Source organism: Esox lucius, chromosome 17 (genome assembly GCF_011004845.1).
Source record: "Esox lucius isolate fEsoLuc1 chromosome 17, fEsoLuc1.pri, whole genome shotgun sequence".
NCBI lineage: Eukaryota > Metazoa > Chordata > Actinopteri > Esociformes > Esocidae > Esox > Esox lucius.
This window is the reverse complement of record NC_047585.1, coordinates 43,525,888-43,667,819: the sequence shown is the minus strand read 5'-3', so window position 1 is coordinate 43,667,819 and position 141,932 is coordinate 43,525,888. Positions and strand designations below refer to the sequence as shown.

General features: G+C 44.7%; 10 protein-coding genes across 14 annotated transcripts in view; 3 read left to right on the top strand and 7 right to left on the bottom strand.

The window, feature by feature from the left end:
- Positions 1 to 8,235: 8,235 nt before the first annotated feature.
- Positions 8,236 to 12,026, bottom strand: mrpl46 (mitochondrial ribosomal protein L46). 2 transcript variants are annotated; one of them, XM_010901866.3, is made up of 4 exons: positions 11,734 to 12,026; positions 11,301 to 11,517; positions 10,413 to 10,580; positions 8,236 to 9,123 (listed from the first exon to the last, which is right to left on the bottom strand). In XM_010901866.3, the coding sequence occupies exons 1-4, from the start codon at positions 11,992 to 11,994 to the stop codon at positions 8,879 to 8,881; spliced, it is 891 nt and encodes a 296-aa protein (XP_010900168.2). In that variant the 5' UTR covers positions 11,995 to 12,026; the 3' UTR covers positions 8,236 to 8,878. The 2 variants fall into 2 exon arrangements, with proteins under 2 accessions (XP_010900168.2, XP_010900169.2); XM_010901867.3 differs by having other exon boundaries at positions 11,316 to 11,517.
- Positions 12,027 to 12,291: 265 nt separating this feature from the next.
- Positions 12,292 to 16,482, top strand: mrps11 (mitochondrial ribosomal protein S11). The gene is made up of 6 exons (NM_001304211.1): positions 12,292 to 12,455; positions 13,718 to 13,825; positions 13,957 to 14,055; positions 14,297 to 14,426; positions 15,760 to 15,825; positions 16,294 to 16,482. The coding sequence occupies exons 1-6, from the start codon at positions 12,370 to 12,372 to the stop codon at positions 16,399 to 16,401; spliced, it is 597 nt and encodes a 198-aa protein (NP_001291140.1). The 5' UTR covers positions 12,292 to 12,369; the 3' UTR covers positions 16,402 to 16,482.
- A 403-nt stretch (positions 16,483 to 16,885) lies between these two features.
- On the bottom strand, positions 16,886 to 30,964 carry pdpr (pyruvate dehydrogenase phosphatase regulatory subunit). The gene is made up of 19 exons (XM_034287218.1): positions 30,814 to 30,964; positions 29,732 to 30,031; positions 29,410 to 29,543; positions 29,054 to 29,135; positions 28,420 to 28,583; positions 27,830 to 27,951; positions 27,450 to 27,567; positions 26,984 to 27,133; positions 26,283 to 26,475; positions 25,761 to 25,885; positions 24,822 to 24,977; positions 24,215 to 24,348; positions 23,304 to 23,452; positions 22,763 to 22,875; positions 22,369 to 22,463; positions 21,891 to 21,980; positions 21,597 to 21,779; positions 21,334 to 21,470; positions 16,886 to 20,343 (listed from the first exon to the last, which is right to left on the bottom strand). The coding sequence occupies exons 2-19, from the start codon at positions 30,016 to 30,018 to the stop codon at positions 20,076 to 20,078; spliced, it is 2,700 nt and encodes an 899-aa protein (XP_034143109.1). The 5' UTR covers positions 30,019 to 30,031; positions 30,814 to 30,964; the 3' UTR covers positions 16,886 to 20,075.
- An 8,757-nt stretch (positions 30,965 to 39,721) lies between these two features.
- glg1b (golgi glycoprotein 1b) lies at positions 39,722 to 67,974 on the bottom strand. Of its 2 annotated transcripts, XM_029114175.2 has the most exons (23): positions 67,557 to 67,974; positions 57,834 to 57,863; positions 55,556 to 55,642; positions 54,914 to 55,129; positions 53,140 to 53,343; positions 52,327 to 52,398; positions 51,545 to 51,731; positions 51,081 to 51,298; positions 50,788 to 50,909; positions 49,990 to 50,091; positions 48,530 to 48,683; positions 47,986 to 48,000; positions 47,475 to 47,612; positions 47,124 to 47,273; positions 45,870 to 45,983; positions 44,859 to 44,947; positions 44,597 to 44,714; positions 44,098 to 44,328; positions 43,883 to 44,006; positions 43,249 to 43,493; positions 42,081 to 42,309; positions 41,082 to 41,188; positions 39,722 to 40,571 (listed from the first exon to the last, which is right to left on the bottom strand). In XM_029114175.2, exons 1-23 carry the CDS (start codon positions 67,896 to 67,898, stop codon positions 40,404 to 40,406), a joined length of 3,462 nt encoding a protein of 1,153 aa, XP_028970008.1. In that variant the 5' UTR covers positions 67,899 to 67,974; the 3' UTR covers positions 39,722 to 40,403. The 2 variants fall into 2 exon arrangements, with proteins under 2 accessions (XP_028970008.1, XP_028970009.1); XM_029114176.2 differs by lacking the exon at positions 47,986 to 48,000 and having other exon boundaries at positions 40,404 to 40,571.
- A 16,280-nt stretch (positions 67,975 to 84,254) lies between these two features.
- Positions 84,255 to 104,179, bottom strand: wdr59 (WD repeat domain 59). Of its 2 annotated transcripts, XM_034287484.1 has the most exons (26): positions 104,076 to 104,179; positions 103,522 to 103,571; positions 102,915 to 103,050; positions 102,350 to 102,435; positions 101,980 to 102,060; positions 101,751 to 101,788; positions 101,476 to 101,564; positions 101,271 to 101,387; positions 100,476 to 100,553; positions 100,174 to 100,330; positions 99,261 to 99,340; positions 98,620 to 98,752; positions 98,085 to 98,197; positions 97,274 to 97,438; positions 96,869 to 96,964; positions 96,439 to 96,665; positions 95,889 to 96,042; positions 94,103 to 94,159; positions 93,393 to 93,526; positions 93,174 to 93,255; positions 91,223 to 91,341; positions 90,219 to 90,435; positions 89,987 to 90,068; positions 87,715 to 87,835; positions 86,254 to 86,396; positions 84,255 to 84,965 (listed from the first exon to the last, which is right to left on the bottom strand). In XM_034287484.1, the coding sequence occupies exons 1-26, from the start codon at positions 104,127 to 104,129 to the stop codon at positions 84,730 to 84,732; spliced, it is 3,045 nt and encodes a 1,014-aa protein (XP_034143375.1). In that variant the 5' UTR covers positions 104,130 to 104,179; the 3' UTR covers positions 84,255 to 84,729. The 2 variants fall into 2 exon arrangements, with proteins under 2 accessions (XP_034143375.1, XP_034143376.1); XM_034287485.1 differs by lacking the exon at positions 94,103 to 94,159.
- Positions 104,180 to 104,242: 63 nt separating this feature from the next.
- On the top strand, positions 104,243 to 108,557 carry nob1 (NIN1 (RPN12) binding protein 1 homolog). Of its 2 annotated transcripts, none has more exons than XM_010901872.4 (9): positions 104,243 to 104,352; positions 104,580 to 104,712; positions 104,920 to 105,053; positions 105,468 to 105,539; positions 105,948 to 106,103; positions 106,286 to 106,543; positions 106,695 to 106,792; positions 106,961 to 107,105; positions 107,862 to 108,557. In XM_010901872.4, exons 1-9 carry the CDS (start codon positions 104,284 to 104,286, stop codon positions 108,132 to 108,134), a joined length of 1,338 nt encoding a protein of 445 aa, XP_010900174.2. In that variant the 5' UTR covers positions 104,243 to 104,283; the 3' UTR covers positions 108,135 to 108,557. The 2 variants fall into 2 exon arrangements, with proteins under 2 accessions (XP_010900174.2, XP_010900175.2); XM_010901873.5 differs by lacking the exon at positions 107,862 to 108,557 and adding an exon at positions 107,255 to 107,779.
- Positions 108,558 to 108,613: 56 nt separating this feature from the next.
- Positions 108,614 to 112,885, bottom strand: cog8 (component of oligomeric golgi complex 8). Its single transcript, XM_010901874.4, has 6 exons — positions 112,408 to 112,885; positions 112,032 to 112,239; positions 111,606 to 111,927; positions 110,652 to 111,160; positions 109,532 to 109,700; positions 108,614 to 109,359 (listed from the first exon to the last, which is right to left on the bottom strand). Exons 1-6 carry the CDS (start codon positions 112,734 to 112,736, stop codon positions 108,863 to 108,865), a joined length of 2,034 nt encoding a protein of 677 aa, XP_010900176.1. The 5' UTR covers positions 112,737 to 112,885; the 3' UTR covers positions 108,614 to 108,862.
- Positions 112,886 to 112,904: 19 nt separating this feature from the next.
- On the top strand, positions 112,905 to 115,773 carry nip7 (NIP7 nucleolar pre-rRNA processing protein). The gene is made up of 5 exons (XM_010901875.4): positions 112,905 to 113,115; positions 113,344 to 113,430; positions 113,679 to 113,817; positions 113,927 to 114,067; positions 114,563 to 115,773. Exons 1-5 carry the CDS (start codon positions 113,060 to 113,062, stop codon positions 114,680 to 114,682), a joined length of 543 nt encoding a protein of 180 aa, XP_010900177.1. The 5' UTR covers positions 112,905 to 113,059; the 3' UTR covers positions 114,683 to 115,773.
- Positions 115,774 to 115,868: 95 nt separating this feature from the next.
- Positions 115,869 to 134,453, bottom strand: terfa (telomeric repeat binding factor a). The gene is made up of 13 exons (XM_010901876.5): positions 134,215 to 134,453; positions 133,767 to 133,862; positions 133,011 to 133,141; positions 132,691 to 132,777; positions 132,182 to 132,322; positions 131,849 to 132,000; positions 125,459 to 125,656; positions 124,886 to 125,111; positions 120,072 to 120,310; positions 118,521 to 119,072; positions 118,073 to 118,155; positions 117,936 to 117,979; positions 115,869 to 117,200 (listed from the first exon to the last, which is right to left on the bottom strand). The coding sequence occupies exons 1-13, from the start codon at positions 134,372 to 134,374 to the stop codon at positions 117,042 to 117,044; spliced, it is 2,268 nt and encodes a 755-aa protein (XP_010900178.4). The 5' UTR covers positions 134,375 to 134,453; the 3' UTR covers positions 115,869 to 117,041.
- A 5,704-nt stretch (positions 134,454 to 140,157) lies between these two features.
- The window catches only part of zdhhc7 (zinc finger DHHC-type palmitoyltransferase 7), a 6,722-nt gene continuing 4,947 nt past the window's right edge, over positions 140,158 to 141,932 (bottom strand). The window contains exons 5-8 of the mRNA XM_010901879.2: positions 141,910 to 141,932; positions 141,550 to 141,631; positions 140,988 to 141,118; positions 140,158 to 140,596 (exon numbers count right to left, since the gene is read on the bottom strand). The exon at positions 141,910 to 141,932 is cut by the window's right edge and continues 74 nt beyond it. Of these exons, the coding sequence (XP_010900181.1) occupies positions 140,417 to 140,596; positions 140,988 to 141,118; positions 141,550 to 141,631; positions 141,910 to 141,932 (416 nt within the window). The 3' untranslated portion in view covers positions 140,158 to 140,416. The remainder of the gene's footprint in view (positions 140,597 to 140,987; positions 141,119 to 141,549; positions 141,632 to 141,909) is intronic.

The window sequence follows — 141,932 nt, the reverse complement described above, 5'->3', positions numbered from 1 at the left end:
AATTACTGAAACTACACTGTCACATGACTGAAACTACCCTACCCTGGCAGAATTGGATTGATCATAGGGCAGGTGCATATTCAGACCAATGGGCTAGTCTAAATTGGGTTCTTATCCGGCTTATAATGTAGAGGCTGGGACGAGTTTTGCTCCTGGTCTGCCCTGGGGGATGAAGCTAGTGGTCAGCTAATTAGCCGGCCTCGTTAGACCTCTGATATAACTGTGCTAAGCTGTGTGTAACTTAAAAGACAGATGAGGAGGATACAACAAACAGCGCCTCTCTATCTTATCTCTCCACACTCATTCTCCACTTTCCTCTCGCCATCCGTCTCTCTGTCAAATTAAAGCTGCACTAGATAGGGTTTTCTCAGTAAAAAGAAATTACAGCATTTTGCAATTACTCACCGGTCAGAAACAAGTTCTGCACCAATGCCCGATAGAGAATGATGTTCCGAATAATAATATGAAAAATGGAGTTCAACATTATTCTTAGCCATGCTAATGTTAGCTTACGGTTCCTGGTAGCTAGCTATAGAGAGCTAGTCTGCAAGAAACTTCAGTCTTCTGTCGCTTCTTTTCAGTTTTCGTTGTGTGTGATGTAGTAGACCAGAGCCATTTTAGATTCTTCCAGTAAGCAAACTTCGCTTCCTATGGTGTTCTTAAGCTATTTATATCTTCCAGGTAAAATGCTTTCTCAAAATGAGTCAAGGAGGAAGGGGCGCCTTGCAGAAGTGAATTCAATTGGTTGGAATGGGATTGCTGGAACTGAATTGGCTGGAAAGCAGCAGCACGCTCCATATATGATAAATTGACATTCCACTGGCAATGAACTGTCTGTGTTGCTAAACAACTCTTAGAGGGCCTCATTAGCTAATACAACATGTTTATAGGGGACAAAACTTTTGTTTTTTTACTGAACAAAATCCTACCTATGGCATCTTTAAATCAATTGAGAGGGATTTTTTTGTATTTTATTACATCAGCAGTGGTCACAAAATTTTTGGGGCAGCAGGATAGTCTAGCGGCCAAGAGCATTGGGCCAGTAAACTGATGGTAGTTGGTTCTAATCCCAGAGATGACAAAGGCAAGAAAAAAACCTGTCACAACATTCATTGATTATTGGCAAACCTGTAAATTCTGGTTTCACAACTGTGCTCATTGCGAACCTGCTTTCATCTGAGAAGAGAATGGGGCGCCAAATGTTGACCTGCCAACTCTAGTGTTCTCAATCAAGCTGCATGGTGCTGGGCTGTGTGCACAGGTCCCACTAGAGGATGTTGGGCCCTCATTAAGTCTTTTTCTGACAGTTTGGTCAGAAACAAGCACACCAGTAGCCCACTGGAGGTCATTTTGTAGGGCCCTGGCAGTGCTCCTCCTGTTTCTCCTCTCACAAAGGAGCAGATACCAGTCCTGCTGCTGGGTTGATGCACTTCTAAGGCCCTGTCCAGCTCTCCTTGTGAAACGGCCCATCTCCTGGTATCTCCTCCATGCACTTGAGACTGTACTTCTTGCGATAGCACATATGGATGTGCCCTCCTAGAGGAGCTGGACTGCCTGTACAACCTGAATGCGCTGCAGGTACCGGCTCATGCTACCAGTAGTGACAAGGACACAAGCAAAACACAAAACTAGAGAAGAATCAGTCAAGAAGGATAAGCAGAGATCAATTGTCAGTGGTCACCACCTGCAAAATCATTAAATTTTCTGGGGTTGTCTTGCCTGTCCGGTGCCACTTTGTTGTCACTTTCATTTGAACCAAAATAGGTGACACTGATTCACAATTGCTTATGTTTCCTAACTGGACAGATTGATATCCCTGAAGTTTAACATACTTGGTGTTATACTGTGATTATTACGTGTTCCTTAAATTTTTTGGAGCAGTGTATAATATACACCGATCAGCCTTAACATTATGACCACTGACAGGTGAAGTGAATAACACTGATACACCCATCAGCCATAACATTATGACCACTGACAGGTGAAGTTAATAACACTGATACACCCATCAGCCATAACATTATGACCACTGACAGGTGAAGTGAATAACACTGATACACCCATCAGCCATAACATTATGACCACTGACAGGTGAAGTGAATAACACTGATACACCCATCAGCCATAACATTATGACCACTGACAGGTGAAGTGAATAACACTGATCCACCCATCAGCCATAACATTATGACCACTGACAGGTGAAGTGAATAACACTGTTATCATGGCACCTGTCAGTGGGTGGGAAATATTAGGTGGCACGTGAACATTCTGTCCTAACAAGGGCCAAATTGTGATGGCTAGAAGACTGGGGCAGAGCATCTCCAAAACTGCAGTGGTCAGTACCTATCAAAAGTGGTCCAAGGAAGGGAAAGCGGTGAACCGGAGACAGGGTCATGGGAGGCCAAGGCTCATTGATGCACATGGGGAGTGAAGGCTGGCCTGTGTGGTCTGATCCAACAGACGAGCTACTGTAGCTCAAATTGCTGAAGAAGTTAATGTTGATATTGAGTGACGTATTTAAAATGCGTGAGTGACAGTAAAGCACACATGCAACTTAGAAAAGTGTGTTTGCGAGTTATAAAATGCACACATGCTTTACAATATATTTTCCCTCCATGTCACCTCCAGGTCTCTGTAATAGTGCGCACTATATGCAGAAAATATGTATCACTTCTCTCCTCACTCTCCCATACCACTCACTCCCCTCTCATCTCACTCTCCCATACCACTCACTCCCCTCTCATCTCACTCTCCCATACCACTCACTCCCCTCTCATCTCACTCTCCCATACCACTCACTCCCCTCTCATCTCACTCTCCCATACCACTCACTCCCCTCTCATCTCACTCTCCCATACCACTCACTCCTCTCTCATCTCACTCTCCCATACCACTCACTCACCTCTCATCTCACTCTCCCATACCACTCACTCCCCTCTCATCTCACTCTCCCATACCACTCACTCCCCTCTCATCTCACTCTCCCATACCACTCACTCCCCTCTCATCTCACTCTCCCATACCACTCACTCCCCTCTCATCTCACTCTCCCATACCACTCACTCCCCTCTCATCTCACTCTCCCATACCACTCACTCACCTCTCATCTCACTCTCTCATCCATCTTTCCCTCCATCTCTCATCTGTTGTTCTTCTCTTTGTCTGTCACTCATCTATCATTCTCATCTCCTTTCATCTCTTTCACTATCCCTGTCTCACCTCTCACCTACCTGTGTCCCATCTCTCTCCACTCATCTCTCTCCTCTGTCCCATCTCTCTCCACACATATCTTGCCTCTGTCTCATCTTTCTCCTCTGTCCCATCTCACTCCTGTGTCCCATCTCTCTCCACACATCTCTCTCCTCTGTCCCATCTCACTCCTCTGTCCCATCTCCTCTATCCCATCTCTTTCCACACATCTCTCGCCTCTGTCCCATCTCTCTCCTCTGTCCCACCTCACTCCTCTGTCCCATCTCTCTCCACACATCTCTCTCCTCTGTCCCATCTCTCTCCACACATCTCTCTCCTCTGTCCCATCTCACTCCTCTGTCCCATCTCCTCTGTCCCATCTCTCCCCACACATCTCTCTCCTCTGTCCCATCTCTCTCCACCCATATCACTCCTTTGTCCCATCTCCTCTGTCCCATCTCTCCCCACACATCTCTCTCCTCTGTCCCATCTCACTCCTCTGTCCCATCTCTCTCCTCTGTCCCATCTCTCCCCACACATATCTCGCCTCTGTCCCATCTCACTCATCTGTCCCATCTCACTCATCTGTCCCATCTCTCTCCACCCATCTCACTCCTCTGTCCCATATCTCTCCACCCATCTCACTCCTCTGTCCCATCTCTCTCCACTCATCTTTATACTCTGCCCCATCTATCTCAAATCCAGGGTGCTCATACCTCCCTGAGGCCCTTGCTAACCCTGAGCCCCTGTCTTGGCCCTGCATCATGAATTAACACAGGCAGGAGATGCCAAGTTTATGAGCTGAGGGGGTCGTTCAAATTTCATTTGAGAAGGGATTGTGTTAGGAGTGGCTGCTCACCCAGCAAACCCATAACCAGTAATCTGTCCATGGGGTCTGGTGTAAACATCATAATAGACAAGTAAATAAAGATGGATCCATGCACTCTCCCCCCTGGTGAGTGCACTCTGCCTGCGCCCCAAATGGATACTTATTCCCTAGTGCACTAGCAGGACTAGGGCCATAGGGGCTTAGTAAACTATGTAGGGTGTTGTTTGTGATCCACCCTGTGAGCCGGCGACTCAACGCTATCCTCAACAGAGACAATGTCGGAAGCATTACCAACGCTGTGGAAGAAGTGCTTACAGTGAAGTTTCTTGCATAAGCTGTGGTTCAGCGCCTTTGGGCAAGCAGAGTGGAACAACAAGGTTAGTTACAATGTGGAATCATTTAGCCGGGTTAGCCGAGTGCTAGGGATTGGCTTTTCTGGAGAAGAATTGAACTGTTTTGATCCCACTCTCTGAAGTTTCGGTGCTGCTCCTCGCACACACAAACGATTCCTAACGCAAGGATGTCAGCCTGGGCTGCCCGGCGCTGGTCTTCCTCCGGCTGGCTGTAAACTGCATTACTCTGACCCCACCTACGCAACGTATTGGCAAGCAATGGTATTGACCAGCAATGCCGGGGAAGTGCTGGCCTCGCAGAGTTACTCCTGAAGACGGGCAGGGACTCTGTCCTGCCTTCATGATTCCACCACTGCGGTCACAGTATGGAGAAGACCTTTGACTGGGCTTACCCCTCCCATAGGGACAGGAGACCAGAGGAAGCAGACCGAAGGCATTGTGTGGGGATGTATTTGTGAAAAGTAGATGGTAATTCAGAGATTATTTCACATACAGATTGAGAAATGCTAATTAACTTGAAATTTTACGAGCATTTACATTATTATCGCTTCGAGGCCCTCTCTGCTCCTCGACAGCTCTCTTATGCCCCACCCCTCTTTACCTCAAGAGCCCCTCAACGCAGACAGACAGTCATATACTGTACTGTATATGTACTGGAGGAATTCAAGTAGCAGGCAGGGTGGGGCTGAGTAAAAAAAAATGCATATAGAAAAGGGTCCATTTGGGACACCACCGTCTGCTGATAAAAGATCTCCAATCACTACCAAGGTATACTTTCCTACTGACCTTTATTTTTCGATGCTGCTTCAAGTGCGGAGATCAACAGGCATGGCAGCCTGAAACCTGGCAGCTTAACAGGGCAGTAGTGTCCTCCAAACTCAGATTAGCTGCTCCCTTCTTAATACCAACACCACGCTGATCTCTCTTCATTATGACACCTCTCTCATCTCTCCTCACAATGACACCTCTCTCATCTCTCCTCACAATGACACCTCTCTCATCTCTCCTCACAATGACACCTCTATGATCTCTCCTCATTATGACAGCTCTCTGATCTCTCCTCATTACGACACCCCTATTATCTCTCCTCATTATGACACCTCTATGATCTCTCTTCATTATGACACCTCTGTAAACTCTCCTCATTATGACACCTCTCTGATCTCTCCTCATTACGACACCCCTATTATCTCTCCTCATTATGACACCTCTATGATCTCTCTTCATTATGACACCTCTGTAAACTCTCCTCATTATGACACCTCTATGATCTCTCCTCATTATGACACCTCTATGATCTCTCTTCATTATGACACCTCTGTAAACTCTCCTCATTATGACACCCCTATTATCTATCCTCATTATGACACCTCTATGATCTATCCTCATTATGACACCTATTTGTTCTCTGCTCATCATGACACCTCAATGATCTCTCCTCATTATGACACCTCCCTGATGTCTCTTCATTCATGACATCGTTCTGCGCTCTTTACATTATTATCATCGAAATCAGATACAGCAAACATGGCATAAAGTCTGTGTCCCAGATGGTATCCTATACCCTTTACAATATACTTACCACCCTATATTCAGTATTATACAGACTACCAGGGGTTAAATTGGGATTAGGGACATGGCGGGGCCCTGTGTTTTGGGTCTGGAGGGGGGTATCTGCTAGGATATTGACATAGAAAACTATTCTACAGGGAAACCTTAATTGTACAATTGCCTCAATGAGTGTGTTTTATAAAATGCAATGTCATGTAAAGCTAACATTTGTCATGTAAAGCTAAACTTGACGCACTAGTGCTGAGGGCTGCCTGAGTTTGTTTAAAACTACATTATCAAAACTGGTTTGCCTGTGTTTGTTCAAAACTACATTATCAAAACTGGTCTGCCTGTGTTTGTTCAAAACTAAATTATCAAAACTGGTCTGCCTGTGTTTGTTCAAAACTACATTATCAAAACTGGTCTGCATGTGTTTGTTCAAAACTACATTATCAAAACTGGTCTGCCTGTGTAAATGCAGCCATTTGAAAAATGGATGCATGAATAACAATGACCAATAGTTTAGGCTCCGGGGCCCAAGCCAAAGAGGAAGGAGGCTGGTCTAAATGAATGTTCCAGAGGTGAACTGGCTTGCCCACTGGTAAAGATTATGGATATAGGTAATGCATAGGCCACGAGCTTGAGACAAATCTTTCTCTAAAAAGAAACATTTTGAAGTGTTGCCCAATACCAGTGAGGTATTTCAGAAGCCAAACACCACACAGATCACACTGTAGCCAAGTGGAAATTAGGATGTTCTCTCTTCCAGGTAGGAAGGAACAAGGGAGTTTATATGAACCCTATTCTCTTATATTTGAACACAATCAGTCATTACTGTATGTTTGCATCTGAATGCCAATCACGCTCTTGTTGGCTGGCCGCACACGTTTCACCACTTAAATAATGCAGCAACCAGACAGTTCAGGTCAGTTCAACATCCCGCAAATTGATGAATGGAAATGGAAAACATAATGACATTCAGTAGGTAGGCTATCATTAGGCCAATGACACATATAGCCATGTCGTAGCCTATATATTGTCCTACGCGCTGTCTGTCTGTTTTCTTAGCAATTTATTTGTATTGTTGAGCCATACATACTGGTGCAATTAGCATTAGTTTTCTTGGCTCTTCATGTTAAACGGCACCAGTCTTCTAGCTCCCGGGTCCGCGATTCAACAACCAGGTCGTTTTTTTTCGCGCCTACTGTATTTTGCGTTTGTGATTTGTTTTGACAGAACTTCACAGCTACGTGTCCCAATACATACATTATAAGAAAAGTTGCTTTTTTCAGCGTATAACGTTTTTTAAAAAAAAGATTGCTGTATAATATCTGTTGGTCAGCTAATGACATTCATCAGATATTGTTCTAGGCAGTATTCGCATAATCAGAGGTGCCAGTGCCAAGCCTCACTTGGCTGTTCAGATCATTAGCCCAACTTAACTCTTGCAATGTCCTATATATTTAACCGACCACACTATATTGAATATTTACTACCTTATAATCAAGAGTTAAACATGTCAAAATAAATGTCATACTGTATACATACATTCTTCATCTTTTGCCTTGATGACAGCTTTGCAGGCATTCTCTCAACCAGCTTTATGAGGTAATCTGAAATGCATTTCAATTGAAAGGGTGCCTTGTTATTCCACAATGTGGAAAACAGTAAGAAAAAAAATATACCTGGGAATGAGTAAATCAAAATTTTGTCTGGTACTGTATATATATATACCATGTACAGTGCTGTTACTATGATGGCTTTGGTTGAAAGAATCTCTCCACAACATTCGGGACACCGCTATAAAGATAACATCTGTGACTATGTCCTCATCCACCTTCTGCCCATAGACACATAGAGAGCAAGCTGGTGCCTGGAGGAGAATGTAGAACGTGAGTAAAGGAACATCAAAATACACTTACCTGAAAATGTACTTATTTAGAAGTGTATTAGGTGGTTTGGCTGAGAAAAGGTGATACATCTACTATCAGGAAAAGGTCAGTTAAATCTGAGAGGGTCTGTTTGCATCATTTCTCAGTGTAGACACACGGCCTTACTGGTTGATCCTCCAATCTCACTACAGCCCCCTAGTGGAGGGCAGGACAGTACCAACGCATTGAACTAAAGGCCCTGGCTTCAGATTCGTAAGGCAGAAGACAGTAATAAAAAAAAAAAAAATAATAATAATAATAAAGGAAATTGGGTGTATTATTATAATTCATAAATGATCTACTTACCTACCAAAAAGATGTAATGAATGTTGTCAAACTATATAGAATGACAGGAAATTAGTTTGACAAAACCTCTGAATAGAACAAAAAACAGCCGTTAGGGTTGTATTTAATCAAAAAGGTGGGCATAGGAGAAGAGGTGGAAACCCCTCCACTCATATTTCATCGTTCATCTGTAGACCGAAAGATTCACTGGAGTCAACCAAAGCTTCAATGCGGATCTCGTTCAGGCATAGTGCCCGACCTACTCAGAGGCCAAAATACATGCCACATAATGATCACAGCATTATGAAACGGCCAAAAGAGCCAACATATACTAGTTTATAGCATGAAGTTATTATAAAAACAAAAACAGACTGAATAAGGTTTGCGACATGTCAACCACACTGTAAACATGGAAACAATTTCATCCTCATTTCATCTGCATGCTAATAAATTATTTAATATATGCACTGACAAAACTGAATGTAGTACATGCTAATAAAAAAAAGGGGAAATTCTTTAATTAAGATCTCAACACACAACAGATGGTGAACAGAACTGAACTGTTGCCATGACAAAAATATGCAATGAAACAGACTGCAGTTCCAAATGGCTGTAGAGCTCACAGTTCTGGACCAGAAACCCACAGTGCCCTGTCAAGGGGATGGAGACCCATTTGGACCCCACCGGAACCATCATAATGACAGCCTTCTCCTCTTAGCGCTGTCACCATCTGTCAATCACAGGTCCAGAATGAAGCGGTTGACCTTCTCCAAGTATGCTGGCTTCAGGTAATCTGGCAACTCGCTCTTCTTCACCCAGCGGAAAGGTCCATTCTGACTAGGGGGTGGATGACCCGACAGCAAGGCTTTAAAGAAGAACACCTTGGCTCCCTGGCAACTCTCTGTCCGGACGGCCTTGGGCAGCTTGTACCGGTACACTCCACAGGGGGCGCTGCCAAGGAACGTAGCCTTGAAATCCGCCTCTGGGATAAATAAGAAGCGGTTAGGTGGAGCTGGAGAAGAAATACTAACATCCACTTAAACTGTCCTGAGTCTGACCTGGCACCACCCCCATACAAAGCACTACTGAAGAACACTGCAAAAAAACCTTCTCAAGCAGCTGCCCAGGTCATGACTGAATATGTCACATGCCCCCCCCATGTGGTGGGGCGGGGGGTAAGAAAGAAAAAACGAGAAAAGGAACCAGGCAAGCCTACTTCTGTCATCCCGCCATTAAAAGGGATGAATGTTGTTGCCCTGGCTGGTTTTGATCCACAGTTTACTATGTGACACAATGTCTTTAACCACAACGCTATTTAAACAGTGGGTGTGGGAGCACGTAATACGTGTGTAGAGATTTGGTGTCTTTACTTGCATTGTCAAACTAATTAGTCGAAAATACACGGTTCCCTACATTAGTTAACATCAAAACCAAGAACAGGTATAACAGGATCACTACACCACATTCAACTTGTTAAATTAGAAATATATTATTGTAGATAGCTACAGTACCTATAATGAAAACAATGACTCCAATCACTCCATGGCTGGTTTGTTTCTTTAGAAAAACAAATACAGTTGAATAGCTAACCACTACACCATTTGGACTACGCTGTGTAAATCAAAAATGAGAGCAATATAAATAAATCCTAATGCCTAATTTGTTTGGTCCACGACGAGGATCGAACCCCGGCGCCGACAAGACAGTGCGCTGCTCTAACCACTACACTGTGTTGGGGACGGCCAGCTAATAGCTATACAGCACCTATAATCAAAACAAGGCCTCAAATCACTCCATGGCTGGTTCGGTTCTTTAGAAAACAGAGTTGAATAGCTAACCACTAAGCAATTTGAACTACGCTGTGTAAACTGGAAACAAGAGCAATGTGTTTGTCGCCGGTGCAGTTCGTCCATCGCCACATAACGCAACGTTCTAATCTATCCTGAAAAACTCCTTCAGTTTGCCTTGATTGCACATTTTGAATTGCCATTTGTACCCTGCACAACTATTCATCCCACTTGTAACATACACTAGAAATAATATCTTTCTACAATTTTGATTTGATTGCCTGACATATTCCTCATTTAGACAGTTTTCGCCGGTCTGCCTTAGCAGGTTTTGCTGCCTTCTCGTCTCCTTATACTCGCAGAGCAATTCTTCACACCCTAAACCCCCCTGGACTAGCTGACACTAAGGGAAGGTGAGGTTATTATTTAGCGGCAGGATTCTTTAAGTCACTGTGGACCAAGCTGGAAAGGGCAGAGGGGTTACCTGGCAGGCTGTTGAGGGCCCTCTCCGCGGTCTGTCGGAGGGTCTCTCCCGCCTGCCACGGCACCTGGGGGAGAAGCCACACCTTCTCCTGGCCCAGTGTCTCCTCGGTGAGCAGCACCAAGCTGTCGCCTAGACACCTCCCCACCGACTGATGGTCATCTTCCAAATCTGGAACAGAGTAACACGATTGTTTATCACAGTTAATCCACAACAGAGACAACAGCCAAAATATACATACATCGGGTGTGCACTGCCAGATTAATGATGCCAACGGCACACATGACAATGCCCCTGGGCAAAAGAAGTGCCCGATATCTCAGGAACAGTACTGTAAAGAATCTGCATAAAATGGCATCCTGTTCCTTAGTTCATAAGTATATAGTGCATACAGTTTGACCACAGCTGTTGGGCCAAAGGCTGTACGGCAGGGCTACCCAACCCTGTTCCTGGAGATCTACTGTCCTGTAGGTTCTCTCCGATTCAAATTTCACACACCTGATTTTTATAATGAGATGGGTGAAAAGCTAAATCAGGTTAGTCACAAATGGGGTTGAAGAGAAAACCTACAGGTCAGTAGATCTCCAGGAACAGGTTGGGCAGCCCTGCTGTACAGCATTTAAGAGGTGCATTTCAACACATACACCAGCAAGTCTCACCAGTGGGCTGCTTAGAGGCAAGCCCATTCTGATCTTTTTATCACAGGTTTTTCAGATCAGCTCTGATCATAAAAAAATATTTGATGTGGTTTAATCAATTGATGCAATACATAAACACACACTGTAATGTACTTAAGTGGGTCAATTTGTGGAAAAATATCAGAAACAGGCTTCCTGTCTAAACACAGAAATGCATAAAGAAACTTATTTTTAGAAAGCAGTACATTTCTACCATCTTGACACAAACCGCTAACTCTTGGAGCCAGTTGGAATTTTTTGAGCTTCTGTTCCCAGGCGTCTTCCTGGTCCAAGGCGGTGATGGTCTCCTGGTCTCCGTACTCCGCTTCCTCATCAGAATCGTAGTCCTCCGCCTGTTTACGCCTCACGCGCTCGGCATCCTCAAGTAACCTCAGTTCGTGTTCTGACACCAAGCTGCGCTCCAGCTCCATCTGCCGTCAAAACAATATATTCTTACAGATTTGTAACACAACAAAACAACTATTTTTGCTAAGAAGATACATCCACCCGGTACTTGATTAATGTATTATAGGGAGGCCCAGTTTGATTCTTAACTGTGTGCACAAATGTCACAGGGATTCTGACCAGCAGTACCATCATGTCAATGAGGTCTACAGTCTGATTTTAGTGATTTAAGAGACATTTACCTGGTGTATTAGTTCTGCAAACTGGTCTTCGATAGGGTTTCTCTCCTGTGATATGACAGGTAGCCTCTGCAGACACACCGCTCCGTGTAGTTTCCATTGCGAGGGGATGCGTTCTGTTTTACTTTTAGTCTGAGCGGCTGCTCCACAAGCATTATTCCGAGAAAGTTGTCGAACTACTGTCTGATTTAGCCCTGTCCAACCGACATTTTTAATAAATTGCCACCAAGGACGGCTCACGATCTTGGAGCAGGGCGCCGCCATCTTGATTTTCAAACTTCCACCCACAAACCTTTGCGAAGAAGGGCGAAATCATTGTAAGGGAAAAGGGATATTTATCTAAAGAAAAAGATAAATGTAAATATAGTTTGAAAACACAAGATAACATGTAATTCCGTTTAAATCCATCGGTTCAAAATACATTTCGTTTAGGAATATAACATATATAATACAGAAGGTTTAGGAATAAGGCTTCAAAATAAGATGTTTTGACGCTTTTGTTTTCACCCCCCTAATTTATATCGGATGTACTAGTCCAAAAACCCCGTCACCTTCAATGTCACACATGATTGTCTGCATGAATGTTGTTGTGTAAAGCTTGCAGGCGTTTTAGTTTCTAGTAGCTACATTATATGAATCATGTATAAATTAAATTGTATATTGTCCAATTCTGTCAGGAAGGCTTGCCAACAAGTTGCTACCTCCCTGAGTGTAGAAGGCTCGATGTAAGTGATTTGTGTTCTCTTATGCATTTCTCGCCATCTAGCTAGCTGATAATGCTAGCTTGAAGCTGGAGAAAGACGTTTTGATATTTATGTGCAGGAAACTAAGTATTGTTTTCTAATCTGACAAACTAGTTGGTGTTTGCTGAGCAGGCTGTATAATGCTGTTGTTAGACAGCTAAACTTTCTTTTAAAAAGGAACTGATGAGTATTCCCAAACTGCGCACCGGTGTATTCGAGCAGTGCGATATTGACCAAAAGTAACATTTCGATTTTTTTCCCCCCGAGATTTTGACGATTAACAATTTCTCGATTCTCTTCATTTTCTATTAAAACACAAAAAAGCTCTAACACACAAGTACTTAATTGTATTTATCAAAATTAACACCACACACAAACTGTATTCCAAATGTAGCTGCTATTTGTTTATTTTAGTCAAACCTGGTTAAACAAAACAGTAATGCACGTGGTAGTGAGATATTTGCAGGTGTACTGGTGACTATCGTATGTAGGTACAGTACAGTTGTGGCACTGCTTCCTTTGGAAACATTTTGTGGTTTGGTAACCGATACCCAGTGTCAATTGTATTACGTAGGTCTTTAAATCTGACTTTCCACTGTATCTATTATCTACATTGATATTAGTTTTTTTGCCTGGGTTTTTCGCACAATGACTACTCAAAGCACCAGCTTGTCTTGACTTTGCCTGTCTTTCGTTCTGCTCCCATTCTACTGCCTCAGGGTCTGGAGGAAGTTCTTTGTGCTACCACCTATTGAAGCGATGCTCTTATGATAGTCAAGTAGAGGACAGGGGTTTGGGCAACAACTGATCTCTTAAAACAAAACCACCTCAAAATAGTAACGCAATCATTTGGGCTTTTTCTTTAGATGATTTAATCTTTACGTTTCACCATCACCCATTTTGAGATTACCTGCCTTTAAGCTACTTCCTGGGTAACTTAGACGGGAAAGGCTGTTCAGGATTGATTGATGGATACATTTTTACACCTATTCACACTGACCAAGGGGCTCTGTGCCAGGAAGTGATATGACAGTGAACATTCTATAAAGCGTCTGTAAAAGAAAACAACCTGTACCATTCCTACATTTGGCATATCGGGCTAAAAAAAAACATATTTATCGAGTCGACCCCCAGCCCCTGTGTGTTTGATGACAGAAACAAGACAGGTAGTTTGTCATCATCAACTGTATGCAAATGCTAGAAGCCTGCTGTTGACGCAGTTTTTGTGTATTCCTTTGTTGCAGCTGCGGAGTCGCCAGTCCCCAGAGAACAGTGTGCATCAGTGCTGTCAGATTACAAGACCCTGCCGGTCCCCCACCCACCCAAACTGAGAATTGTTCAAAAGAGTTCAGGTAAACAAGGGGTGTGGCCATTCGCCCTGTCAGACAAAACGTTCAGAGCCTCTACAGCAGAACAAATGGAGGAGGGACCTGCATCAGTCAATTTCAAACAGTTTCTTTCATTTGTCACCCCCCTCCCTCAGCTTCCTCCCTCCGATGCCAGGGCAGGACTCTCCGCTCAGATGGGGGGGGAAGAAGTATGACGAACTGCCGATAGCACACATTAAAGCTACCTATAACAAGTAAGCTGACCTGGCACAATGACAAATCATACAATGCAGAAAGTCCTATATTAAACCACTATTGCCTATATAGTACACTACTGCAACCTATTATCTATGTAGTACACTGTTAGACCACCCTAGTCCCTATAATATCTATTGTTTTTGATTACCCCGCTCCCTAAATAGTGGACTGTTTTAGACCACCCTCTTACCAACATAGTACAGGTCCAGGTGCTACATTGTAATGCATGTCTCTCAGTACACACATCCAGGTGACCGACAATGAGGGCAAGTACATGGTCAGGACGTCCTGTGGAACTGAGGGCTTCCGGAATGTTAAGAAGTCCACCCCTGTTGCCGCTCAGACAGCAGGCATCGCCGCTGCCACGGTAACGAGGCCATGTATTCATGACTGTTGTATCTTAACGTTTCCACCCGGTCATTAACCGACGGCTAACAAGCAAACTGAGAACAAGGAACCAGGCAATACAGAGCAGGTAACGAAACAAGAAAAGGAACCAGGCAATACAGAGCAGGTAACGAAACGAGAAAAGGAACCAGGCAATACAGAGCAGGTAACGAAACGAGAAAAGGAACCAGGCAATACAGAGCAGGTAACGAAACGAGAAAAGGAACCAGGCAATACAGAGCAGGGAACGAAACGAGAAAAGGAACCAGGCAATACAGAGCAGGCAACAAAATGAGAAAAGGAACCAGGCAATACAGAGCAGGTAACAAAACGAGAAAAGGAACCAGGCAATACAGAGCAGGCAACAAAATGAGAAATGGAACCAGGCAATACAGAGCAGGTAACAAAACGAGAAAAGGAACCAGGCAATACAGAGCAGGTAACAAAACGAGAAAAGGAACCAGGCAATACAGAGCAGGCAACGAAACGAGAAAAGGAACCAGGCAATACAGAGCAGGCAACGAAACGAGAAAAGGAACCAGGCAATACAGAGCAGGCAACGAAACGAGAAAAGGAACCAGGCAATACAGAGCAGGCAACAAAACGAGAAAAGGAACCAGGCAATACAGAGCAGGTAACAAAACGAGAAAAGGAACCAGGCAATACAGAGCAGGTAACAAAACGAGAAAAGGAACCAGGCAATACAGAGCAGGTAACAAAACGAGAAAAGGAACCAGGCAATACAGAGCAGGTAACAAAACGAGAAAAGGAACCAGGCAATACAGAGCAGGTAACAAAACGAGAAAAGGAACCAGGCAATACAGAGCAGTTAACAAAATGAGAAAAGGAACCAGGCAATACAGAGAGCAATATGTTCATCACCAGTGCAGTTCATTCATCGCGATATAATGCGAAGTTCTAGTCTATCCTGAACAAATCCTAATGCCTCATTTGTTTGGGATGGCTAGCTAATAGCTATACAGTACAATGAAAACAATGACTCAGATCACTCCACGGCTGGTTTGTTTCTTTATAAAAGCCAACAGTTGAATAGCTAACAACTACACTGTGTAAATCGAAAACGAGAGCAATATGAACAAATCCTAATGCCTAATTTGTTTGGTTCATGGTGAGGATCGAACCCCGGTTGCCAACATGACAGTCCGCGTCTCTGACATACGCTATTTAATGTCTGTTTGACAGTCAGTGAGTTTCACTTTTCCTGGCTGGGGCCACTGAGTCTGGCAAAAACACTATACGTCTTGGTTACAAAGAAGAAAGCTTAAAGTATTGTACTTTGTTCTCCCGAGCAGAAGGCCACAGTGGCGGGGGTGACGTTTGTCCGTGTGTTGGTCAAAGGACTGGGTCCAGGACGCTTGGTTAGTAGCTTTGACTTTATGTTCACGGTTTACAAAAACAGAAATGCAGAATATACAGTGCCTGTAGGTCTACACCCCCTTGAACGTCTTCAAATGTTGTCAGGGTATCTGAGTTTTTACAACATCTTAAATAAGATTTATTCCTTCGCTTATTTACACACGATAATCCACACTTGAATAAAAAAGTAAAACAAAACTGATCTGAAGTCTCCATCCCCTTGAGTGTGGAGTATGTTGTGTGGAAAAAGGCGTGTTTGATGGAAAAAGTTCAAGGAGGTTTAGACTTTTTGTAAGCACTTAAAACGCATAAAAATACACACATACACATTTACATTGAATTTGAGTGAAGTTTAATGCTCTTGTCCAGAGCCACTTATAGGAGAAATTAGCTTAAAGAGTCTTGTTCCAACTAGTTGGCCCATTTATTTTTCCCACAGTGGAATTAAACGTCTTTCTCTCCCTGTACAGTCCGCCATTAAGGGTCTGACCATGGGAGGCCTAGAGGTTGTCTCCATCACCGATAACACCCCTGTTCCACACAATGGTTGTCGCCCACGCAAAGCCAGAAGAATATGAACCCGGCCATACCATCTTGGACTGCAGGGGTCCAGACACCTTTTTGTAATATTGTAACATGCTAATAAAGTTGTGTAGTGTCAAGAATGTTTTTTTTTACTGGTAATTAATATACATTTTAGCGTCTGTTTATTCAGTGTCGGTTTTCCAGAGAGATAAAATCTCTTATTTAGCCAACGCAATCTAGAATCTTCATTAAAAATATATTTTTAGTCCTGGACAAGCCTCAATCTATTTCCAGGAAACTAGCCCTTAAGAGCATGTTCTACAATGTTCCCAAATGATTTCAGCTCAGGACCCAAATTGAAACAGGTCTCAGTCGTGAATATTGCATCACAATATTTTGGCCTGAAACTGATACAAAAATGTTAAGTATCCTTTCCACACACACCTTCAATTAGAATTATTTTTGTTAGTGAAGACAAACATGAACTATTCAAAACCAGTCAAACCCCTGCATTAGAACATTAATTACAGATTCATCTGGAAGAAAGATGTCTCCAAGGGACCATTTATTGAAAGATACAGCACACAAACAGGCTAACGACTGTACAGCAGAAAGCAGAAATACAAGCCTTACAGCAGGAGAATATGATAAGAGGTGGGGTTTTTTTATAACAGTTGAGACTACAATGACCCACTAGAACAGGATGGGCCAAAAGCAGACAATCAAAACAGACAACCCTGTGGTATTAGATCTACTCAGAATTCCATCGAGGTAAAAAACCGAAAAAACCTACCACTTTTACAAGCTTGTTTCATGTTTGACACAAAAACTGACAGCTGGACACACATGAATGCCACGGCATCAGTCAGTCACACCAAACCCGCTTCATATTTCACAAGATCACTGACAGCTAGCTCGCAAAAAGAAGATCAGTGTCTGCCTGTCATACTAAAGACATCCCATTCAAAAATCAAGGCAGTTGTTTTCAAACTTAGTGCATGTTTTGGGGACTGACTAAAACCTTCAAAACCAAATGATTTACCCTGTATTTGGGTTGATAATTGTATAACACATTACCATTGTACATCCGGACACTCACACTAACACTACAAGAAAGTGTGCAAGTTCATCGACTGGACTCTGACCAAGCCAGTCCTGTACAGTCAACACAGCCTGTCCTGAGTTACCCGTCCGGTCAGATGGAGAAGGCTAGAAAATGACTCTCGGTGACCCAGGCTACCGATCCAAACTCTCCATGACCCAGGCTACCAAGCCAAACTCTCCATGACCCAGGCTACCAAGCCAAACTCTCCATGACCCAGGCTACCAAGCCAAACTCTCCCCGACCCAGGCTACCAATCCAAACTCTCCCCGACCCAGGCTACCAATCCAAACTCTCCATGACCCAGGCTACCAAGCCAAACTCTCCCCGACCCAGGCTACCAATCCAAACTCTCCATGACCCAGGCTACCAATCCAAACTCTCCATGACCCAGGCTACCAAGCCAAACTCTCCATGACCCAGGCTACCAAGCCAAACTCTCCCCGACCCAGGCTACCAATCCAAACTCTCCCCGACCCAGGCTACCAATCCAAACTCTCCCCGACCCAGGCTACTGATTCTCTCCAACCCTGGCTGATGATCTTCGGCCCTCCCTCTGTAATGTGGCTGCTATTTTGATGAACAGCAGTGGAGTTTGACAGGCTACTTGTTATACAGTGTATTTAGTCAGTCTTTGTACACAGACTACCATAATAGAACGACTACCACAATATTAAGACCTAATGAATAGTTCTGTAAGTATTTAATGCACATTTTCCAAAGGATATCGTTATGTCATCCCAGTAATTACAGTCTGGCAGGAGGCCGCTGTTCTGTTTAACATCACGCAGGCTGAAAGGCATCTGAAAGTGCTTCACACTCAAAAAAAAGAAACTTCCACCTGCAGCGTCCAAACATGCAAGCCATATAAAGGTCTACAAGTTTACATCAGGCCTGTATTCCAAATCTCAAGACAGTATTTCGCTTAGAGAATACTAACATTGCATCAGGCCTTTATTCTGAAGTAGAATTATATTTAGTCAGATTACTGTTTTTTCCCCCCCATTGTATTACATGGTAAAATAAGAACTCATTCTTATGATGACCTGGGAGTAATTAGGGTGAAATGTCCTGCTCAAGGACAGAACATCAGTGACTTCACCTTTTCAGGTCTGGGATTAGAACCAGCAAACTTTAATTTACTGTACCAATGCCCTTGACCGGTAGACAACCCTGACGACCCAACTGGGTCTCAAAACGACTGTGCTCATGTTCTTAAAGAGAAGTACCAGAACATGTACTTGATGGCATATGAAATGAGAAACAAAAGATACGCATTGTAAAGAAAAAGATATTTGCACATGTTCATTAGAGAACACTGTAAAACAAACTTAAAAGAAATTGCAACAAAATTATTTGCAAAAATAATAATAAAAAGTCATTCTTATTGTACTAGTTCAGGTTAAGTCTCTCACCGTTTCAGCCTGACTAGTTCAGGTTAAGTCTCTCACCGTTTCAGCCTGACTAGTTCAGGTTAAGTCTCTCACCGTTTCAGCCTGACTAGTTCAGGTTAAGTCTCTCACCGTTTCAGCCTGACTAGTTCAGGTTAAATCCCTCACCGTTTCAGCCTGACTAGTTCAGGTTAAATCCCTCACCGTTTCAGCCTGACTAGTTCAGGTTAAATCCCTCACCGTTTCAGCCTGACTAGTTCAGGTTAGTCTCTCACCGTTTCAGTCTGCTTGCTTCCATTCTAAGTGAATATACTCCTGGATCCACAGAACCAAACAAGTAAGATCACAGAAAGGATTAGGGAAGACACCCAATGGAGAACAATACAGGTGAACATATTTGACACATTTACTTTCTTCAGGTCTGTTTAAACATTTTAAAACACACACAAAAAAAATATATAAACTTTTCATGCTTTAGAATACAGAAAAGTCTGCCTATACAAAAATATATCTTTTTAAACATTACCATATTTTTTAAATTTTCTTTACACAAAAAACCAGGGAGATCAAATCTCACTGACAACTACTCCTCCTGGATAAGAGGGAAGAAGTGCTGCAGTCTCCACCAATAAGAGTGCATTGTACTTTAATGTTTCCTCACTAGCAAACTCCTAACAACATTACTCACTGAAAACAACAACTGAACACAGAAACAGAAGGGCAGGAATCTCACACTCCATAGAATCTCACAATCATTGAAAAAGAAAGGGCTTCTTCTAATTACAGGCCTGGACCCAGTTCAAGGCTCCACCTCTGAACATACTGACACTAGGGGATGTGTGATAGTGATGCAGAGGTATGGGTCTGGACCCAGAGGAATGGGTCTGGACCCAGTTCTGCAGAGAAAGGGTCCATCTCTGGACAAACTGACACTAGGGGATGTGTGATAGCGATAACTGAAGTTCTCTGGTGGTCATTTACCTCAGGTTTGATATGCAGAGTGAGACGTTCTGCAGAAGACATTCAGACAGACAATAGCCACAATAGACTGATAGGAGCATTTGGTGTCTTTTAAATATTGCACTTTTAGCACGAGGAGGGAGTTCGGAGGGGCTGGGGACAGATTGTGCGTTTGCCCCTTTAGCGTGAAAAAGATACGTTGGACCCGGCCGGGTAGTGTCTTTGAGGAGCAAGCAGAGAAAGGAGAGATGGCCGACCATTTAGCTCCTCACCCTCATTTGCCCTGGAAGTTACTCAGCTCCATGTTGTCTTTGCGTCGTCTCTGCTGGGCGAACAGGGAGCTGAAGGGGTACAGCTTGGCTTTGGCTGGGTAGCGCTGGCCCGCGATGTCCACCTCGTAGTCTCCCCGGTTGATGAAGTCTGGGGTCACTGTGGCCGGGGTGCCGTCCAGGGAGGGCGGGGAAACAAAGCCCAGACACACGTGTCTCTCCAGGGTGTAGGAGTAGGCCGAGGAGGTGGTGGTGCCGCACAGCTCCCCATTCCTGGCCGGATGGAGACAGAAGGGAGGGAGGTGGTGAGTCTGTTTAATGTAGACCGGACAGACGTTGGTCTGCTGCTGCATCCAACCCATCTGAAACACCCAGTCAATATGGGGGGCTGGCTGGAACAGCAGGTTGCCAGATCAAATCCCAGTGCCAGCAAGGCTGACAGATCTGTCCTGCCCTTGTGACTGTTAACGCAAACTGCACTCTGTGAGTGTGAGCAATTCTACTGTTCTGATTCTCATTCTTAGCAATGACATGGGAGCATTAGGATTAGCTGTAGCGCTCAGGGGCAGAACAACAGTTTCCCCTTCCTGACTTAGTTCAGCAAAGGGCTCTGTCTGCGTGGCTAACCTGTAGACGGGCTCTGTCTGTGTGGCTAACCTGTAGACGGGCTCTGTCTGCGTGGCTAACCTGTAGACAGGCTCTGTCTGCGTGGCTAACCTGTAGACGTGGGCTCTGTCTGCGTGGCTAACCTGTAGACGGGCTCTGTCTGCGTGGCTAACCTGTAGACGGGCTCTGTCTGCGTGGCTAACCTGTAGACGGGCTCTGTCTGCGTGGCTAACCTGTAGACGTGGGCTCTGTCTGCGTGGCTAACCTGTAGACGGGCTCTGTCTGCGTGGCTAACCTGTAGACGGGCTCTGTCTGCGTGGCTAACCTGTAGACGGGCTCTGTCTGCGTGGCTAACCTGTAGACGGGCTCTGTCTGCGTGGCTAACCTGTAGACGGGCTCTGTCTGCGTGGCTAACCTGTAGACGTGGGCTCTGTCTGCGTGTCTAACCTGTAGACGGGCTCTGTCTGCGTGTCTAACCTGTAGACGGGCTCTGTCTGCGTGGCTAACCTGTAGACGGGCTCTGTCTGCGTGTCTAACCTGTAGACGGGCTCTGTCTGCGTGTCTAACCTGTAGACGGGCTCTGTCTGCGTGTCTAACCTGTAGACGGGCTCTGTCTGCGTGTCTAACCTGTAGACGGGCTCTGTCTGCGTGTCTAACCTGTAGATGGGTTCTCCCCACCATGGCCACAGGTCCAGCTCTGTGTCATGATCCTCCAGGACCAACATGATGAAGCGACGGCTCACTCCCTCCTGACGCTGCTGGAGTAGAGACGCGCGGCCCAGGAAGTCAATGTCCTGGAGGGGGAACATAAGCGGAGAGGGAGATGATCAAGGTGACTTCAGACTCTTCTATTCAACTCATTGGCACAGCGCAGGCGGAGAACGGAGCATGGATTCAGACCCGTGGGGAACCATCCGTACCGTATCAAACTTGACCCTGAATTCTCGTCCGCACTCCAGGGGTGTTGTGAAGGGGTCGAGGTCTTGACCCCAGAAGGCGAAGAACTTCTCGATGCGGAGGGAGCGCAGGGCGTAGTATCCGGCGTTACGGATCCCGTACTTCTGACCCACGGACATCACCTCGTTGTAGACGTGGAGGGCATACTGGGGAGAAACAGGCTTGTTGTAAATATCTTTATGAACTGAACGATTGTCAGGATGTTGTTTAATCATGTGATGAGGACTGGCTTGTGTGTGTGTGTGTGTGTGTCTCACCTCTATGGGGATGTACAGCATGAAGCCTGGCTCTCCAGTGTGGGTCATACTCATCACTCTGATCCCATTGGCATAGCCCACACTCATCTCCTGTTGGCACAACACACATCCCAGCAAATAAACACAGGAAAACACCGGCCCCAGAAACACCACCCAAATCCCCGCCTTTAAATCAGTCTGGCTCACGTTCAATATGAAACACCACCGAAGCCCAGCGTTTAAATCAGTCTGGCTCACGTTCAATATGAAACACCACCGAAGCCCAGCGTTTAAATCAGTCTGGCTCACATTCAATATGAAACACCACCAAACCCCAGCCTTTAAATCAGTCAGCCCTGGTTCCCTGTGAAACACCACCCAAACCCCAGCCTTTAAATCAGTCAGCCCTGGTTTACTATGAATGCTGTAACTTGACCAGGACCATGACAGACACAGGTGAGGTCCAGCTAGCCTGGCAGGATGATGTAGTGTTCCTCACCTTACAGAAGAGAGAGGGAAAATGTTCTGGCGTCATGGATACGTAGGACAGTTCTCCAAGAACATCCATCGCCCTTGGACCAATCAGATTCAATGCTGCAGATGGGAAACATGACGATGTAAAGAACAGAAAGGAGCTGCTGTTGTACGTGACATGTCCTATCTGACTGACTATACCCCCACATGCAACAAGTCCCAAAGGGTGGAACAGGAGAACAAAATCTTCCATTCTAAAAAAGTGGGAGGACCAGGTTAAAAGTGGGAGGAGGAGCCAGTTTAGAAGTGAGGAAAAGGAGCTAGGATTGAAGTAGGAGGGGCCATGTAAGAACTGAGGAGAGGAGCCAGTTTATAAGAGGGAGGAGTCAGGTTCAAAGTGGGAGGAGTCCTAGGCTCACCAGTGTACTTCCAGCTGACGTCCTCCAGATGAAGATTGGGGTCTTTGGGCATGTGCTTCTTCAGCCAGGACCAACAATGGACCTGCTGGTCCGTAGGAGAAATGATAAAGAAACTGTGGAAAGAGGAGAGGGATCAGAGAAATGAGGAATGGTGTGTGTGTGTGTTTTAAGTCTAACTATACTCATGGGGACCAAATGTCCTCATGAGTATAGTAAAACCAGAAAATATTGGTCCCCATGAGTATAGTAAAACCAGAAAATATTGGTCCCCATGAGGCAAAAGTCAATTTCTGGCTCAGGGTTTAGGTTTTGGGTCAAACCTACAATTCATTTTAGAGTTAGAATTGGGGTTTCTTTAAGGTCCAGGCGTTGTTGGTTAAGTTTAGGGTTAAGGTTAGGCATTACATCTAGGTAAAGGTTACGCATAAATATTACCTTACTGAAGTTAGGGTTAGGTTTAGGGTTAAGATTAGGGCAAGGGAGAATGCAATTTCTATTTTCTGGTCCCAATGAGGATAGCCACACAAACGTGTGTGTGTACCTGTTCTTCTTGATTCTAACAACGCTGCAGTCGTTCTCGTAGCCACCCCTCTCGTTCAGCATGCCCGTGTGGACGATGTGGCCGACCGGCACATCCAGGTCATTGGCACACAGGTACTGAAGGAGCTCCAAGGCCTGGTCATCAGAAGACTGAAGAGACAGAAAAGACTAACGTCACAGAGAATAACAACGGAAAAGACTAACGTCACAAAGAATAACAACGGAAAAGACTAACGTCACAAAGAATAACAACGGAAAAGACTAACGTCACAGAGAATAACAACGGAAAAGACTAACGTCACAGAGAATAACAACGGAAAAGACTAACGTCACAGAGAATAACAACGGAAAAGACTAACGTCACAGAGAATAATAATGGAAAAGACTAACGTCACAGAGAATAACAACGGAAAAGACTAACGTCACAGAGAATAATAACGGAAAAGACTAACGTCACAGAGAATAATAACGGAAAAGACTAACGTCACAGAGAATAACAATGGAAAAGACTAACGTCACAGAGAATAACAATGGAATCAAGAAGAACAGGTACACACACACAAGTTTGTGTGGCTATCCTCATGGGGACCAGAAAATTGAAATTGCATGCTCCCTTGCCCTAATCTTAACCCTAAACCTAACCCTAACCTCAATAAGGTAATATTTATGTGTAACCTTTACCTAGATGTAATGCCTAACCTTAACCCTAAACTTAACCAACAACGCCTGGACCTTAAAGAACCCCCAATTCTAACTACAAAATTAATTGTAAGTTTGACTCAAAACCTAAACCCTGAGCCAAAAATAGATTTTTTGCCTCATGGGGACCGATATTTTCTGGTTTTACTACACTCATGAGGAAAAGACTAACGTCACAGAGAATAACAAGTTCCGCAGTAACAGGTGACTCACCGTGACCTCAAACTTGGTGAAGGAGGACATGTCGATGACACAGACAGCCTCCTTACAGCACTTGACCTCTGCCCCTACGATGTCAAACCAGTCTGGTTTATAAAAGGTCTTACTGGCATCCAGAGACAGCAGGTCTGCAGAGGAGCAGAGGAGACAGTATGGAACCGTGGGTGTGCACGAGCGTGTGTGCATGACAGCAGATCATGGAGTTGGAGAGAGTTAAACAACAGGAAATTGTTTATTTCTGACAGGCAGCAATGAGGAAGTAGTCAGCGTGTTTGGAAAACTGGCAAGGGGCTGATTCAGGGAGTCAACTTGAGATATTGGGAAAAGACACTTGGTAAGCTGGCCGGCCGCCTGCCAGTGAGCCGCCTGCCAGTGAGCCGCCTGCCAGTGAGCCGCCTGCCAGTGAGCCGCCTGCCAGTGAGCCGCCTGCCAGTGAGCCGCCTGCCAGTGAGCCGCCTGCCAGTGAGCCGCCTGCCAGTGAGCCGCCTGCCAGTGAGCCGCCTGCCAGTGAGCCGCCTGCCAGTGAGCCGCCTGCCAGTGAGCCGCCTGCCAGTGAGCCGCCTGCCAGTGTGTTAACTGTGTTTTGGTCCTTCAGCCTCACCCTTCCCAGCAGGGACAAAGTACTTGGCTCTCTCAAAGCCGTGTTTTTCCATCCATCGGGCTCCCTGGGTGTCCAAGCGGTCGTACAGAGGAGACGTCCTCAGCTGTCGGCCGGTCTGGAAGTCCCAGCGAGGAACCTTCAGATTATACAGTAGGGCTGGGGGGGACATGAACACACGTCACACCACACAGAACCCAAAGACACAAATCCTGCAAGAAGCTTGGAAAAATCGACCGCAAACTACTGCAAGCAAAAAGCTTTAGTTTTGAATTCATAGGCAGGTAGAGATTTCAGAGTAGATCTTTTTTTTTTTTAAATGAACAGTAACTGCTCAGGTAAATGGCTTAATGGTGATCTAAGACATTTGGACAGTTCTGCCTCTGTATTTAATAACAGGTTAGGTTGTCAAAAAGTTTTCAGACTCTCTTATCCAAAGCAACTTACAGTCCTGAGAACATACATGTTCATGTTTTTAGTCTCGTACAGAACAATCATCAACAAAATAACTGTTTCAGTTCTAACAATTTCCATCTCATTAAAAAAAGGATTGTTACAATATTACCAGACAAGACAGACGGACAAGGGAGCAGACAGACGGACAAGGGAGCAGACAGACGGACAAGGGAGCAGACAGACGGACAAGGGAGCAGACAGACGGACAAGGGAGCAGACAGACGGACAAGGGAGCAGACAGACGGACAAGGGAGCAGACAGACGGACAAGGGAGCAGACAGACGGACAAGGGAGCAGACAGACGGACAAGGGAGCAGACAGACGGACAAGGGAGCAGACAGACGGACAAGGGAGCAGACAGACGGACAAGGGAGCAGACAGACGGACAAGGGAGCAGACAGACGGACAAGGGAGCAGACAGACGGACAAGGGAGCAGACAGACGGACAAGGGAGCAGACAGACAGGGAGGTCTGTGGTCTACTCACGCATAACCTCCATGACGCGATGTCGTAGGAAGGTTCGGCTGCTCTGCAGGTTGCCGAAGCGCTTGATGTCCAACGGCCACACATTAGCCGTGGGATAGCCATAGGTCATCCATTCTGCCAAGTACCTACACACACACACACACACACACACACACACACACACACACACACACACACACACACACACACACACACACACACACACACACACACACACACACACACACACACACACACACACACACACACACACACACACACACACACACACACACACACACACACACACACACACACACACACACACACACACACACACACACACACACACACACACACACACACACACACACACACACACACACACACACACACACACACACACACACACACACACACACACACACACACACACACACACACACACACACTTAGCACAACATGTAGAAATCCTGAAACTTTGACATGAAAACAGCATGTTCACTGAGCCAGACACATCCGCGGAGCACAACATGACCGTACTTCCCAGCTCCGCCGGCGAAGGTCAGGCCGGACGCGTTCATCCCAGCCAGCACAAAGTAGCCGTGTGCCCCTGGGCTCTCCCCCATCAGGCAGCGCATGTCCGGGGTGAACGACTCGGGGCAGTTGACCAGCTGGTGGATCTCGCACGCCTCCAGCTCCGGCATCCTCCTCAGCAGAGCGGTCAGCATGGGCTCTACCGGAGGATGGCACGGACGGTTAAGGTCAGGCAGCTGCATAGCCGTGCCGGTAAAAGTATTTTGGTATTTTATTTGGATCCCTTTTAGCTGCAGCCCAAGCAAGAGCTACTCTTCCTGGGGTCTAAACATAAATCAAAACACAATGTCTGATAAAAAAAAATGAAAACACCCATAGATTACTCAAAACTAATGTATGGCAGGGCAGCAAGCCCCAAAAGAGTGACCAAGAACAAAAACTCTCATTTTGCTTTTGCCCGAAAAGCACTCAGACGATCCTCAGAAGACCTAGAGGAACGTTCCATCGCCAGATGAGTCCTTGTGGGGCTTTGGCCGACGGGCCCTGTTACGTCCAGCAAAAACAACACGCTGCATTCCATAGTGGAAACTCGTCAAGCTGTGGAGGGAGCAGAACCAAGTAGAACGAAGCAATGTTCCCTTGGTCCCTTCTGTTCCCTTCGTGGACTACAGGCTAGTGTGCCATTTGTGTCTCAGACCCCGACTTACCGAAGTGGTCCCAGTCCTCCTGCATGTTCTGTATCTCCAGTTGATTGCGTCCCTCGGTGAAGATGGGCTTTGGGTTCTTCTCAAAGCCTCCTGACAGGATGCCCCCCTGCCACGCTCTCACGTAGATTCTCCCATCCATATCCATCACCACTAGGGAGAACAGAAACTGTTACAACCTGACAACGACCCAGCCTCACCCCCGACTCAACGACCCAGCCTCACCCCCGACTCAACGACCCAGCCTCACCCCCGACTCAACGACCCAGCCTCACCCCCGACTCAACGACCCAGCCTCACCCCCGACTCAACGACCCAGCCTCACCCCCGACTCAACGACCCAGCCTCACCCCCATGACTTAAGAATATTGAGTCTCAGAACTACATGCTGGAGCCTCTTAAAACAGCCAGTCAAAGCGACAGACAGCCTGCCAGAGCGACAGACAGCCTGCCAGTCTATTCCACCGACCTGGGGTGGTGGGCTGAAGGGGCTCTGCTGGAGGTTTGGAAAGAAGGTAGAAGTGTTCACATCCATGGAGGGGGACAGACACCTTGGTCTCACTGGCCTGGCCTAGTTCATAGGCCCACTGAAAAACAGAGAGGACAGTTATAACACTTCATAAAGCACTCATAACCCCCTTTAAACCACTGTCTACCACAGAAGACAATTATAAAACTTTACGCAGCACCCCCCTTAAACAGCTAGAGGTCAAGAGGCACTCAGATGCTGAGACAACATGGAAACCCAGCTGGGAATGTCAGGTCACAGGTCACAGGTCACCGGTCACAGAGGACAAAGGTGAAACATTGGTCTACAGGTCCAATGACAGAGCTGGTAAACAGATTCACCTGTCCGGCACAGTTGACAAAATATTCGCATTCGATGGCCCCTCTGTCCGTCTCGACCGCTGTCACGTGACCCTTGTCCAGCATCACACGGTTGACGGTGGTGCGCTCATAGATCTGCACTCCTACAAGAGAAGAGCCGGTGTTCATTTGGGAGGTGTTTTTAACACAATTCTGTAGTGGAAATCACTGTATGGACTCACAGATCTGCACTCCTACAAGAGAAGTGCTATGTCTTCGTACTATTTTCAATTAGATATAGGGATAAATGATTTGCAAATCATTGCATTCTGTCTTTATTTGCATTTTGCGCAGCGTCCCAACTTTTTGGGAAACACGGTTGTAGGACTGCCACTAGAAGCAGGGTGGAGACTAACCAGATTATTTCAATTCTGCATTTTTGATATATAATTTTAATTCACCATAATTAAAAAACGTTCCCCTAAATGTACTGTGGAGTATGGGATGGAAATAATGTGAGATTAGATTTTTTAAATCCATGAAACTCATCCACATACTCAACATTACATTTTAAAAGTTCAGGGGGAGTAGGCATTGAGTCTATCTGTCAGGACTGGGGTTTTGAGCATTACCGTGGCTGGCGGCTGCCGTGGCAAGGGCATGGTTGACGTCAGGAGAAGACACCACGGCATCCCCCGGCAAATGCAGTGCCCCCACCAGGTCATGAATATTCACCAGGGGGTGGAGCTTAGACACATCTTTTGGTTTGATGACGTTACAGGCAATACCCATCACCCTGAGAGAAACAGAGAAGGATGGAGAGATTGGGGAAGAGAGGAGACAGAAGAGGGGAGGAGGGAAGAGAGACAGACGATAAAGGAGAGGAGGGAGGACAAGGGAAAGGAGGGAGGAGAAAAAAGGGAAAGTGAAAAGAAAGGGAGAACAGAGAGGAGGTGTTAACCACCATTTTAAAATTAAATGTAACAGCATTTAGGATTCATATAAATCATATAAAGCTTAGTAACTCATAGCTCTAAGGACAGAGGAGGAGCTTAATACCTCACAGCGCTGAGGACAGGGAAGGAGCTTAGTACCTCACAGCGCCGAGGACAGGGGAGGAGCTTAATACCTCACAGCGCCGAGGACAGGGGAGGAGCTCACTACCTCACAGCTCAGAGGACAGGGGAGGAGCTTACTACCTCACAGCTCAGAGGACAGGGGAGGAGCTTACTACCTCACTGCTCTAAAAACAGAGGCTGAGCTTACTTGAGCCTGGATGCCAGGCGCTTCAGAGAAAGGAACCGGTCCTGATTCTGTGCCAAGCACAGAGATCCAGTCTTCACGTAGCCTGGAAAACAGACAAGCACATGATATCAACCCCACAACATCTCTACTCTCCATTGTGGCACAGAACTGAACACCAGTGTCTAATCACGTATACTGGACACTGCCATAACTGGTTGTTAAACTGGAGATAAGCTCTGGCCGTCCCACTGGGCGATTCTAGTTTGCTCTCCTTGATACTCAATCACACTACAAAGATGTTAATAAGAAAGACCAAGAGGCAGACGGAAAAATAAAGGACAATGGAAGGATGCAGTCATAAAGTATGTATATCCCACCTGTCTTAACTCCAGTCTCCTCCTCCAGTCGCTCATAAAGGGAGTTGGAGTAGTCCGCCATCTTACACTCAATGGAGATTGGCTTGGCCACACTGACGATGCCAGCACACAGCCGAGTGGTGCCAGCACCGAGCCTAAACACAGAGGAGTGTGACACACCGTCGTTACGGGGCTTAACGTTGTGGTTCCATCACTTCACTGACCTCCCGTCACTGACTCATAACATTCATGCCACGTTTTCCCCGTCACTGAAGGTTGAATTGTTAAGGACGACACACACAGCGCCTTTTGTAAACCAAGTCCATCAGTAGAGGTCCCCTACCTTCCCTGCTCCAACAGAACAATCTCGGTCCAGCCCAGCTTGGCTAGGTGATACGCCACAGACGTCCCCACAATGCCCCCTCCGCAGATCACCACACGGGCCTGGCTCGGCAGGGGGACGGGCTGCGCAGTCTCCCCAGCCAAGGCCAGGCCCCGGGGGGAGCTCCAGAGACCCTTGCACCCCCCAAGCCTGGTGCCGGACGTCCCCCAGCGCGCTGCATGGGTTAGCAGCCTAGGGAGCAGGGCAGGGGACAGAACCATGGAGCCCCGCACGCAGCTGCTGCGCATGGCCCGGGGGAACCTGGACAAAGACGGACAGAAGTACGACGGGGGTGGGGGGGGGGTTAACGTAACTTCAACAGATACCGGAACCTAGTTTGAGACCCGGGTGAGGTTGCCTCTGGTTTCACTACAACAAAGAACTTGGGGTACAGCGCTCAAGTAAAAGAGCACATAGTGAAATGTAAAAAGAGCTGGAGGCCTGTAATGCTGACAAGTCGCTGCTTGTGTTGTAAAAATCAAAGCCATGCATTAAAACCGTTGGTTGGTGGTCCGTGGTCTTAAAGTTGTAGGCCAGGTCATTGTACCCGTTGGTGTGTTGTTATTGAGGTCCTCTAAACAATTATTAATCTCTTGTAATGTAAACCAATAATAGGAGTGAACGTGTTAAGGTTAGCGTTAAGGTCAGTAACTTTCAATATTATCCGCATTTTGAATTTCCAAACAAGTTACTTCGCTTAAAAGTATTTAAAGTCAGCTGCTTGGCAAACAATGACAACTTGCCGTTTCAATGACAACTGTACTATGAATCTAAAGTTTGCTTGTATTCGACCTTTGTCCCAAAGAGACCATCCCGGCACAAACGTAGTTACACTGTGGAAAACCTAACAGCGTGCTTCTTCAGACGTTTGGCTTCCTAATATATCATAGCTAGATATATTGAATACATAAAGATTTGGCTCTAGCTACCGCTAGCTAGCTCAACCTTTAGCAAGCTTTTACAGGCTAACTAGCTGAGCACTGGCTAACAGTTTTTCTGTGGCATGCATCGCATACTCCAAGTACTGCAGCTAGAATACTTACCGACTAGCGCCACTGAAAAAGTCTCTATTTGGTTGAAGCTAATTTCAGTCCCGGGCCTCGATGACACCACAATATGTATGCTAGTTCCAGAAGTCAGACCCGCTCCGACCAGGCCGATTCCGCAATGTTTACTGTTCTGAGCACTTGGCCTCTGCGTGGTATGGTCTTCAAACGTGCCAACTCATTGGTCAAACCATAAGGCAGGTCCGAATAGGCCACGCCCCGTGATAGAAAATGATAGAATTCAATCGAGATGTTGCATATTTTGAGTGAATCGCTGGTTGATTTTTCACCTTGACAGATCTGGAATTCGGTTCAGCAAAAGTTTTGTTACCGTCAGATACTCAAACCTCTAAGCTTCCTGACACACTTGCAATATAGCTGGCCACACACTATGTCTGTAAATGAAAATGTCAATGACTCCTAGGGAGTCAAAGTCAATCAATCAAATTTAGCAACACTTTTCATAGAAGCTTATGAAGAAACCCAGCCTAAAACCCTAAGGAGACAACCACAAAGTGATGCACACAGGAGAAACTTCTTAGTACAGTCCGAATTTAGGAAGGAACCTAGAGAGGACCTGGTCAGAGGACCTGGTCAGTTTTATAAACTTGAATATATTTGTTGTGGTGAGGACGCTCCACTTCACATGCAATATAAAGGACACTCAGGGGGCATGTGGTCTAAAATATCCCGGGTTCTCAGATCTCAGTTGGGCGTGGGTGGGCACTGCGTGGCTACTGGGTGAGCCTTGGTGGGTACTGGGCTGGCCTGGCCCATCCACATGAGAAATTGGCTCACTCAGTTTGAGCAGCAGCAGTTTTGACATACTGTGTTTTAAAAAACCTTTGTAAGATTTGAGGGTTTTCTGGCCACCCAAATCTCTTCAAGCCTACCCAGCAACACATTTCTGCGAGGTAGGGAGGGAAAGGGCACTGCCAGTCAGACGAGCGGGGAGCTTAAACCCCATTTGCATATGTGGTCCAGAACTGGGAGCTTACAACAATAGCCACAACTGGCACCTGAACACGTCTTGGAAAGATACTGAACAAGTCATGGAGAGATACTGAACACGTCTTGGAGAGATACTAAATAATTGTGTGGCCTTTACCTCTTGGATCAATTGATTCTCCTACACCCTGCTCTGGTCAGTTCTCAGTTTTAACCAGGTGATGGCGCCAAGCGTCTTTGGTTATTCGTGTTCATTTCTGGGGTACGCGGGGAGTCTCACCGACTTTGTAATTTTTACCTTTTACCCACACTCAGTTGATTGGTGGTGTTAGAACTGAGTGCTCCTAGCACTTGTTCTCGACCTGGTTGTGGTTTCAGAAGTGTCCTTGTATAGCTATTAATGGAGCTTCTTTGCACTGATTTGGTCTCGATGTAGTCTTTTCTCATCTTCTTGCAGAGTTGATTCAAGTCCTCTTCCTTCTCCTCCTTGGGATCATAGATGAAGTCGAGATTGATTCCTGAATCTCACTTCCTGTTCTCTAATCCTTTCTTCAACACCCTCTTCTTGAGCTGAGGGTTCCTGAAAATGTCTGTTTCCTCATTTTATATTTCTTCTGAATAGGGTGCAATGTACAGCCCTACCAGTGCAATACAGCTACGGAAAAAATTAAGAGGCCAATGCACCTTTTTCTTTCACTTCCAAAAATGTTGGAAAGGAAGGTTTTAAGTGAAGAACAGAAGGTTTAAAATTAAGAGACCACCTCAAATCGAATGCTTCTGTTCCTCACTCAAAACTTTCCTTTTCAACTTTTTTGGAGGTAGTCAAACTTGTTGCAGTTAGTGAAATTGTTCTGGAATTTGTCTTGAACCCAGCTACTAGTATAGATTATATGCTTACGCACACCCTTCTTCTGTAATTGACTCCATGTTGATACAGTGGGGAGAACAAGTATTTGATACACTGCCGATTTTGCAGGTTTTCCTACTTACAAAGCATGGAGAGGTCTGTAATTTTTATCATAGGTACACAATAACTGTGAGAGACGGAATCTAAAACAAAAATCCAGAAAATCACAGTGTATGATATTTTAATAATTCATTTGCATTTTATTGCATGACATAAGTATTTGATCACCTACCAACCAGTAAGAATTCCATCTCTCACAGACCTGTTAATTTTTCTTTAAGAAGCCCTCCTGTTCTCCACTCATTACCTGTATTAACTGCACCTGTTTGAACTTGTTACCTGTATAAAAGACACCTGTCCACACATTCAATCAAACAGACTCCAACCTCTCCACAATGGCCAAGACCAGAGAGCTGTGTAAGGACATCAGGGATAAAATTGTAGACCTGCACAAGGCTGGGATGGGCTACAGGACAATAGGCAAGCAGCTTGGTGAGAGGGCAACAACTGTTGGCGCAATTATTAGAAAATGGAAGAAGTTAAAGATGACGGTCAATCTCCCTCGGTCTGGGGCTCCATGCAAGATCTCACCTCGTGGGGCATCAATGATCATGAGGAAGGTGAGGGATCAGCCCAGAATTACACGCCAGGACCTGGTCAATGACCTGAAGAGAGCTAGGACCACAGTCTCAAAGAAAACCATTAGTAACACACTACGCCGTCATGGATTAAAATCCTGCAGCTCACGCAAGGTCCCCCTGCTCAAGCCAGCGCATGTCCAGACCTGTCTGAAGTTTGCCAATGACAGTCTGGATGATCCAGAGGAGGAATGGGAGATGGTCATGTGGTCTGATGAGACAAAAATAGAGCTTTTTGGTCTAAACTCCACTCGCCGTGTTTGGAGGAAGAAGAAGGATGAGTACAACCCCAAGAACACCATCCCAACCATGAAGCATGGTTCATTCTTTGGGGATGCTTTTCTGCAAAGGGGACAGAATGACTGCACCGTATTGAGGGGAGGATGGATGGGGCCATGTATCGCGAGATCTTGGCCAACAACCTCCTTCCCTCAATAAGAGCATTGAAGATGGGTCATGGCTGGGTCTTCCAGCATGACAACGACCTGAAACACAAAGCCAGGGCAACTGAGGAGTGGCTCCGTAAGAAGCATCTCAAGGTCCTGGAGTGGCCTAGCCAGTCTCCAGACCTGAACCCAATAGAAAATCTTTGTAGGGAGCTGAAAGTCCGTATTGCCCAGCGACAGCCCCGAAACCTGAAGGATCTGGAGAAGGTCTGTATGGAGGAGTGGGCCAAAATCCCTGCTGCAGTGTGTGCAAACCTGGTCAAGAACTACAGGAAACGTATGATCTCTGTAATTGCAAACAAAGTTTTCCTTAACAAATATTAAGTTCTGCTTTTCTGATGTATTAAATACTTATGTCATTCGATAAAATGCAAATTAATTACTTAAAAATCATACAATGTGATTTTATGGATTTCTGTTTTAGATTCCGTCACTCACAGTTGAAGAGTACCTATGATAAAAATTACAGACTTCGATATGCTTTTTAAGTGGGAAAACCTGCAAAATCGGCAGTGTATCAAATACTTGTTCTCCCCACTGTAGTTGTAGCCAATCACACCATTTGGTGGCGGTTGCAGCAGAGATCTGAAACGTATGCGAGCCAATAAAAAAGCAGTCTACGCATAAACTACCAGCATACAATCTTTGTGATTGCAGGTGGAATTGGATGCCTCTGGGAGTTTTTCCTGGACCCAGTTGGCATATATCACAGCTCACCTGTCAGGATAGAGTGGTATCTATTATATTCCACCATTAATTCTAATAGCATCCATACTTAACATATTCTATGAATGCATCCAACATCTCTAATGTAATGTTCCATCTATACTGCATTACTCCGGGGGAATCATTTTAATTATGTGAACATCTTTTACTAAAACTAAACATACCATTGAGTATATTATTCCTTTACTTTGATACAATTTTAACCTTAGTGCATTTTTACCAATAATAATCCCATAACCAATATTCCTTGTTCATGCTTTTTTAATTCAAACACATTTTTCTCGTATATATAAATATCTCTGAAAGAAATTAAGACACCATGCACCTTTTTCTTTCATTTCCAAAAAAGTTGAAAAGGAAGGTTTTGAGTGAGGAACAGAAGGGTTAGAATTAAGAGAACACCGTCTTAGTTTCTTTGTAATCTTCTAGGCGGGTGTCCTCAGCTTCACCTCCTCTGATTATAATTAGCTGTCAACTTGTCTTTGTGACTCATGGCACTCTCTGCTTGTACCTGTCTGCTTCCTTCTGTGGTTTATATTTGTAAGTATCAGGGATCCTAGTAATTCTGTGATCTGGCAGATGTATTGGTTGCTCTGCTGTTATGTGGTCTGGCTGTCTATTTCCTGTTCATACGCCTTTTCTCGTTTACACAGGACAATCAGCCACACCTCATTGTCCTGTGTTACCCTCTTCTTGAACTGCCAGACTTTATTTCATCATGCTGCCATACAGTACATGCTTTTCCTGTGCAGTATAGTAAGAGCAGTGTTGTTAGTGTGCTCAGAGAATTCCAACCACCGCCCTGTAACCCATTAACCTGGTTTTGGAGTTGGGTTGTTGTATAGGGTACCGTTTTTAGTTGTTATCACCTTCAGCCATCTATAGATATATTTCGTATTTAATTAGGAATGTTTTGAAATTAAAACGTCTGTATCTCCATGGGCTATACCGTAGTCTAGAACGTTGTTCGGGGCGGTTGTTTTTCCCAGATGTGATATTTATTTGGGCTTTATTTCCGTGTTATTTTTGGTCTAAATGTGTGGTAATGCCTTGGCCATTTGTTACAGCTACAGTCTTAATTAGTCAGGGCTAATTTAAGACAATGGTATGGTATTATGGTAGCAGAGTATGCTGTGATGTCCTTGGTATAATACACTTGCATACGTTCTAATTTTAATATCATTTTCCTATTCTGCAAGGAACCCGGTCTATCCATGTTTGGGTTCTCTAACCATAGTTCCCAGAGGGTCGGCATGGAACCAGAATCGCTTCCCTGAGCATCTGTTTAGAAGGGGTGTATCTATGATATAAGCAGATATGCTGCCAGGGGCCCTGGTCTCTCGTCAGGTCACATCCTTTAGGAGTTATGACTCGTCCCATTCGAAGAGTCAACATCGTTATTTGGTTTCCGACACTCTCCAGTATTGGTCTGAGGAAGGGGCCTTCTAGCACGCTGAAATTGTTTGAGGTTTTTGAGTAGGCTGATTTTACTTTGTTGTTTTTTGGTTGTCCAAAAAAACCCAATCCTTAACCAGATGGGTAAGTCAGTTTTTACTGCTTGTTGGCGGTAATAACAATCCATTCCTGTTGATACAGGATCTATTGTTAGTGTTCTTTGAGCCATTAGTCCTTTTAATGCAGCCATTATGTCTGCGTGCTGAGCTGTTCCTTTTATCTGGACTCCCTGTTTTCATCTTTACCAATCTTACATGTTACTCTGTGCCCCTTGGGAGACTGAATGTCATATCGTCCCACTTGTGGTACACATCTTATTTGTCACGTCTGCCCGTGACATTAAACACTCCAGGCCTTCATATTTCAGAGCATCGGTGTTCCTGATGGCACCTTCCTATTGTGGTTTCCTGGCCTCATACGCCTTCCTCCTTTTGTCTTTCTGTTCTGTTAATTTGGCGTATTACTCACTTGACAGGGTGTGTTGTTTTGAACTGGGCTTTTTCTGGCCTACTGGTTCCATGTTTGGGGTTTTCTCAACGCTACATCTGGGCCAGATACTGAAAATGCTTTTGAGGGATTCTGAACGTGTTTGGGAGAGGTACTGAACGTGTCTTGAGACATGACATTTCTATTGCAGCAGCACTTCTTAAATACAACACAGGAGGACAATTTAATATGAAAATCTGCAGACAGTTTTATTAAATTGACAAATGTTCATCTGTACAGCAAAACAACAATGTTCAATTTGTTAAATCTCAATATTATATCATGGCATGATTGAAAACAAAAATAACAGCACATCCATAACTTTGTACACAAAGAAAAATTACAAAATTGATAATCAGATCTTCAATCTGATAAAAAAAAAAAAGAAGAGATTTAATTTTTTATGTAGCTTACATCTGTCTGTTTAAGAGATTTGCGGTCAGTGGAGGTAAAACGAAGCAATGAGAGATTTCCCCTTTAACTCCTGGAGCTGTGGCTCTGTCCGTCCGTCTGTCTCTCTGCCCGTCTGTCTCTCTGCCCGTCTGTCTCTCTGCCCGTCTGCTGTCTTAACCCCACTTTAGGTGGACCCCATTCCTCACAGCCGGGTCCCAGTAGCAGATTAATCTGAACACAGTTGAACATTCCTACAATAACGAAGACAAACCTGCCGAACCTCCTCCATCAAATTCCAAAACCAAGCAGAGTAAACCTACTTCCAGTGACGGGAGGAACATTTGGGGTCCCTAAAGCTCAGGGTTTAGTGTTGTGGAGCAGGACCTTTGTTTCCACTGATCCCCTTCAGCTACAGAGAGTTGCAGCCTCTGCTATGGCCAGTCCCTATGGTTTCCCAATGAGTCCTCGGCTGAAGTTGGAAACAATCTAACCAATAGGGTTAGTTTTAAAGACCCATGTTCTCTGGTCAGTCCCAAAAGGTCTGCACCAGAAAGACCCAACCCCACACAACATTAACACAGAGAAAGCAACCCAGATCAGCATCCCTGGTATCAGATCACCACAGATCACCCGTCTCTGGTGGCACAGTATCTAGTATCAGATCACCACAGATCACTCGTCTCTGGTGGCACAGTATCTAGTATCAGATCACCACAGATCACCCGTCCCTGGTGGCACAGTATCTAGTATCAGATCACCACAGATCACCCGTCCCTGGTGGCACAGTATCTAGTATCAGATCACCACAGATCACCCGTCCCTGGTGACATAGTATCTAGTATCAGATCACCACAGATCACCCGTCCCTGGTGACATAGTATCTAGTATCAGATCACCACAGATCACCCGTCCCTGGTGACATAGTATCTAGTATCAGATCACCACAGATCACCCGTCCCTGGTGACATAGTATCTAGTATCAGATCACCACAGATCACCCGTCCCTGGTGACATAGTATCTAGTATCAGATCACCACAGATCACCCGTCCCTGGTGACATAGTATCTAGTATCAGATCACCACAGATCACCCGTCCCTGGTGACATAGTATCTAGTATCAGATCACCACAGATCACCCGTCCCTGGTGACATAGTATCTAGTATCAGATCACCACAGATCACCCGTCCCTGGTGACATAGTATCTAGTATCAGATCACCACAGATCACCCGTCCCTGGTGACATAGGATCTAGTATCAGATCACCCGTCTCTGGTGACATAGGATCTAGTATCAGATCACCCGTCTCTGGTGACAGTTACATTAGGGGTTGAGATCCCTTCAATGTGTGTCAAACACAGAGAACAGAGATCTTATTATGCCACACTTCCTAGTTTCTAGGGGAGGTATGGGACAGTCCTCCACCACCCTGGGGCACTACCACACAGTAGAGACCGGGTGACCAGGAAGTGCTGCAGTAAGAGCAGAAAAAGAGCAACCATGTTAAACAAGCAGCATTCCGTACGTAAATGCATTAATCAGATGAGTCTAGCAAGGCTGGGGGTTCATGGGGCTCTGGCGCACCGCTAAATTACATTAAATATGCTGAGAATATCTACCCAAACCTGTAGTCATTTTTAAGTCCTAATGACATGATGGTAGTCCAGAATACTGGGTTATTGCCCTGCCCTCTGCATAAAGAATTGCATGAACGCCCACACTGCTGTCGGAGCCGATAAGTTTATCCAGGCATCACCTCAAAGCAGAGGCCTTGTAAAAACGCTCAATCAATTATTAGTGTACAATAAATAAGGCCGCAAATAAATCAAACAACTTAAATCAACAAATGTGCAGTGATTCAGTACGCATTGATATGACGCATCGGTAACGCAGTAATATGCATCTAGGCATTCGCATTTTCACTTGGAGAAGTGAATTCCCTGTGTGCAGATGAGGACCTCAACACCAGGAAGGACAGTGCAGATGAGGACCTCAACACCAGGAAGGACAGTGCAGATGACGACCTCAACACCAGGAAGGACAGTGCGGATGAGGACACCAACACCAGGAAGGACAGTGCGGATGACGACACCAAATGGGGACAGTGTGGACAAAACTTTTTTTAGCGAGACCCCTTTTAATGTGAACCAAATGTCACCCTACGCCCTGTGCAGAGCGCTACTTTAGACCACAGACCTATGCTCCACAAAGGGAATGGGGGCATTTGGGACAAATTCTCGGTCTCGCCTCCGACAGGTTGTCCCGTTTCCTGGGACATTGCCGGATGGTAAATGAAAGATGGCTGCCAAGGCATATATGGACGTGTGTACGCAACGCGCCAACACTGTAGCTTTACACTTAAACACGTTAAACCTCACATTTCTTCACCTCACACACATGCGCACACACAAAAACAAAAGAACAAAGAAACACACAAACACATACGAGCACTTGTTTCTCTGTACTTCAGAAATATTATCATACATTTTCTCCAACCCTAAACCCTATAGCCTGGTCCCTAACACTTAACCCTAACCACTGAGCACTAAAATAACCCCAGTAATAAAACCAACCTAACTGCTCAGCAGAAAATAACAAGTTTCAATATGTGGACCGAATTGACAGGTTGTACTATCTTTGTGGGGTCCATCTTTCTGAAAGTATAACCAGGATATCGCACTACCAAACACACACACACACACACACACACACACACACACACACACACACACACACACACACACACACACACACACACACACACACACACACACACACACACACACACACACACACACACACACACACACACACACACACACACACACACACACACACACACACACACACACACACACACACACACACACACACACACACACACACACACACACACACACACATCAAAACAACAACAAAGAAAGCAATAAAGAGACAAAAAAAAATACCATATAAAAACTGTACAAGAAATAAAAAAAAACTGCAAATCATCTTTCAGGGCAAAATAAGAGAAACATATAAGACTCTCTCACACTGGTGGCCATTTTCAATAGTGGCACTGAAAATGGAGGATGTCAGTGGTGTGAGATGCTGTTTTCAGCCATCTCTTTTTGTCGCAATAACACGGCCACCGTTGAAAATGGGCCCATGGCACGAGACCTATCGGAGGGCTGTTTGGAAAGAGACCTTGAAGCCTCGTGTCGGACTTCAAACAGTCACAATGAGGTCTCTGAAGGCGAGAGAAAGACAAAACAAAGCTTGACGAGATGAATCAGAAGGCGTTCATTCCAAGGATACGAGGGGTGACTGGTGTTGGGGCGGAGCAGGCTTGGGTCATTTCCTTGCTTGGGTGGATCCAATGGAGCCTTTGGAGAACACTGTCCCCTGTCCCAAATGGAACCCTTTTCCCTACATAGAGCAATTATTTGGACCAGAACCTTTTGGGGTTAGTTATTCCACAGAGCCAGTTGACCAAGCAGACAACAAGGATACATAATCCAACAGGACTGGTCACCGTGCACCATCTAGGGAATAGTGTGTCATTTGGGTCTCAGCCCATCCGTCTCTCCGTACATCTGGCCACCTGTCTTCTACCTGTCCTTCAGTTCTCTGGTCACTCTCTTGGTGATGCGTCCACACAGCAGACCAAACAGGAAGAGGGTCATAACCCCCATGGCCATTATCAACAGGATGTAGTTCTTAGAGGGAGAGGTCATGACCTGCACAGCCAGGTCTGAAAAACCTTCCGCTGGCGCCACCTGGAGGAAAGAATGGGAAAAGAGTGTATCAGGGGTTCAGTGTTGCGTGTGTTTCTGTTAGCATCCTGAATGTGTAACAAGCAGTATAACGCCATAACATTTCAGTCATTTGGCAGACAGTGTTATGCAGAGGTAAGAGTTGATTAATTTAGCAGACAGTTTTATTCAGAGGTTAGAGATAATTAATTTAGCAGTAAGTGTTACTAAATCAACCTCCAACAGTGAGGCTGTACTGTTTCATAATCATTTTTGTCCTGGCCCACCACAGACACTGCACTCAGCACTCGGGGACTGCAACGCAATGCCCCATGAACTGATCTACTTGGGACCCCTCTAGACTAGGAGGCAACCCCTGTGGTCAATGGTCCGAGTGCAGAAACTGGCTCATCACATGACCACAGGAAACCGGTGTGCTTCGTCTTTGTCGCTCTGTACGTCTTTGTCCGTCCCAGTTTCCCTACGTAAGCATAAGTTTGTGCCATTGTCTGAGCATTATTGTAGTGTATTTACCTTGGCCGCAAAGCTCCACATGTCGATGCGGTCCTGAAGTCTCTTCTTACACTCAGGCTGCAGACGAACTCGTTTGTCCTGGACCGACTCCAACAGGCAAGACATCTCTAGAAGGAAGAGAGATGGCAACTAATAACTATACAACACGAGATACAACGATTAACTATATAACTACAGAACAAGCGATGCAACAATTAACAGTATCTACAATATCACCCTCAGACATGTCCCAGTGACTGACCAGCCAGTATCGTCAACAGACGCACAATACGTCATTAGTTTTCTCAGGTCATTAGAGTTATCCCTGTGAGGGCTCAGCCCTGTGTACTCAGGTCATTAGAGTTATCCCTGTGAGGGTTTCAGCCCTGTGTACTCAGGTCATTAGAGTTATCCCTGTGAGGGTTTCAGCCCTGTGTACTCAGGTCATTAGAGTTATCCCTCTGAGGGTTTCAGCCCTGTGTACTCAGGTCATTAGAGTTATCCCTCTGAGGGTTTCAGCCCTGTGTACTCAGGTCATTAGGGTTATCCCTCTGAGGGTTTCAGCCCTGTGTACTCAGGTCATTAGGGTTATCCCTCTGAGGGCTCAGCCCTGTGTACTCAGGTCATTAGAGTTATCCCTGTGAGGGCTCAGCCCTGTGTACTCAGGTCATTAGAGTTATCCCTGTGAGGGCTCAGCCCTGTGTACTCAGGTCATTAGAGTTATCCCTGTGAGGGCTCAGCCCTGTGTACTCAGGTCATTAGAGTTATCCCTGTGAGGGCTCAGCCCTGTGTACTCAGGTCATTAGAGTTATCCCTCTGAGGGTTTCAGCCCTGTGTACTCAGGTCATTAGAGTTATCCCTCTGAGGGTTTCAGCCCTGTGTACTCAGGTCATTAGAGTTATCCCTGTGAGGGCTCAGCCCTGTGTACTCAGGTCATTAGAGTTATCCCTGTGAGGGCTCAGCCCTGTGTACTCAGGTCATTAGAGTTATCCCTGTGAGGGCTCAGCCCTGTGTACTCACGTCGACCTCGGCCAGGTGTGATGGCAGCACAGTGGTGTTTAAGGTCCAGGGCGCAGGCCGTGTGGAGCACCGGGTCCACAAAGATGTCTGCCTTGCTCTCCTTCAGCATGTTCAGCACCTCCTTCTTACATGTGTCCTGTTTGATCTTCAACAGGTTGAACTTCAGACACTCTTCCACCTGCCCCGCCTGCTCCTGGGCCGCTGCCTCCTCCGCACACAGACGGCTAATCTACAGGAGGGGGAGACAGAGGTTAATGTCACCTGGGCTTTCCAGTTCCCCAGCCAACATGGAGGAAAACACTGTGGAATTTATGAAAGTCAAGAGAATTGCAGCAACATCAGCTCACTTTCAAAACAAACTTAACTGCCGATGTCCTGGTGAAACACGGTCAAATACGGATTGAAGAAATGTATTTACAAATTGCATTTGGACCACAAAAGTTTTAACCAGACAGTGACAGCAAATAAGTAAATTAAATAGATTTGTGCCTTTATTGCTAAATAGTTGGTAACTAAATTACTACATATTTTGACTCGGTTAGAAAGTTACAATACTATTGATATCTGTGGCTAGCAATCTTTTACTGAAAAACACATTCTTTTTTTAATTAACTACAACATTGGAAGAAGCTATTTGACTGCCTGACTGTTCCTGAGAGACTGGGATTTGTCTGCATGTATACCGTATGTTGCACATAACCAGAAGTTTCTACAAATCTGTTACTTTGCAGTTATTCTGGCTACCGAACATTTAGGAGGACTAACTGTGGCATCCCTGACAGAATTCATGACCAGATTTAGTGGAAAGTTGAGAAAGAATGAGCTCACCCATCAAAATCAAATCAGTGAAACCGCAAATAAAAATTGCTGGTAAAACAGAAACTATCACTGACAAAATGTTTCTACTGTCAAATGTGTTACTATTGTATGTTTATTGGCATGGAATATTTTATGACACAAATGCATTATTGCTAACACTGATAATAATCAGTACATTAAGTGGCTGACCTTTAGTGAAATGCCCCTTTAACATGCTAAGGATCTGTAAACCAGATCTGCTCCACAACATGCAGTTTCTCGTGTGTTGCTCCTCTGGGGTATCCGTTGTCAGCATGATGTGTGGTCACCCTGTATTGTTTAATGCTCTGTTTTGGTGTGTTGTGGGTACCTCGTCGGTGCAGTGGATCTGGAGCTGTGGGTCAAGTCGGTAGTCAAGTGCTGATTCCTGAAGGATAACTCTGATCTGGTCCTCGCAGTCTGGAGAGAGCCGCTGGTCGGCGTACTTCAGTTTGAGGCAGCCAATCACCTGGCCCTCCAGTTCACTGTCATCGCTGGCCTTGTTCAGGATTGGCTGACAGAACTTGGGGATGTCCGCCTTACATGCCTTCCTCAGAACTGGGTTCAATCTGAAGTCTGACAGACAAGTAGAAGTAGTTTGGTCTGTGTTTGTTACTAGTGAGTTTGTGTTTCCGGTGTGCATGTACTCAGTCCTACCAAAGTGAGAACCATTTCAGGTTTACAGTGAGCGATTACCTTTTTTAGACTTAGGGTTAAGGTTAGGGTTAGAATTAAGGGCTATAGGGTTACGCATTAAGGATTTGGTTTAGGAGTGAGGTTTAGATTCAAGGGTAAAGTTTGGTTGTTGGGGTAAATTTAGGGTAAGGGTTAGTCTTAGAGTTAGAGGACATCTTTGAAAGTACAAAAGAAGTAAATGATAATTCACTTTGGCAAGACTTGTGTCAGTGTTACCCGTGTTCTGTGTGATCTGCCTCTTGGTAATCATCTGTTTGTGTCAGTGTTACCCGTGTTCTGTGTGATCTGCCTCTTGGTAATCATCTGTTTGCACTTGGGGTCCATCAGTTCAGAGTTCTTGTTCTGTTTCAGACACTGCAGCATGCTCCTGGCATCCGCATCTGAACAGAAACGCTGGACAGGGGACAGAGATCACACCAGGTTAGCGGAGCGTGCCTGTGTCAGTGTGTGTGTGTGTGTGTGTGTGTGAGTGTGTGGGTCCCACCTTGATCATCTGCTTGCAGACCCTCATGAGCTGGTAGTCCAGTTCTGGGTCCATCATCTCCACCTCCTGCAGCTTGAAGACCCTCTGGTGACACCGCTGGGACAGCTGCTTCTTGGCCTCCTTCAGACACTCCATCACCTGGGCGTTACCAAATGCCACGCTGGAGCACAGCCGCCCGATGTCTGCCTTACACGCGTCGTACAACTCAGGCTCCAGGCGGATGTCCTCCGACTGCAGAGAGGAGGGGAGAATAACTCCATTCCCAGGGAGATTCTGTTTCTACCGACCCCGGCTTGTTCAGCCAACAGGGTGGATTTGGGGTGCCTGGCCTCACCACTGCTCTTGGCTAGCGCACAGCCACAGCAAACCTGAGGTTAGTGCTGTCAACTCCCTTCTCTGTCCTAGTGCTGGCTTCCAACTAACAGTAACTGTAGGGTGTACGAACTATTGCTGTGTAACGGTTCCGCCCAGCTATCGCCAAGTCCGTGGCCCAACTCACCATCTCCAGTTCTTCCACTCTCAGCTGTTTGCGGCACTTGAGAGCGACTCGCTGCTCCTTGAGGTCCTGCAGGGTGTCGTTTCTCACCGTGGTGCTGAGGCAGACCACTACGTCCACCCTGGGAGACAAAGGCAGAAAGCATCCTCTAGTAGGCTCCCAAACCACACCCATGTGCCTTTTGTCTGGACAGGGAATCGGTTGGCGTAAACTAACGCAATAGTGAGAAAAGGGGGGCTATTTGGAAGGCATCATGGTGACTCACTTCTTCTTGATGTTGGGGCATAGCTTCAGCACATCTTCTTTACACGCCATTTTGAACTTGTAGGAGAAACGGAAATCCTTCATTTGAATCTGGTGGTGGGGGGGGTTGAGAAGAGATATCAAGTCAGGTCAGAGAGTTTGGTACAATAAGGCCTACTGCAGGCGGTTGTAGGCAAAGCCCCTTTGTGTCAGCACAAAACAATGCAGTTGGGTAACAAAAATGCACAAATACAATCATTGCTGACAATCAACGGACAAAACGGGAGTCTGTGTGTATATCCAAGTCTAATTTCCACTGTGCTATAACAAGAAAAAAATCTGGCAAACCAGAAATACAATTAAGTGAACAGTCTGACACCAGGTCGGATGGTGCACCTGTAGAAGGATCTATTGGTACTTGAGGGACGTGACGAAACTTCTTAAGCCACCTGAGTTATGTCACCATGGCCATGCAGTTTGGGTAAACAGAAAGTACAGAAAGGCCTGTTGAGGGCTGTCATGTTGAAACAGGAAATGTGTCGTTACCATCTAATGGCTACGCATGAAAGGGAACTTGGACAGGAGTAATTTGTATTGATGGCTAACCCTTTGAGATTTACCACCCAGGACAAACTTAATGTTTTGCTTATTCCTGTGGTTAATTACAGCCATTGATCTTTGTCAAGTGACAAGGTTTCTGATTCTGATTTGCTTACTCATTATCATTCCTTAGATCGTGCCAGGACCTACAGTAGTGCTTCGTTCTTAAAACATGCCCTCCTAGCCTAGCCCTAATCTTAATCCATTGGGAAATCTGAGCCCTCTCTCTACAATGCTTTTTATACCTTAACCTAACCCTGGGTGATATTGGCCTAAAGCCTAGAAATGTTAGTTGTAGTTTCTTAACCCAACCCCGGTTTTACCCCAACCCCGGTCTAAGCCTAACCCCGGTCTAAGCCTAACCCCGGTCTAAGCCTAACCCCGGTCTAAGCCTAACCCCGGTCTAAACAGTTCTATGATGTGTGTGACCCACCAGTTGAAAGTGAGTGACTCCCACAGTGCACTTGTCGTTCATCTCCTTCTGGTGTTTGTTCTGAACCAGACATTCCATCAGGTCCCCCATGTCCACCTGGTTGTCAGCCACGTCCTGCAGGAGAAGGGAGGGAAGGGGTGACTGCCACTGAAGGAGAGGGGAGGGAGGGCCTGACTGCCACTGAAGAAGAGGGGAGGGAGGGCCTGACTGCCACTGAAGGAGAGGGGGGGGAGGGCCTGACTGCCACTGAAGGAGAGGGGGGGGAGGGCCTGACTGCTACTGAAGGAGAGGGGGGGGAGGGCCTGACTGCTACTGAAGGAGAGGGGGGGGAGGGCCTGACTGCTACTGAAGGAGAGGGGGGGGAGGGCCTGACTGCTACTGAAGGAGAGGGGGGGGAGGGCCTGACTGCTACTGAAGGAGAGGGGGGGGAGGGCCTGACTGCCACTGAAGGAGAGGGGGGGGAGGGCCTGACTGCCACTGAAGGAGAGGGGGGGGAGGGCCTGACTGCCACTGAAGGAGAGGGGGGGGAGGGCCTGACTGCCACTGAAGGAGAGGGGGGGGAGGGCCTGACTGCCACTGAAGGAGAGGGGGGGGAGGGCCTGACTGCCACTGAAGGAGAGGGGGGAGGGGGGGGGGGGTGGACTGCCACTGAAGGAGAGGGGGGGGGGGGGGGGGCCTGACTGCCACTGAACACTACGAGCTCTTCCACTGCTACCATCTGTCATACTGTGTCAGAGCTGAGATCGAGCTGTAACTGCATGGTCATTTACTGTTTGCTAACGTAGTATCCAGGCTGATGGCACCTCAAAGATTCAGGTATTGTGGAGCTTCAGTATATAAAAATAACCTCAACAGTATTGTGGAGCTTCAGTATATAAATATAACCTCAACAGTATTGTGGAGCTCCTGTATATAAATATAACCTCAACAGTATTGTGGAGCTCCTGTATATAAATATAACCTCAACAGTATTGTGGAGCTCCTGTATATAAATATAACCTCAACAGTATTGTGGAGCTCCTGCAACTAAATGTAACCTCAACAGTATTGTGGAGCTCCAGTATATAAATATTACCTTAATAGTATTGTGGAGGTCCTGCAACTAAATGTAACTAAATGTAAATCAACAGCGGTCACAAAGTATTTAAACAAATCCCCAGTTTAAAATGCCACATAACAAGCATTGCAGATAAACCTTCATGACTACAGGCACCTGTTTGAAAATCGTTGACTGAATAGATGCTGAGTACTGACATGACAGTGAGACTGGATGACGGGCTCACAGGCTCGCATCAGCAGGGCTTCAATCTGAATGTCCTCAGATTCCAGCTCCGTCAGGTTCCCCACCACCTCTCGACATGCAGACACCAGGTCCTCCAGGTGGTCCTGTAGACACTCCAACTCCTAAAATACACACACGGACACACACACTGTTACATCACAGCATCAATTTATCAAACAAACCGGATCACTAAATTAGAAGCGGTGTGTGTGTGCCCGCGTGAATGTCTATGTGTGTGTGTGTGTGTGTGTGTGTACACACGTGCGTGAATGTGTCTGTGTGTGTGTGTGTACACACGTGCGTGCGTGAGAGGAGTCCCCTACCTGTCCAGTATCGGTTTTGTCACTGCACCACTTGCCCAGGTCGGTCATACAGCGTTTCTGGAGATCAGGGTCCAGCTTCACATCCAGAGCCCTCTGATGAAGAATCCGCTGCACCTCCATCTTACAGTCACGAGACAGCTGGTACCCACGAGGACGCGCACACACACACACACGCACGCGCACGCACGCGCACACCAGTGAAAGTTTAACATCATGTACAGAACACACGCAGCCATATGTTGAACAGACCTGCGTTCAGACAGGTTGATCTTTGGGAATCAGGGGTCATTCTGTTGACAGAAGGATCCATCTCGTCAATATCCTTCCCTCGTCAGGACAGTTAGGAACGGTCGTAACAGGCATGTCTTTATTAACAACCAATCATTACCAATCATTGAAATAAACCGAGAAGATCAATTGTTCTGGAGAATTATTTGGGGTTTTCTAATTAAATCGGAATTATGTCCAGCCACCACCATGATAGATGCTGACATACGGACAGGGAACTTACATGCTCCTCTCCTGGCTGTTAAAGACATAAAACATGATGGTTAATTCACCTGCACTGTTGTTATCTACATGCTTTTAAATCCTAACCCAACACTTTAGTACCTACATCCAACCCTCACCACCCTCATGGTCAAATAACGATCCGACATCTGTTCTGCCTCACCACCCTCATGGTCAAATAACGATCCGACATCTGTTCTGCCTCTACACCCTCATGGTCAAATAACGATCCGACATCTGTTCTGCCTCTACACCCTCATGGTCAAATAACGATCCGACATCTGTTCTGCCTCTACACCCTCATGGTCAAATAACGATCCGACATCTGTTCGGCCTCTACACCCTCATGGTCAAATAACGATCCGACATCTGTTCTGTCTCTACACCCTCATGGTCAAATAACGATCCGACATCTGTTCAGCCTCTACACCCTCATGGTCAAATAAAGATCCAACATCTGTTCTGCCTCTACACCCTCATGGTCAAATAAAGATCCAACATCTGTTCTGCCTCTACACCATACACCGGCCCGGTGATTCTCTTACCCGGCGTCCCTGATCCTCGGTGCGGTAGGCGTGGCGGTAGAGACAGGAGAACACCGCGCCGGCCGGCATCATCTGGCTGGTCTCATTCCAGCCGTGGGTGTGGCAAAGCCGTGCAGCGTCACCCTGGCACTTCTTATAGAGGACCGGGTCCAGTCTGGCGGAGGGGGAAGGGACAGATTCAGCCAATGGGGGATAAGAGGCTGGAGAGAGAGCCTGCGGCAGTCCTATCAGATTGGACTTTCCAAACTCACTTCCATCTTGCTCGTGGTTTGAAGGGCACAATAAAGAGGGGGAATGGTAGGAGTTATACCATATGGATGGAATGGAAGATCAGCCTCTCGCTCCTACCAAAGGCTTTCATTCAAGTCCCGTTTTGAGATGCCACAAAACCAGACAGTTGGACAGGGAGCCAGCTGGTGGATGAGATTAGGGACCGGGCACACTAACATGAATCAAATGACTTGGGACTGACTGCAGCACATTTAAACAAAGCAAGTGCTTGAAGTGAATCTGACTGGACTATTTATGAAAAGAACAGCGAAGGACTGGCAGAGTGGCGAGCGCTGAATTACGTACGAACTGCAGAATGTCAGTGGGCGCAGGTTTCACCACCTGGTCCTGTGCTGGAGGCCCTGCGATGGAGTAGTTCCAATGCCTGCCAAGACGGTGCGGGTCATGAGTCTCGCGCCACATTATTAAGGACCCGAAACAACTATGTTTCTTTCACCTGGGGGACTGTTGATGTCAATGGACCGCTGTTGGGCTCCATTGACATCAATTTAGATTTAGACACTGCTGACTCTCTATATTGCTGCCCCTCTGGTATGAAATTGGGTGTGTCCCATCCTCTGGACATTCACAGACTGGTCCTGAAGTCACTCCAGTGTTGTCTTGGCTCAGTGCTATGGGTCGTTAAAGCCCTGAAAAATAAATCTTCACCCACAATAAAGTTCCTGTGCGCACTGGACCATGATTTCCTTGAGGACCTCTCAATTTGGCTTGGTTTGTCCTTTCCTAAATCCTGACAAGTCCCTATCCGGTCCCAGCTGCTGAGAAGCATCCCCACAGCATGACACTCCCACCACTATGCTTAATTATAGGGAAGATATTAGCCAGTTGATTCAGGCCTAATAGTTCCATTTTGGTCTCATCAAAGGATGACCCAAGGACACATCATGCACAGACAAGCTCAGTTTGGAGTGTCATGACAAAGGGTCTGAATACGGACACAGCCCAACAGGCAGGAAGTCACTCCACCCACTAACTGGTGCAAATGGACGATTCTTTGACAAAAGCAAAATTTGTAGGACACTTATTATTTCAATTAAAATTCATTGTCTAACCTTTTCAATGATTATATTTCCTATTAATTTTGCTATATTTCCGGTTCAAACTCATTTTGTGCATGTTGTCATGGAAACGAGGACATTTCTAAGTGACGGTAGTAGGAGTAGACTTACTTCCAGTCTCGAGAGATGAAGTATTGCAGCTCCAGTAATCTGTGTTCACAGTCCTCCACCATCTTCTCTGTATACAGGTGCTCCATCAGGCAGGACAGGATCCTACACACACACGCACGCACACGTGTCAATGAATATCAACAAATCAAATGGTGGAACTAAATCCCATGAGATTTAGTTTTTTTCCATTTACCAGCCCAACACTCTTGACCACTAAGCAACCCTGGCAACCATCTCAAACGCATCTTAAAACAGATCTCTTCTCCTTTCCTGCTTCACACACATTATTATATACAAGTGAGTCTATACATGTTTTGATTGACTCCCTGTTAGACTCCCTTGGTTCCCTGTTAGTCTTTTTGTAGTGTGTAGATGTGTTGAATGACTGGTTCCGTTAGTCTTTTTGTAGTATGTAGATGTGTTGAATGACTGGTTCCGTTAGTCTTTTTGTAGTGTGTAGCTGTGTTGATTGACTGGTTCCCTGTTAGTCTTTTTGTAGTGTGTAGATGTGTTGAATGACTGGTTCCATTAGTCTTTTTGTAGTGTGTAGCTGTGTTGAATGACTGGTTCCCTGTTAGTCTTTTTGTAAGATGTGCTAGATAAGGCAGGCCACCAGAAGCCTCATTGCACTTTTTGATGTGACTGTTGATGTAAAAACAGCTAATGTGTGAAAGGTTACAGACAGAGAGGCAGAGACAAACAGCTGCTTCCAAACATAATTTGTACATCAGAACACATGGCCTTCATTTATTCAGTGTTTGTGTGTGTGTGTGTGTGTGTGTGTGTGTGAGTTCTCACATTGGGTCCCCGCTGCGGATGTGTTTGCAGGCGGTCTGGATAACGGACTCACAGGCTTCATTCAGGGCCCGGTCGATCCTGTAGTCTGACCCAGGATCTGCTGACTGGATCAGAGCCTGGAGCTGATTGGATCAATAACAATATTACTGGTTAGCAGCTGCCTGGATCAACAACAGCGTTAATAGTTTATCCAATCAATATCACCAGTCCTATCAGTGATCATATTCCCCACTGCACCACATCGGTTCTGAGGAGACGGTGGTCTAGGCATGTCAGTCCCCTACAGGTCTCACCGCGCTCTGGCACAGCCCGTCCACCGCGCTGGCCTTCTCCCCGCGGCCCACCCTCATCAGGCAGTGCAGGGTGCGCCCCTTACGGTGGAGCCCGGAGCAGTGGGTCTCGATGTCTCCTCGGCAGTGGAGAACGATCTCTGGGCTCAGAGAGAAGTCCTCCATCAACATCCGCCTGTACTCCAACATCTCCCCCTGGCAGTCCCCCGACACCGTGCGTCCTGGGGGGGGCGTTGAATGTCAACTATAATTACTTCCAACCAATTACGAAGTTTCCACTGCAAGTTGTTTTAAATTGAGTACCACAAATATGATTGCATGTAGATGGTAATTGGCCAGCTTTCTCTAGCTCTCTGACTGGCCAATTCATTCCTCTCTAGACCACTGATTGGACGGCTCATCTTTCTCTAAACCTCTGATTGGCCAGCGCCTCCACCTCTAGACCACTGAATGGCCCCCTCACCCACCCCTGTGCACGGCTGACTCCAGACACAGCAGCAGGTATGACAGCCGGGCCTCTCTGGCACGGGGCATGTTGGTGTCCAAATTACAGCGGTATTTCCTGAGATCTGCCTTGCAGGCCTTGGCCAGAGAATAGCTGACCTTGTAGTCCTGGGCGATCAGCTTCTGACGAGTGGTCAGGGCGTCTCGACACTGGTTGGGAGGGGGAGGGATTGAGAAAAAGATCGAGAGAGATTGAGGGGGACTGTGTTAGTCTCACGTAGAAAATACTATTTTGCCAGGTATGCTAACAGCACATTCTGAATTACAGCAGCAAACTGGGTTTAACTGGCTTGCTCAAGGGGACAGAGCGCCAGGGCTTTTCCCTTGCCAGTTCTGGGAACAGAACCGACAGCCTTTGTTTATTGGCCAATGACCCTGACCGCTACACTGACACATTTAAATATGGCCCCAAAAGAGGGACACGCGGGAGGTTTTAAATAGGGACGTTTTTACACAAGTCCTCAAGGAACAATCTGGAAAGTCAATCAGCAGCTGTGTCAAAGTGAAGAGGTGAAGTCTGGCCTCAGCAGGTTCTTAGTCCAGCCTCGTACTCAGTTTATCGACTCGTGTCACTGATCATTTAGGAGTTCTGCTCACCTGGTTGCCAGGCTCTTCACTGGAGGTGTTTTGAAAAGAAATAACAGAACAGCAGAAACACAACCCAACAACCTGACTAGGCCAAAACAACTATGGTCAGAAGTGCTCTTTGGTTCATTCAATAAATCATCAGAAAGGGTGTACGTACCTTCTCAGACATGGCCTCCTCAAACTTGTGGTTAAAGAGACACTTGTAGACTTTACCCTCTCCTGCTTGGGTCTGTCATTAGGAACAAAGAGAAAGACCAGCTATTAACCACAGAAATAGACCAGTCATTGAGAACCAAGAGAGACCAGCCATTGAGAACCAAGAGAGACCAGCCATTGAGAACCAAGAGAGACCAGTCATTGAGAACCAAGAGAGACCAGTCATTGAGAACCAAGAGAGACCAGTCATTGAGAACCAACAGAGACCAGTCATTGAGAACAACAGAGACCAGTCATTGAGAACAACAGAGACCAGTCATTGAGAACAACAGAGACCAGTCATTGAGAACAACAGAGAGAGAGAGACCAGTTATTTAGAGAGACACCAGTCAATAACAACAGAACAAGACCAGACATTGACAAACAGAGAGAGATCAGTCTTTGAGAAGAGAGAGATCAGTTAACATATACTACCAGGTCAGTCATTAACAACAGTATCTGCAGACCTAATGCAGCGGTTTATAACTTCTCAGAAATGTCTAGCTCCTAAGATCTTATGTCATGTCAGCTCTGTGTCTGAAGTGGTTTGAGCCAATTTGATTGTAACTGTTTTGACTTATATATTCACGAAGACCCTTTTTGACCTCAAACATTTTGAGAAGTGAACAGAGGGAAAAATCACAGAGGGAAGAGAAACAGAGGGGGAGAAAAGAGAGAGAAAACAGGACAGGGAGGAGAGAAAACAAGGAGGAGGAGAGAGAGGGAAAGAAAGGAGAGGATGAGTTGAAAGGAGAGGTCCAGAAGGGATGCATACATTTTCACAGAAGCGTTCTCGGTCATCTCGACAGGAGAAGTAGAGGTATCGGTCAAGATGGAAGTCATCTGATGATAGCTCAGCAACACGCATGATGCTTCTCTTACACTCCTCTCTGATTGGATGAGTCTGGTCCTGTTGCTCCGCCTCCTGGACCAAAGCTTTCTCCAGACAGGCTAAGACCTTTCCCTGAGAGTGGATATCCTGACATGGGGGTGAGAACGAGAGAAAGAGGGAGAGAGCAAACTGTCTCAGTGAGCATGGCCTAGCTCCTGATGTGACACTGCACACAAAATGAGGTGGAAACGGAGCTGCACTTCTGACCTACAGTGGTTTAAGTCTTACCTTAAAATGACACAGAAAAATGACAAAGTACTTGGTGTACATACATTTAAGACGACAATAAACCAGTTCAGTGCAGAACAATGATCCCTAGAACAGACAGTTCTGCAAAAACAATGCAATCTGTTGGTCTTCTGAGGCCATTGTTTTGTCTGAGCAGGGCTTTAGATCCCGAACTCCATGTGGCTGTCTTCAAACAATCGCAGAGACACTGAATCACAGTCATATTTGGCATAATAGACAACACCTCTTCAAGTCAACTGAATGTCCATGATCCCCCATCACCACCATACGTTGCCTTCACGTTTGCATGTACATCCTATGTGCCATAACAGAGTGACACCCATGTCACTGTCCCCTATAGAATCTACAGGATACTAAAAGACAAGAGCCGCAATCTCCTTCAACTATATCGTAATGCACTCGGGCCAATCACACTTCCTAACCCTTAACTCGTGTAACTGCCCTGGTTTAGTTCATAGGCTCAGCGGCATTTCGCAGGCAGAAGCAGTTTGTGTCTTGTTTTCTGTGAACAAAGTAGTTCGAATCTAGTTTCATTTGTTCTAGATTTAAGCTCGGTCAGAAGAGGTCTGTTGACCAGTCTGGGTGGGAATGTGTATCGGCTAGATGTGGGGTCTCTGCACTCCATGTCAGTTGACTAAATAGAGGATATAATACCAAAGAAATGAGTGATTTTCTCTCTTTAACGACGAGAGCTCGGTGTGCCAGTATCACATCAGTGATAACAAGCAGATGAATTCCAGACATTCCCAGGTCTCCCTTCCCCTGACAACATTAAGGGGCCGTCGTCAAGATCAAATGCCACTAGTTCCTACAGATCAAGTCGGGTCTTGCGTGGTGTTGGGGATGATAATGGCCTTCCTGTAGCAGACCGACCTCTAACCCCTTTACCCAGTCATCCAGTCAATATCCTTGTTCTACCCTTCATGTTAAGATTCAGCTGAGGTTTGAACTATAATACACGTAATTTTTAGGTTTGGACTCATTTATTTTTAACAACATGTTCTAGGACTGACGGTAATCATTGTGGATGGTTTCAGTCGTTCCACAAGGTGTGGCCCCTGGCCTGTTCATTGTCGAGTCATATGCAATACATAGATACTCGTGCTTTGGTTAATATGAGTGGTAGGTCTTCAGGGAATAGTGCTTCTCAGTAATGGTCCCGACAGCGTGCGTGATGTGCAAACCCAGCCAATCAGAAGACAAGCCTACCCAGAGACAGTGGCCAATCACCTACCCAATCAGGTGGCCAAGCCCCCAACAGTACCACTAACTGCCAATCATACTGAAACCATTCTTCAACAGGAAAATGTGCCCTCCGAAATAACGACCTGTTGACCACTGACCCAAGCTACCTGAAGATGACCCCTGACCCTCAGCCCAGTGACTCATGCCCCCCCCCCCGCCTCACCTTGTCCCCCACGTTGATGCTTCCACAGTGCAAGCGGTTGATGTCGTCTCGGCACTTGTCCATGAAGCCACAGATCAACCGGTAGTCGGAGAACACAATAGAGGTCATCTTGGTGATGTACTGGTGACACTGGTACTCACTGATGTTTCCACGGTGATCCACCAGGCAGGATACCAGGTAGCCTTTACCCCGCTCCTCTTCCTCACACTCCTTTATCTGACACGCGCACGCACACGCACACACAAACACACACCTCTTAATCTGGGTAAATCCAGATCTACGACAGGGTTAACGCTCCTCATTACCTCAGTGAAAGTGTTATTTCATTACAGATCTATAGTACTATTTGGGCAGAATCAACTGCTGCAGAACACTGGCCCCTGACTGTCTCTTTAACAGCATGTGGGACTGAAGGATCAGTTTTCCTTTAAAACCGACTGGGTTGTTCCATGTCTACGCGTTTCAGGAAGTCAGCCAGCCAATCATTAAATACACCTAGCCGGCAATAGTCAGGCAATCATTAAAAAACACAATAAACACAATACAGCTCCAGCCATAATGGTAGACTGAGACACCCTTAAACACCAACACGGCCTCTACACATACAGAGATGTCACTGTGTTTGTCAGACGGCAGACTAACCTCAGTAATGGTGCTCTTGCAGACCTCCACCGCCACAGACTCAAACTTGGGATCTGTAGTCAAATTCAGCTTGTAGTTCCAGAGCAGCTGGAGGAAAGAAAGCAAGGAGCTGTTAAAGGGTATATGAAGACTAGAGGTGAATAACAGGAACACAGCAACTTTTGGAGGAGGGAGGTTGAAGGTCAGAAAATGCTTGACTTTGGTTGAACATTTAACCTGCATATAAGTGCATATAATACTGGAAAACATTAACCAAATACAGAATTAGTTACAGCCAGGAGACTGAAACTGGACTCACATTGGGTTAGGGGAGACAGAAAGATAAGTAAGAACATTACCATAATTTCCTGCCCAAATATAATAATAAAAAATTAAAATAAAAACATTCACAGCATTTTCAAACAAATAAAGAAAATGTCCAGCCAGTTGGCATTTTTTGTCTGAGGAAAATGTTTAAGGCCCAAGCTTTAAAGCATCATTGGGACTCATCTCAATGAAAATGGAGCCGGCAAGAGTTGAGAGAGAGGGAAACAAGGTATAGCTGGAGTTGGTCCCAAGTCCCCATATGTTCAAATCCAACACTACTGTTGTTTGGTCCTTGTTGTAAAAAGGGTTTATAAATAAAATTTGATTGATATGTCTTAACCACATGTTTCCCAACCTCCTAGATTAGCAAAGTAACCAGTATGCATAACCTATACACAAACCTAAATATTTAATAAAACAATTTATGCTAAATATAATATATTTCTGTATCATTAATATGGAATTTATATATTCATAATGAATAAATCTTCCACAGCACCTAGAGTTTCATATGGTTTCAAGATTCCATTCAGCCTATGTTCAGTAAACTGCAAAACAACCATTGAACCACAAACACCAAAGAGCTTTCAAAAGAACTAAAAAAAGACAACGTTTTGGGAAGACATATCAGGGGTATAAAAAGGGAATCAAGGCTATGAAAAGATGGCCTTGAATATCCCCTGGCTCGCTCAAAACAACTGGCAGCCACAAGATCCTGTCTAGATCAGTACGTCCCTCTAATCTGAATGACCCAAAGTGCAGGAGACCAATCAGACAAGTTACCGAGAGGCTACTGGCTTTAACAGCATTATTATGATCAAAATGTGCAAGGAAAGGAAACATGACAAACTCTCCAAAGACAACTGGCCAGCATGGCAGGGGACTATCAGGTACACTACCGTTCAAAAGTTTGGAGTCACTTAGAAATGTCCTTGTTTTTTACATGAAAACACACACGGCTCCAGAAAATGAAGGAACACTTAAATCACACATCGGGACTTGATGAACGGAATACATTAAAGATCCAGATCTTTACTGTACATTGGGTAATTCATTGAGAACAAAATAACGGTCAATGGAAAACAAAACCACCAACCGACCGATGGCTGGATTCAAACTCCGAGGTGAACTACAGAAAGCACAGGCTGGTCCAACTTGCGTGAATTGCATCAAGGCAACTCATATTGACTCAGCAGTGTGTTTGGCCCCACGTGCCTGTAGGCCCTCCCCGACAACGTCTGGACACGCTCCTGATGAGACGGATGGTGAACCTACAGAACCATCATTAACGGCTGGCCGGACTCCGGCACGGGGCTAAGCACTCGGTCGCAGCCAGGGCCAGGGGTCCAGGGGCCAGGGGTCCAGGGGCCAGGGGTCCTCCGCATTCCAGAGCAGCAGAAGGGGTTCCACCTTGGTGGTCCCCCCATGTCAACCTCTTTACCACTGGCCGGTCAAATCTGGACCTCCCGCCCCCCCCGGCACATCCTTCGTGCTTACCGGGCACCCATCCAACTGCCCCCCCCCCCCCCCCCCCCCCCGAAGTAGGGAGGAGGAGGTACACAGACCGAGGTAGGGAGGAGGAGGTACACAGACCGAGGTAGGGAGGAGGAGGTACACAGACCGAGGTAGGGGGGAGGAGGTACACAGACCGAGGTAGGGGGGAGGAGGTACACAGACCGAGGTAGGGGGGAGGAGGTACACAGACCGAGGTAGGGGGGAGGAGGTACACAGACCGCGGTAGGGAGGAGGAGGTACACAGACCGAGGTAGGGAGGAGGAGGTACACAGACCGAGGTAGGGAGGAGGAGGTACACAGACCGAGGTAGGGAGGAGGAGGTACACAGACCGAGGTAGGGAGGAGGAGGTACACAGACCGAGGTAGGGAGGAGGAGGTACACAGACCGAGGTAGGGAGGAGGAGGTACACAGACCGAGGTAGGGAGGAGGAGGTATCTACTGAGAGATGTCACTTACATGGTTGCAGTCGACAGCAATCTCGGTTTCCTGTCAAATAAAGAGAACAACAGTCAGGTATTACAATTCATTACACTAAATGATCATGAAGCTTGTAACTTCATCTTAACTTGAAGATCAGGACAGATCTCTCTGGATACATTAGGAAGTGTTGATGACACATGGTGTCTGTCTTTAATTAAAATGTTTCCTGTTATCACCGCCAAGCGTCTGTATGGCCACCACTGAGCAGGGCTTAGAAGGAAGGACACACACACACACACACACACACACACACACACACACACACACACACACACACACACACACACACACACACACACACACACACACACACACACACACACACACACACACACACACACACACACACACACACACACACACACACACACACACACACACACACACACACACACACACACACACACTTTCTTTCACTGCACTTCTAGTAAAGGAGGAAAGTGTGGCCTTTGATAAATATAACTTCTGCTGCAATTTCATGCAAAAAACAAATCGAAAATACGTTCCATCTCTGTTTACGCTTGGGGTGTAACTGCTACACCTAGGTTATGTTTACTGATTTGTTAAAGGGGCACTGTGTAGAATCCTGCATCTAACCTTTGCAAGACAAGAAAAGTTTGAACAATGACATGACTTGTCAACTCTTCTTACATTACTGGACACGACCAGAATGGTATTAGCTGCTCCAGAGTGCTTTAGGAAGAAGGGACAGTACAGATGGTCTATAGAGTATGAGGAGACAGCAGGTTATTGAAAACTGATAGATGGACCAGCAAAAAAGATTCAGTCGGGTATATCTGAGTCCCCTGGAACAATTTCAGATATATATATATATATATTTTTTTTTTAAACGAACTTCAAACATAAACTGCAGATCCCGGTCTTTTGGTGAATTATGCTAGTAGTACATCTTCTAAATCTCCCCATTCAGCCACCTGCCAATTACTTAATTGAAGATGAAGTACCTCTTTATCACAAAGACATGCAAAAAAAGTAATTCTCTTCCTTTGTGTCATTATCTTCTAATGAAATGACACAGTCAACGTGTGACGTTATTAAAAACGACCCTCTGTGGGTCTTCAGTAACTCCCCGGGCGTCCTTAAGGAGGCTGGAACACTAGCCACAGCACTTCCTCTACGTGACTCATAGACAAGAGCCCGAATTGTAATCACTGAAAATCAAGATGGATGATCCGATTTCCTCATGGACCTGCAGTAACAGCCCCATCAGCGCTATTTATAGCAATGATCAACTTCTGGAGAACACGGGAGGGAAGGTAAATATGCGGTTTGGAGAAACAGTACACACGGCCTATGGGAACTGTAAGGGCCCACACATGATCAATAGAGCTTCCTAAAGGACCTGTAATCATCCAGATCTATTCTGAACCTTCCATCAATACAGTTTCCTATAGGACCAGTAATCACCCAGATTTATTCTGATGCGTTTGTGTCTCTGCTCACAGAACCAGGCTAGGACGGATTGGTCGAGGATCAACCTGTTTTCTTTGGTATGAGGGCATCTTTGATGGATCCACTGTCCCATCTGTACAAGCTCTGGACTGGGATGTCATCAGTTACTTAGTTCAATTTCAGTTTCTGTCCAGAAGCCTGTCACCTTTTTTCCCCCCTGAAAGTCAGAAAGCTTGCTGTGCTCACTGAACGTCTTATATAAACTGTTATTGCAAAATCAACAAAACGTATTTTATGCTCTGTGCATTAGTGTATTTACCACTTGTTAAAAGGTGTGTGCAATATGATATACTATGCCAAGCTAGCCAAAACACACGGCAAGAGGCAAAGACAGCAGGATGTTGGTAGATAGCAGGAAAGCGGCCAATAAGATTAGGGTCGTAAAATGCAATACCTAGAATTGAGATATAGGTTTCTAACTTACTGTGAAACATGTCAGATTTCTTGGAACAAGGTTGAATAGGAAGTAAAAGTGAGTCCATAGTTGAACTGAAAATGTGTAGATTAAGCAGCCGACGTCATTGGGGATGTATGAATTTAGGAATAAAAGCTTGTGTATAACTGAAGAATGTTAGAGTTACTCTAACACATGTGAACTCCATGTCCTGACTGTAAAGAGGGTTCCCCTGATGATCATCAATAAAGATATCGGGTGATACCTCCGGATCTCAGAAGAATGTCTTGGTGTATGAATAGTTTTCCACTACAAAACAGAAAGAAGAGAGACATCTACTTGTTGCAAGAGTTGTTTATTTTACACCCTGTCCCGCTGGGTTTATTTGTTCAGATTTTACCCCGAACCATTCACGATATATTAAACTGTATGAGGGAAATAAACCGGTTGGTTTAAACCTGGCGTAATGGAAAGCACTGCACCAGCTGGCAACTGAAGAAGGTGCCTGCAAAGCACTGTGTGTGTCTTAATGTACAGTGGCTCTCTAACGTATTCACGCCCCTTGGGCTTACCCACCTTTTACTATGTTACAACATGGATTGCCATTGATCAATACCAAAAAGTCTTATCATGACAAATAAAATCAGAGAAATTGTTATAAATGAATTAAAAATACAAAAAAATATAATGAATTGCATATTCACCCCCTTTTGTGAATATTTGGTAGAGGCGGCTTTGGCAGCAATTACAGCCACGAGTCTATTTGGATAAGGCTCAACTATCTTTGGATAGAGTAATATTTGTCCATCTTCGCAAAATGGCTCTAGCTCTGTCAAGTTGTATGGGGACTTTTGGGGGCGAACAGTAATTTTCAACTCTTTCCACATTGTCCTTATCTCACCCTGATTAACCATGACAAACAGGAAATACTACATGTACATATGGAAGGCAATCTTTCATGAATAAAAGAACAGATAACAACATCAGTTGAACAGATTGCTCTTGGGGCACCCAACGTGGCAATACACAATTCCTCATAGTATTGACGCACAATAACTGGGTTTATGTGACATGTTTGACTTCAACAGTTCTCATTTTACCCATAATCCATACAACAGGCTTGACATCCCACTGAATCAAGGCTTTGTATGCGGTGTGAATGCAATAAAATAATTGAATTTACTATTTTATACATCGGAGCACAGCCAACATCATCATCATCATCATCATCAACAGCAGCAGCGAGGCCTGAAGATTCAGCGGTTTCTGGATCCCAGTCCAAATTCAACATGGCAGCACATTAGTTGGCACATTCAGCTTTTACTCCGAAAGAGAAGATTATCATGATTCACTTCGAGCTAGCTCCATCTGATTTCTCTCAGCAAAGCGCCTCTGCCTTCTGCTGATCACTCTGTCAGGGGTCATTAACACAGGGAAATGCAGACACAATCACTGTCCAAGTCCACTCTGCTGACCTCGGATGGCTTTGCAGAGAAGACGATTTTAGCTGCAGCAGCAGATCTGACTAACTACAATCACATAAGCAAGGTGTCTGAGGTGGAAAAAGCATCAGGCAGACCCACTGATAAGCTTGACAGCCCTCGTTCCAATCAGACAGAAACACCGACAGCCCTCGTTCCAATCAGACAGACACACCGACAGCCCTTGTTCCAATCAGACAGACACGCCGACAGCCCTCGTTCCAATCAGACAGACACGCCGACAGCCCTCGTTCCAATCAGACAGACACGCCGACAGCCCTCGTTCCAATCAGACAGACAGACACGCCGACAGCCCTCGTTCCAATCAGAGACATCCCGACAGCCTCTGTCCAATCAGACAGACAGACATGCCGACAGCCCTCGTTCCAATCAGACAGACAGACACGCCGACAGCCCTCGTTCCAATCAGACGGACAGACATGCCGACAGCCCTCGTTCCAATCAGACAGACAGACACGCCGACAGCCCTCGTTCCAATCAGACAGACAGACACGCCGACAGCCCTCGTTCCAATCAGACAGACACGCCGACAGCCCTCGTTCCAATCAGAGACATCCCGACAGCCTCTGTCCAATCAGACAGACATTCCAAAAGCCTTGGTCCGATCACAGACATATTCCAACAGCCTAGGTCCAATCAGAGACATTCCAACAGCTACGGTCTAATCACAGAGACAACCATGGCCAATTCAGACAGATATTCAGACAGCCTCTGTCCAATCAGAAACATTCAGTCACCTGGACTATTCTGGAACATCACAATGTTTGTTTTGTGCCCAGGTTTGACAACTGTTGTGCATGATCCCAATGTTGCTGTAGCCCTTCTTTTGTGGGAGACAGCAGAACTAGATCAAATTGCATACACAGTAGGCATTTCAATGTTGTGACGAGTGAGACCGGGGCTGTTGATTCCTCAAGCATTCTGGAAATTCACTTAAGTGGATTGTTAATGTTGTAACATTGTGTTACTCCGCAACCTTGGTAGAATAAATCTGCATGTTCGTCTCCAATTCTGACTGCAGGTTTGTTATTTGATCAGTCTATCCGCCCAGACCACTGTTCAATCCATCAGAACCTTTTTAAACACATTGGGGAAAAAATGCCTTCAGGGCCAAACCTAATCAAATGAAATCCACATAACAGGAGAAAAATATTTGTTTTACCAATTAGGTTAAGTATAAACAAGGTATGATATCCAATAATTTGGTGGGAATTAAATAGTGTTCACTGAGAAAGTGCAGCCCTCACTGCGCATAATCCCGATTATTCATTTCCCCTAGGTTGCTTCTGACTCAGATGACATCATAATTGTTTGCATCAAATTTGCCTACATTAAATAAATGGTCTTGTTTTCTTGACGACAGGGAAACAGCCAGGACTCTGAAAGTCAGAAAGTGTGAAAGTCACCAGCACAGCTGTTTCCACAGCTAACGTAACAACTGTTGAGAAAGCAGACATATCTTGGCCTTGACTTTGACTAAAAGCCGCTGCTTTTTCTTCACAGCAGTGATCTGATCACACGTCAAATAGCGCTGTCCTATGTTCACCCCATACAACCTGAGAATATTCAGGAAAGCAGTAGGCAAATAGACCAATACAGACGGATTATCAAATACACTTGTCAAGAGAGACTGCTGCTCGTGCAAAAACATAGCTTTTGGTCAGCACATAACTTCCCGTTCACTGACCATGTGATCTCACTTGAACAGACGTGAATTCTCAAGCCTTGATAAACTTCACTACTATGACAGCCAAGTCAAGCTCAGATTTTAAATCCACAGGCATTTTCTCCAGTTTATAGTATTCTTATCGATGAATGCATTCAGAAGTTGAAAATCTGGTCTCCTATAGTAGGCTACTTGCTGCCAGCAGGTAACAGGGGAAACAAACTTGTATCTGAAAAAAACAAGCAAATCGACCAAATCAGCGACATCAGTAGTCTCGTCTAATTGCAGTGAAAAACACTTCCTCACTGTAATGCTTCGGACAACGTCTGCCTCATCTACAAGTGACTGTTTTATTTGTTAGAGGCACTAGGTCAAGGTGTTTGGCAGCCTTCTCTCCACACTTTATTTAATCAGCACTTTTGCCAGTGGTAAACAAAGTTCTTCATCAACAGCTCAGGGAGCAACACGCTTCAGCAAGCTGCAGGTAAGTTATTGCGCTCTAGAAACGGGAGAAGCAGTGTTCCATTATTGTGGACTTGGGTTGTTTCAAATTTCCAGCTTCCTTTAAAACATTAAACAAGTTTGTCCTTTAAAGACGCATGTTTTTAAATCAAGTGCTGCCGCATGTGTGATGGCTTCATGGTCTCATTTCTGAGAATCTCCAGCGCACGACATACTGTGGCCTTGGCTGTTCCTCCATCCTGGTGACAGTAAATCCCAAACTGAGGTGACTGGCCTTGTTAGCCGATGCTTGCTAGCAATGGCAGTGCAGCTGTCTGTTTGAGGCTCAACAGCAGAGCTGGCGCTGGCTCCATCATCCTCATTCTCAAAACGTGTGTCCGGCCTATCAGAGCTAGGGTCAGGCCTTGTGGTGTCTGGTCCTTTCAGGCATGACAGTTAGATTTTTTGCTTATTCGTTTCTGAATGTTAGTCTGTTTGTACAGCCGAAAAAAATGTGGAGCTGAACAGTTTAAGCGATCTCTTTCACTGACTATGCGTTTGGCTGAGCTGTGATAGTTGGTTCGCAACAGCTGTTGGTTTACTGAAAGTTCATCTGGGGAGGGATGAGGAGGGATGAACGCTAGTGTTAGTAGATATGAACCTCCCTCGTGCCTAGGGCGCTGGTTAAAAATACATCAGGGACCGGGCGCCCCTGGAGAACCGAGTGGAATGAGGAAAGAACCAGACCAATGTGACGTGGAGGAGAAGTTACAGGATTTCTCCTCAGAGGGGAAAACACCGCTGCAACACAGAGATAACACCAGATCCACAACCACCCTGATGAGGTGCAAACAATGAGTTTTACGGTCTGTCTGTTGGCCTGTGGGAGCCACAGAGCTGGGAGCATTTAACCGTTGGCGTTAAAACATCAGGTTTACAGAAAGCAGATAGAACAGAGTAATTTCCTCTTCAAACAAACGGCCAAATAACACTCCTGTGTTTGTTCGGATTCAGAGGGCGAGCCTTAATAAAATGACCTAGCATCGGGCTAACAGGACAATACATTAGAATGACCCAGCCTCGGGCTAACAGGGCAAAAGTTTCACTCAGAAAGAGAGGTAAACAGAGACAACTGCACTGGAGGCACATACGGTCCTAGCTTGTTTGACCACATGACACTACACAGCAGTCAGAATGACACACTGACAGGCTACAACACGAAGCTCGAATCTGAAACAGTACAATTGCCTAGAGATATTAGAGGAGAGACCGAGCGAAGCCCCCGGGCCACTGGGAAGGGAGAGAGACAGAGGGAAGCCCCCCCGGGCCACTGGGAGGGGAGAGAGACAGAGGGAAGCCCCCCCGGGCCACTGGGAGGGGAGGAAAGGGAAAAACCCCACACAGGAGTAAAACAACACTTCAACATCTCATCAACTCGAAAAGAAACACTAGATCTCCTGATCTTCCCTGATATAGCTTAGCCTAAATATGTGAAAAATTACAACACATAGAAAGAAAAACACATTATGTAAACAAATGTTTCCGAAGCTAATAAAGCCCCATCAAACAGACATGGAGTGCGAGAGAAAGAGAGGCTAGCGTAATATTTAAACAGAGATTAAATGCATTTAACTCAATCACAGAGGAGATTATAATATCAAAGACGACAAGAGGGGCAATAACTACTTAGAAAACCTCTTCCATAAGTACCTCAGAGGGTACTCGCTTGCTTCAAACTTCCATCTCTCTAAGGTCCCTTGAGCGCAGGAGACAGTGTTCACCATGAGGTAGCCCAATAACTTCCCTAACCCAACTCTAAGCGACCTGCTCTTCACCGAGGAAAGAAGAATATGGAGTAATGGTTTGTGTGAACTAGAATGTAGGCCACCTTACAACTATGGTGAGACAACATAGTAGAATCACAGGATGAGTGGCCTTAGGGAAAATGGAGATCTGACATTGTACCTCTTCAAAAGGAGCTCAAACAGAACAGAGGAAAAGCAGTGCCTTGGTTTTCCCAGACACACAGCCGACTCCACTCACTAACTACCCCAACAGACACAGCTTTCCCCCTAGCTGACCCCCTCCATTAACGACACCAGAGGGACTTCCAGTCCTATTAACCATGCGTTGCTGTGGTCTGGTAGACTGCTGGTTCTGAACCTCTACCACTGCTGAACAACCAAGCTTGTTAAATTTCCAGACCAATGTAATGATCCATTACTGTCATATAATCCGTTATAATCACACCTAGTCAACACCAGTGTTGGAATAATTTAATGCAATATTTCACCATAAAAACATAATCTAAACAGATGCCTGGTAAGTGAGTTACAAGTTTACAGAAATGGGTAGAAAATAGCATGTTGTAAAAACAGTTATTCTGGGTCTGTACTTCAAGGAAAATTTGCCTGATTGCAAAATTGAATGCATCATGGAGCCTTATGGAACTAAGAAAAAGCCTAACATTATGTGAAGTAAAATATGTTTAATTTCTGGGCAATTAGGCATCTCTTAAGTTCTAAATTAAAAGGTTATAATGTAGAAGTATTCCAGTTTAATATAAGAATTTCCATAATATCCAGTGCCTTTGGAAAGTATTAAAACCCCTTCACTAATCAACGAATTTTGTTGTTTTATGTTAGACTTAATATAAATCGGATTAAATATATTGTTTTTTTTCTACACACAATACCCCATAGTGACAAAACATTTTTAAAAAAGACAATTAAACGAGGCTCTTCCTACAGCTGTCTGTACCAAATAACCAGGCAGTGCCTTGGTCAGCGAGCATCTCGAGGCCCACCGAGGGAGAGGAGATGCTGTACTGCCCCAAAGATGCAGGGACAACGGGAAGATGAGGAAGATCGCCTGAAACGGCGAGAGCAGGTCTTCCAGGATTTCAACCAAACCTGGCATGCGGAGGCCGCCCCAGAGAAGGTACAGCCTCCCTTGGAGAGCAGTTCGTTTTTCGGTTTTGATATACCCCTAAACTCCTCCCTTGACACTTCCAGGGCCCTAAAACCTTGCATATCTCGTGTCAAACTAATTAATTGGCATTGATTAAATGGCCGCCGAGCTCAGACAGGTAAGCTTCTGATTGGCTACGGCGTACAGGTCTGTGGGGGTTCAAGACCAGCCCATTACCAGGCGTTCTTCCTCTGCCTACAACAAAATGAATGACCTATCAAGCGAAGTCAGATTGGTTATTATGGCTTGCTGCATTGCGTTCGCACACTATGTCGATTCGATCCGTGAAGTTCATATTTTCTATAGAGCGAACATAGAAGGCAAACTCAGTGAAGTTAACTTTTCCGGGGTCGGTGCAGGCTTTTCTTCTGGAAGGGCTGTGTTGCCGCGTATGTACACAGTTTAGAGGAAACGTGTCTAAACAGTATCATTGCGTCGTCTACATTGCTTTTTAAACATTGTATAAGGGGAGAGTTGGTTTTATGGCTCAGTAGATGTTGGCTAATTCAGCCAGTTTTCACAATTAAGGTGAAAGAAAATTAGATATCCCCTATAACCTACAAAGAAACCCTTAAAATGTGGGTATTCTGTTTTACAGCTTGGTTAAAACATTAGGCTTATTGGCCATCAGTTTGTCATTCAAAACACACAGTTAAGCAAGTAAATGTTGCAAACAACAACTCCAACAAGCTGAATCGTTTATAAGATTAAATGGTCTATCAAACAATTTAATTCTATATTAAGGACATATTAGGTGTTGTAAAAAATAAAATAAAAAACAGTCCGATCCAATACGTGGCTCTGCAATCAGTAAGACTTGAGTAATACATATTATTTTAGTGTGGTATTGACTACAGAACATATTTCTTCACAGAAGCAATGCAGGTTCCCAAGAAATCCTATAATCTGTGTTAATGCAGGCAGCTAAACATCTTTCCCAGCAAGCAAGACTTGTCAGGACTGCAAAACATTCCCAAAACCACACACACGAGTTAGCTGTCAGTTAGCACTGGATATTCTGGAGCAATGTTTACAATGACGAGAACTACACGACATTTCGCCATAGACGATACACACAGGTGCGCGTCTGCCACCTGACTGTTAGCTCATTGATAGACACCATACAATCCTACTATGGAACTGTTACATTCTAGACAACAACGCAATTCGGTGTTCCCCTTTTACAGTGTGACTGTAGGAATCAAAACCCAGACACCAGACATCGTGTCACTGTCACCCGAATCCCGTCTTACCTCTTTTCTGTCCTGCAAACACTCCAGTACCGCCAAGTTGTTACTCCAGGTGTGTTTGGGACAAAGCCGGGTCAAGTCATCCCGACAGGCCTGCTCTTCCGCCAGCTTCCACCCCGTCGCTCTCCGAGGCTGCGTCATGGCCGCGGCGGGAGCTACTGGGACGTTATTGCCTGGTCCAGGCTGTCGGATAATATTAACTGGAGCCGGGGGGTTTACTTGCTGATTACCGAGTCCGTTTCCATTGCCGTTACTGCTCGGTACTTTCAAACCTTGCACCGTACACAGGCAGAATGACGCGGACATCAACAGCAAGAGAAGCTGTACACGTCGGTTCGCCGCCATCTTCGGGGAGATTACTGAAGCAGAGTAGACTAGAGCCGCAGCAACACGCCACTCCTGTTCGTCTGCGTGCACTCAGTAGGTGGATGGCCTGTAGATATACGATCAACTAGATCCGTAGAATTCCGTAATACAAAATATTCAGACGATAAATAAGTCCACACAACATTTACGCCTGTGTATTTATAATATGAATGTGTATGGCTTGGAATACCCAACACATTTTCTGCGTTATTTTAACACATTGTTTGAGTCCATTTATGCAATTTATATGTCTTTATCTGTAAACGAACCCCTTTTTTTCACGTAGGGTAACTAGATATAAGAGTCATGCTCTAGGAATAGAATCAAGCCCAGCTGAACGTCTTAGGAATTAACCCGTTATCGGAAGGATGAGTGATTTAACGGATCTGAAGGATGTCATTTAATAATGTTGTCACTTCCCCATTCTGTGCGTCAACCCTATTTTTCTGCAAACTCGGGTGTTTCTGCTCCTTGGACACATTCCATTAATTGGGCTATTGCAATTCAGCAGTGGATTTTCATACAAATGATCCATAACGAAATAACATAGAAATGTGAAAATGTCATATGTATACATATACATATTTATATAACATATTCATAATAATTCATGCTATTTATGATTCAAGTATTCAGACAGCTTCACATGTTTTGTTATAGGCTTGATTCATAATTTATATAATGTATTTTTAAATCTACACACAACAATAACATGTTTTTTGAAATATGTACAAATTTACTGAAAATTGAAAGATTAAAATATCTTATGTACATAAATATTCAGACACTTTATTCAATACTTTTTGGATGCGATCAGAGCTTCAAATCATCTTGGGTGTGTCTCTAACAGTTGTACAGCTGGATTTGGGCAGTTTTTCCATTCTTCCTAGTAGATCCTCTCAAGGTCTATCAGATTAGATTAGAGTTAACTTTATTATCATTGAACAGTTAGAGTACAGTCCAACAAAATATAGTTATCTTCTAACCAGTAGTGTAAATAGAAGAAGGCAGGAAATGTACAAGTATTAGATAAAGTGTATGTTACAAGTGGAATGTATACAGTTCTGTCCAGAAATATTTGGACACTGACACAACTTTCATAATTTGGGCTCTGTACGCCACCACATTGGATTTGAAATGAAACAACTGAGATGTAATTGAAGTGCAGACTTTCAGCTTTCATTGAAGGGGTTGAACAAAAATATTGTGTGAAACGTTTAGGAATTGCAACCATTTTCATACACAGTCCCCTTATTTCAGGGGCTCAAATGTAATTGGACCAATTAACACAATCACAAACAAAATTGAGCATTTTTAATACTTTGTTGAGAATCCTTTGCATGCATCGACTGCTTGAAGTCTGGAAAACATGGACATCACCAAACGTTGGGTTTCCTCCTTTGTGATGCTTTGCCAGGCCTTTACTGCAGCTGTCTTCAGTTGTTGTATGTTCATGGGTCTTTCTGCCTTAATAGTGGCCTATGCAACTTAATGCCACCTATCAGCAGTGAGTTGTATATTGGTTCTATAACTCCATTAGGGTCTGACATTGTCATTACAAACTATGAGCATACTGACCTGTTGTTCCAGCAACTGTCAATGCTGGAACAATGAACACAGACTTTCATTTCAAGTGTGGTTAAAGTTGATGGTCCCTTTCCATAACTATGGAACACAGAATAAACAAAGTAAAGAGTTAAACCAATCAAGGGGTCATCAGGGCCATCTACTGCATTAGACGCATTGCCATAATTCAGAGACTCATTGATGGCTATCTATGCGTAAACTTTGCATAAGGTTTATGCATAAGGTCTCGACCAAAGACTTTGGAGAAACCTTCCTAAAATGTAACTGCGCTCATACAAATAGAATAAACAACAACATTGAATGATTATCTACAATTATCTATAATTGTTTCTCTGTCATCAACCTACTAACTTACACATAGGTTTCCTTGACTGTCTAGCCAACTAGCTAAATGAGGCGATGTAATCTACATGTCAAGTAGAAAGGTAGCCAACTCTGCATCTCTGTTCACACAAACTTCACCTCTCACCATCAAATACAAAATTTACCCTATTTCATTTTAAGCTTGTGTTTCTCCGTATTTTTTCATTTCTGGAACGTTCAGTGTAGGCTACATGAACCCAAATAAAGCATGTACAAACGTCCCAGCCTTCTCCGTTTTACTTGCAACCACATGGCACTGGGGATAGTGTCAGTCCTGACCCTCTGCCAGAGAATGTTGTTAACTGATGGTATGTAAATGTTATTATTGGATATTTTAAATGTTAAATATCCGATAATACAATGGTTTTCATCCCCCGTTGCAGGGCTTTCCAGTCGACCACGAAGCATCCACCAAACCAGTGGCACGGTTTGTCAAAATGCTCTTAATTGTGCAGCGGTAGAAGTTCACAAGGATCTGGGAAGACAGACGGTCCTTCTTCAGCCTCCTCAAAATGTACAGGTGCTATTGTGCCTTTTTGACAAGGGTTAAGGTGTTGAGGGTCCAGGAGAGGTCCTCAGAGATGTGGACACCAAGGAATTTGAAGCTGGACACACGCTCCACCTCAGTGCCATCGATGAGAACTGGGCCATGACTGCAGCCTTTAGACTTCCTGTAATCCACAATGAGCTCCTTGGTCTTCTTTGCGTTGAGGGCCAGGCACTCAACCTCCTCCCTGTAGGCTGACTCGTCATTGTCACTGATCAGGCCTACCACCATGGTGTTGTCGGCGAACTTGACAATGGTGTTGGAACTGTGTACAGGAACGCAGTCATGGGTGAAGAGTGAGTACAGGAGGGGGCTCAGGAAGCACCCTTGTGGAAGCCTAGATGGGGAATGTATGTGAACTTTGATCTTGAGATCTCCAATTTTCAATCGGGTTCAAGTACAGGCTTCGGCTGGGCCACTCAAAGACATTCACAGACTTTCACCAAAGCCACTCCAGTGTTGTTTTGGCTGTGTGCTTCAGGTCGATGACATGCTGAAAGTGGAATTTTTGCCCCAGTCTGAGGTCCTGTGCATCAGTGTTAATTCAAGAACATGACAGGCACCGATGCTTATCAAGCATGGAAGTCAAAATCAGTTTTACCTTGCTCTTAGTAAGCCTGTTGTTTTTTCCGATACGTTTTTGAGATGGGATAGGTAGTCCTCGCAAGAAAGACTTATATACAAACACCAACCAATGTCTTGTCCCTTCTAGAAGTCAAGGAGTCCCAGCCAACCAAACAGAATATGTGACAATAATGTGTGAGAACATTTGTACCAGCAATAAAATGCAATGCTGCATCATAGACTGAATCCACAACTCTATTTCTATGCCGAGATGACAGAAATTGTTTGTTTTGTTTAAAAGACACACATTTTAACCTCTAACGTTTAAAAGATGGTTTTCTTACCAAGTTCCTGGTTATTTCTATAGGGGAGCTTGTTTTATAACAGAACCATTTAGGTTAGTAATTTTGAGCAAGAGATGGAGTCAGCTGTATACAGTGCTGTGTCATCAGCACAAAAATCAAAATTACATTATTTCACAGAGATAGTTTATAGATCAGGTGAACAACAAATGACCGAAAATTAAACCCTGGGGAACTCCTTTGTTAACTCCAAGAAATTTAGATTCCACCCCATCTGTTTTAATGTCATGACTAGTGTTATGGCTAGTGTTGTGGTTAGGGTCATGACAGTGTTGTGGTTAATTGTCACAGTTGGTGTAGTGGTGGATATTGAAGGATCCAGGCCAAGCAGAGTGGCAGTCGATGTTGTGGGTTTTTAATTGAAAATAACCCAGAGCACTTGAAAACATTAAACAACACAAAAGGTATAAACCAAAACGAAACCACTCATCACGTACATTGACAGACATGGAACAATGACCAACAAGGCCTGGGAGAACATGGCTGAACTAAATACACAGGCTAAAGAGGAGAACAGAAACAGGTGGGGGCTAAACGCAGGTGAAAGGAATGATTAACTCAAACAAGAACAGGAAGGACCATACAAGGACAAGTCAAGGACAAACAGAAAACATGAAGTGGAACGGTCCCATCAGGCTGGGACTGTTACATTAATGTCATGACAGTGTTGTGATTAGTGTCATGACTACTGTTGGGGTTAGTGTCATGACTAGTGTTATGGTTAGTGTTGTGGTTAGTGTCATGACTAGTGTTGTGGTTAGTGTAATGACAAGTGTTGTAGTTATTGTTATGACAGTGCTGTGGTTAGTGTAATGACTAGTTTGGTGGTTAGTGTCATGACTAGTTTGGTGGTTAGTGTCAAGACAGTGTTGTGGTTAATGTGATGATAGTGTTGTTGTTAGTGCTATGACTAGTGTTGTGGTTAGTGTCATGACATTGTGTGGTTAGTGTCATGACTAGTGTTGTGGTTAGTGTTGAGGGTAGTTTTATGGCTAGTGTTGTGGTTAGTGTCATGATTAGTGTTGTGGTTAGTGTAATAACAAGTGTTGTGGTTAGTGTCATGATTAGTGTTGTGGTTAGTGTCATGATTAGTGTTGTGGTTAGTGTCATGATTAGTGTTTTGGTTAGTGTGTTGCTGTATGTCAAGTGTTGACTGTTTATTCATCAGATGGGAGGTCAATTGCAGCTAGTGGTTATGCTATGTTTTTTTTTTTTATAAAGCATATTTAATCAGATACTTTAAGTTTCAATACTGTGCGATACAACATCCAAAACTGTATGTACTGCATATACCAGATGTGAACACACCCTTCCTGGAACATACTTATGAGTAAGACAGAAATATTAAGTCCAGAAAAACGCCCTGGATGAAATTCCACCATGCCTTTGTTTAGTGTGTGTGTGCACGTGCATGCATGTGTGTAGTTATATATTTTGTAGGCAAAAAGAAACATCAAAAGGGCTCTTATGCTGTGCGATTCGGTAATTGAATTCAACACTGGCTAGGGAACACAAGCTGTGAATGTGGGCTGATTTGTGAGAAGAACTTTAATTGCTAAGGGACTCCACATGCATCCTCAGAGAGAAACCCTGTGATACTGTAATGTGCCACAGATCAGTTAGCTCGCCATAGAAAATCTTCTGTACACACTACTATATTAACACTATATTATGAACACTACTCTATGAACACTATATTATGAACACTACTCTATGAACACCATATTATGAACACTACTCTACGAACAATAAATTATAAATTCTATGAACATTATACAAACACGATTCCAAAAAAGTTAGGACACAAATGTGAATAAAAACAGAATGCAATGATGTGGAAGTTGACTTGACTGAGGAGACAAGTTGCTCAAGTTTATGAATAGGAATGTTGTCCCATTCTTGTCCAATACAGGCTTCTAGAAGTTCAACTGTCCTAGGTCTTCTTTGTCGCACCTTCCTCTTTATGATGTGCCAAATGTTTTCTATGGGAGAAAGATCTGGACTGCAGGCTGGCCATTTCAGTACCCGGATCCTTCTTCTATGCAGCCATGACATTATAATTGATGCAGTATGTGGTCTGGCATTGTCATGCTGGAAAATGCAAGGTCTCCTGTTTAGATACGGCTTCGTTTTTGACCTATAGAGTTTTAGCCGGCAATGGCGAATGGCACGTTGGATTGTGTTCACCGACAATGTTTTCTGGAAGTATTCCTGAGCCCATGTTGTGATTTCCATTACAGTTTCATTCTTGTATGTGATGCAGTGCCGTCTGAGGACCCGAAGATCACGGGCATCCAGTACGGTTTTCCGGCCTTGACCCTTACGCACAGAGATTGTTCCAGATTCTCTGAATCTTTGGATGATATTATGCACTGTAGATGATGATAATTTCAAACTCTTTGCAATTTTTCTTGGAGAAACTCCTTTCTGATATTGCTCCACTATTTTTTGCTCTTTGCGGATGATGTTGTCGTGTTGGCCCCTTCAAGCCAGGACCTTCAGCATGCACTTGGACGGTTTGCAGACGAGTGTGAAGTGGTGGGGATGAAAATCAGTACCTCCAAATCCGAGGCCATGGTCCTCAGTCGGAAAAGGGTGGCTTGCCCACTTCAGGTTGGTGGAGAGTGCCTGCCTCAAGTGGAGGAGTTTAAGTATCTAGGGGTCCTGTTCACGAGTGAGGGAAGGATGGAACGGGAGATTGACAGACGGATCGGTGCAGCTTCTGCAGTAATGCGGTCGATGTATCGGTCTGTCGTGGTGAAGAAAGAGCTGAGCTGCAAGGCGAAGCTCTCGATTTACCAGTCAATCTACGTTCCTACTCTCACCTATGGTCATGAGCTTTGGGTCATGACCGAAAGGACAAGATCCCGGATACAGGCAGCCGAAATGAGCTTTCTCCGCAGGGTGGCTGGGCGATCCCTTAGAGATCTGTTTCGGATGCCTCCGGAATGCCTTCCTGGGAAGGTGTTCCGGTCCTGTCCCACCGGGAGGAGACCCCGGGGAAGACCTAGGACACGCTGGAGGGACTATGTCTCCCGGCTGGCCTGGGAACGCCTCGGTGTCCCCCCGGAAGAGCTGGAGGAAGTGTCTGGGGAGAGGGAAGTCTGGGCATCCCTGCTTAGACTGCTGCCCCCGCGACCCGGCCCCGGATAAGCGGTAGATGATGATGGTACTCTATGAACACTATATTATAAACACTATATTTAAAACACAATATTATGAACACTACTCTATGAACACTATATTATAAACACTACTCTATGAACACTATATTATAAACACTATATTATGAACACTACTCTATGAACACTATATTTAAAAACTATATTATGAACACTACTCTATGAACACTATATTATGAACACTATGAATATTACATTATGAGAACTACTCTACGAACCCTATATTATGAGCACTACTCTACGAACCCTATATTATGAACACTACTCTATGAACATTATTATGAACACTACTCTATGAACACTACTTTATGAACACTTTATTATAAACACTACTCTATGAACACTATATTATGATCACTACTATATTAACACTGTTATGAACACTACTCAATGAACACTAAATTATGAACCCTACTATATTAACCCTATATTATGAACACTACTACTGCATATGAAAATTAAAAGTGAAAGAAAGAAAGGTGATTTAAGCAATTTTGAGCATGGCATGGTTGTTGGTGCCAGACGGGCCGGTCTGTGTATTTCACAATCTGCTCAGTTACTGGGATTTTCACGCACAACCATTTCTAGGGTTTACAAAGAATGGTGTGAAAAGGGAAAAACATCCAGTATGCGGCAGTCCTGTGGGCGAAAATGCCTTGTTGATGCTAGAGGTCAGAGGAGAATGGGCCGACTGATTCAAGCTGGTAGAAGAGCAACTTTGACTGAAATAACCACTCGTTACAACCGAGGTATGCAGCAAAGCATTTGTGAAGCCACAACACGCTCAACCTTGAGGCGGATGGGCTACAACAGCAGAAGACCCCACCGGGTACCACTCATCTCCACTACAAATAGGAAAAAGAGGCTACAATTTGCATGAGCTCACCAAAATTGGACAGTTGAAGACTGGAAGCATGTTGCCTGGTCTGATGAGTCTCGATTTCTGTTGAGACATTCAGATGGTTGAGTCAGAATTTGGCGTAAACAAAATGAGAACATGGATCCATCATGCCTTGTTACCACTGTGCAGGCTGGTGGTGGTGGTGTAATGGTGTGGGGGATGTTTTCTTGGCACACTTTAGGCCCCTTAGTGCCAATTGAGCATCGTTTAAATGCCACGGCCTACCTGAGCATTGTTTCTGACCATGTCCATCCCTTTATCACCACCATGTACCCATCCTCTGATGGCTACTTCCAGCAGGATAATGCACCATGTCACAAAGCTCGAATCATTTCAAATTGGTTTCTTGAACATGACAATGAGTTCACTGTACTGAAATGGCCCCCACAGTCACCAGATCTCAACCCAATAGAGCATCTTTGGGTTGTGGTGGAACCATAGGCGCCGATTTATGTTTTCCTCCGTGGGTGCTCATAGGCGCTCGCCATTTATATATATATATATATATGTATATATATATATATATATATACACACACACACCTATATATACCTATATATACACACATATATATACCTATTTATACACCTATGTATACATATATAAACGCACTATGCACACCTATTCACTTACTTATTAATAAAGCCGTAAAGTAGATCTTTCAAAATGTACCACTTATCACAAATACAGGATTGGAGATGAAAAGTTTAACTGGGCACGTAGGCCTAACCGCGATCAGTTCGTGGGAAATTAATGTTTTGCGCTATTATCTAAATATCGATTAAAAAAAAGACACATATAGTTTCTGGGAGTTTCTCCCTAATTTCTGCTACGAGTTTTTGATAGTGGCATTTTTTCATCTGAGAAACGCTGTGATTGGTGGTTAGGGAGCACCCGGAGCAGGCAACTGGTTATGTTGCTGTCACTAACATCGACATAACCAATCACAGTGTGACAGACGCTTTACATATCACCAACGGCAAGTTTAATTTTAAATGAATGTAGCCTACTGGCGGACTGGCGGTCTGGCACACGTGGGTGCTCGTGCTCGCTATTTTCCGTGGGTGCTCGAGCCCCGGAGCACCCACGGTATCAGCGCCTATGGGTGGAACAGAAATGAGACTTTGCTACAATGTAAAGTAGTGAGTGTACAGCTTGTATAACAGTGTAAATTTGCTGTCCCCTCAAAATAACTCAACACACAGCCATTAAAAGTGAATACACCCCTATGTGAAAATGTCCAAACTGGGTCAATAGTGTCAATATTTTGTGTGACCACCATTATTTTCCAGCACTGCCTTAACCCTCTTGGGCAAGGAGTTCACCAGAGCTTCACAGGTTGCCACTGGAGTCCTCTTCCACTCCTCCATGACAACATCACAGAGCTGGGGGATGTTAGAGACCTTGTGCTCTTCCACCTTCCGTTTGAGGATGCCCCACATATGCTCAATAGGGTTTAGGTCTGGAGACATGCTTGGCCTTAACCCTCAGCTTCTTTAGTCTAAACAACTGGCAACCAAAGGGAGTATACCCCTAAGTGAAAATGTCAAAATTGGGACCAATTAGCCATTTTCCCTCCCGATGTCATCTGCCTCGTTACTGTTACTGTCTCAGGTGTGAATGGGGAGCAGGTGTGTTAAATTTGGTGTTATCACTTTCACACCCCCTCATACTGGTCACTGGAATTTCAACAAGGCACCTCATGGCAAAGAATTCTCTGAGGATCTGAAAAAAAGAATTGTTGCTCTACATAAAGATGGCCTAGGATATAAGAAGATTGCCAAGACCCTACAGCTGTTTAACAGATCAGATTCCACTTAGAACAGCCCTCACCATGGTCGACCAATGAAGTTAAGTGCATGTGCTCAACGTCTTATCCAGAGGTTGTCTTTGGGAAATAGACGTATGAGTGCTGCCAGCATTGCTGTAGAGGTTGAAGGGGTGGGGGGTCAGCCTGTCAGTGCTCAGACCATACACCACACACTGCATTAAATTGGTCTGCATGGCTGTTGTCCCAGAAGGAAGCCTCTTCTCAAGATGATGCACAAGAAAGCCCGTAAACAGGATGCTCAAGACGAGCAGACTAAGGACATGCATTACTAGAACCATGTCCTGTGGTCTGATGAGACCAAGATAAACTTATTTGGTTCAGATGGTGTCAAGCATGTGTGGCGGCAACCAGGTGAGGAGTACAAAGACTGTCATGCATGAGTGCTGCCGGCACTGGGGAGCGACAGTCCATAAATGCCAACATGTACTGTGACATACAGAAGCAGAGCATGATCCCCTCCCTTCGGAGACTGGGCCGCAGGGCAGTATTCCAACATGATAACGACAAACGCACCTCCAAGATGACCACTGTCTTGCTAAAGAAGCTGAGGGTAAAGGTGATGGACTGGCCAAGCATGACCTAAACCCTATTGAGCATCTGTGGGGCATCCTCAAACAGAAGGTGGAGGAGTACAAGGTCTCTAACATCTCTCAGCTCCATGATGTCATCATGGAGGAGTGGAAGAGGACTCTAGGGGCAACTTGTGAAGCTCTGGTGAATTCCATGCCCAAGAGGGTTAAGGCAGTGTTGGAAAATAATGGTGGCCACACATAATATTGACACTTTGGGCCCAATTTGGAAATTTTCACTTAAGGGGTGTACTCACTTTTGTTGCCAGCGGTTTAGACATTAATGGCTATGTGTTGTGTTATTTTGAGGAGTCATCATATTTACACTGTTATACAAGCTGTACACACTACTTTATATTGTAGCAAAGTGTCATTTCTTCGGTGTTGTCACATGAAAAGATATCATCAAATATTTGGGAGAATGTGTGAGGTGTACTCAGTTTCGTGAGATGCTGTACGCTCCTAAACTGACATTATTTGAAGGATACTTTGTAGGGAAAACATGACATAATCAAATCTATGTACACAAACAACACATGCAATTAAAATATGCAAAACACATTCAGATTTCTTCCACCAGGGTTGGGGGGTGAGACAGGGATGCAGCTTGAGTGTCTTTAACATTTATATCAATGAATTGACAGGAACACTGGAAAAGACCACAATACCCGGCCTCACCTTACTGGACTCAGAAATCAAGTGTCTGCTGTTTGCCGATGACCTGGTGCTCCTTTACCCAACCAGGGAGGGCCTACAGCAGCACTTAGATCTCCTTCCCCCAACCAGGGAGGGCCTACAGCAGCACTTAGATCTCCTTCCCCCAACTAGGGAGGGCCTACAGCAGCACTTAGATCTCCTTTACCTAACCAGGGAGGGCCTACAGCAGCACTTAGATCTCCTTCCCCCAACCAGGGAGGGCCTACAGCAGCACTTAGAAATTCTGCACAAATTCTGTCAGACTTGGGCTCTTGCAGTAAACCTCAGTAAGATAGGAATAAAGATTTTCCAAAAAAGGACCGGCAGCCCGGACCCCAAACATTCCATCTAGACTCTGTGGCCCTTGATCAAACCAATAACTAGTGTACGCTTACCTCTGCTTGAACATATAAACCACAGGTAACTTCACCAAGGCTGTGACTGACCTGAGAGACAAGGCCAGAAGTGCATTCTATGCCATAAAAAAGAAAATTAAACTAGACATTCCAATCAGAACCTGGCTAAAAATACTCCAGTCAGTCATAGAACCCATTGCCCTCTATGGCTGTGAGGTCTGGGGTCTGCAGACCAACCAAGATTTTGCTAGATGGGATAAACACCCATTTGAGACTGTGCATGCAGAATTTTGCAAGAGACTCTTCAAAGTCCAACGCAGAACCACAAAAAATGCATGTAGAGCTGAATTGGGACTAAACCCACTAATCCTCAAAATCCAGAAAAGATCTGTGAAAATTCACACCCACCTAAAAGAAAGCGATTACCAGAGTTTCCATAACAAAGCCCTCATCTACAGAGAAAAAGTGCTCCTTAAGCCAACTATTCATGGGGCTTTGCTCACAAACACCCCACAGAGCTCCAAGAGAGCAACACAGCCACACCCAACGAAATTATGAGGACACAAAAAGAAAACTATTTTACACACTGGAACGAATCAACCAAAAAACTCACAAATTAGAAGGCTACCTTACCTTAAACAGAGAATACACATTAGCAGAATACTTGATAACTGTAATAGACCCAAAATAGCATGGCCTTGCTATTGAGAAAATACACCATAGGCAGACCTGGCTCCTGAGAGAAGACAGATTATGCGTACACTGCCCACAAAACAAGGTAGAAACAGAGCTGCACTTCCTAACCACTTGCAAGAAGTATGATTACATCAGAGCCAAATATTTCCCTCAGATCACACACACAAGGAATTCAAGATGAAACCAAACGCTGACAAAGTACCATATTTGTTAGGCGAGGTGGAACAATGTGCTATAACAGCAGCTCGATTTGTGACCCACTGCCATGAGGAAAGAACAATCAGTGCCACAGAAACAACACTTTGAAATGTCTTTACTAACTTTACCCTACAATTTTCAGCTACTTTATGCTACTTTATGCACATCTTTACATTATGTATATATTGTGTAACACTAAAATCTCTTTATTCCTTTAAAACATGTTTAATGTTTTTGTATTGTCATCATCATCATCATCTTCCGCTTATCCGGGGCCAGGTCGCGGGGGCAGCAGTCTAAGCAGAGATGCCCAGACTTCCCTCTCCCTAGACACTTCCTCCAGCTCTTCCGGGGGGAAACCGAGGCGTTCCCAGGCCAGCCGGGAAACATAGTCCCTCCAGCGTGTCCTAGGTCTTCCCCGGGGTCTCCTCCCGGTGGGACGGGACCAGAACACCTTCCCAGGAAGGCGTTCCGGAGGCATCCGAAACAGATGCCCAAGCCACCTCATCTGACCCCTCTCGATGTGGAGGAGCTGCGGCTCTACTCTGAGCTCCTCCCGGCTGACCGAGCTTCTCATCCTATCTCTAAGAGATCGCCCAGCCACCCTGCGGAGAAAGCTCATTTCGGCCGCCTGTATCCGGGATCTTGTCCTTTCGGTCATGACCCAAAGGTGAGAGTAGGAACGTAGATTGACCGGTAAGCCTCTTTCTTCACCACGACAGACCGATACACCGACCGCATTACTGCAGAAGCTGCACCGATCCGTCTGTCAATCTCCCGTTCCATCCTTCCCTCACTCGTGAACAAGACCCCTAGATACTTAAACTCCTCCACTTGAGGCAGGAACTCTCCACCAACCTGAAGTGGGCAAGCCACCCTTTTCCGATTGAGGACCATGGCCTCGGATTTGGAGGTACTGATTCTCATCCCCACTGCTTCACACTCGGCTGCAAACCATCCCAGTGCATGCTGAAGGTCCTGGTTTGAAGGGGCCAACACGACAACATCATCCGCAAAGAGCAGAGACGAAATCATGTGGTCCCCAAACCTGACACCCTCCGGCCCCTGGCTGCGCCTAGAAATTCTGTCCATAAAAATTACGAACAGAACCGGTGACAAAGGGCAGCCTTGCCGGAGTCCAACATGCACTGGGAACAAGTCTGACTTACTGCCGGCGATTGCGGACCAAGCACCTGCTTCGGTTGTACAGGGACCTGACAGCCCTTAGTAGGCAAGGCAAGGCAAGGCAATTTTATTTATATAGCACATTTCATACACAATGGTCATTCAAAGTGCTTTACATAAAAACAATTTAAATATCCATACAGAAATAAGAAAAAATAAAATAATATAAAATCAAATACAGAACAGTGAAGAAATAAGAAAAATTAAAACCGTTAAGAATATAAAGTCAAATACAGTTTAGAATAAAAAATATAATAAAATAAAGGACAGTGAAAACAGTCGGACGGACAGTGGCACAGTGCTCATTCATTAAATGCAAAGTAAAATAGATGTGTTTTGAGTCTGGTTTTGAATGTGACTACTGTAGGAGCACATCTGATCTCTTCTGGAAGCTGGTTCCAGCTGCGACTGGCATAATAGCTAAAAGCAGACTCTCCTTGCTTCGAGTGAACCCTTGGTATTTCTAGCTGATGTGATCCTAATGATCTGAGTGTTCGTTTGGGTTTATATTCATTGAGCATATCTGCAATGTATTGAGGTCCTAGGCCTTTGAACGATTTATATACCAGTAATAATACTTTAAAATCGATCCTATATGTAACTGGCAGCCAGTGTAAAGACCTGAGGACTGGTGTGATATGATCATATTTTCTGGTTCTGCTGAGAATCCTGGCCGCGGCGTTCTGTACGAGCTGCAACTGTCTTATGGTCTTTTTGGGAAGGCCAGTGAGGAGTCCATTACAATAATCTCTTGACTAGAAACAATAAAGTCTTGACTAGAAACAAAGCATCTAATTCTTGCAATATTTTTCAGATGATAGTATGCTGATTTAGTTATTGCTTTGACATGACTACTGAAGTTAAGGTCTGACTCTAGAGACACACCGAGATTCCTGACTTGATTTTTAGTTGTTTGACCTTTAGAGTGAAGGTACGCGTTCACCTTGAGAACTTCATCTTTATTTCCAAACGCAATAACTTCAGTTATTGCGTAGTAAAGGACCCAGGACCCCATATTCCCGAAGCACCCTCCACAGGATGCCGCGAGGGACACAGTCGAATGCCTTCTCCAAATCCACAAAACACATGTGGATTGGTTGGGCAAACTCCCATGAACCCTCCAACACCCCGTAGAGGGTATAGAGCTGGTCCAGTGTTCCACGGCCCGGACGAAAACCACACTGTTCCTCCTGAATCCGAGGTTCTACTATCGGCCGTATTCTCCTCTCCAGAACCCTGGCATAGACTTTCCCGGGGAGGCTGAGAAGTGTGATCCCCCTATAGTTGGAACACACCCTCCGGTCCCCCTTCTTAAAAAGAGGGACCACCACCCCGGTCTGCCATCCCAGAGGCACTGTCCCCGACCGCCACGCAATGTTGCACAGGCGTGTCAACCAAGACAGCCCCACAACATCCAGAGACTTGAGGTACTCAGGGCGGATCTCATCCACCCCCGGTGCCTTGCCATATTAATACTTTTTTGCTGTATTTCATTTCCATTTGCTTTGGCAATGTAAACATGTTTCCCATGGCAATGAAGCCAATTTAATTGAACTGAATACTTCTCTACGGACACTATATTAAGGACACTTCTCTATGGATACTAAATTAAGGGCAATCTTTTATGGACACTATATTAGGACACTTCTCTATGGACACTATATTAAGGACACTATATTAAGGGCAATCTTTTATGGACACTATATTAAGGACACTTCACTAAGGATACCACATTAAGGAAACTTCTCTATGGACACTAAATTAAGGGCACTTCTCTGTGGACAATAAATTAAGGGCACTTCTCTATGGACACTAAATTAAGGGCACTTCTCTATGGATATTACTCTACACAGTCTCAGTTCTACTAACTGCAGAGAGAGTGGTCCAAAACAGCCTCTTGTGATTTGCTTCATGAGAGCTATGCATTTTTTCAAATAAAGACAGAGAGAACAGAGACTCCGGATGAACGTATGTAAAATTAACCCAGTAAAGTCTCTAGTAAGACCCTTTTACAAGGGTAGATTCGGCCAAGACAGGAATCTGCACTGATTGGAAAATCTTTCTAGACTAAACAGTTCTCTGTGTGTGTTCTAGACTGAACAGTTCTCTCTGTGTGTGTTCTAGACTGAACAGTTCTCTGTGTGTGTGTTCTAGGCTGAACAGTTCTCTGTGTGTGTTCTAGACTGAAGGGTTCTCTGTGTGTGTTCTAGACTGAAGGGTTCTCCGTGTGTGTGTTCTAGACTGAACAGTTCTCTGTGTGTGTTCTAGACTGAACAGTTATCTCTGTGTGTGTTCTAGACTGAACAGTTTTCTGTGTGTGTGTTCTAGGCTGAACAGTTCTCTGTGTGTGTTCTAGACTGAACAGTTCTCTGTGTGTGTTCATGACTGAACAGTTCTCTGTGTGTGTTCAAGGCTGAACAGTTCTCTCTGTGTTCTAGGCTGAACAGTTCTCTCTGTGTGTGTTCTAGGCTGAATGGTTTTGTGTGTGTGTTCTAGGCCGAACGGTTCTCTGTGTGTGTTCAGACGTGAACAGATCTCCTCTCACTCTGAGCCACTGCAATATCTTTCCCATCGCATCATCATGACTGAATGAGCACACAGTGAGAACTATCAAAGATGTTAATCATTCTTATTACATACTGAACATGGCATGGCGGGTTTTAATCTCGCAGGGGCAACCTTTTCAAAGCTCATTACCCTGCTGCAGTATCTTGCTTTGTGTGTCTGTATGTGTGTGTGTGTGTGTATTTGCCTGTCAGCATGTCCAGGGGCTGCCTCCATTCAGTAACACTTTTTATGACTGTCATAACCATGTCATAACATGTAACAGCCAACCTAAAGTGTCATATCATGTTACAATATGGTCATAACATATAGGAAGACTTGTTGTGACAATCATAACCATGTCAGAACATGTGATAACAGCTGACATAACTTATTATAACCTATTATAATACTGACATTACACCGTCATAACATATGGGAAGACTTGTGACAATCATAACCATGTCAGAACATGTGATAACACCCTGATCTAGTCAGGGTATTAATAGTGCCAAACAACTTCCAATCTCTTAATAATAATATAATATTCAAGGCCTTTGAAATCTTTTCATGCCCAGTCCCTGATGTCCCACAGTTCTTCTGAAATAATTTGTACACTGATTCCTTCAGGCCTGGGACTCTGCAGACCCACATGCACATTTTCACTGAATGAACTGCCTCTGTGTAATTGTCAGACTGCTGCAAATGTCTTGAGATTTCAGGGGTTTTTTTGTTAGTAGAGATGAATGCAATAGACAGTGTGCCCTTCACTTTTATTGATAAGAACAAAGGGACACTTAAAACCATGTATTTCTATACACATATGGCACATAATCTGTACAAGGGTCTTCCTCCTCCCAGGTTTAGTTTGTGAGGACCTTCAGCTACCCAGTCAGCACCAAACATCACATTCAGCAACATTGTATTTCGGTTAATACGGCTCCAAGGAATTTGCCATCAATGAAACCGCACGGATATACATTCTGTTGACCGGCAGGAGTTTTAGACTAAACAAGAAAGGCACCCCTCCCCCCTCAAAAAAGAAAAGCACAATCTTCAAGTATTCAATCAGCCATTTTGTGTGTGTGTGTGTGTGTTGGTGTGTTTTGGCCAACCTGGTGAAAGCCTTCATGATACACAGTCTCTTTCCCCCAGTCACATTCAAAGCATTGCCTCCTCCTCCGCGCTGTGTGTGGGTGTGTGTATGTGTGTGTGTGTGTGCGTGTGTATCAGAAGGTGCTCTGGAGGAGACAGCGGCAGCCACAGCCGGTGGGACACTCGTCCTGGGTCCGGAACCACTCCATCATGTGGCTGGTGTGTCCACCGTGGCCGCAGCTCAGGCAGAAGTTGGAGGAGCCGCGCACCGCCACGTGGCAGATGGCACACTGGAAGGTGAACCGCTTACACACCGCGCACTGCGTGCCGCACGCCTGGCTACGGCAATGACAGCAGTACACGCCGAACTCTGAGGAGAGAAGAAGGGGAGCAGACGAGGGGAAAGGAAGAGAGGGAGAGGGGAGGGCGAGAGAGGAAATGGGAGGAGAGGAGGGCGACAGAAGGAGAGAGGAGGAAAGGAGAGGGCAGGGTAGGGGAGGAGAAGAGGAGGGCGACAGGAGAGAGGAAGAAAGGAGAGAGGAGGGCGAGACGGTGGAGGAAAGAAGAGGGGAGGCCGAGAGAGGAGAATGGAGGAGAGGGTGACAGAAGACAGAAATGGAGGAGAGGGGGACAGAGAGGACGGGAGAGAGGATGAGAAAAAGTTGGATGGAGCTCAAATGGTTCTTGGCACTCTGTCAAGTTCACTATACATTAGAGCAGTGTTTCCCAACCCTGACCCCAGGACAAGGTTTGGCAAGTACTGCTTAGACAGTACTATGAAAGAGTATTAGGCAATCTGAGAAAATTGTTTAAAGCTACTTATCTGGGCAGTGAGTGTATATTTGCTTGTAGAAACACCATATGACATTAAAGTAAACAAGAATTTCCATCAAATACAATGACATCTAACAATAATTGATTGTGTTGTCCAAAAGGATTCTTGTAAGGTGTCCAGAAGAAATGTCAGGGAGACATTTGGAAATGGACATGGTGAAGACAGAAAATGCAGTGGAGGAGCAAAAAAGCTGTCAGCATCTGACAAACAGTTCAGTCACGTCCCTGAAGGACCGAAGAAATTCCACTCAGGTGCTTGCACCGCATCTGAAAGAGTCACCCAGCACCAAAGTCTTACAAGAAATGTCCAACTTTGAATAATTCCCAAAAAAACTATCACTATCTTTAAGCACGATAATGACCCCAAACCATCTGCAAAGACGATTAAGACCTACTTGGAGCTGATGTCTGCATATCGAACACTAGCATTAAATTGGCCAACTTCAATGTAATTGAAGCAGTGTGGTATCACTTGGAAAATAATAAAAAGCAGCCAAAGTCCAGAGTTATGGCAAATCCTGCAAGTAATTCCCTACAGGAGTACTTCAAATTTCATGAAACTACACCAAAGCGAATTGCTTCTGTTTCTCATTCGAAGGGAAGCCACACAAAATACTCACCTGTTTTGAAAACAGAATACTTCGTCACATTCCTGTTTCCTTGCGTTTCCTTCAATGTTAGAGTACATTTTTAAACCAACACCAACTTGCTCAGATAAAAGGTTTACAATAAATGTGCTGTAGATCACTACACCACATACTACAACGGTATACAGTTCACTGACAGGGATTTGGGCACCAGACAGGACAGATTAGGACACTCACCGATGCCTCTGTGAGGTTCAGGAGGACAGGATATAAACTTGAGGACCTCTGCTCTTTTTTCCTTCAGACCCCAGCGATGGAGGATCTCACCGTAGTACTTCTTAAAGTCATCAAACTGCAGCGTGTTGGTAGGGTCCAGGAGCCTTGACGAACACCCATACAATAGATTTATTTAATACTCCTACTCAGCTACACAGGACTCCTTATTGCTGAGCAGAAACACATGATAGTCATGTTATAAAGTCGGAACCCCACTTGGAAAGTGGTAATGCCATGTGACAGATGGCTATGTTATCCAAACACGGCTAACATATCCAAACACACATGGATATGTTATCTTCAACACACCACTGACAGATAAAAATAAACAAATTCAACCATTGACCCTGAAAGATTATACTTTGCAAGCATAAGTTCATCAAAAATCATTAAGGCATTTTTCCTAGCTTTAATGGCTGGTGTTGCCCCCTTTGGCTGAAAAAACCTAGTGAGTGGGAGGAATTTCTGCCCTGTGTTCTTTAGAAGCACAGCTTCAACTCTGTCATGTTTGAGGGCTTTCTTGAATGTACTGTCCCCCGACAGCATTTTGACAGGGTTGAGATCTAGACTTTTACTATGCCATTCCACAATCCGGCATTTTTTCTTGCTGATTCATTATGTCGTAGCTTCTGCTGTGTGTTTTGGATCATTTTGTGTTGAAAGATTGTGTTTGATTCAGCTTCAGCTTTGTGACAGATGGCCTCACATTTTTCTCAAGAATTCTCTGATACAATATGGAAGTTGTGGTTGACATGAATGAGAGCAAGTTGGCCCTGAGGCAGCAAAGCAGCCCCAAAACATAATGCCACCACCTCCAAGCTTTATGTTTGGCACGAGGGCCTTCTATTCAGTCAAAATGTATTAAAAACTTGAAGCACACAGCCAAGACAAAACGGAAGTATTTTCAGGACATCCGTGAGTGTTGTTGAATGACTTAGGCAAAGGCCCAGACTATCCAGGTGTGTGTTTCTCTCCCTTTGTCATGATGGGGTATTGTGTGTAGACTGATTAATAATTAATTGAATAAATTATAAATTCAGTCTATCATAATACTATTTGGAGAAAGTGAAGGGGTCTGAGTACTTAACGAAGGCACTGTATTTCGGTCCAGAAGCCTGGACATAAACAACCAGATATGGTCCAGGTACAGAAAGACATTCTGTTCTTGACTGGTCTACTGCCTGTTCCTGACTAGTCTGCTACCTGTTCCTGACTGGTCTGCTACCCTTTTCTGACTAGTCTCCTGCCTTTTTCTGACTAGTCTCCTGCCTTTTTCTGACTAGTCTCCTGCCTTTTTCTGACTGGTTTACCATCTGTTTCTGACTAGTCTACAGTTTCCATTTAAAATGGATACTGTTGTTTCACACAAATAACATACCCATACATGTTTTGTCAGAGTTAAATCATAGTCATTCACATTACTTTTTGTTCATGTCGTGCAGTTCTTTCTCTCGCTCACGGGGGTCTGTGTATGGTTGGTTGGCATAGCGATAATCATCGGGCGAGGACTCTCCCCAGGGAGGGATGTGTTCTGGGTCTCGACCTGATTAAACCAATAAAGAGATGAAACCAAAACAGAGGCAGTAAGAAGAGGAAGAAATAAATAAAGATAATAGTAATAAGAACATTTGTTATAGAACCCACTGCCCTCTAAGTCTTTGAGGTCCAGGGGTTTACGTATCAGCTAAGAATTCACAACATGGGACAAGCATGCAGAGCAAAATTAGGATTGAACCCACAAACTATCAAAATGTTCATTTATCAAACAACTCAACTTGGCTCATCATTTTAATCATTTCTGTTCACGGTAATCAGTGAAGTTCCACAACTGATTATGCAAGCACAGGATGTGGGATATTTAATGAACAAGAATTATGATGAACAGGTAGACAGAGATCATGAGGCAGCTGGCATGGAGAGCCTTGACCTGCTGAGACTGGAGCAATCCAACATAAAATGAAACACGTCAGACTGGAGCTCTCCAAGCTAAACAAAACACGCCAGACTGGAGCTCTCCAAGCTAAATGAACCAGATCAGATTGGAGTTTACCAAGCTACACGAAACAGGTCAGATTGGAGTTTACCAAGCTAAACGAAACAGGTCAGATTGGAGTTTACCAAGCTAAACGAAACAGGTCAGATTGGAGTTTACCAAGCTAAACGAAACAGGTCAGATTGGAGTTTACCAAGCTAAACGAAACAGGTCAGATTGGAGTTTACCAAGCTAAATGAAACAGGTCAGATTGGAGTTTACCAAGCTAAATGAAACAGGTCAGATTAGAGTTTACCAAGCTAAATGGAACAGGTCAGATTAGAGTTTACCAAGCTAAATGGAACAGGTCAGATTGGAGCTCTCCAAGCGAAACAACCTGTGAGCCTTCATGGCTAAGGTGGGGCAGGCTAACCCTGAAGACGTTAGAACAAATGGTTCAGCCTATTGAAATGTTTAAGACGACCAATAATTGCAAACCCCAAAAGGTTTCTGTTGGGTTTGAGCGAGGTGAAGTATACTCAATCATCAGCCGGAATGACATGACCACAAAAAGAGAAAACAAGGGGCCATAACAGAACAGTCGAGGCCGAGAACTGTGAATGATCACAATGTGCTCCCCCCCCGTTTTACCCTCGGGGTTCACAGCAGAAACGTACCAAGAATACCCAGTAAAGAAGCAGCCAGAAGCAGCCTGAGGCCACCAGCCAGCTGAGGGTACCCAGTGGCATAATGCAGACAAGGACCAGACGCCGGACTCCGCCAGAAGTCGGTGGACGAAGAACATCACATCCTGCACATCAGCAGAATGTTAATGGACGCGAGAGAGGAAGTAAGCTACGGTGGAACGAGAGCCTCTAGACATGAAGTGGGCCCTTTCGTACTTATCGCCCCTCAAGTGGATGACTGCACTTCTCAGAAACAACAAAACCACGTGTTTGTTTTTTTGCCTACGAGGCATCTCACCGCTACGTGAAGGCAGTGCTCACTCCCAGTTTAACCACCTCTCTGTCTTTGGGCACCCTAATGTTGGAACCAGCTTCCTCCTGAAGCAAGGACAGCTGCCCCTTTTCAGAGTCCCTGCCCCTTTTCAGAGTCCCTGCCCCTTTTCAGAAATCCTCCCTATTTAGTAATACATTGCTCAAAAAAAGTGAAGGGAACACATAATCACATCACAGTTTCGCGTGTTGCTAGTGTCCTTGTCACTACTGGTAGCATGAGGCGGTCCAATCAGGTCCAATTTTTGAGGTACAAGAAAAACATTTGTTGTAGTACAGTGGGGTGTAACAAAACTACAGGTGAAAAGCTTTCTGGAAAAGGCATGCTTTCTGGAAAACTATAAAAAAATTCCAGGGCCTAGGTGCTGAGCAGGTAAAAGCCCTTGCACCCATAGCTGAGCCTGAAAGTGGTGACAAGCATGTCGAAACAGACTCCATAAGCGTGGAATCAGGGCCCGACGTCCTCTAGTGACGTCTAATATATTCCATTCATGGAGACCCGATGTGTGATTTAAGTGTTTGACCAGTGTATTTTATACCTCCCTATTAAAAATGCAACCGACAAAAAACAGGAGATTCTTCTCTTTTTACACAGACACCAATATGTTCAACTGTGTCCCCATTAAAATTAGATTTCCCCTCATGTATTTATAGTTCCGGGAGGGAAGTGACATACATAATGGCATTTACATCAGAAGTTACGTACCAACGTTCCAGGTAGTTGTGGTGGTAGAATCAGACGTGCTGGAACAGGAGCCTGAGGTCATGGAGCTGGACGTGTAACTGGGCTAGGGAAAGGAAGAGAGAGAGCCAATGAGGAAGCTGAAAGGAGAGGGAGGAAGTGGGGGAGAAATCACGTGAAAAAGGATCTAAAGGCTAGAGCTGGTCATGTGGTCGCCTCATCGAGGATGCAACCGGAACGCGCCACGCTGACTTACGTATCGTGAATGGTGAGGGGGGATCTGTGTTGAACGGCCTGGAGCATGTTGTCCGTACAGGGAGAAGTAGTCCTGAGGACATCCTGAGGTCCTGAACGCACTACAGAGCATGGCCAAGGTCTGGACGTCACTCATTTGGGAACATCCCTGGGTCCTGAACACACTACAGAGCATGGCCAAGGTCTGGATGTCACTCATTTTGCTGTAGTGGTCGAGGCTAGGAAGGGGACAGAGGAAAAAGTCTGATACAATTCTACATATGAAATTAAGAGATGTCCGAGTCTTAGACAATAGAGAATGTGAGGCGTCTTAAAATGTTCCCGGGTAGATAATAATTGGTCCGTTATAATAAGATCACATTTGTGACATCAGGATCGCCATGTCATCTGAACAGTCTGAATGACAAGGTAGGAGGGAGATAGGCATGTAGAGAAAGACAGGTATGTAGGGGGAAGACAGGTATGTAGGGGAAGACAGGTATGCAGGGGGAGAAAGGTATGCAGGGGGAGAAAGGTATGCAGGGGGAGACAGGTATGCAGGGGGAGACAGGTATGCAGGGGGAGACAGGTATGCAGGGGGAGACAGGTATGCAGGGGGAGACAGGTATGCAGGGGGAGACAGGTATGTAGGGGGAGACAGGTATGTAGGGGGAGACAGGGGAACTTGCTGTTCAGCGTGCATTCATCAAGAAGTTCCATAAAACAACCAGAACTAGTTCAGTGGATTTAAGACCTGTTCATTGTTTTCATCTGTTACTTAATGTTTGGTGGTTACCCCACCAACCGTTCTCCCTAAGTAGAATGTACGGAAAACAGCTGAGTTGTGTTTATACTTCCAAGCTTCTTGAAAAGTATGAATGAAGTCACTCTGGATAAGAGTGCCTGCTAAATGACTGAAATGAACATGCCAGCCTGATTTCATTCATTACCGATAACCCTTTCCAAAGAGCTTAACAATGTCTAATCGGTGTACAGCATTTCCAGTACAGAATATTTGCTACTCACAGAGTCTCCAGCAGGTGGCGCCCAAAGGGGTGTCTGGCCCATGGCGTATCAGTGTCAGGGTCAGATTCACAATCTGGACTGAGGTCTAGACTGGTGGCAGCGGAGGCCAGGGCCCACACCTAAAACACACACACACACACACAGCCAGTTTATTAACAAATACACCACAGCAATTTCTAAATAACTTTTCATCACCATGTAGTCAGTAAGGATGTTTGTCATCACCATGTAGTCAGTAAGGATGTTTGTCATCACCATGTAGTCAGTAAGGATGTTTGTTATCACCATGTAGTCAGTAAGGATGTTTGTCATCACAATGTAGTCAGTAAGGATATTTGTCATCACCATGTAGTCAGTAAGGATGTTTGTCATCACCATGTAGTCAGTAAGGATGTTTGTCATCACCATGTAGTCAGTAAGGATGTTTGTCATCACCATGTAGTCAGTAAGGATGTTTGTCATCACCATGTAGTCAGTAAGGATGTTTGTCATCACCATGTAGTCAGTAAGGATGTTTGTCATCACCATGTAGTCAGTAAGGATGTTTGTTATCACCATGTAGTCAGTAAGGATGTTTGTCATCACAATGTAGTCAGTAAGGATATTTGTCATCACCATGTAGTCAGTAAGGATGTTTGTCATCACCATGTAGTCAGTAAGGATGTTTGTCATCACCATGTAGTCAGTAAGGATGTTTGTCATCACCATGTAGTCAGTAAGGATGTTTGTCATCACCATGTAGTCAGTAAGGATATTTGTCATCACCATGTAGTCAGTAAGGATGTTTGTCATCACCATGTAGTCAGTAAGGATGTTTGTCATCACCATTTAGTCAGTATGGATGTTTGTCATCACCATGTAGTCAGTAAGGATGTTTGTCATCACCATGTAGTCAGTAAGGATGTTTGTCATCACCATGTAGTCAGTAAGGATGTTTGTCATCACCATGTAGTCAGTAAGGATGTTTGTCATCACCATGTAGTCAGTAAGGATGTTTGTCATTCCGGTGTTGTCACATTAACCGTCATTTATACTTCCACTTGATGCTGAGTGAATAGTTACCACTCGGTCACGGATTTCATAATTTGTTTTGTTTTGTGGGGTTTGTGCTTCGACTTCAGCAGTTTGGATATTGTGATTGGTTAGGTCCCGAACCTCCCTTTGTCCGGGGGTAATATTACCGCTCTCCCCCTCGTCTCCCCTATTTTCTTTCCAAACTAAAGATCAGAACACACCGTGTTTGACAATGTGAGGCAAATGGTTCAATGTGCCATGCAACTGAAGCCAACAGGGGCCTTCATGCTGTCTCTCTCTCATCAATGAGTTGTCACAACAATAACACGGTCTCTCTGTTATTACCATGTTTTCACAAAATAATATCTCAGTCATCACTGTGCTGGCACATAATATTGTCTCTCTGTCATCACAGTCTTGTCACCAAATGCTTTCTCACAGTAATTATTATGTTGTCACATAACACTGTCTCTGTCATCACTGTGTTGTCACATAACACGGTAGCTGTCATCACTGTGTTGTCAAATAGCGCTGTCTCACTGTCATTCATCTCCGTGCCATCCCATAATGCGGTCTCTCCGTTGTCACTGTTGTCACATAACGCTGTCTTACTTCTTTCATTAATGTGTCAGCCCGTAGCGCTGTCTCTCTGTCATCACCGAGTTGTTACATAATGCTGTCTTACTGTCTTTTATCACCATGTAATCCCATAGCGCTGTCTCTCTCTCATCACCGAGTTGTTATATAATGCTGTCTTACTGTCTTTTATCACCATGTAATCCCATAGCGCTGTCTCTCTCTCATCACCGAGTTGTTATATAATGCTGTCTTACTGTCTTTTATCACCATGTAATCCCGTAGTGCTGTCTCTCAGTCATCACTCAGTTTTGACAAGAACACCTCTCTGCCACCACCAACTTCTGTCTTCCTAACCTACCTTTGCCACATCTCGGCGTCCCAGAGCCAGGGCTGCTGCTGCGTTCTTCTGGCACGTGTCCTGGATGTCATTAACATTCAAACTGCAGGCGGTAAAGACCAAGGGAGTAAGGAAGGATGTAAGGATGGAAGTAAGGAGGGAGGGCTTGTCCAGGCCCATAAATGCTTTAGATAATGCTGTTTAAGCTTTTTCCAACAATCCCCGGCCGCTATTACTCACATGTATGCCTCCCCCAAGGCCTTGTGTACGGGAAGCAGACAGGAGATCTCCTGGATGATGACTTTCCCTGCCAGCTTTATAGGTCTGTTACCATACTCTGCTCCTTCTCGCTTCGTCTTGAAACGACGTGATTTCTGACATACGCAAACAAACAGCAAAACAAACAAAATCACAAACTAACCTTGGATCAGTTGCAATAAAAGCCCAGGTGTTGTTTACAGGGATGAGGGTGTGTAGTGAAAATGTCTGTTTAGATTGTGAACATCTGGTTCAATTTGAAGATTTAGTTGTTGCTGATGCCAGCAATCACAGGACTTTACCTGCAGTGTTATAATTGTGTTAATACAAGCTTTGGCCATCATTAATGTTAGACGCAGAGGTTGAGAGTATTGGTGGGTTTAAACGTGGTTATCCGTGCTGTGAAAGAGTGACATCATGCACAGTAAGGGTTGCTACATTCCAGTAACTAAACTCACAAGTTTTCTAAAAATCCCAGTTGGAATATTCCACGGAATATGACAGAATAAGCATGAAATCTGGACTGCTAAAACTAAAACTTCTTAAAATGTAGAATGTGGCAAGGTACGTAGAGATAGAGGGAGAAAGGTGAAGATAGGAGAAGACAAATCAATCAAGGGGAAAAAACAAGAGAAGGCGAGAGATGGATGAATGAATGAACGGAGGAAGGAGGGCACGTGAAAGCCAAATACCGGGCAGTCATGAGCAATCTGCATAGACCAGCGACGAAGGCCAGACTGAAGAGGCTTCTGATTGATGGAGAGGGGAGATAAGAGTGGACCAACCACAGCTCAGATGTGGGAGGAGGATGGGCAGGGGGAGGCATGCCAGTCAGCGGGACAGCCAACAGACAAGGAGGGAGGTGATGCAGGAGGGGCAGAGAACAACACAAAACCATGAAGCTACAAACATTAACCAGGAAGTATGGAGAACAGAATGTTAGCAATATGAATGAACTAGCTTGAGCTATAAAGTCAGAAGTTGGAATCAACCAGTTATTGCTATAAGCAGTGCAAATGAGCTAGCAATGGTTATAATGTCAGCAATATGAATGAGTTAGCAATAGCTATAAATTCAGCTAGCTATATAGTCTCCTATATGAATCAGCTAGCTATAATAGTATCAGCAGCACAAACATTAGCTATAATGTCACATAGATGGATAAGGAAGCTGTCAGTGATATGAATTAACAAGCTATAGCTATGATTTCAGCAGTATGAAAACGCTAGCAATAGCAACCATATCAGCAACATGAATGGGTTAGCTATGTCAGCTATATGAATGAGTTAGGTACAGCTATAATGTTTGCTAACTATAGCTTTGTAAGCTACTTGAATGTGTTAGCTATAACTATTATTTCAGCTTTATGAATGAGTTAGCTATAATGTCAACTATTTGAATGAGTTAGCTATAGCTGTAATGTCAGCTATATGAATGAGTTAGCTATAACTACAATGTCAGCTATATAACTATAATGTCACCTATTTGAATGAGTTAGCTATAACTTTGTCAGCTATATGAATGAGTTAGCGATAACTATAATGTCAGCTGTATGAATGAGGTAGCTATAGCCATATTGACAGCAGCTATAGCAATATCATTCCCAGATGTACAATTTCTCATAGTTATACTATAATATACTGTACATAACAATTATATACCAACGATATATTTAATTTAAAGCTACGGTGTGGGACTTTTGGAATTAACAAAAACATTTATGAAACCTCCCATTTTGGCCCAGATTATATAATATGTTGTGCCTAAAATCACTACCATATCTCAGTTCTCAGTTAGCCTGGAAATTCCAACTTTGAAAGCTAGTGGTTTTGATAACATAGGGCAGAAATCAAAACATACACAGACTACGCCATTCTGTGGGACAATTCTTTGGCTTGACAGGTGCCACTACAATAATGTATGAGGTGGAAAACACATTTGAAGGGATCTTATATCATTCCAACAGTCCTACTGTACAGTCATGTCAAAATGTACACCCATTGGGTAAAGTTGTCTTCAGGTCCATTGTGTAAGAGGGCCATTCTGAAATATGGATGCTGTGGCCAATTAAAAGTAATTACATATGCTTGGGGTCATCTGTCTCTCGGGAAGATTCAACTGCAGCCAAGCGTCATCCTCCTGGCAGATGTCCCCAAGTCAAAATATCCTGCCGTCCACGGATTACCGCATGATTATGAATTACAACCCCAGTAAAGTTCAAAATGCCAATAATCTTTGAGGGCTCCAGGACCGGTGGAAGTCACCCACCACCATGACATCATAGACCCACCCATCGTCAGGTGTATGGGGTGGTTTTCTGTCTGACAAAATGAACGTGTCCAAAAATCCCCAAGGGGTCATCCAAGTAAAACCCCTGGAGGTCGACAAACAACGTGGTACTGGGACTGGGACTGGAACCAGGGCTCCGGTCAGAGGGAAACAGTGCCCCCTAGTGCACATCAGGTGTGTGTGTCTCACCCGTTCCTTGTAGTAGAAGGAGGATATGGAGACCGGGTCCTTGTCGGTGCGTGTGGGGCTGCCACCGTACAGCCTCAACGTGCTCTGTGACTCCGTGCGCATTTTCAGGGGAGTGAGAACTCCACTGTGGTACGCTGACAGGGCCGATAGGGACCTGGAAATGAATGCACCGGTTAACGCGCACACACGCACGCACGCACGTACACACACGCGCACACACACACACACACACACACACGCACGCACGCACGCACGTACACACACGCGCACACACACACACACACACACACACACACGCGCACACACGCGCACACACACACACACACACACACACACTCTAACCCACATAAACTCTCTCACAATCAATCACACTCTAACCAAATAAACTCACAATTGCACACTCACAATCTCGCACACACTCTCGCACACTCTAACCAAATAAACTCACAATCACACACACCCTCACAATCCCACACACACTCTCTCAGTCTCACACACACTCTCTCTCTCTCTCAGAAACACAAAGCTGTATAAGATCTGTGCGTGATACCTGGGCGTCGGCTCTGTGGTCGGAACAGAGCGGTGCATGGTGATTGGTCTGGTGAAGTACACTAGGCAGCCAGTGCCACAGAAGCGAGCGCCCGAGGTGCGCGGGAAGGGGATGTTGGCGTCCTGGTAGGAGCCATAGGTGTTGGTGACCCGGGGAAACGCCGGCAGAGCCGGGGTCACAGGGTTAGTTAGGAGGTACGGATTGGCAGCACCGCTGTCCTCCTGGGTCTGGACAAAGGGGAGGGAGGGAACAAGACCAAGAGAGATCCAGAGAGAGAGGGAGAGAGAGAGATCCAGAGACACAGAGAGAGAGAGGGAGACAGAGAGAAAAGGGGGAGAGAAGGGGGAGGAAGGACACATTCTTGGGTTTGTTTGCGTGGACCAATGAACATGCTCAATTCAAAACACATAAATGTGTCTGTGCCTCTCACCATATAAGACTCCAGACAGGAAACCAGTTGTCTCACACAGGGTTCCAGGCAGTTCTGGTTCCTTTTGACCTTCTGCAGTGATGTGTCTGTTAGGATCTACAGAGGGAACCCAACCACAGAGTCATTTAGAGATACATGTTCGCTATTTTGAATCCACATTACGTAAAGTATTTCACTACATCTGAAATTCAGCAGACACTCTCGTCCAGAGATAAGTTGGCTCATTCCTCTTAACCAGGTGATCCAACATACCATATCCCCCTTAAGATAGCCAGGTGAGAGAATATAATAAAGCTGAAGTGAATTGAATTGAATATACCACATTATCTCAATACAGGCATTTACAAATACATTTAAAAGTAAATATATCTGGACACATGGTTAGAAATAGCACAACACACACACCTTTTGAATCTTGGTCCTCATTGTGGAGGGGATTGTGGTGGGGGAGACAAACTGGAAGGACGGGGCAGCATTGTTGGGGTAATGAGCTGGGAACTTCACCACCAGTCGCACCTGAATGGTCCCAAAGACAGCTGACACCACACAGCTCCGGTTCACTGCATCCATCTAGACTCCAAAACAATCACACTGCATCACTGATCTCGTGTAGACATCAAAACAATCACACTAAATCACTGATCTTGTTTAGAATTCAAAACTATCACACTGCATAGCTTAATTTATCCTGACATAAAACATCTTCTTGTACTAAATTCAGGTCAAGCTACACCACTGCATCCACATAGACTTCAGACCATTCAAACTATATCACTGCATCCATTTACACTTCAGAACATTCATACTATATCACTGCATCGATTTACACTTCAGGACATTCACACTATATCACTGCATCCATTTACACTTCAGGACATTCACACTAGATCACTGCATCCATTTACACTTCAGGACATTCACACTATATCACTGCATCCATTTACACTTCAGGACATTCACACTATATCACTGCATCCATTTACACTTCAGGACATTCACACTATATCACTGCATCCATTTACACTTCAGGACATTCACACTAGATCACTGCATCCATTTACACTTCAGGACATTCACACTAGATCACTGCATCCATTTACACTTCAGGACATTCACACTATATCACTGCATCCATTTACACTTCAGGACATTCACACTAGATCACTGCATCCATCAAGGCTTCAGAACATCCAGCTGTATGAGACTTCAGTCTGACCTCCACGTTGACGTTTCTGATCTGCAGGTTGACCAAAGAGAATTCCTGTTGCAGTGTCTGGGGCAACCCCGAAGGGTCATGTCTACCAGTGGAGTTCAGCAGACCATCCTGGTCTGAATTAACAAGAAAAATACACGGGTATTAATGGGGAACCCAGGCCGTCGTAGTGTCTATTGGACTACTGTGTTTTGAATTGAGAAAGCTGTATTTCGATTCCTGCACAATGTATGGACATTATTCTACTACATTTTGGTTTCTGTGCATTTAACATATTCTTCTACATTCAGCTTAATTTATATTGAATACAGATTGTTATTCTACTATATTAAGGTTACTTTGTATTGAATATAGACTATTATTCCCCTATATTCTGGTTTCAGAGACATACATGGCTGTGTATTGAATAGACAACAATTACAAACCTGTGACCAATATTCCCATACTACTGAATCACAAAATGGAAAACCATTGGTTTAATACAGCAACATATTTAAATAAACAGTAATTAGGGTACTCCTCCCCCATCTTCCCTCACCCAGTATGTCGTCAGCTAACTGGCCAGAGATGTGAGTTGCAGATTCATGGTCCGGTGAGGGCAGGATCTTCTCTGACTCTGTGGTTAAACTCATCCCCTCCATCAAGTCTTCTACCAGATCATTGGCACACAGCTACACACACACACACACACACACACACACATTTGTATTTCTATCCTTGTGGGGACTAGAAAACAAAAAAACAGCATTTTGTCTAAACATTACCTGGTGTCTAACTCTAACCCAGAATGCCAAAACCTAAAAGTGTTCTCAATTCTAATACTGTCCCCAAAAATTTTACCCTAAACCTAACCCACAGGATGGAAATAGACGGCAAAAAAATTGCTGTATGCTGATGTATAGGGGATCAATGACATATATAGCATTCCATGGCTATATCAACAATATGGTTAAAGAGTATCCACCCGCCATATCAGACTGACCTGCATCCTAATCCTGACCTCTGACCTTCCGAAGCAGAGTATCCACCCGCCATATCAGTCTGACCTGTATCCTAAACTTGACCTCTGACCTTCTGGATATCAGTCTGACCTGGATCCTAACCCTGACATCTGACCTTCCGAAGCTGAGTATCCCCCGCCATATCAGTCTGACCTGCAATCTAACCCTGACCGCTGACCTTCTGAAGCTGAGTGTCCACCTTCCATATCCTCAGAGTCTGGTCCCTGGACCAGGTCACCAGCTGGTAGTCCTTAGACCCTGGGAGGAGACATAACAAGACAGGGTCCAGTAGAGACAACACCGTAACACAACACAAGTCTAAGGAGAATCCCACAACATTATTCTATTAGCAGGTAGACTTATGATGACAGTTTAGGATAGGGGGAACATATAGCCTGGCCTCTGGTTGTCGTTACCAACACTGACCCAGGCTAGTAATCATGTAGTTACCAACACTGACCCAGGCTAGTAATCATGTAGTTACCAACACTGACCCAGGCTAGTAATCATGTAGTAGTTACCAACACTGACCCAGGCTAGTAAACATGTTGTAGTTATTAACACTGACACAGGCTAGTAATCATGTAGTAGTTACCAACACTGACCCAGGCTAGTAATCATGTAGTTACCAACACTGACCCAGGCTAGTAATCATGTAGTAGTTACCAACACTGACCCAGGCTAGTAAACATGTTGTAGTTATTAACACTGACACAGGCTAGTAATCATGTAGTAGTTACCAACACTGACCCAGGCTAGTAAACATGTTGTAGTTATTAACACTGACACAGGCTAGTAATCATGTAGTAGTTACCAACACTGACCCAGGCTAGTAAACATGTTGTAGTTATTAACACTGACACAGGCTAGTAATCATGTAGTAGTTACCAACACTGACCCAGGCTAGTAAACATGTTGTAGTTATTAACACTGACACAGGCTAGTAATCATGTAGTAGTTACCAACACTGACCCAGGCTAGTAAACATGTAGCAGTTACCAGGACTGACCCACAACCCTTTTAGGGGAAGACATTATGGTAACATGTGGGACAGAGACATGGACCAGAATAGAGACATGGGGAAAACTCACCCTCTTTCTGGGGGCGCCACTGGAACTCCAGCACCACATCGTCGTGTCCCACGAAGGCGTGGACAGGGTTGTTGAGATCCAGACTGCTCCATAGCAACAAGCTATTCTCACGCCTCAGCTGGGGAACCATTACGGTCACCAGGCCATTGGAAAAGGGCTAAACAAACAGACATTACAGAGACTCTGAGATTCCCCAGATGGCTCCGTCACTGTAGATTCTTCACACGTTTTAGAGAATATTTGCTGGATTAAGTTGGTGAATGAGGGCAATTACAGAATACATTAAGAAAAATAATACTCACAGTGTATCTGGCTTTCCATACAGGAACCTGACAAGACAGGATATTTAGGTACTTCCTTGGCTGTCTGAAGTCCCAGAACTATACAGAGATGATAAGGATGAACAGTGCCGTAAATACACTGAGGAATGTCCCAGAACCAGAGCAGAAATGGACATCGGTCTGATGCAGCTCACTCGGTATGAGCTCGGCATTTGCTATGCCAGGGTTGAGGATCAATTCAGCCAGTACAGGAAAGTATGGAAATGTAAGCAACCCCTAGTGAAAGTAGCTCTGGATAAGAGTGTCCACTAAATCACCTAGAAGTATATGTTTGTCTACTAATCAGCCAATCGTTGACTAGGTAACTCCGGTTAGCTAAATCAGAGCTATGCCAAAACGATGAAATACTTTACTGGAGGTTGCCAGGTTGTATTCATGTAATTTACCCCCACAGAGATGTCTTAACTGGAGGTTGCCAGGTTGTATTCATGTAATTTACCCCCACAGAGATGTCTTGACTGCAGGTTGCCAGGATGTTTCATGTAATTTACCCTGACAGAGTTGTCTTAACTGGAGGTTGCCAGGTTGTATTCATGTAATTTACCCTGACAGAGTTGTCTTGACTGGAGGTTGCCAGGTTGTATTCATGTAATTTACCCTGACAGAGTTGTCTTGACTGGAGGTTGCCAGGTTGTATTCATGTAATTTACCCTGACAGAGTTGTCTTGACTGGAGGTTGCCAGGTTGTATTCATGTAATTTACCCTGACAGAGTTGTCTTGACTGGAGGTTGCCAGGTTGTATTCATGTAATTTACCCTGACAGAGTTGTCTTGACTGGAGGTTGCCAGGATGTATTCGTTGTCAGGATGCCAGTCCAGACCGTGAATCTTTGACAGGTGAGCCGCAACATACTCCACAGCTGTGTTAGGTTTCTGGGGAACAGATACCTGATGTCATAATGCGATATCAGATGTCATAATGCCTTACCAGATGTATTAGATGTCATAATGCGGTACGTACTCTCTTGTCCCAGATACGAACATCTCCGTCATGGCTGGAGGCTAGGAGGCAATGATTACGCCTGTTCCACTTGACCTGAGATGCCCCCGCTAGATAGATTAGATTTAACATCTTAATCATTTAGGAGACGCTCCTATCCAGAGCAACTCACATGAAGTCGACAGACTTGAACAGAGCAAGGTGGAACATCCACACAGTATTTTAGTAAGACTAGGTGGATAAGTCCAAAACAGAAGAGTATGCAGTACACTCGTCATTAAGATATAACTACTTACCCACGGCAGACAACGCCACTGTTGGCTTCCTTGTGTCTCTGTGGGATTAGATTTAAAACTGATATTCACCAGGAGTCAATACTGCAGATTTAAATATGAAATGTACTAGCAGTCCATACTAAAACGTTTTTAGGAGGTGTTTTGGTTTATAGGCTCTGGGTCCTGTAAAGCAGCATATCTGCTGATGTAAATAGTGTTTTATTAAATAGACTGAACATGCATATCCTACCTGGTATCCCAGATATAGATGTATGTGTCCACAGAGCTGGTGACTAGATGTTCAGGTTCAAAACAGGACCAGTCCAAGTCACTTTAGGATGAAAAGAAACAAACACGCATCTACATTTAAAATGGAAGTAATTTAGCGTACACTTAGTGGCCATTTAGCGCCTTGAGAATAGTGCGTGCATACATTTACATTTTTACTTTTTTCCAACCCGTCCCCAATGGAAAAATGAAGCTACAACCCGAGCACTGTAAATAGCATGCTGTGACAACTGAGCTACTCAGAAATACCTGGGAAACTCTGGCTTGACTACTGACCACCTTCCATTACCAGATCACAGGTGGCACACAAGGGGTTTAGACTCAACCATTACCTGATGACACGTGTGTGCCCCTGCAGGGATGTGTGCACCTCTCCGCCACCAGAACGCCACGAGTACAGGTCAACTCTCTGGTTACTCTGTAAACATAAACCCAGGTCAACTCTCTGGTTACTCTGTAAACATAAACCCAGGTCAACTCTCTGGTTACTCTGTAAACATAAACCCAGGTCAACTCTCTGGTTACTCTGTAAACATAAACCCAGGTCAACTCTCTGGTTACTCTGTAAACATAAACCCAGGTCAACTCTCTGGTTACTCGAACAATAGAGCATACACAGATGACCAATAGAGCATTCACAGATGACCAACAGAGCATTCACAGATGACCAATAGAGCATACACAGCATGAACAATAGAGCATACACAGATGACCAATAGAGCATACACAGACGACCAATACAGCATACACACAACCAACAGAGCATACACAGATGACCAACAGAGCATACACAGATGACCAACAGAGCATACACACATGGGACACTCAAAATAAACCTGAAAATGCACTCTTTCTGAACATTTAACATCATTGTCGGTGTTGACCGATGGGACTCACCGAGGCAGCGAAGACGTGGGACTCCGCCTTGTGAGGGTTCCACTGGACAGTACCCACATCCCACTTGCTCTGCCTGCTGATTTTCCTGGGGGCTTCAAAAGGAGCCTCCAGGCTCACCATTAACAGGAAGCGCCGTCTAGGAGGGCAGACCACACACACACGTGATTGGATGAATGCCTTATCAATCGTCTGAAATGACACCCACCTGTCCCACCCATGACTCAACCACAAAACACTGCTAGTGAGCACACCCCCCGCAGCTCACTAGGTTACAGTGTGGTGTTTGTAAAGCAAAAGGTTCTGGGTTCGATTCCTATGAGGGCCAGCACTAAAAAGTGTAAAAAACGTATGCACTAAGATACATAACGTAAAGTAGTAGTAGTGGCTAGAATAGATAACGGCTGGTGATAACACTAATGAAATATGGACTAGCTATCCACTAGTAGTTACTATGGTGACACTACACTTATGAAACATGGACCATGTTGAGTGGAAGAGAGGCTGGTGTCCTGCCAAAATGTTTCTAACTTCCATGGAGAAATGAAAGGCTCTTTTAACTGTCTGGTTAAGGTTATGTAAAGTTTCAGTGAAACGGATTGGGACACACCCAGACAGGACAGCATGTTGACCCAGGCAGTCTACAGACATAGCAGTGGCCTGAAAAAAGAACACACAACATTATTATATGGTTCCTTTACCAGTCATTAAAGATCAAGATCATGCAGAAGAATAGTTTAAGATGGGATCCTTCAGGAGGCAGAAGCTGATTTGTACTATTACTTCATATAGTGAAAGTTCACGAAATGTTAAAAGTATCTGGGTAAGTTTAATTGAAACTAATGAAGAGGGGAGGGGGAGAGCAGAGCAGAGCAGAGCAGCACCTTTGCATCTTTTGTGTTTCATGTAAATTATTAGAACTACGTGCATGGATCAATAATTGCATGATAATGGATGTTGTGGTCTTATCCGTGTATTTCACGAGAGACACAGTTCCAACAGTCTTGTGACTGAATGAGTGACATTTGTAGGTACTCCCTCATTACTCACAACAATATCATCTACAGCCTTTTCAATTTGGAAACTTTGGAAACATACGCTGCATGAGTAAACTGGATCTCGCAAAATCTCCATTGCATCATGTTTTAAAAAAAAGACGACTACCTGTGCATCTCGGAATTCCACCACCACATTCTCACTACTCCAGCGTGCCGCCATCTTTCTCCTGCCACAACAACATCAACAAAACATCACATGATTCAAATCACGGACAACGCGATGAAAACTTGCCGTCTTCTGAATGGTTGATGGTCCACGCCCTCAACCAATAATAAAACAGAAAGCCGTTATCGCTTGGGCCTTACTATCCAAGATGTCTGCTTCCTTGGTGGAACATGTTGTTGCTGATGCCGGGGCATTTTTAAAGAAAGCCCCTCTTCAGGTGAGGTTTATTTGACGGTTATGTTATAGCGATGCTTTTCAGTGCTTAAGTCATCCCAGGATCAATGCCAAAAAAAAATCTCACTGACTGTGTTCTTAATCAGGGCTGGCTGCTAGCTAAGTTGTCCTAGCTTTTTGAGTGGCCACTTGAACATGACGTAGCCAGTTAACTGCGCACGTTATGACTTCGATGATTGTTGTTTTAAATGATTGGTTCTTCTATTCTAGGAAATAGGAAAGAATATATACACCGTAAAAGATGTAGTGGAAGAAATCCGAGACAAGCCTACCAGGAGAAGTTTGTCTTTTCTTCCATATCAACTGAACTTCAAAGAACCATATCCCGAGTACATCCGATTAGGTAGTACTAGCTAGCTATTGCTTTTACACGTTTTGTCAACTTTGGCTGGTGAATCGTTTGTTCCGGCTTCTTGTTTTGTAAATATGTTGTCTACAACGCTACGCTTTTTTTTATGTATGTAGTGGAACAACATATCGCCATTCCAGAATTGTGGTTGTGATGACCACAACAATTCATTTGATACTGAAAGTTGTGGTCCGCTTTCAGTGACCGAGTTCTCGAAGAAGACCGGAGATTACCCCAGCCTGTCCGCCACTGACATAAAAGTGTTGGCTCTGACATACCAGTTGGAGCGGGAGAACGTTGGGACAGACCATCTGAAGAAAGAGCCTGAGGTTAAGGTAAGACGGGGAAACGGGGATGTCCCAAATGACCTCGGTTCTCAATGGTCTCCTATGTAGGAAAGACGATGCTCCTTGGGACTTCAAATTAAAGTTTCAAGGTTTGTTAAATGCACCGAACAGCCCAGTGCCGTCCTGCAGAATTAAATTATTGTGACATGGCAGGACAACTACGTAGTGAGAGTTAAGAATGAGCAAAAATACAGCCAGGCAAAAAAGAACCCAACAATATACATACCACTGTAGACTAGCAGCAGTTTTAAAAGGAGTACTGTAAACTAGCAGCAATCTGGGTAGTATAATTGAACATTTAAATAAGGCAAGTATGGCAGTAATATATACTACAAGGAACTAGCAGCAACACTGAGATGTAATCACACAGCCAGTATGATAAATATTTTTCTGTGATGTTAGGTCCAGGTATGTGGTACCAGAAGACATCCGGAGGCGCCGGTTGGCGTGGCAGGTTTCCACTTTCCTTCAAAGGTAAAATGCAAACAATCTCTCAGCCAACCGCTCAGAACGGAACCACGCTACAGTTTCCCAAACAAAAATGAGAAACATTTGGGTAGGCCAGCGGTGAGGTTTGGGGGACTCCAATTATTTTCCCAAGCAAGATATTTTGCCTGATCAGGTTAGTCCACCAACCTGTCATCAACCACAACATGGTGTTTGAAAGATTAGAGACAGAACAACATTCTAACATTGCATTTAATGGTCTGGGTTGCTAGCTGGTTATCTTGTTTTCTAAATGAATCTCTGCTGAACATGCAGATGGCCAGGTCATCAATGAAAAAACAGTTAGCGTTGCCATGTCTTTTAAAGCCCATACGTAATGAGCCCGGTGCTGACTTGTTGATTGTGATGCTGGACTTTTCTCCATGGCACCAACAGAGGCCGGCTGATGGGTTGTTCAGCGGTAGTGGCAGACACGCTCCAGCAGCGCCGACTCCGCATGGCTACAACCCACCCGAGATTGAAGAGTACAACAGCTTCCAATTCTGGAGGAATCCTCTGCCCTGCTTTGATACTGACCTGCTCCAACTGCTGGTGAGTATGATGTAGCTGCTGACCTTTGACCCATGGACACATTGTTTTACGTGTGGTCATCATGGGGTTCATATACTCCAGTTGTTGTGATGGAATCAGTCATGTACTCTAATGACTGTATCTGTCGCTCTCCCTCAGAATCAGTGTCACAGCACAGTCATTATCCTGTAACTTCCTTGCAGAACATAGACAAGCTCTCCATATCAGACAGCAAAGAAGCACCAGACACCAACAGCACAGAACAGGAGCCAGAACACAGAGGCTCTGAGGAGCATGGCAGTGGGTCAGCGGGCGAGGAGGAGGAGGAGGAGGACAACGAAGATGACGGTGGTGGTTGGATCACTCCTAGCAACATTAAACAGGTCCAGCTGGAAACGGGGAACTGGGTATCGCCTGATGACATTAAAGTGGGATGCCTGACCACAGACTTTGCCATGCAGGTACCATCTCCTTAAATACCCAGGAGTGTCTCAGCGGTTATCTCCTATTACAGTAGATAGAGCTTTGATGTTTGCATTCTCAAAGTTCGTATAGTTCCTATTAAACACTGGTCCTGTTCTGATTACTGACACCTGCCTACCTCTCCAACAGAATGTCCTGATTCAGATTGGGCTCCATGTCCTCTCTGTGAATGGGATGCTGATCAAGCAAGCCAGGAACTACATTCTGCGTTGTCACGCCTGCTTCAAGTAAGAACAAATGATTCTGAAGAATTATGGTCACCAGAGCTGCCTATATATGTCTGACAAAAGTAGGTTTGGTACTTGGACACACTTCGGAAATGTTTTAGGAAGCTGATACTCAACCTTGGTCTCGAGGAGCTTTCTGAACTGATTGCATTTCTGTTTTATTTTTAGGACCACGACGAATATGAATAAGGTTTTCTGCACGCATTGTGGCAACAAGACGCTGAAGAAGATTGCAGTGACTGTCAGCGAGGACGGAACCATCCAGATGCATTTCTCAAAGAACCCCAAAGTGCTCAACCCCAAAGGAAAAAGGGTACATGAATCAGACTATTAAACATCCTGTCTAACATTACAACAGGCACGGTCTCAGGCTATCATCCTGTAAGCCCGTAGGACGTCTGCTTTAATGCACTCTTGTTTAATCCTGTATGAATAGACCCTAACCCCTCTGTTCCTCTGTAGGACTCCCTGCCTTTAACCCTTCTGTTCCTCTGTAGGACTCCCTGCCTTTAACCCTTCTGTTCCTCTGTAGGACTCCCTGCCTCTAACCATTCTGTTCCCCTGTAGGACTCCCTGCCTCTAACCATTCTGTTCCCCTGTAGGACTCCCTGCCTCTAACCATTCTGTTCCCCTGTAGGACTCCCTGCCTCTAACCATTCTGTTCCCCTGTAGGACTCCCTGTCTCTAACCCCCCTGTTCCTCTGTAGGACTCCCTGCCTCTAACCCCCCTGTTCCCCTGTAGCACTTCCTGCCTCTAACCCCCCTGTTCCCCTGTAGCGCTTCCTGCCTCTAACCCCCCTGTTCCCCTGTAGCGCTTCCTGCCTCTAACCCCCCTGTTCCCCTGTAGCGCTTCCTGCCTCTAACCCCCCTGTTCCCCTGTAGCGCTTCCTGCCTCTAACCCCCCTGTTCCCCTGTAGCACTTCCTGCATCTAACCCCTCTGTTCCCCTGTAGTGCTTCCTGCCTCTAACTCCTCTGTAGTACTCCCTGTTCCTCTGTAGTACTCCCTGCCTCTAAGCCTTCTGTTCCTCTGTAGTACTCCCTGCCTCTAACCCCTCTGTTCCTCTGTAGTACTCCCTGCCTCTGCCACAAGGAGGAAAACATGCCAACAACCCACACCTGGTTGAAGACCAGCGGTTTCCCCAGCAGCGTGTGTCCCGGAAGGCCCACCAGAAGACGGATGTCTTCAACCCAGATTACCTGGCTGGCGGTGGATCCCCGTTCTCCGACCACGACATCTACAGCCGCTCGGCCAACCTCCACATCACAGACGGGGCGGGCGGCGGCGGGCGGAGGCGAGCCAACCCCAACGCTGCCCGGAAGAAGTTTGTCAAGACCAAGTGACGAGGACTGCAGGGTGTTGAAGGTCGAATGGAGATCATCCAGCCCTCTCCAGAAGTCTGGAATCAGGCATTTCCTTCCATGCGTGTGAAGGCTTCTGACTGGTGTAAGGGAGTGAGTCTCTCACTACTCCACTCCATTTTAAGTACATGTGTACAAGTGGTACTCTCCTGGAGAGTATAGGCCATAATTAAAGCAGATGTCCATGAACTGGCGGCAATCTATTTCTAAAGACCAGGAAATCTATCAACTGAATTTATTATACGTTTTGTAGGAATTAATAATTAATATTTTTAAGCAACTTTGTTCCATTGTAGGAATGGAATTTTACAGTAACCATACCAAGTTTGTGAAAGTATTTGCACTTTCAGGACTTTGCATTTAACCTGTTGACATTTTGCTCCCAATTAAAAAACATTAAGCTGAGTTTGCATTTTCTTATGTTTTAATCAATACCTCTTATGTTCACAGTAGAAATAAAGAATTTTATATATACATGTATTAAATATGTTAACCCAGTATTACCTGTGACAGAAGAAAAGCTAAATTATCATTCAACCCTCCAGTAAGTAATAGTTCATGACGGAATAAAAGCTGACGTAGCGGTTAATCCTCCGGTTTCATTCCCTGGGTCATGAGGCATGGCAACACCAGGGAGCTGTTCATGTTTAGGGGGAAAGGAGTACAGTGTGTGGATGAGGGGGAAAGGGTTACAGCCTGAGGGGTAGCTGTCACTCCTCTGAGGGTTTGCTCTCTGCCTCCTGTTTTGAGCCCTCTGGATCCTGCTTCTTCAGAACAGGCTGTGGAGGGTTCAGTATGGCCTCCAGCTCTGGGTCTTCCTCCACCTCTTGGCTGTTGCCGCCTACTGGTCTCTCATGCTCTAACTCGCCCAGTACGGGGTTGGGGTCGTTCAAAATGGCCTCCAGTTCTGGGTCAGAGGTCAAACCTGACTCTGAAACAAATTCTGTAGATAGGGTAGAGGAGACCATGGCATCGTCACGTTTAGGCTCCTCCCCTAAGTTTTCTGGAACAGGAAGCTCCAGGTTGTCAACGAGAAGCGCTGATTTGGTTTCAGCAGGGAGACCCTCCAGCTCAGCACCGAAGTCTTCATCTACCACAGGGGCCATCATCTCCCTCTTGGGCAGAACAAACTCCAGAGGCTCCAGAACGGAGTTCACGTCAATACACCCCAGACTACCATACCTGCAGACTTGTGTTGGTGGGACACCTTGAAACAGCATGTTACATAAATAGTATGATTATAGAGGTCATTATGTAGAAGCTAGTAAGACTGTAAATGTGTATTTACCCAATATGAGTGTATTGGAGTATTTACCCAGTATTAAAGGAGCATATTGGAGTTTTTCCCCATTATCAGAGGAGTGTATTGGAGTATTTACCCAGTATTAGAGCCAGCTGGGCAGGGGGGAACAGGACCTGCAGACACCGGTTGAGGAATGGCACCAGGTCCTCAGCAAAGGAACAACAGAACTGGACAAACAGTTCCTTCTCTCGGCTGCTGAAGGCTGTCTCCTCAGCCCTGTGGAACACCAAAATCAACTTGGTCACCTGGCAGAGAGGAAAGAGAGAGAGAGAGGTTATCTTTTGAAAGGATTATAGCAGAACATGGATAACATTCAAATGTTCTCGATGACCATGTCGAAAAATCCCAAGTTCTGTATACAGCAACGCGGTGCCTCAGTGTGAACGCCTTCATTAATTGTAAATGTAACCTTTGCCCCAGTCCGGTGCCAGAACTATTAAAACCGGCATGGCAGTAAGGTAGGGCCTGCCAGGGCCAACCGCATCGGTTCTGCTTCAACCACAACACGATGACAGTGGTGTTACCAGACAGCTCAGAGACAGAGGTATACCTTCAGAAGGGACAGACAGCTCAGAGACAGAGGTATACCTTCAGAAGGGACAGACAGCACAGAGACAGAGGTATACCTTCAGAAGGGACAGACAGCACAGAGACAGAGGTATACCTTCAGAAGGGACAGACAGCACAGAGACAGAGGTATACCTTCAGAAGGGACAGACAGCACAGAGACAGAGGTATACCTTCAGAAGGGACAGACAGCACAGAGACAGAGGTATACCTTCAGCAGGGACAGACAGCACAGAGACAGAGGTATACCTTCAGCAGGGTCAGACAGCTCAGAGACAGAGGTATACCTTCAGCAGGGTCAGACAGCACAGAGACAGAGGTATACCTTCAGAAGGGACAGACAGCTCAGAGACAGAGGTATACCTTCAGAAGGGACAGACAGCTCAGAGACAGAGGTATACCTTCAGAAGGGACAGACAGCTCAGAGACAGAGGTATACCTTCAGAAGGGACAGACAGCACAGAGACAGAGGTATACCTTCAGAAGGGACAGACAGCTCAGAGACAGAGGTATACCTTCAGAAGGGACAGACAGCTCAGAGACAGAGGTATACCTTCAGAAGGGACAGACAGCTCAGAGACAGAGGTATACCTTCAGAAGGGACAGACAGCTCAGAGACAGAGGTATACCTTCAGCAGGGCGTCCTCGAGGTACTTGGTGACCTGCTGCGCGAGTCCGACGGGGCAGCAGAGCCGGAGGTCATTGAATGCGGTCAGGATGTTGTTGAGGAAGCAGGCCAACGGGGGGAAGTCGAGCAGGGCCATGGGGGGCTGGAGGGTGCCAGGCTGGGTACTGGGGGCTACAGGGGGCATGGAGCCGCCACCACCCAGCATGGAGGGCAGAGAGATCAGGGTGTAAAGGTTCATGTCCTCCTGGAACTTCTCCACCGCCTCTTCCACGGCTTTGCGGAACGTGTCGGCTGCCACGCGCTGGAACACAGGGGCCAGCTGGCCACGGAAGTCGGCACCCACGCGGCTGAAGGACAAGCCGAAGTACATGCACTGTCCCAGGAGGGAGTCTAGGCGCCCACCCACCCCCCTCTGGAGATCTCTGTCCAGGGTCTCCAGGAACTCAGACATCTGCTGCACCACCCAGCCGTGGAAGATGGCCCCCTCGTTCACCGCCTGGACCTGACCACCTACCAAGAATGAGCAACACCATACATCACAGGGCTGCTTCGATATCGTTTAGTAATTTAGCAGACATTTTTATCCAAAGTGAATTACAGTAAGTACATTTTTCCCCAGAGAAACGTAGTTGAAAGTGCCTTGCCCAGGGACACAACGACAATTGGCCCAGTCTGGGTTTTAAACCGGGAATTAAGAGCCTGACTCCCTAACCGCTGAGCCACTCAAACCCCAACGGCATCAGGTCTGCTTCTACCCCAACTAGATCACGGTGGTGTTTACCGGCAGGGACACAGTCCAGAGACAGAGGTATGGACCAGGGCCAGACCGCCTTTACATCACAGGACTGCTTTAATACTGTAATAAATACTGCCACATGGACTGCAACTTAAGACAATTATAATCTTTACTGTTCACATTTTCTGTGAATTCTGCCTAACTGAAGCCTGGTCTGACCTGGAGGCAGCAGGGGATCTTCGTCAGAGAAGATGGCCCGGTATTGGGTGATGATGTCAAACAAGTGCACCCGGCAGGCCTCAATGGTTTTGGTGATGTGGAAGTAGGGGTCTTCATCAGGCACCGCTGCGAGGATGGATCGCAGCCAGCTACCCCTCGCCTGCAGGAACTTGACCCGGAGCTCTGCCTCTGTAAACACATCCATCCTGCGCAAGTAGCCAATCACACGCAGGCACACAGGAAGCTGAGAGTTGCTGCGTAGCTGCTGCAACAGCTGGTTCAGCATGAGCTGGGCAGACTGACGCACCTCATGAACGATGCCCTGAGGAGGGAGACGGGCACAATTAAAAGATGCCCTGAGGAGGGAGACGGGCACAATTAAAAGACACCCTGAAAATAGAGACAGGCCCTTTAGAGCAACATTACCTGTATGACAGGTAAGGATGAGTGTTTCTTCTCCAGTCTCTTGACATATGCTGCCAGCTCCAGAGCCTCCTCATAGTAGCCATTCCGAACGCACGTGTCCATCAGCTGAGGGATCTCTAAGATCTCCAGAATCTCTGTGTGGCGGTTTAGAGTCAGACTGTTCATCCTCCGGCTCGCCCCAATGTCCTCTGCCTCTTTCACAAAACCCCTGCAGAGAGGACAGACGTTAGACCCACATGCTCTACAGACAGAACTGACATTAGCCCCACTGGTTCGTCGACATCAGGTAATAATAAAACGTCCCTGTAGCAATAAAATTGACCCAGAGTTGACATGTCAAAAAAGTAAAATATGCAAAATAGATAAATCCACCCACCGGCATTTTTCACCGAAACTGGGCAGCTTATCAAGAAGTTTCGAGACACTGCTTTCCACCCGTCCAAAGTCGTGGTATATTTCCTCGGTGCAGTCCGCTGTGCGGATGAAAGTCTTGTAGTTGGAGAAGGCTAGCTCGCGAGTCTGCTGCAGGATCTGTGCCCTCTCCTCTGCCAACCGCTCCGGTTCACGGTTTAATTTCTCCACACCATAGGAGCTGAGCTCAGACAAGTAAGCTGCGAAATCGGGGTTGTCTCTCCAGTTATCTGGAAAGCTGTCTTTAAATATCGAAGCTAGGATACTCTCATCTTCCACGTCCACACCAGCCATATTGAAAGTTGTCAATTCAAAACGTCATCAGAATGTTGTTAGGTATAGCTAGCTAATGCTATTGTATTTTTTTTTTTTAAGTTTAAACCCAACCTACGTATTTGTTTAATGGTGCTAAACGGCAATGTAATTCCTTATTTAATTCTGAAAGTCGTCAGTCAACACACACAACAGGAAACGGCGCAGGGTATAGTCGTCACTTCAGTTATACTGTTAATGGATTTCCGCTCTTTCCCACGTTGTTGCATTCCGCTCCTCATTGATAACTTAATTCGGTGGCCACAGCATTTTACGAACTTTCTTCTTTAAATTTACTTGTTGAAATGAGGCCACTAACAGATGACGAGACAAGGACGATGTTTGAGAAACTCTCCAAATAGTGAGTATTGAAAATTATTGAGAAAGCCGAAGATTGAAACTACTATGGTTTCTCAGTCCCATGCGTGATAAACCAAAACGTAGACGGTTTGGCTATTGTTATGCTTGTTGATGCTCGCCTTTATCTAACCAGCTATGTACTAGATATCGTGTGTTTACAGATGGCACGAGACCTGCAATGTTCGGAATATTTACAAGGTCTAAAAAAGTCCTTGTTTTCTGTCCACAGCATTGGTGAGAACATCAAACTCCTGGTTGACAGACCTGATGGAACATATTGCTTCAGACTCCACAATGATCGTGTGTATTACATAAGGTGAACAACATTGCAGTGAACCAGTTAGACATTATTATGGCTGTTACTACATTATTATCCGTTAGTACAAATCTATCTGTGAAACAAGTGCCAATATTGAACAGGTATGAAAGGCTGCGTTGACCAAGGCTACTCAGTTTGGAATTATTTTTCTGTGATCTGATTGGTCAAAAGACCAATTAATTGATCAATAATATCTGAATTTGGTTACCTGTGTAATCCAGCGGTGTTGTCTTTTTTTCCATCAGTGAGAGAATCCTAAAGTTGGCTACAAACATCTCCCGTGATAAGTTGGTGTCAGTGGGAACTTGCTTTGGAAAGTTCACCAAGACCCTGAAGTTCCGTCTGCACATAACAGCACTGGACTTCCTGGCACCTTATGCCAAGGTAAGCTTGGAGTGGAATTACATTGATATTTTACATTATTCAGCTCACGTTACAGCCATTAAATTACTTCATTACAGACCTGTTCCCTCAGTAATTGAAGTATGTTTAGTTCAAGGTGTGGGTGAAACCAGGGCAGGAGCAGTCATTCCTGTATGGTAACCATGTGTTGAAGTCCGGTCTGGGGAGGATCACAGAGAACACGAACCAGTACCAGGGAGTGGTGGTCTATTCCATGTCAGACGTACCCCTGGTGAGTAGGCCCAGTCTCTAAACTCAGTCCCAGACTACGAAGCGGCTTCAATGCAGTCAGAATATAGTCAGAGTTGGTGGCAGAACCAAGAGTTTGGGTAGAGATGCAGGCTCTTTGACTGGATATGGATATGACACTGTGTATTGCAATGATCCTATTCACGATTCCACTTACTGCCGTGTGATTTTACAAAAGGACAAGAGAGTTTTGAGAAGCCATGCAAGTAAAAGGGCAGAAAACGAATGTATTTCCAATTAAAAAATAAAAAATGTTTTAAAGAGAGAGCGGGAAAAACAGCACTTGGGGCAGGTACAGAAAACTAGCACGAACAAAACAATATATTGTGAAAGGCTTGATCACTATATGTGACTGTATTGATATTTTCTACATCAATAAGGTTTCGAGCAATTGTGGGTTGGGGGCAGCGCAACCAAAATAAACCCCGGGTTTACATCCTGGTTTCACTCAACTGAACGCTGTTCCTTGGTCTGCCAGGGTTTCGGTGTCGCCGCCAAGTCCACCCAGGAGTGCCGGCGGGTGGACCCGATGTCCATCGTAGTGTTCCACCAAGCCGACATCGGAGAGTTCATCAGGTCTGAGGACACGCTCACATAGGGAGACCGTTTCTTCACCAACATGTCACAGCTTTACCTCATGGCCCTCTCCTCAGGGACTGCCGGATGTTTCACGTTCTACTCCTGCGCTGGCAAAGCTGATGTACACATTGTAGTCCAGTCCGGCACACCTGAATCAACTAGTCGGCTAATGATTGAATTGGATGTGCCAGTGTAGGACTTCAACAAGTATGTACATTAGATGTGCCAGTGTAGGACAAGAATGTCAGAGATCTGGTTGTCCCTGAAGAGAGGTGTGGGAGGCCCTTTTCAACGGTTACGGTGAAGTATCTCCCTTCTCATCAACGAGGCGTGGTCACCATGTTGCCAGGCTGGAAGAGATGGCTGCCAGATTGTTCCACAAGGCCCGGGACCTGGGTGGCTGGAGTTCATATGTGAGACCAGTCCATGGGTCCTTTAAGAGTAACTCTTCTGTTTCCAAATTTCAATAAAACATTACAATTGAATAACAGTAGCTAGGTTTCCAACAAAATTATGAAAGATTGTGTTTTTAAAGATGCATGAAGGAAAATTAGCAGATTGGTGTAAGAGTGGAGATGGGTATTTTCAGGTGTGTGGCTTTTGTTTTTTTTGACAGCCATTGCCTGATTTGCCAAGGTTAACAACCTTTTGTCAAATCTAATGTGTGATATTCTTTGACTTTCACAATTATAATAGATGGTTAAGGGAATTTAGTCTCAGGACATGGATGACCACAGGACGTGAAACAGGACATGGATGACCACTTAGGAGTACGTTAAAAAGTAAATTTTTAATTGGAACCTGAATTCTGTTTTGTTCATATGATTCATTAGGGATGGTGATAATTGTCACATGCATGTTACTGAAATTAAAGTTGTCAAGATCAAGCTAAACAATGAAATCTTTCACATATTTACAGTGTGCCTATAATTCTGGGGAGCACTGTGCCTTACCCCTTACAAACCGTAGATGGGAGGTGGGGTTAATGAGGGACTTTTGTAGACAAAGCAGCTTTTGATTTTGAATGATGTTGACATGTACCTATAAATACCAGTGTGAATTCCAGACCATCCTTCTCAAAGCAATTACTTCATTAAAACAGCAAGCTTTCTTTGGTCTCCCAATTCCTGCTTTGGCTACAAATACAAGTATGAATCAACACTGATGGGGTAGATGGTGATTTTCCATGGACAACTGCTTTAAGCAAAATCTTTACCCCAACCGGCCATGCTAAACCAGTGTTCCCTAATGGCCTTGCAACCTGTAAATCTCCCACCGAAACAAATGTAATGGTTTCCTCTCTACATTTAAAACCAGTGTTCATGTAGTTAGCTGTATATTTGGTTTAAGCATGGGAACTTTAAGTACAGTCAGAAGTGCTTAGGTACTATCTTCCTCAGCAAAATCTACCATACCGAAACCTACACTGAACTGCTTTGTAATATATATTGAATGTTTTGTAAAATAAAACCATGATCTGGAATCACTGTCCCTTCATGATTAGAATGTCTGCATGTGTGATATCATTTCCTAATCCTGGACCGAAGCTAATCAGGTCAACTGTCAGATTATACTCGGTGCTGTGGCTATGCAGATCCTAAATTGTCACAATACCGCACGGTATCTTCACACTTCTTCACCAGAGTAGGAGTCCTAAGGGATGGACCAGGGCTGTGACCCACGTGGCAATCCGATGTTTTGGATTTTCCAGAACATTGAGAAGTATTTTGTGTATTCCTTTATGCTGAACAGACTCCCCTTTCCAAATTGTGAAATAAAATGTAGACACCAAGGAATTTCTACCGGCTATGTTTTGAAACTAAACCAGCCTGGAGACTTTGCACCAAGCTAAACAACAGGACAGACATTTAATCAACTGGGAATGTGAGTTTGGTAATTGATTTCAGAATGAAGACTACAGAGATGAAATTTGTATTTGTAAAGCAAACATGTTAAAAAAAAAAAGTGGCAAATAAAATGTACATATTACAGGAACTTTTAACCAGAAGTCTCCCATTTTCTCACGCTTAGTCCCAAGAGGCCTAGAACCCCTTTGCTGCTCAACCTGTCCTTGTTGATGCCTGTCACACAGACATTTATTGTTTAAGCAAAATCAATTTCAACATCTTTTGTGTAAAGAAAATGTTTTTCAATAATTCTGCATTTGTTCCTCTGCTCCTCTTCCATACCTAAGGTCTTCTTTTATACAGGTAACACGCTGAGATTAGGAGCACTCCCTTTTAAGAGTGTGCTCCTAATCTCTGCAAGTCTGACCATTGCATAACATCTTGCAGTAGAAAAACTAGAGAAAGCAGTGTTTAATGCATAGTATGTCTCTATTACTGGTGTGTGGTCCTTATGGGATACTGCCCAGCCCCTCAGACAATCTTCAGTTTCAGCATGGTCCTCCAGCGGTCCTTAATGTTGACAGATGTGCGGCCGACAAAAGGGAACGTAGACTTGATTTTCCCCCAGTTCCCCTCTCCGAATCGCTTCACTCCATCCTTCACCCACTCGGTCTCCTCGGCTGTCCACCTCTACACGTGGGAGGGCCACAACACAATATAATATAAAGCATTTAGACCACAGTATAATATAAAGCATTTAGACCACAGTATAATATAAAGCATTTAGACCACAACCCACAGTATAATATAAAGCATTTAGACCACAACCCACAGTATAATATAAAGCATTTAGACCACAACCCACAGTATAATATAAAGCATTTAGACCACAGTATAATATAAAGCTTGTAGACCACAACCCACAGTATAATATAAAGCTTGTAGACCACAACCCACAGTATAATATAAAGCATTTAGACCACAGTATAATATAAAGCATTTAGACCACAGTATAATATAAAGCTTGTAGACCACAACCCACAGTATAATATAAAGCATTTAGACCACAGTATAATATAAAGCATTTAGACCACAACCCACAGTATAATATAAAGCATTTAGACCACAGTATAATATAAAGCATTTAGACCACAACCCACAGTATAATATACAGCTTGTAGACCACAACCCTCAGTATAATATAAAGCTTGTAGACCACAACCCTCAGTATAATATAAAGCATGTAGACCACAACCCACAATATAATTTAAGGAATGTAGACCACTACACACAAAATATCATACAGAATGTCGAGTACTATATACACATACCAACCAAAAAATCATACCAACAATCATGGTAGAGTATAATATATATATGGCGTTTTGACATTTGGGTGGGTCCTGGACTAACAGCTTTGCTTACCCTCCTTTTGCCAGCTCCGCTTGAAATGGTGTCATTTCCAGAACCTAGACAAAAACATAGCTTAGAACTGAACTGGGTCATCTTAAGAAATGAACGCTGTATTGTTTCAACAGATAACAGTTCATCAACACGATTACCTTCTTTTTGTGGCGAGTCAAACAAATTCTCCTCATCACTCCAGCGGTCCTTGGACTCTGTGGCTAAATTGATCAGTTTCTTCCTGAAAATGGCAGCACCATGAAATGACAGGAGTATGGGCATGTCACACAGACTCTACAGATGAGACAGACTGACCTGCATCATGAATAACTACTCATTATTATTGGCAGAACGGTCACATCACATACACATCATGATGCTGATGCTCAGAAACTGTACAATCACTTACTTTGTAATCCCTCCTCAAAATCATGACTGGCAGTAACAAACCACGGTCAAAGGGAACTATAAAACTGTCTACGCACAGATTGCAACCAGCTATTTGTTACTGGTCCAATGTTCTAACCACTAGGCTCACTGCCTTTCAAATACGTAACATTACATTTTATTAAAATAAATGAGAAACAAATTCATAAAAATTCATACCACTTGGAATCGGTTTCATTTTGTCTGGTAGATGCCTTCTGAGGGTTGGGGCTTCGCAGGTGGGTGGAGCCTTTCTTAGGGGTGGAGCTTCTCTGGTCAATGGAGCCTTTTTTAGGGCCGGGGCTTCCCCGATGAGTAGAGCTTTTCTGAGGGGTGGGGCTTCTCTGGTGTGTGGAGACTTTTTGAGGACTAGGGCTTCTCAGGTGAGTGGAGCTTTTCTGAGGGGTGGGGCTTCTCTGGTGTGTGGAGACTTTTTGAGGACTAGGGCTTCTCAGGTGAGTGGAGACTTTTTGAGGACTAGGGCTTCTCTGGTGTGTGGAGACTTTTTGAGGACTAGGGCTTCTCAGGTGAGTGGAGCTTTTCTGAGGGGTGGGACTTCTCTGGTGGGTGAAGCTGCTGTTATTTGTAGAGCTCCTCTTAGTGGATGAGCCTCTCTGGGGGTTGGAGCTGTTCTGAGGTAAGGTGGTGGTTCGGGGCGCCCGTCTTTTATTAGCAGAGGGCTCTGGGGAGTCATCCATAATAATCACTTCGTCCTCGCTGTCTGAAGGAGTCCTGGGGACAAGCTTTCATTTAGATGTTTTTCAATGGACTATAGGTACTCAATTTCAATAATGTACTGTATTGAAGTCGCTCAGGAGGAGCATCAGCTAAATCCAATTGGTGCTAGTTTCACACTTATGTATATTACTGCAATACTGGCCATGTTTAAATGTTCAATAATACTAATAATAATATATTAATAATACTAATAATAATAATACTACCCAGATTGCTGCTATATCAATAATACTACCCATATTGATGCTATATCAGTAATTTCTTTAACTGCTGCTAGAGTCCAGTGTTATGTATACTGTTGCTTTATATTATTACTATTTTCTGTCTAGCTTTATTTTTGCTTATATACTCTTCTCCTTAACTCTCCCTACATAGTTTCTGGGTGCCATGCCACAGGAATGTCATGGTGCAGGACGCCACGGTGTTGTTCGGTGCAAATGACAACCAAGCCTTGAAACTTGACATCACTGAAATGGTAAATAAGGCCACACGGTAAACAGCAACAACAACTTTTCCCAGCATTACTTATTACAACGTCAGGAAGTCAACATCTGTTTTCTTTTATGTTCAATGCTAACCATAGACTAAACATTTACACATTAAAATGATCTTCCAACACTCCACTCTGGTTGGCTTTGCATACATTTTGTTGCTGCCACTGCTGAGCATGTTTGACGTGTTCAATGAACTATGAAACCATGTTGAAAACATCAACAGCAGGTTACCGTTTGTGCCATTTAAAACTGGTCAGCAGTATCATTGTAGATTCAGATTCGAGGTGCGGGAAACACTGGTATAGTACGTTTTCAGCTCTCTGTTATTGTCAATAACTGTTGGGGTTAATTGTCAGCATTAGAGAAAAGTAAAACTGTATCTCCACCACTGCCAGCGGAGTGACGCCAGAGCCCTGCCGTTAAACTGTGTTAAAGTCAAAGAGAGAGAGTAAAAGGCCAATTCAAACAGTCCAATACTGGATTGTCTTCCTTAACTTACTGGGAGATCATCTTGCATGCCCGTCGCTTGCGGTACTTTCGTCTGGGTGGGGTTTGACTGGGAGTGGGACTTAGTGAGTACTCCCTGCTGCCTGATTTCACCCTTTCAGCTACTGGCTCCTCCTCCCCGTCCGCTGCTGGCTCCTCCTCCCCGTCCGCTGCTGGCTCCTCCTCCCCGTCCGCTGCTGGCTCCTCCTCCCCGTCCGCTGCGGGACCATTTCCCGGGAAGTCGGTGGATTCCTGTTCACCATGCGACCAATCAGGGAATGTCCCATTTATTGAAAAACAGACCAAAAGCACAACAGGAAAGAATGGCCACCGACCGAATTCACTGAACCAAATTCTTAAACGTCATACAGACTAGTCCTTATACAATTTAGTCCGGAAATAATTGGACACTGAAAAGTTTTGTTATTTTGGCTGTTTTCCAAAATATATTCTAGTTACAGTTAAATAATTAGTATGGGCTTAAAGTGCAGTCTCTCAGCTCTAATTTCTGGGTATTCACATCCAAACTGGAGGAAGGGTTTAGGAATTACAGCTCTTTAATATGTAGCCCTCTCTTTTTCAAGGGACTAAAAGTAATTGGACAATTGACTCAAAAGCTGTTTCATGGGCAGGTGTGGGCTATTCCTTTGTTATTTCTTCATCAATTAAGCAAGTAAAAGGTCTGGAGTTCATTCCAGGTGTGGCATTTGCATTTGGAAGCGGTTAGTGTGAACCTACAAAATGCGGTCAAAGGAGCTCTCAATGCAAGTGAAACAGGCCATCCTTAGGCTGCAAAATAAAAATCAATCATATTGATAGCAGGAAGATTATGAGTGGCAGTTTGGTGCATTCTGAGATTTAAAAAAAAAACACACTGGTGAGCTCTGCAACACAAAAAGGCCTGGATGTCCATAGAAGACAACAGTGGTGGATGATCCATGGTAAAGAAAAACTCCTTCACAACATCCAAGTGAAGAACACTCTCCAGGAGGTAGGCATGTCATTATCCAAGTCTACCACAAAGAGAAGACTTCACAAGAGAAAATACAGTTAAGGAAAAAAGTATTTGATCCCCTGCTGATATTGTACATTTTCCCACTGACAAAGAAATGATCTGTCTATAATATTAATGGTAGGTTTATTTGAAGTGTGAGACAGAATAACAACAAACAATTCCAGCAAATCCCCTCTCAATCAGAAAGATTTCAGGCTCCCAGGTGTTTTTTATACAGGTAACGAGCTGAGATTTGGAGCACCCTCTTAAAAGGGAGTGCTCCTAATCTCAGTTTGTTACCTGTATAAAAGACACCTGTCCACAGAGGAAATCAATCAGAATCCAAACTCTCCACCATGGCCAAGACCAAAGAGCTGTCCAAGGATGTCAGGGACAAGATTGTAGACCTACACAAGGCTGGAATGGGCTATAAGACCATCGCTAAGCACCTTGATGAGAAGGTGACAACAGTTGGTGCGATTACTCTCAAATGGAAGAAGCACAAAAGAACGGTCATCTCCCTCGGTCTGGGGCTCCATGCAAGATCTCACCCCATGGAGTTGCAATGATCATGAGAACAATGAGGAATCAGCCCAGAACTACACAGGAGGATCTCAAGGCAGCTGGGGCCATAGTCACCAAGAAAAAAAATTGGTAATACACTACGCCGTGAAGGACTGAAATCCTGCAGTGCCCGCAAGGTCCCCCTGCTCAAGAAAGCACATGTACAGGCCCATTTAAAGTTTGCCAATGAACATCTAATAATTCAGAGAACTGGGTGAAATTGTTCTGGTCAGATGAGACCAAAATCTAGCTCTTTGGCATCAACTCAACTCGCCATGTTTGAAGGAGGAGAAATGCTGCCTATGACCCCAAGAACACCATCCCCACCGTCAGACATGAAGGTGGAAACATTATGCTTTGGGGGTGTTTTTCTGCTAAGGGGACAGGACAACTTCACCGTATCAAAAGGGACGATGGACGGGGCCATGTACCGTCGAATCTTGGGTGAGAACCTCCTTCCCTCAGCCAAGGCATTGAAAATGGGTTGTGGATGGGTATTCCAGCATGACAATGACCCAAAACACACAGCCAAGGCAACAAAGGAGAAGCTCAAGAAGAATTACATTAAGGCCCTGGTTTGATTTAGCCAGTCTCCAGACCTTAATCCCATAGAAAATCTGTGGAGGGAGCTGAAGGTTCGAGTTGCCAAACGTCAGCCTCGAAACCTTAATGACTTGGAGAAGAGGAGTGGGACAAAATCCCTCCTGAGATGTGTGCAAACCTGGTGGCCAACTACAAGAAACGTCTGACCTTTGTGATTGCCAACAAGGGTTTTGCCACCAAGTATTAAGTCATGTTTTGCAGAGGGATCGAATACTTATTTCACTCATTAAAATGCAAATCAATTTATACCATTTCGACATGATTTTCTGGATATTTTTTTTTGTTATTCTGTCTCTCACTCTTCAAATAAACCTATCATTAAAATTATAGACTGATAATTTCTTTGTCAGTGGGCAAACGTACAAAATCAGCAGGGGATCAAATACTTTTTTCCCCTCACTGTACAGAGGGTTCACCACAAGGTGCAAACCATTCATATGCCTCAAAAATAGAAAGGCCAGATTAGACTTTGCCCCCAAAAAAACTAAAAAAGATAGTCCAGTTCTGGAACAGCATTCTTTAGACAGATAAGACTAAGATCAACCTGTACCAGCATGATGGGAAGAAAAAAGTATGGAGAAGGCTTGGAACGGCTCATGATCCAAAGTATACCACATCATCTTTATAACTCGTTGGAGGCAGTGTGATGGCATGGACATGCATGGCTTCCAATGACACTGGGTCACTAGTGTTTATTGATGACGTGACAGAAGACAGAAGCAGCCGGATGATTTCTGAAGTGTACACTCACCTAAAGGATTATTAGGAACACCATACTAATACTGTGTTTGACCCCCTTTCGCCTTCAGAACTGCCTTAATTCTACGTGGCATTGATTCAACAAGGTGCTGAAAGCATTCTTTAGAAATGTTGGCCCATCTTGATAGGATAGCATCTTGCAGTTGATGGAGATTTGTGGGATGCACATCCAGGGCACGAAGCTCCCGTTCCACCACATCCCAAAGATGCTCTATTGGGTTGAGATCTGGTGACTGAGGGGGCCATTACAGTACAGTGAACTCATTGTCATGTTCAAGAAACCAATTTGAAATGATTCAAGCTTTGTGACATGGTGCATTATCCTGCTGGAAGTAGCGATCAGAGGATGGGTACATGGTGGTCATAAAGGGATGGACATGGTCAGAAACAATGCTCAGGTAGGCCGTGGCATTGAAACGATGCCCAATAGGCACTATGGGGCCTAAAGTGTGCGAAGACAACATCCCCCACACCATTACACCACCACCAGCCTGCACAGTGGTTACAAGGCATGATGGATCCATGTTCTCATTCTGTTTATGCCAAATTCTAACTCTACCATCTGAATGTCTCAACAGAAATCGAGACACATCAGACCAGGCAACATTCTTCCAGTCTTCAACTGTCCAATTTTTGTGAGCTCGTGCAAATTGTAGCCTCTTTTTCCTATTTGTAGTGGAGATGAGTGGTACCCAGTGGGGTCTTCTGCTGTTGTAGCCCATCCGCCTCAAGGTTGTGCGTGTTGTGGCTTCACAAATGCTTTGCTGCATACCTCGGTTGTAACGAGTGGTTATTTCAGTCAAAGTTGCTCTTCTATCAGCTTGAATCAGTCGGCCCATTCTCCTCTGACCTCTAGCATCCACAAGGTATTTTCGTCCACAGGACTGCCGCATACTGGATGTTTTTCCCTTTTCACACCATTCTTTGTAAATCCTAGAAATGGTTGTGCGTGAAAATCCCAGTAACTGAGCAGATTGTGAAATACTCAGACCAGCCCGTCTGGCACAAACAACCATGCCACGCTCAAAATTGCTTAAATCACCTTTCGTTCCCATTCTGACATTCAGTTTGGAGTTCAGGAGATTGTCTTGACCAGGACCACACCCCTAAATGCATTGAAGCAACTGCCATGTGATTGGTTGATTAGATCATTGCATTAATGAGAAATTTAACAGGTGTTCCTAATAATCCTTTAGGTGAGTGTATATGGTTATATTGTCTGCTCAGATTGAGACAAATTCAGTGAAGTTGATTGGACGGCGCTTTACTTTACAGATGGACAATGACCCAAAACATACTGCGAATGCAACCCAGGAGTTTTTAAGGGCAAAGAAGTGGAATATTCTGCAACAGCAGAGTCAATCACTTGTCCTCAAACCGATCAAGTCTGCCTTTCACTTGCTGACTACAAAACTTATTTATGATCGTGTTAATTTGGCCAAATATATTTGAGCCCCAGAAGTAATCAATCAATCAATCAAATGTATTTATAAAGCCCTTTTTACAACAGCAGTTGTCACAAAGTGCTTTACAGAGACACCCGGCCTTAAACCCCAAGGAGCAAACAACAGTAGTGTTGGATTTCAGCGGCTAGGAAAAACTCCCTAAGAAGGCCGAATTTTAGGAAGAAACCTAGAGAGGACCCAGGCTCAGAGGGGTGACTAGTCCTCTTCTGGCTGTAATAAGGGGACAATGTATGAAAATGGTTGCAATTCCTAAACATTTCATACAATATTTTTGTTCAAACCCTTGAATTAAAGCTGAAAGTCTGCATTTCAATTCCATCTCGGTTGTTTCATTTCAAATCCAAATGTGGTGGCGTACCGAGCCCAAATTATGAAAATTGTGTCAGTGTCCAAATATTTTCGGACAGTAAAACGATTACTGAAGCATAGTGCTTCTCTCACCTGGCTGTCTGGATCAACGACCAGCCGGGCTACTGTGCAAGGCCAGCCTCTGCTCCTCCATTGTGGGGATGCCGACATCTGAGCAGGGGCAGGGGGGTCCTGGGGCTCTGCTTCTTGGGCCAGCTCTGCTGCGGGAACCAGGTCCGCAGGGGAAGCCTCCATGGGACTGTCAGAGTCCCTCTGGGACCCGGGTACTTCCTGCTCCGGCACAGCATCGGAGCCCTGTCTGGAATCAAGGCAGTTTAACTCACAACACACTTACAGGGAACAAAAGACACGCCATCCTTCCAAATTATCCATCCAACTGGAAAGTCCCACTATACAAATTACATTGGTTCAGGAGACAAAATACTTAAGAGTGACATACCACTGATTCTAGCCCCTTAGTAAAGTGACACACTCCATTACCCGACCTCTCATTGGTGCATCACACACAAACACAATCATCCAAATTTGCCATGTTGATAAATTCAGCATGGAATTGACAACAGTAAGCAGCAGGAGGAGCAGTGATGTGATTGGTCTACTACGAGACAGTAAGCAGCAGGAGGAGCAGTGATGTGATTGGTCTACCTCGGGCTACCAGAGAGGGGCAAGACAGTTCCCTCTAGGTCCACAGCAGCAACCCCTCTTGCGTTCTCCTTCTTCACCTCCCTCTCCACTTCATCCTCCAGCTGGCTGAAGGTCCTGGATTCTCCCAGCTCCTCGGCCAGCGCTGTATAAGCAGCCTTCAGCTGGCTGCGGGTCAGCTGGACGGCACAAGGCACGGCACTGCAGGACCGGACCGAAAGATCAACGTAAAAGACGGAGGAAAACAGAATGTAAACAGAATGCAAGGAAAAACAAGCACAAACAACCCCTCCTTGTGGTGCGCTAGAGAAAAACAGTTGCACTGACAATGGCTCTGCATTTACTGCTTAGTTTTTTTTGCTTACTATTGCTTTTATTTATGTTTACGCTGCACTGTCGCTCATACAGTATGATCCCCAAGCACTTTTGGATATTTGTTCATCAATGAACACAGACTTTAACACTACTAACCGGAGCAGCTGGTGCAATTCTTTTGTTCTGCCGCCGATCTGTTTACCGACCCGCCGACGGAAGAGAGAGAAGAGGGCCAAACGTGCCGGTGTCTTATGCAGATCTCGGACGAGATACTGCAATTCGCCATTACCGACCATTCTACTCGCACATGTTCAATCCATGGACAGTAAAATCATCCAGCTACATGCACTAATTCACTCTCAACGGAACACTGCAAACTGTGGTGTGCTAGCGTTCATGGAATCATGGCTGGATCCTACAGTGCCAGACTCAGGCGTCACCCCTGATGGCTTTTCTATCAACCAGCAGGAAAGAACGTAGGAGTCAGATAAATGTAAGGACGGGTTAACTCTCGTTGGTGAACGGATGTTGCAGTGCTATCAACACATTGTTCACCAGACCTGGAGCTACTGTCTGTAAAGATACGGCCTTTCATGGTGGAAGGGCCGTATGGTTACAAACCCCTCCCCCGCCCTGCATTCGGGAAGGCAGACCACACCTCAATTTTGCTCCTCCCATCTTATAGACAACGCCTAAAACAGGAAAAAAAACTGTTTCTCCGACAGTTCACAGGCGGAATGAGGGGTCCATTACTGCCCTACAGGACTGCTTTGAAACAACGGACTGGCAGATGTTCTGTGATGCTGCTGATGGGAACATTGATGAATACACAGACTGTGTCTCAGCATAATCTCTAAATGCCCGAGGGTCAATGTCAGGACTTTCCCCGACCAAAAGCCTTGGGTAAATGGTAATGTCCGTGCTAAGCTCAGAGCACGGTCCTCCGCCTATAGCTCTGGGGACCTGGAGGCCTTGAGGAGCTCCAGATATGACCTACGGAAGGCTATCAAGGATGGAAGAAAAGAATACAGGGCTAAGTTGGAGTCCAACTTCCACAGCTCTGACCCCAGACACATGTGGGGAGGACTGCGACATCACAGAATACGAAAGGAGAAACAGCAATGATGCACGTCCTACCGCCTCCCTGACAAGCCCAACTCCTTCTATGCACAGTTTGAGGAGACCAACACAATACCTTCAGTGTCGCACTGAACCCTGGGATTCCAAGCCGTGTCCTCAGGGGGTGCACCGATCAATCAATCAATCAAATGTATTTATAAAGCCCTTTTTACAACAGCAGCTGTCACAAAGAGCTTTTACAGAAACACTCGGCCTTAAACCCCAAGGAGCAAACAACAGTAGTGTTGAATTTCAGTGGCTAGGAAAAACTCCCTAAGAAGGCCGAATTTAGGAAGAAACCTAGAGAGGACCCAGGCTCAGAGGGGTGACCAGTCCTCTTCTGGCTGTGCCGGGTGAGATATTGGAATAATTATATTATTGGCATCCCAGTGGCGACGAGAGCCCACCTGGCAAGACAGCAATGGTGGACAGTATCAAGCCTACTGGTCACCTTCACGCCCCCGGGCCAGGCTACACCTAATTACAAACAGTGCTGTAGAGATGAGTTTTTAGTAGACACTTGAAAGTTTGCACTGAGTTTGCATTTCTAACCTTAATTGGCAGATCATTCCACTGTAGTGGAGCTCTATGAGAAAAGGCCCTGCCTTCGGCTGTTTGTTTAGAAATTCTAGGTACAATTAAAAGGCCTGCATCTTGCGATCGTAGGTTACGTGTAGGTATGTATGGCTGGATCATTTCAGCAAGGTAAGTAGGAGCAAGTCCATGTATTGATTTATAGGTTAACAGTAAAACCTTAAAATCAGTCCTAACCCTAACAGGCAGCCAGTGTAAGGACGCCAGGACAGGAGTAATGTGTTCAAATTTTTTTGTTCTAGTTAGGATTCTAGCAGCCGTGTGCAGCACTAATTTAAGTTTATTTATTGATTTGTCAGGATAACCAGAGAGAACAGCATTGCAGTAAACTAGTCTAAAAGTAACGAAAGCATGGAGACATCTTTCTGCATCAGTTTTTGATAGAAAGTTTCAGATTTTTGCAATGTTTCGAAGATGATAATAAGCAAGTCGAGACATATTTTATATGTTCATCAAAGGAGAGGTCAGGGTCAAGGGTAACGCCAAGGTTTCTTTCAGTTTTTTGGGATACGACCATGCAGCCGTCGAGGTTTACAGTGAGATCTGCTAACAACTATCTTTGTTTCTTGGGTCCTAAAACAAGCATTTCTGTTTTTCTTGAGTTTAAGAGCAAGAAGTTCTCTGTCATCCACTTCCTAATATCTGAAACGCATGCTTCCAAAGTAGCTAATTTTGGGGTTTCTCCATGCTTCATTGAAATATATAACTGTGTGACATCAGCATAACAGTGAAAATTTACATTGTGATTTCAGATTACATCGCCCAGAGGGAGCATATATAGTGAGAACAATAATGGGCCCAGAACCGAGCCTTGAGGAACACCAAAACTTTTACTTTAAGGATATGCTACACTAACAAAATGATATCTTTCAGATAAATAAGATTTAAACCAGGCTAAAACATGTCCACGTAGCCCAATATGGGTTTCCAGTCTCTCTAAGTGATCAATAGTGTCAAAAGCAGCACTAAGATCAAGAAGCAACAGGACGGATGCGAAACCTTTGTCTGGGCCATTAGAAGGTAATTTGATATCTTCACGAGTGCAGTCTCAGTACTATGATGGGATCTGAAACCGGACTGGAGCATTTCATAAATGTTATTTGTCTTCAGGAAGGCATTCAGTTGTTGGGAAAAACATTTTTCTAAGATTTTTGAGAAGAACAGGAGGTTCGATCACCCTGTCTCTGTCTGTAGTCCCCTCCTGCTTCAGACAGACCACCATCGTCCCTCTACTGAAGAAATCTTCCATCACCTGCCTGAATGACTACCACCCTGTAGCACTGACCTCCACCATCATGAAGTGCTTTGAGCGGCTGGTCAGAACTCACATCTGCTCCACCTTTCCTGACACCTTGGAACCCTTTCAATTTGCAAACCGCCCCACCAGATCTACGGAAGATGCCATCGCCCTGACGACACACACCGCCCTCTCCCACATGGAAAAAGGCAACACATAGGCAACCTTTGTGAGGATGCCATGTGGACTACAGCTCTGCATTCAACACTATTGTGCCCGTCAAGACTGTTCCTAAGCTCAGGACCCTGGGATTTAACTCCTCCCTCTGCAATTGGATTGTGGACATCCTGACGGGCAGACCCCAGGTGGTGAGAATGGGCAACCTCACCCCCTCTACACTTACCGGGCAACAGGGCCCCCCAGGGCTGCGTACTCAGTCCACTCCTGTACTCCTTGTTCACACAGAACTGCATGACCACACACAGCTCCAACATCATCCTCAAATGTGTGGATGACACTATCATCCTGGGTCCAATCTCCAAAACAATCCGACTGCATACAGAGAGGAGGTTAAGAACCTGGCTACATGGTGCCAGGACAACAACCTCTCTCTCAACATCTGCAAGACTAAAGAGATGATCATGGACCAGAGCATCGGAGCACTCACTTCCAGTCTCAAAAACATTTTATTCCCTCAGGCCATAAGGCTCCTCAACCAGCAACACTGATCCATGATCATACTGACGAACATTCCAGAGGCTCTGATGTCCTTTCAGGTACTTTAACAGGCAATCAGAATACTTCTTTACATGTACCATTTATAAGCATATTAAGAGGAGGGATTCAGGAATTAGAGTTATTTTATATGTAGCCCCTCTTTTTCAAGGGACCAAAAGTAATTGTACAATTGACTCAAAAGCTGTTTCATGAACAGATGTGGACTTTTCCTTCGTTGGTTCTTCATCAATTAAGCAGGTAAAAGATCTGGAGTTGATTCCAGGTGTGGCATTAGGATTTGGAAGCTGTTACTGTGAACCCACAACATGTGGTCAAAGGAGCTCTCAATGCAAGTGAAACAGGCCATCATGAGGCTGCAAAAAACAATCCATCAGAGAGATAGCAGGAACATTAAGAGTGACCCAATCAACAGTTTGGTACATTGAGATAAAAATAACACACTGGTGAGCTCTGCAACACAAAAAGGCCTGGATGAAGACAACAGTGGTTGATGATCGTAAGATCCTCTCCATGGTAAAGAAAAACCCCTTCACAACATCCAGCCATGTGAAGAACACTCTCCAGGAGGTAGGCATGTCATTATCCAAGTCTAACATAAAGAGAAGACTTCACAAGAGCAAATACAGAGGGTTCAAGAATAGAGAGGCTAGATTAGACTTTGCCCCCAAAAAAACTCTAAAAAAGCCAGCCAAGATCTGGAACAGCAAACAGATGAAACTAAGATCAACCTGTGCCAGAATGATCGGAAGAAAAAAATATGGAGAATGCTTGGAACGTCTCATGATGCGAAGCATACCACATCATCTTTAAAACAATGTGGAGGCAGTGTGATGGCATGGGCATGCATTGCTTCACTTTACAGATGGACAATGACCCAAAACAACCCAGGAGTTTAAGGCAAAGAAGTGGAATATTCTGCAATGGCCAAGTCAATCACCTGATCTCAACCCGATCGATCATGCATTTCACTTGTTGAAGACAAAACCTAAGGCAGAAAGACCAAACAAACAAACAACTGAAGACAGCTGCAGTAAAGGCAAAGCATCACAAAAGAGGAAACCCAGGGTATGATGATGTCCATACGTTCCAGATTTTAAGCAGTCATTGCCTACAAAGTATTGAAAATGAAAATTGTATTTATGATTGTGTTAATTTGTTCAATTACATTTGAGCCCCTGAAATAAGGGGACTGTGTGAAAATAATTGCAATTCCTAAATGTTTCATACAATATTTTTGTTCAACCCCTTGAATTAAAGCTGAAAGTCTGCAAATTCATTGTGGTGTTGTGCAATTATGAAAATTGCATCAGTGTCCAAATATTACTGCCATACTTGCAATATCTATAATATTCAATACTCCTACCAATATTGCTTCTAGTTTACAGTACTAACTTTAAACTGTTGCTAGTTTACAGTGTTATGTATATTAATGCTTTATCCTCTCGTTATATTTTTGCTGTGTGTACATTTTTCTTATTAATTCTCACTATGTAGTTGTAGTGTGGTATGCTACATTAATAAGCTTATTGCATTCATATGTATCTATAATATTCAATAACTTTACCATTTGCTGCTAGTTCAAAATTATGTATATTACTGCCATACTTGTCATATTTAAATGTTAAATAATACTACCCAGATTGCTGCTAAATCAAGAATCCTACCCAGATTGCTGCTAAATCAAGAATCCTACCCAGATTGCTGCTATGTCAAGAATCCTACCCAGATTGCTGCTATATCAATAATACTACCCAGATTGCTGCTATATCAATAATACTACCCAGATTGCTGCTATATCAATAATACTAACCAGATTACTGCTATATCAATAATACTACCCAGATAGCTTCTAAATCAATAATACACAGATTGCTGCTGTATCAATAATACTACACAGATTGCTGCTAGTGTACAGTGTTGTATATCCTTGCTTTATTTTATAAACATTTTTGGTCTGCCTACATTTTTGCTTTTATATTCTTCTTAACTCTCACTACGTAGTTGTCAGGTGCCTTGTCACAATAATTTCACTGTACAGGATGACGCTGTGCTGTTCGGTGCATTTGTCAAATACACCTTGAAACTTGACACTGCCTGTTTAAGTATGTTTAATTCTGCCCAGTGAACATAACCCAGGTGTTCTTCCAATAATAACAAAAAAACTAGTCTGACAGTTTTACTACTGGCAAATATCTGAAGACAGATTTTGGACATCTTTGAAGGGAAAGTAAAATATGCAAATATTCAAACAAAGTGCTAGAGTACATTTTTGAAATGCTATGAGATGCTATAAACGTATTAATTACGTTTGTTCAAAGTATTAAAGATAAATAATTTAACAAAACTAAAGTTATGAGATGCAACACAAACTGGGTGTCTATATTACCTACCTGGGTTTGAGTCCGCAGGCGTTCTGTTGACCAGCAGGGGGTGTTGCTGATAAAAGGTGGTCCTCTGAGAGTCTCTGGTGGTCTGAGCAACAGTCTCCTTCATTGACCTTCAGTTGTGCTTCCTGTCTCTTCACTAACAGCTGATCAGCAGCCTGCATTCAAACAGAGGGGCATTACCATATGACAGGGGAGGAAACTCTGAGACCTTACATAATACACAATAAGACCACAGCCATAACTAGAGGGCCAACTGGACAGGCTAGTGGCACAAGCAAAAGAAGGAGCCCCTGAGGGAGAAGACCTGCTACGGATCAGGATGTAGTGTAGTCATACCCTGCACAGGAAGGGCTGGGAGTAGCTAAAGAGGCCTTGGCAAAAGTGCAGCATCTCCTGTTTAAACTGATGGTAGGTGACCTGCTCCAGAGCTGGATGCTCACTGCTCCTGTTTTTGACCAGACCCAGGAAGATGGCTTTCTGCAGATCGGACATAGAATGACAGGGTTAGAACAACGAGCCACTAACCCATAGATCTGAATCATCAAACTGACAATGTGAATAATCTGTTGACGTCGCCTGGAGCAAGCTACATAACAGAACTGCATCCTGTAGGTTAAACATAATAAACAGGAAGACCTTGGGTTTTTATGATGATCAGCTTCAATAATGATGAATATGATAAATGACGATGACTGGTATAAACTACAACAACTGATGAAGATACGTGGTGTACAGTTCGACTGGTGTACATGATGACCCGTTTAAACACATGATGAAAACATGCAGCTGAAATACAGTAATGCACAATTCATACTGTTACCACTCTCTTTCATGAGTGAGCTCACCTTTCCAACCATGCCTTTGGGAAAGTATTTCATTAATACCTCCTTGGCTCTGTCAAACTCTTTTTTCTTGATGCACACAATCACCAACTGCAGAGGAAAACATTTAAAACAAGTCAGGATGTACAACAAAGCAGAGGACTGCAGCAATTACAAAAAGGGACAACCAAGCCCAGAGATAAAGCATAATGTTTGACTCCAATGCATACACAACCCCTAAAAATCCAGGACCGCCTCTCTGGTCAGACTGTATGTCGTGTATGGATACCAACCCCTCAGAATCCTGGACTACTCAGAATCTACGCCCTGTAGCCAGATCTTACCATCTCTCTGATAGACTTTTGCACTCTCTCCAGGTCTTTTGGAGGAACAGTCATCTCCTCTCTGATGTTGTCCAAGACGCTCATAGCAGACTCCAGAGGGGTAAGAGGCTCTTGAGACTCAAATAAGTAGTCTGGAGGTGACAAAAGAACAACTGTCAGAGAGTCAGCGCAAACTTTTGAAAGACACAGCGAGCTGAAAAACTTGTGAGGAACAGCATGACTGCTAGCAACTCAATGTTTGGAGAACAAAACGGCACAGCTATTGGGTGGGTGGGTGGGGAATAAAACAACACAGCTATCCAGCTATTCAGTGTGGGAAACAACATGACATTATCTCAACTATGGAACTGCCTCCTTACTACAGCAGTTGTTCATCGTTCCAAAATGGGTCAGCGCTGCCACCAAGTAAAGAAAGAAATGTAATAATAATTATAACCCGCCCTAAGACATAAAACTATAGACTGTCAACTTTGTGGGTATTTACCAACATAAACAGTGGATAGTGTAGGAACTACAGCCCTGATTTCAGCCAAGTACACAGTCCGTTTGGGGGGAGCATTATGGGTTTCCTGGGCAGAGCAGCGTGTGTAACAAGTAACAAGTATCAGTAAAAGCACTCAAATGTGCACTCGCAAAGCTGTGGAACAGATTAGTGTCTAACTCGAAGGTTGTCTGGGCAGGATTTGGTAGTGGGCAACCAGTCTGTCTGGGTAACTCCGAGTTAGCTATCTACCAGGGTTTGTTGGGACTTCTCACCGAGTTTGTCGCCGTCGTTTATCCGGGTGAGAAACTGTATTGCTCGGATCTTCTTGGTTATGACTTCGTTTGCTTCCAACGGACGAACAAGAAGGGCTTCAAGGTGGGAAGGAGATGGTCTTCGTTATTGTTGTTATTTAAATTACCAACATGTTACAGTAACATTTAGCGGTACCTAGACTGTCTAGTAGGCGTGAAGCTAACTAAATCATCAGATGTGAAGGCTACTACAACGTAATAAACATGGGACCAGGAGGAGGACTGAGAGCCGCAGACGATGACAGTATCTATATAGGTCGTTAGCTAACTAATCTAGCGAAGATAACACTTAAAATATAACATAACCAAATACCGGATTAGCGAAAACGCCAACGACTCTACTATACAGTACAGTACTAGTAACTACAGTAACATTTCAGGTGCACGTAAATCTGCATTGGTTACTTACATTGAAGTACGTCTCTAATCTCACAGAAATCTGTATACTGTTCATTCCTAAAAGTATCCAATGCCAGGGATATGTAGTAGTCCAAAATCCACCTATTAACTACACTTTCCACATCTGATACATGGTGCTCAGTCGGGGCCATGTTTTCTTTTGCCGCCATATTTACTTCGTAAACATGTCAGCTACGACAAGAACCTTCTTTAAGTGGTTTGGCGGATCCATCAAATCTTTTATGTGCGTACACTGCCATCTACTGTTCTGGAGGTCCTAGTTACGACCGGCCTAGACTCTTATCCTCCAAACACCAGTCAACTGTCCAGACGCTATTAATCTTTCCCTCTACGTCAGACAATTCAGGAAACTGCAACTGAATATACAATTCCAGCTCCCACTTTTTAATTGTTTGTGTGTAGCTAAGCATGCACAGAACGCTAAATTCGCTCAATATGCAAGCTCTAGCTTATCTCTTCAAAGTTAAAATGGCAATTATCTGTGGTCTCCAGAGTTATTGGCACCCTAGGTGAACATGAACAAAAAAAGTCTGTAAAAACATGTCATTGAGTAGTATATAAGATTCATCTGAAAAAGGTCTAACGAATCCAAACTTTGAGTGAATATTCTTCAAAGAAAAAATAACAGATCTGTGTCATCTAGAATTACATTCATAGTGGAGAACACATAGGAAGAGATGTAAGATGATACATCTATAAAGAAACTCCAGATCCTTCAGGGGAGTCCTATGTTCTACTTTCCAGTTGTATCTCTAATGAGAAACTGACAGCCAATGGAAGCACAGGAGCTCAGCTTCCCCTAGATCTCATTTTGACCAAAGTTCAAAAGGTTTATTTGTCATTTGCAATGACAAGTTACGGCAATGAAATGCTTGGTTTTCCTACTCCTGACAGTGCAGTTAAGTTAAAAAGTAACAGTAATTATATTAAAAAAATAAGATAACACAATCAATCAGTGATAACACTATCCATAAACACACATCACTTATAATAATCACTATATAACTATACAACCGTAGTGCAATGTAAAAGTAACAGGTGTGCATGGACTATGGATGGAAGGGAAGATGTGTTCCCGAGTTGAGCAGCCTTACAGCCTGTGGAAAGAAGCTGTCCCGTAGCCTGTTAGTTTTGGACTGAATGCTCCTGTACCTTCTGCCTGATGGCAGCCTGGTAAACAGTCCGTGGCATGGGTGGCTGGGATCTGTAATGATCCATTTGCTCCTCCTCCTACACCTCTCTGTGTAGAGATCTTGCAGGGATGGCAGGTCAGACCATATGTATATGCTCCCGCCCAATTTAATCCCTGACTTAAACCATCATTTTCACTGTGCAAATAAACACGTGTCCTCTTCCAGGCAAGTTCATCACTGCTCCAGTTGTTTGATATTTCTTAATTGTTGACATAATAGGGGAGATGGGTGTTTTTCGGGCATGTAGCTATCTTTTTATAGTCATTGCCTGATATGTGCAGGTCGACAACATTTTGTGTCATTTCATTTGTCAGTTTTTTTTTTTACCTTCACCATGTTAATAAATGACTTTAGGCCGAGTTTAGGCTGTGTGTCACCTCATATTTACACCCCAGTGAAACAGTATGCCATTGATGATGACTTCAGAGGAGCGGACACAAAGGGAGGTAACTTGGGTGAGGAGCAGGATCTTACAGTGAATGTGGAACTTGACAGGGAGCCAGTGAAGGCGGTGCAGGAACTGGTCAAAGAGGTGGTGAAGGTGGAACAGGGATTTGACCGTAGATGACCCAGGCGTCAGATGACCTGGCCCGGGGTTAGCATGTGGATGATGAACAGCAGGGGTCCAAAGCATGGGACCTTGAGGCACGCTTTTATGACAGGGGTTGCAGTGGGGATTTAGAATCTCCAAATTAAACAAACTGCTTCTGGTCGGCCAGACCAACTGCTCAAAGGCAGCGGACTGGTCCAGGTGTTGAAAAGATGTTGAAAAGACCAGTCAGCAGTAATGAGGAGGCCGTTGATGATTTTGGTGAGGGCAGTGCCATGTGCGGCACTCTGCCCAGATAGAAGAGATTCATAGGGGTCACGATTGGTCACATGGCACTGTTCCAGGATTCCTGAGGAACGTAAACTGTCGATTGGTGGAGAAATTAGTTCTGGAATATCGGTGGGCATGGTGGATGAGGTTGGAGTAGCGGACTGGTTTTGCCTAGGAGAGGGCCTCCTTGTAGTCCTTGACATACACCCTGAAGGCCTCAATGAGCGGACTGTGACACCAGATAAGCCTCTCCTGTCAGTGGACTTCAAAATACACTGCTCATGGGTAAACCAAGGAGAAGGCAGAGAGGAGAAAATCTGCGTTTTCAGAGGGGCAACAGTGTCAAGTCCGGAGGGGAAGAGGGTGTCATTGCGAAACATCGACTCCTCAACCGAGAAAATCAGTAGATCAGGGATGTTGTGTTGTTCAAAGCCTGTTTCCTAGAACTGACATACAGACAGACTCAATGTTCCTCTGTGAAAGGGTCACTTTTTGCAGTAGCTTTGTTAGGCAGATGGTAAGAGGGTTTGAGATGGCAAGACCCAAGCAATGACCTGTCACGGAATAATCCTATTTATTAGAATTTACTTTAACATAATATTATCATATTTAAATTTAAGGTACACTTTTCAGATTCATAAGAATTGCTTAACTACACAAATGGACAATAAACGGAATGAATAGCTATAGTTTAGTTAAAACAGTCAAATTTATTAAGGAAAATAACATTTTATAAACACCATCTGAAACATAAAAAGTCTACGTTAAACTTATACATATTTATTTACGCTTTACTAGAGATGACGTAACGCATCTTCGCTCTAACGTTACGATTTCTGTAGCCATTGGTTCCACTGTAGCCTGAATGCAGAGCAGAACATTTAACACCCAGGCTCTCCATTACCGAGGAGTCACCTCAACAATAACATCCTGACCACCCAGCAGAGCGTCCACCCAAAATGTACATGTATAAACCTATATTCAGAACGGCGGAGTTGATCCAGGATGAAGTAATGAATGGAATAATTATCAGACCCGTAGTCAGTAAGAGTCAGGGTCTTCAAGCATCTCAGAGTAGGACTGTTGATCTGGGATCACATGATCTTAAAGATGTGAAAAGCTGGGGGACCTGATCCAGGGTCAGCCCAAGGTGTCTTGCGTTTGGAACACTAAGTGTACCAAAGACCACTGGCAAACTCAGGCACTGTTCAGCTAGAATATTGTTACAACATAAATGTATCATGTAGAACATGACCAATGTGTTAGTGTGTAAACCTTAAAAGCAATACACCTGTAGTTTGGTTTTATCCATCCCATTCCTCAAGTCAGGGCTTCCTGGTAAAGGATGGGTTCCAGGCCCAGGTGTCACAATCGGCTCCTAATTCCTACAGCAATCTTTAGGCTCTAGGGTGAAATAGTGCACTACAGGGAATGGGGGGCATTTCTAATGAATTCTGTGTGTTCCAGTCTGTACTTATATTACTAGATCAGAGAGATGGTTGACTCAGCTTTTAAAATTAGATCAGAGAACGCAAACTCCTTTCACTACCAGATCACAGACAACGGAATCCACTTTCAAGACTAAACCCGAGATGACCAAATCATCTTTCAGCATTAGATTAGAGATGACTAAATTGCCTTTCAGTACTACATCGGTGATGACCGAATTCCCTTTCAATACTAGATCAGAGACAACCGAATTCCCTTTCAATACTAGATCGGAGACAACCAAATTCCCTTTCAATACTAGATCAGAGACAACCGAATTCCCTTTCAATACTAGATTAGAGACGACTGAATTCCCTTTCAATACTAAATTAGAGATGACTGAATTCCCTTTTAATACTAGATTAGAGATGACTGAATCCATTTTCAATACTAGATCAGGCAGAGATTAATGAATCCACTTTCAATACCAGCTCAGAGAGATGACCAAATCACCTTTCAATACTGGATAAGATAAATCACTACATCCACTTTGATCAACAGTGCCCTGTAGCTAACCTGAGCATGGTACTCTCAACAGCAGGTTTGTGGATTCAATTCCCACACAGAGCGAGTCCTCAGTAAGTATGAGCATGCATGCTCTCAACTGTAAGTCTCTCTGAATAAGAGTTAAAAGAAAATTGTAATCCGCTTTCACATTAATAGACAAGAGATCACAAGAGCAGTTCAAAATATTTTTGGCTACTAGCCAAAACGGACCCCTGAAAATGTCGTGCCAATATGTCCCGGAAGTCGTCAAAACCACACGTTTGAAAGAGTTTTCACGGACATCCTACCAAGAGATTATTTGCATACAAACAAGGATGTTTAAAAATGCTTACTATTCGCAAAAGTCAGAATACATCTTTAACAACGCTTGATGAGGTTTATGGTCAGAATAGTTGGTTACGTCCAAAATGGCACTAATGGTCCTGGACTAAAGCCGTGCACTGCCTACAGAATGGTCTTTTAGTGTACTGTGTCCCTAAGTGCCAATATATAAATATCCCAAGGTATGACATTACATACACTGCTTTAACAACATTAAATTGATGATACATACATAGGAAACGTTTACCAGGGTTAGTCACTAGTCATTCTAATTTCTCTTCTATATAAAGTCCCCAGAGTGCAAAATAAGGAAGATCCTTTTCCATACCAGGCTTTTCGATGTGGACAATAATGCTCCTTTGTGATTAAAATAAACAGTAGATTTTTTACACCTTCAAATATGCAAATTAATGAATGGATAGAATTTGCATGACTGATTGTTCAATGTTTTAAAAGGTGCCCATCTCATAAGACCAGGTGTGGGTGATAGTCATCACAGTGAGATACAGTAAGATGTTACCAGCATTTGATTCTTCCTATACTCAGCATTAACCACATCATTTGATTCTTCCTAAATTCAGCATTAACCACATCATTTGATTCTTCCTATATTCAGCATTAACCACATCATTTGATTCTTCCAATATTCAGCATTAACCACAATTTGATTCTTCCTATATTCAGCATTAACCACATCATTTGATTCTTCCTATATTCAGCATTAACCACATCATTTGATTCTTCCAATATTCAGCATTAACCACATAATTAGATTCTTCCTAAATTCAGCATTAACCACATCATCAGTGGTTACCAAAATAAAACATATATTCCAGCAGTTGGTTGCAAAAAACTACTTTCTGTGATTAAACATGAAGAGAAACTGGGGAGTGAAGGTCCCAGTGAGGGGGCCTTGGGGTACATGACTTCCAGAAGGCCTAGACATTGGTGGTATGCTTGTGTATAAGGCTGCTTTGAAGTAACTTCTTCAAACACACTTTGTTTTATATTGCTGTTATACAGGGCTCAATTGTAAATGAGACCTTGGTTTCAGCTTGATTAACAGGTATGAATGAAAAATTAAAACCGGACAGTATGTCTACATCAGCAGGATGTTTCGTCCGAGATATCTTGGTCAAGCCACCTTAAAGGCTAAACATTAAAAAAAATATCACTAATTTGGGATGGTAATATGTTTTCACTGTAAACATACACAACTCAACCCACAAGTGTCCGACCATACCATAATTAACTGATATGAGACATGCAGAATAGATAATGAACATATTTGTGTCCCAACCACCCCCAACTGATATTTAGTTTTAAGGTTTGAGTCACTCTGCAAAAGTCATGGCAAAATAGAATGTGTCGGGAAACAGTGTCACTGTCCCAGCACCTGCGCATGTTCTGGTTTTGTGGACGATATGGTAGTGCGTTGAGCAGTGGTAAAAAGAAAAATATCTGTACATCTCTGTCCTACATCGGCATGTTTTAGGATTAGCCCAAATCTACATCAGTATGTTTTAGGGTTAGCCCAAATCTACATCAGTATGTTTTAGGGTCAGCCTAACTCTACATCGGTAGGCTTTTCGGTCATATTAACTCTACATCGGTAGGTTTTAAAAAGAAAACAAAACTCCATGTGCCTCTACCTCTCCATAAAGGGCTTGTTGGCTGAGACACACCCAGACCCAAGACACAGGTCCCCTGTTAGCCAGTGTAGCAGCCATGCTGGGCTCCAAATAGGGCCAGAAGATTATGTCAAGTCCCTGTACAGAGATTGGGACAGCCAGGTGACCCGATTGTGTTTTCAGAGTGGTGTTTAGAGGTTCCCAGTTGGGGTCTGATATAGTGCTTGGCCCTCAGACAGAGAACTCCACCCCACTGCGTCGTGTACGTGTCATCAGAAGGCGCCGCAGACGCAGGCCGGCTAAGGGGTTGAGCCAGAGGAAGGAGGGTGGACCTCCGAACACAGCCTTCATCCCCTCCCACCGCACACGACGCTCCCAGGTCGGCTTCTCGTTCTTCAGGCGCTCTATCTCCTGGGTGTGGGACAGCACAGGTTAGTCAACATACTACTTCTATCAGAGAAAATATGAGCTGAACCTCCTAAGGAGTCAGGGGGGGGTCAACTCCGGGGTCACGGGGTTAGGAGGTCAACTCCGGGGTCACGGTGTTAGGGGGTCAACTCCGGGGTCACGGAGTTAGGGGGTCAACTCCGGGGTCACGGAGTTAGGGGGTCAACTCCGGGGTCACGGAGTTAGGGGGTCAACTCCGGGGTCACGGAGTTAGGGGGTCAACTCCGGGGTCACGGAGTTAGGGGGTCAACTCCGGGGTCACGGAGTTAGGGGGTCAACTCCGGGGTCACGGAGTTAGGGGGTCAACTCCGGGGTCACGGAGTTAGGGGGTCAACTCTGGGGTAGGGTGTCTCACCGTCTCATCGTTGCAGATAGAGTGGATCTGTGTTCCAAACATTACCACAGTGAATGTGAGGAAGAGGAAGGCCTCCAGACAGAGGAAGATCATCAACATCACTGCCACCGGAGGAGAAAAGTCAGTGCATTCTGGGGGATAGAGTTGTGGGATTTTTTCACTGGTCATTCAAAGGTGCCACAAACAGTCAGGAGTGTTTTAAAATATAATGTATTATATATAATAAAAAAATATTATTATTACCTAGAATGACTGTCAGAATATAAACAACTCTATACAACCCCCATATTAGACCTTTGGTGATTTTGAAACATCGCTTACATGACCCCAAAAATTACAAAACTGGTAAAACTGCCCACAGCATAGAGACTAAACAATTGTAAAAACTTCAAAAACTTAACAGTAGCCTACTGTTCCACTAGTCACTTGACACAGCAGACCTGATTGGCTATATATGTACAATTCCACTGGTCACATGACAACAGAACAGCAAAACTGATTGGCTATATATTTACAATTCCTCTGGTCACATAACAACAGAACTGACAGGCTATATATTTACCATTCCACTGGTCATGGACACAGGTGTAGAACTGTAAAAAACTGAGGCAGAGGGCGTAGCCTGAGATCAGAGCTATGTACATCTGCAGGCAGGAAAGAGAGACAGAGGGGATCAGAGAGGGTTTGCGAGGACTTACACCACCCATAGTAGAAGCTGCGTTACTCCAACTGGACAAGAACCTTCGTCAGAAAGCATCAAGAACAGAGTGAATAGGGTGTCATTTGGGAGTGCAGCACTGACTGACTGTGTGACTGACTTCTAATCTCACGTGTTTAGGCCAGTACGCTCACTACTGGCGAATCCAGGCTCAGGCTGAAGTAAGGCATGGTAGGACTGAACACAACTCTGGCATCTACTTACAGTGAAAAGTACAAAGAAGCGCT

Coding starts and splice junctions, on each gene's coding strand:
- mrpl46 (XM_010901866.3), bottom strand. CDS start 11,994: ATGGCGGCGCCCTGCTCCAAGATCGTGAGCCGTCCTTGGTGGCAATTT. Junction 11,518..11,733: donor TTGCAGAACTAATACACCAG/GTAAATGTCTCT, acceptor TTTTGACGGCAG/ATGGAGCTGGAGCGCAGCTT. Junction 10,581..11,300: donor TAGCGGTTTGTGTCAAGATG/GTAGAAATGTAC, acceptor ACTCTGTTCCAG/ATTTGGAAGATGACCATCAG.
- mrps11 (NM_001304211.1), top strand. CDS start 12,370: ATGTATAAATTAAATTGTATATTGTCCAATTCTGTCAGGAAGGCTTGC. Junction 12,456..13,717: donor CTGAGTGTAGAAGGCTCGAT/GTAAGTGATTTG, acceptor CCTTTGTTGCAG/CTGCGGAGTCGCCAGTCCCC. Junction 14,427..15,759: donor CAGGCATCGCCGCTGCCACG/GTAACGAGGCCA, acceptor TCTCCCGAGCAG/AAGGCCACAGTGGCGGGGGT.
- pdpr (XM_034287218.1), bottom strand. CDS start 30,018: ATGCGCAGCAGCTGCGTGCGGGGCTCCATGGTTCTGTCCCCTGCCCTG. Junction 24,349..24,821: donor CTTTGTCCCTGCTGGGAAGG/GTGAGGCTGAAG, acceptor GCTCCTCTGCAG/ACCTGCTGTCTCTGGATGCC. Junction 22,876..23,303: donor GTTAGAATCAAGAAGAACAG/GTACACACACAC, acceptor CTCTTTCCACAG/TTTCTTTATCATTTCTCCTA.
- glg1b (XM_029114175.2), bottom strand. CDS start 67,898: ATGGCGGCGAACCGACGTGTACAGCTTCTCTTGCTGTTGATGTCCGCG. Junction 57,864..67,556: donor GTTTGCAGGACAGAAAAGAG/GTAAGACGGGAT, acceptor TTTATTTGACAG/GAAACCGAGATTGCTGTCGA. Junction 41,189..42,080: donor CACACCTGGCCGAGGTCGAC/GTGAGTACACAG, acceptor TCTTCCTTCTAG/AGATGTCTTGCCTGTTGGAG.
- wdr59 (XM_034287484.1), bottom strand. CDS start 104,129: ATGGCGGCACGCTGGAGTAGTGAGAATGTGGTGGTGGAATTCCGAGAT. Junction 99,341..100,173: donor GTGGCGCCCCCAGAAAGAGG/GTGAGTTTTCCC, acceptor GTCTCCTCCCAG/GGTCTAAGGACTACCAGCTG. Junction 90,069..90,218: donor CCCCTCACCATTCACGATAC/GTAAGTCAGCGT, acceptor TCCTTTCCCTAG/CCCAGTTACACGTCCAGCTC.
- nob1 (XM_010901872.4), top strand. CDS start 104,284: ATGTCTGCTTCCTTGGTGGAACATGTTGTTGCTGATGCCGGGGCATTT. Junction 104,353..104,579: donor TAAAGAAAGCCCCTCTTCAG/GTGAGGTTTATT, acceptor CTTCTATTCTAG/GAAATAGGAAAGAATATATA. Junction 105,054..105,467: donor AGAAAGAGCCTGAGGTTAAG/GTAAGACGGGGA, acceptor CTGTGATGTTAG/GTCCAGGTATGTGGTACCAG.
- cog8 (XM_010901874.4), bottom strand. CDS start 112,736: ATGGCTGGTGTGGACGTGGAAGATGAGAGTATCCTAGCTTCGATATTT. Junction 109,701..110,651: donor TCGAGGACGCCCTGCTGAAG/GTATACCTCTGT, acceptor CCTCTCTGCCAG/GTGACCAAGTTGATTTTGGT. Junction 109,360..109,531: donor CCAGCTGGCTCTAATACTGG/GTAAATACTCCA, acceptor TGCTGTTTCAAG/GTGTCCCACCAACACAAGTC.
- nip7 (XM_010901875.4), top strand. CDS start 113,060: ATGAGGCCACTAACAGATGACGAGACAAGGACGATGTTTGAGAAACTC. Junction 113,116..113,343: donor TTTGAGAAACTCTCCAAATA/GTGAGTATTGAA, acceptor TTCTGTCCACAG/CATTGGTGAGAACATCAAAC. Junction 113,431..113,678: donor GATCGTGTGTATTACATAAG/GTGAACAACATT, acceptor TTTTTCCATCAG/TGAGAGAATCCTAAAGTTGG.
- terfa (XM_010901876.5), bottom strand. CDS start 134,374: ATGGCGGCAAAAGAAAACATGGCCCCGACTGAGCACCATGTATCAGAT. Junction 125,657..131,848: donor GCCTGCGGACTCAAACCCAG/GTAGGTAATATA, acceptor CCGGTCCTGCAG/TGCCGTGCCTTGTGCCGTCC. Junction 120,311..124,885: donor TCGTTGATCCAGACAGCCAG/GTGAGAGAAGCA, acceptor CATGGTGAACAG/GAATCCACCGACTTCCCGGG.